The sequence below is a fragment of the Tamandua tetradactyla genome, chromosome 3, assembly GCF_023851605.1.
Source record: "Tamandua tetradactyla isolate mTamTet1 chromosome 3, mTamTet1.pri, whole genome shotgun sequence".
Lineage (NCBI taxonomy): Eukaryota > Metazoa > Chordata > Mammalia > Pilosa > Myrmecophagidae > Tamandua > Tamandua tetradactyla.
The window spans coordinates 207,438,829-207,581,549 of NC_135329.1; the positions used below are offsets into that span (position 1 = coordinate 207,438,829).

Below are 142,721 nucleotides of genomic sequence, written 5' to 3' on the forward strand. Positions count from 1 at the left end.
CCATGACATTTGCTTAAGCAGCCTAAGAAACAAAAACATGTTGTAACATTGAATAAAAGGAAGTATGTTGAAGGCTATGCATTATCTGGTTTCACTTTTAATAATGAACATGGCAGGATACAAAAGCCACAGTGTTCTTTGTGTTGAAAAATTCTTGTCAAAGGAAGAATGAAAGCAGCAAAAATGAAAAGGGCCCAGCATGCCTATCCCTCCTGAAAATGCATTTTAAAATGCAGGGGTTTTTTTGTGTGTAAGGAAAGCACAATTCAAAAAAAGTTGGGACGCATCCAATGCTTGGATTCACTAGTTCACAAAAATCTTTTATTGACGCATCTTCTAAAATGCTTACCAGATTGCCAAACCAAATAAGTCCCACATTGTAGAGGCTTTAGCAAGGGAATCTGCATGGAAATCATTGAGCTGCTTTTGGATGGAATCAGAAGAAAATCTGGAGGCAGTTCCCTCATCAAATCATGTGACATGTTCTAAAATGGATGATATTTCATTTCACATTTTGAAAAGGTCTTTGAGGGAACATCAGTCTCACCTTTTTGTTTGATTATGCAAGTGGATGAAATGACAGAGAGATGTCTCTCAACATAGACTCTGCCTCACTTTGGTTCGCGATGGGCATGCAGACACATTAAAAGAGGATTCTTACTTCATCAGTTGGTTTTGCAAAGTAGAGAGGCTGTCAATACTTTGGAAAGGGTAAAAGTTTTTTTGCTAAGCAAACTGCCTGGAGAGAAAAGCTTCATTCTCAACACAGATGGACCTCGTGCAAAGCCGATATTGGCACCCTGGTGAAAAAGGAAGCTCCTTATGTCTCATCACCTATCAGTTTTTACAGAAACATACTCAACCTGCTGTTTTCAACCTTCATCCATGTTGTAGCATGTATCAGAACTTCGTTCCTTTTCATGGCTGAATAATATTCCATCTATGTATACACCACACACTTTATTTATCCATTCATCAGTTGATGGTCACTTGGGTTGCTTCCATCTTTGGCAACTGTGAATAATGCAGCTATAAACATTGGTGTACAAATATCCTGCTTTCAAATCTTTTGGGTTTATGCCTAGAAGTGGGGTTGCCGGGTCATACGATAATTCTGTACTTTACTTTCTGAGGAACCACCATGCTATCTTCTGTAGCAGCTGCACCATTTTACATTCCCACCAACAGTGAATGAATGTCCCTATTTCTCCACATCTTCTCCAACATTTACAACTTTCTGCTGTTTTTTTTTTAAATAGTAGCCATTATACTGGGTGTTAAATGGTGTCTCATTGTGGTTTTCATTTATATTTCCCTAAAATATCCTCCATAAATCATTAGTGTATAGTTTGATGAGTTTTGACAATTGCATACATCTTTGTAACCACCACCCCAATCAAGGTATAAAATATTTCCATCACTGCGGAAAATTCCTTTGAGTCCTTTCTACTTATTCTCTCACCACCACCTCCCAGAGGCAACCACTGTTCTGATTTCTATAACTATTGATTAGCCTTGTTTGTTAATTCATGCTTCTATCACTCTACATGTTTTTGAGAGAATAGTTTGTTCCTTTTTATTGTATTAAAATAGCACATTTATTGATCCATCCTCCTCTTAATGGACATTTGAGTCATTTTCAGTTTTTGGTTCCTATGAATGAAGCTACTACAAACATGATTATGCAAGTCTTTTTGTGAATATATGTTTTATTTTCTCTTGGGTAGATACTTAGGAGTGGAATTGCTGAGTCATAGGCTAGGTATTTGTTTGATTCTCTAATATTATAAACTGTCAGTGTAGATGTATGTTTAACTTTACAACAAATTGGCAAACACTTTTCCAAAGTACCATTTGCATTCCACCAGTAATAACTGACATTTAAGTTGCTCTACGTCCTTGATGATATTGGGTGCTGCCAGTGTTTTAAATTTTAGCCATTGTGGTGGCTGTATGATGGTATCTCATTGTGGTTTTAATTTGTATTTCTCTGATGACTAATAATGTTGCTACATTATCATGTGCTTTTATTACCTTTTTCTTTTTCTTTTTTTTTTTTTTTGCTATCCATACATGTTATTTTACAAAGTGTCTGTTCAAGTTTTTAGTGCATTTTTAATTGGGTTGTTATTTTATTATGATTTGTAATTCTTCATATATTATAGACACAAAAACTATGTACTGTAAATACTTTCTCCCAATCTGTGGCTTGTCTTCATTTTCTTAAGTGTTTTCTGATGAGCAGACATCTTAATATTGTTGAAGTCCAACTTATTGTTTTTTCATTTATGTTTAATGTCTTTTGTGTCTTTTCTTAGAAATTTCTTCCTACCCTTAAATCATAAAGACACTCTCCTTTGTTTTCTTCTCAAGTTTTAAAGTTCTAGATTTTGTTTTTAGGTCTGTGACCCATCTCAAACTAATTTTTTATGAGAAATTGCACTTTTATGGATTAAAAGCATAATTGTCCATCTAGATATACATGAAAACAACACTCAAATATTTGGAGACATGACATATATATATATTTACTGTGTGACTTCATAAGCTATATATAAAAGTATAAGTTCAAAGCAGTATTATACTTGTTAATAATTACCAATATTTTCATTTTGCTGAACTTTTCATCAGAATATCTGGGACACAGCCAATGTTAAAACATATTAAGACTCTAGCCCTACCCCCTCTACATGGGACATGACTCCCTGGGGTGAAAACCTTCCTGGCAACGTGGGACAAAATCCTGGAATGAGCTGGGACTTGGCATCAAGAGATTGAGAAAACTTTCTTGACCAAAAGGGGGAAAAGAGGAATGAGACTAAATACAGTGTCAGTGACTGAGAGATTTCAAACAGAGTTGAGAGGTAATCCTGGAGGTTATTCTTATGCATTATATAGATATTCCCTTTTTAGTTTATGGCATATTAGAGTGGCTAGAGGGAAGTACCTGAAACTGTAGAGCTATGTTCCAGTAGCCATGTTTATTGAAGATGATTATATAATGACACAGCTTTTAAAATGTAACTGTGTGATTGTGAAAACTTTGTGTCTGATGTTTTTATCTACAGTATGGACAGATGAGTAAAAAAATATGGATAAAAATAAGCAAATAATAGGGGGAACAAAGGTTAAAATAATTAAGTAGATTAAAATACTAGTAGTCAATGAGAAGAAGGGGTAAGGGGTATGGTATGTATGAGTATTGTCTTTTTAATTTATTTTGTTGGAGAGATGTAAATGTTCAAAAAATGACCATGGTGATGAATACACAACTATATGATGATATTGTGAGCCACTGATTGTACACCATATATAGAATGTTTGTATGTCAAGAATGTTTGTATGTTTGCTTGCTAAGGTTTACAATTAAAATATTTTAAAAAACATTTTAAGATTCTAGAAAAATAAATGATGACAATAATCCTCAAATAAAAGCAATTTGGAGGTGACATGAAGCTCTCTAGCAATGTACAAGCAAACCACAGTATACATTCAAGTTAAAAAGGTTTTCTGAACAAATTTTTAAAATTTGCTTTAAAAAACATATTGATCTCATTTTAAATATACATCTTAAATACCTAAAGCAAATATTTTTTTCCCTTTTACAAAAAAAAAAGGAAATTCTAGTGAAATCGATAGTGGGTGTGTGGTGACAAGATGCTTTGAACATGGGCTACTAGAAAGGTATTCCATTTGCCACATTTTTTCTGAGTAAAGCAATCAGGATGAAAACACATGAACTGCAGCCTATTTAATGTGCACATTATGGAGCTTGTAACATAAGAATAAGTCCCTCATATAATTTTTTAAAATTTTTATTGACAAACCAAAATAACATACAAACACATTCTTAATATACAAACATTCCATATATGGTGTACAATCAATGGCTCACAGTATCATCACACAGAAGTATATTCATCACCATGATCATTTGTTAGAACATTTGCATCACTCCAGAATAAGAAATAAAAAGAAAAAACTCATACCATACCCTTACCCCTCCCTCTCATTAACCACTAGTATTTCCATCTACCCAATATATTTTAACCTTTGTTCCCCTTATTTTTTTCTATACCCCTTACCACTGCCTTTCATTGATCACTCATATTTCAGTCTACTCAATTTATTTTAACCTTTGTCCCCCTTATTATCTGCCTATTTTTAATTCATATTTTTTACTCATCTGTCCATACTGTAGATAAAAGGAGCATCAGACACAAGGTTTTCACAATCACACAGTCACATTTGAAAGTTATATCACTATACATTCATTTTCAATAAACATGGCTACTGGGTTTTTTTTGATAATTTTATTGTGAAAGTTTAACAAACAAACATATATTCTTGACATACAAACATTTACACATGGAGTACAATCAATGGCTCACAATATCATCACATAGTTGTATATTCATCACCATGATCATTTTTTTGAACATTTGTATTTCTCCAGCAAAAGAAATAAAAAAGAAAAAAGAAAAAACTCGTATATACCATACCCTTTACCCCTCCCTCTCATTGACCAGTATTTCAAGCTACTCAATTTATTTTAACCTTTGTCCCTCTGATTATATTTTTTGATCATTCCGTTCTACATATATATTTAGTAATTCACAATATCATCACATAGTTGCATATTCATCATCACGATCATTTCTTAGAACATTTACATCTATTCAGAAAAAGAAAACAGAAAAAAATTCATACATACCATAACCCCCACCCCTCCCCCTCACCAATCACCAACATTTCACTCTAAATTTATTTTAACATTTGTTCCCCCATTGTTCATCTTTATTCCATATGTTTTACTTGTCTGTTGATAAGGTAGATAAAAGGAGTATCAGACACAAGGTTTTCACAATCACACAGTCACATTGTGAAAGCTATATCATTATATAATCATCTTCAAGAAACATGGCTACTGGAACACAGCTCCACGTTTTCAAGCAGTTCCCTCCAGTATCTCTACTACATCTTGACTAACAAGGTGATATCTATTTAATGCATAAGAATAACCTCCAGGATAACCTCTCAACTCTATTTGGAATCTCTCAATCATTGACGCTTATTTTTTCTCGTTTTGCTCTTCCCCCTTTTGGTCAAGAAGATTTTCTCAATTCCCTGATGCTGAGTCTCTGCTCATTCCAGGATTTCTGTCCCACATTGCCAGGAAGGTCGGCACCCCTGGGAGTCATGTCTCATGTAGATAGGGGGAGGGTGGTGAGTTTGCTTGTTGTGTTGGCTGGAGAGAGAGGCCGCATTTGAGCAACAAAAGAGGTTCTCTTGGGGGTGACTCTTAGGCCTAATTTTAAGTAAGCTTGACCTATCCTTTTTTTTTTATTAATTAAAAAAAGAATTAACAAAACAATTAGAAATCATTCCAATCTACATGTACAATCAGTAATTCTTAATAACATCACATAGTTGCATATTCATCATTTCTTAGTACATTTGCATCGATTTAGAAAAAGAAATAAAAAGACAACAGAATAAGAATTAAAACAATAATAGAAAGAAAAAAAAAACAAAAAAAAACAAAAACAAAAAACCTATACCTCACATGCAGCTTCATTCGTGTTTTAACATAATTGCATTACAATTGGGTAGTATTGTGCTGTCCATTTCTGAGTTTTTATATCCAGTCCCGTTGTACAGTCTGTATCCCTTCATCTCCAATTATCCCTTCTCTTTTTTTTTTTTAATTAACAGAAAAAAAGAAATTAACCCAACATTTAGAGATCATACCATTCTACACATGCAATCATTAATTCTTAACATCATCACATAGCTGCATGATCATCATTTCTTAGTACATTTGCATTGGTTTAGAAGAACTAGCAACATAACCGAAAAAGATATAGAATGTTAATATAGAGAAAAAAATAAAAGTAATAATAGTAAAATCAAAACAAAACAACACAAAACAAAACAAAAACCTATAGCTCAGATGCAGCTTCATTCAGTGTTTTAACATGATTACTTTACAATTAGGTATTATTGTGCTGTCCATTTTTGAGTTTTTGTATCTAGTCCTGTTGCACAGTCTGTATCCCTTCAGCTTCAATTACCCATTGTCTTACCCTGTTTCTAACTCCTGCTGAACTCTGTTACCAATGACATATTTCAAGTTTATTCTCAAATGTCCGTTCACATCAGTGGGACCATACAGTATTTGTCCTTTAGTTTTTGGCTGGATTCACTCAGCATAATATTCTCTAGGTCCATCCATGTTATTACATGGTTCATAAGTTTATCTTGTCTTAAAGCTGCATAATATTCCATCGTATGTATATACCACAGTTTGTTTAGCCACTCTTCTGTTGATGGAGATTTTGGCTGTTTCCATCTCTTTGCAATTGTAAATAATGCTGCTATAAACATTGGTGTGCAAATGTCCGTTTGTGTCTTTGCCCTTAAGTCCTTTGAGTAGATACCTAGCAATGGTATTGCTGGGTCGTATGGCAATTCTATATTCAGCTTTTTGAGGAACCGCCAAACTGCCTTCCACAGTGGTTGCACCCTTTGACATTCCCACCAACAGTGGATAAGTGTGCCTCTTTCTCCGCATCCTCTCCAGCACTTGTCATTTTCTGTTTTGTTGATAATGGCCATTCTGGTGGGTGTGAGATGATATCTCATTGTGGTTTTGATTTGCATTTCTCTAATGGCCAGGGACATTGAGCATCTCTTCATGTGCCTGTTGGCCATCCGTATTTCCTCTTCTGAGAGGTGTCTGTTCAAGTCTTTTTCCCATTTTGTAATTGGGTTGGCTGTCTTTTTGTTGTTGAGATGAACAATCTCTTTATAAATTCTGGATACTAGACCTTTATCTGATATATCATTTCCAAATATTGTCTCCCATTGTGAAGGCTGTCTTTCTACTTTCTTGATGAAGTTCTTTGATGCACAAAAGTGTTTAATTTTGAGGAGTTCCCATTTATTTATTTCCTTCTTCAGTGCTCTTGCTTTAGGTTTAAGGTCCATAAAACCGCCTCCAGTTGTAAGATCCATAAGATATCTCCCTACATTTTCCTCTAACTGTTTTATGGTCTTAGACCTAATGTTTAGATCTTTGATCCATTTTGAGTTAACTTTTGTATAGGGTGTGAGAGATGGGTCTTCTTTCATTCTTTTGCATATGGATATCCAGTTCTCTAGGCACCATTTATTGAAGAGACTGCTCTGTCCCAGGTGAGTTGGCTTGACTGCTTTATCAAAGATCAAATGTCCATAGATGAGAGGGTCTATATCTGAGCACTCTATTCGATTCCATTGGTCGATATATCTATCTTTATGCCAATACCATGCTGTTTTGACCACTGTGGCTTCATAATATGCCTTAAAGTCAGGCAGCGCGAGACCTCCAGCTTCGTTTTTTTTCCTCAAGATGTTTTTAGCAATTCGGGGCACCCTGCCCTTCCAGATAAATTTGCTTATTGGTTTTTCTATTTCTGAAAAATAAGTTGTTGGGATTTTGATTGGTATTGCATTGAATCTGTAAATCAATTTAGGTAGGATTGACATCTTAACTATATTTAGTCTTCCAATCCATGAACACGGTATGCCCTTCCATCTATTTAGGTCTTCTGTGATTTCTTTTAGCAGTTTTTTGTAGTTTTCTTTATATAGGTTTTTTGTCTCTTTAGTTAAATTTATTCCTAGGTATTTTATTCTTTTAGTTGCAATTGTGAATGGGATTCGTTTCTTGATTTCCCCCTCAGCTTGTTCCTTACTAGTGTATAGAAATGCTACAGATTTTTGAATGTTGATCTTGTAACCTGCTACTTTGCTGTACTCATTTATTAGCTCTAGTAGTTTTGTTGTGGATTTTTCCGGGTTTTCGACGTATAGTATCATATCGTCTGCAAACAGTGATAGTTTTACTTCTTCCTTTCCAATTTTGATGCCTTGTATTTCTTTTTCTTGTCTAATTGCTCTGGCTAGAACCTCCAACACAATGTTGAATAATAGTGGTGATAGTGGACATCCTTGTCTTGTTCCTGATCTTAGGGGGAAAGTTTTCAATTTTTCCCCATTGAGGATGATATTAGCTGTGGGTTTTTCATATATTCCCTCTATCATTTTAAGGAAGTTCCCTTGTATTCCTATCTTTTGAAGTGTTTTCAACAGGAAAGGATGTTGAATCTTGTCGAATGCCTTCTCTGCATCAATTGAGATGATCATGTGATTTTTCAGCTTTGATTTGTTGATATGGTGTATTACATTAATTGATTTTCTTATGTTGAACCATCCTTGCATACCTGGGATGAATCCTACTTGGTCATGATGTATAATTCTTTTAATGTGTTGTTGGATACGATTTGCTAGAATTTTATTGAGGATTTTTGCATCTGTATTCATTAGAGAGATTGGTCTGTAGTTTTCTTTTTTTGTAATATCTTTGCCTGGTTTTGGTATGAGGGTGATGTTGGCTTCATAGAATGAATTAGGTAGTATTCCCTCCACTTCGATTTTTTTGAAGAGTTTGAAGAGAATTGGTACTAATTCTTTCTGGAATGTTTGGTAGAATTCACATGTGAAGCCATCTGGTCCTGGACTTTTCTTTTTAGGAAGCTTTTGAATGACTAATTCAATTTCTTTACTTGTGATTGGTTTGTTGAGGTCATCTATGTCTTCTTGAGTCAAAGTTGGTTGTTCATGTCTTTCCAGGAACCCGTCCATTTCCTCTAAATTGTTGTATTTATTAGCGTAAAGTTGTTCATAGTATCCTGTTATTACCTCCTTTATTTCTGTGAGGTCAGTAGTTATGTCTCCTCTTCCATTTCTGATCTTATTTATTTGCATCCTCTCTCTTCTTCTTTTTGTCAATCTTGCTAAGGGCCCATCAATCTTATTGATTTTCTCATAGAACCAACTTCTGGCCTTATTGATTTTCTCTATTGTTTTCATGTTTTCAGTTTCATTTATTTGTGCTCTAATCTTTGTTATTTCTTTCCTTTTGCTTGCTTTGGGGTTAACTTGCTGTTCTTTCTCCAGTTCTTCCAAATGGATAGTTAATTCCTGAATTTTTGCCTTTTCTTATATAGGCATTTAGAGCAATAAATTTCCCTCTTAGCACTGCCTTTGCTGCGTCCCATAAGTTTTGATATGTTGTGTTTTCATTTTCATTCGCCTCGAGGTATTTGCTAATTTCTCTTGCAATTTCTTCTTTGACCCAATCGTTGTTTAGGAGTGTGTTGTTGAGCCTCCACGTATTTGTGAATTTTCTGGCACTCTGCCTATTATTGATTTCCAACATCATTCCTTTATGGTCTGAGAAAGTGTTGTGTAAGATTTCAATCTTTTTAAATTTGTTAAGACTTGCTTTGTGACCCAGCATATGGTCTATCTTTGAGAATGATCCATGAGCACTTGAGAAAAAGGTGTATCCTGCTGTTGTGGGATGTAATGTCCTATAAATGTCTATTAAGTCTAGTTCATTTATAGTAATATTCAGATTCTCTATTTCTTTGTTGATCCTCTGTCTAGATGTTCTGTCCCTTGATGAGAGTGGTGAGTTGAAGTCTCCAACTATTATGGTATATGAGTCTATTTCCCTTTTCATGCTTTGCAGTATATTCCTCACGTATTTTGGGGCATTCTGATTCGGTGCATAAATATTTATGATTGTTATGTCTTCTTGTTTAATTGTTCCTTTTATTAGTATATAGTGTCCTTCTTTGTCTCTTTTAACTGTTTTACATTTGAAGTCTAATTTGTTGGATATTAGTATAGCCACTCCTGCTCTTTTCTGGTTGTTATTTGCATGAAATATCTTTTCCCAACCTTTCACTTTCAACCTATGTTTATCTTTGGGTCTAAGATGTGTTTCCTGTAGACAACATATAGAAGGATCCTGTTTTTTAATCCATTCTGCCAATCTATGTCTTTTGATTGGGGAATTCAGTCCATTGACATTTAGTGTTATTACTGTTTGGATAATATTTTCCTCTAACATTTTGCCTTTTGTATTATATATATCATATCTGATTTTCCTTCTTTCTACACTCTTTTCCATATCTCTCTCTTCTGTCTTTTTGTATCTGACTCTAGTGCTCCCTTTAGTATTTCTTGCAGAGCTGGTCTCTTGGTCACAAATTCTTTCAGTGACTTTTTGTCTGAGAATGTTTTAATTTCTCCCTCATTTTTGAAGGATAATTTTGCTGGATATAGGAGTCTTGGTTGGCAGTTTTTCTCTTTTAGTATTTTAAATATATCATCCCACTGTCTTCTAGCTTCCATGGTTTCTGCTGAGAAATCTACACATAGTCTTATTGGGTTTCCCTTGTATGTAATGGATTGTTTTTCTCTTGCTGCTTTCAAGATCTTCTCTTTCTCTTTGACCTCTGACATTCTAACTAGTAAGTGTCTTGGAGAACGCCTATTTGGGTCTAATCTCTTTGGGGTGCGCTGCACTTCTTGGATCTGTAATTTTAGGTCTTTCAAAAGAGTTGGGAAATTTTCAGTGAAAATTTCTTCCATTAGTTTTTCTCCTCCTTTTCCCTTCTCTTCTCCTTCTGGGACACCCACAACACGTATATTTGTGCGGTTCATATTGTCCTTGAGTTCCCTGATACCCTGTTCAAATTTTTCCATTCTTTTCCCGATAGTTTCTGTTTCTTTTTGGGATTCAGATGTTCCATCCTCCAAATCACTAATTCTATCTTCTGTCTCTTTAAATCTATCATTGTAGCTATCCATTATTTTTTCTATGTTTGCTACTTTATCCTTCACTTCCATAAGTTCTGCGATTTGTTTTTTCAGTTTTCCTATTTCTTCTTTATGTTCAGCCCATGTCCTCTTCATGTCCTCCCTCAATTTATCGATTTCATTTTTGAAGAGGTTTTCCATTTCTGTTCGTATATTCAGCATTAGTTGTCTCAGCTCTTGTGTCTCATTTGAGCTATTGGTTTGTTCCTTTGACTGGGCCATATTCTCAATCTTTTGAGCGTGGACAGTTACCTTCTGCTGCTGGCGTCTGGGCATTTATTCAGATTTCTCTTGGTGTTGGACCCAGCAAGGTTGTAATATTTTTCTGTGAAATCTCTGGGTTCTGTTTTTCTTATCCTGCCCAGTAGGTGGCGCTCGTGGCACACGTTTGTCTGCGGGTCCCACCAGTAAAAGGTGCTGTGGGACCTTAAACTTTGGAAAACTCTCGCCGTCCTGGGGGTTCGCTAGCCGAAGCGGCTTGAGCCGGCCCTCGGTCCGAACGCAGGGAGGGTTGCTGGTCGCCGCAGCCAGGGAAAGAGCCCGTCCGAATTTCCTAGTCGACCCTGGGCAACAAGCGTGGCGGGAGGGCGCCAGCGGCAGCGGCCCGCCCGAGAGAGTGCACGTTCCCCGGGAGTCACGGGTTTGGAAGGGGCCTCCCCCACCCGTCACCGTTCTCCGCGGCCTGGGGGTTTCTGATCCAATTCTCTCAGTTGGTCCGGGGGCTGCGCGTGGTGTGGGCGCCAGCCGTCTTTGTTTCAGGGGACCGCCTCTCCAATTCTCCCAGCCGGCCCGGGAAGGGGGAAGGGAGTAACTCCGGCCGCTTGCCACCCCGCCCGGTAAGGCCCGCGCGCCTCGGCGATCTCACCCGAGCTGCTTCTCTCAGCCAGCCAGCCGTTCCAGGATGGGGTACGCTGTCTTTTTTATCTCTGTTGTGGCTTTGGGCGCTTTCTGTATCGTTTCTACTCCCCTAGTAGGTGTCCTGGAGAAGAAACTAAGATCCGCGTGTCTTACTAAGCCGCCATCTTCCAGGAAGTCCGACCTATCCTTTTTGGGGTTAAGTTTCATATGAACAACCCCCAAGACTGGGGGCTCTGGCTACTGTTTATTAAAACAGCTCTACAGTTTCAGGCATTTCTCTCTAGCCTCTCTAATACACCTTAAGCTAAAAAGGGGATATCTATATAATGTGTAAGAATAACCTCCAGGATAACCTCTTGACTCTGTTTGGAATCTCTCAGCCATAGACACTATATTTTGTCTCATTTCTCTCTTCCCCCTTTCGGTCAACAAGGTATTCTCAATCCCTTGATGCTGAGTCCAGCTCATTCTAGGATTTGAATACATTCAGGGATACAGATTGTATAACAGGACTGATTGTAAAAATTCCTCATATAATTTTAATCATCTTTTCCTGGCCTAAAAAATTAATTATGCTCATAATAAAGCAGTTGGAAAATAAAGACATGTATGGAGAAGAAAATCAAAACCTGTACCCTTCCATGTAGAGACACCTCACTGTCAATATTCTGGTGTGTTTATTTCCTGTTTATTTTTTCCCTAAGTATACAAAAATATATACATATAAAATAGAATAAGATTTTTATACAATTTAATATCCTGCTTTTTCACTGAATAAAATGGTCTTGAGTTGCTTTCCTTTACCTTAATGGCCTTCATAAAAATTTGTAGTTTTAATGGCAAAAGAAATATTTCTCACTGAATGTTCAGTATGGTATTTTAAACAAATGTTCAGAATGGTATTTTAAATTTTATAGGTTTATGTAGCTTTACAGCCTCACAACACGCAATTCAATTGTCACATTCTCTCTGTATGTTTTTCTAACTCCTCCAACTGGAAGGGTCAGCAAGTGATATAAGGATACTACATCCCAAATATTTAAGGTCCTATTCCCCAGGATCCGACTGAAAGGGAGAAATTCTGTACGTGAGACACGTATGGATAACTGAAGGTCCACTTGTGAAGTTCACATGCTGAGCCCAACAAGCTGTAGAACAGAGGTGATGGGTTTGTGATCCAATCGATTCCTATAGCGGTGTATGAAATGAATGTTAATGCCTGAGAAGGCGATTTCTTCACCTCCTTTCATTTTCAATCTTTTATAAATTTCTCTCTCAGGATCAACATAGACTTCATGAGAATGCCATCAGTTTGCAGAAAGCCTCAAAATGGTGATAGGTCGACTATGCAATCACTACAAGGGTGACATTTGTTTGTAAAAAAATCTTGGGGATTTGGGCCAGATCGTCTCCATATTCCTTGCGAATGTAACACAGAAAGTGAAGTATGAAGATCATAACAGCAGGGCGCTCAAGGAACAGCATGCGCAGCGGCACATGCTTCCCAGAGGCGTCCAGCACGGGCAGCTCGGTCACCAGGGCAGCCAGGGACTGCCGGCACCCAGGGCTGCTTGGCCGCTGACCTGCTGAGTGACCTGGCTGGGGCGGCCATTGCACCCTGCGTCCAAGGGCCCCTGGGCAGCCAGAAGTGCCTCAAATTAATTTCTGTACTGTGTATTTTTTTTTCAAATGAATATCTAGTTGTTCAAACATCATTTGTTGAGAAGACTACCTTTTCCTCATTGAATGTATTGGTACCTTTGTCAAAAATATATTGGCTGTGTACATTTCATAGCTGTTGCCTGAGGTTTCTAACTCATATGGTGCTTAAAGGGCTCTGAGGGATGGTGTCATTCAAGGGCATGATTGCATTTGAGCAGGGAGAAGCAGTAGCATCTGGGCCCTGCCCAGAGATACTGGAGACCTACTGCCACCTCATCTCAGTGGCGTGTCATGTTCCCAGACCAGAGGTTATCTTCTAGTTGGAAAAAGGAAAGGAGCCATGGATGGTGGAGGTTCAACTCCCACATCAGTGCTCTCCAGAAGAACTGTGGCAGGATACTGTCCAGAGAAAGAGAGATCAGAAAAATCAAAATCAACCTTCACACGACAGTGCTTTCCACAGCAAGAAAGCACTGAACGCAGAGAGGGATTGTGAAAAGAGGACACTGGGAAAGTCTTTTATGTAAGGGGCTGCCTTAATTCTTCACAAAAAAGACCTCATAAATGTGACTCATTTGCAAAAAGTTTGACTCATAGCCTAAAAGTAAATAGGATAATAAAATAAAAGGAGCGCCACAAAACACCTTGAAAAGGTTATTCAATCTGGTCAGCTTTTCAATATAGCTCTTCCAATACTAGCCACAGGAATATTTGTGCAGAAGAGAACTTTTCCGAAGGTACTCAACATAGATCTCAACCACAAACAGGTACTCATGCAACACAGGATTCATACTGGAGAGAAACCTGATAAATATACTGAATGTGGGAAGGTTTTCTTCCAGAAATCACACTTCATCACCCAATGAAGAATTCATAGCGTAGAAAACCTCAATGACTGCAGCAAATGGGGAAAAAACCTTCACTCCAAAGCTGCAACTTGGTGTATATCTGACAGTTTGAACAGGTGAAATTCTTTATATACGTACTGAATGTAGGAAAGTCTTCATTCAAAGGTCAGAATGTATTACACACAAGAAAACTTACACTGGAAAGAAGCCCTATAAATGCCATGAATGTGGAAAAGCTTTTGCCGAGATGTTATCTCTCGTCAGGCATAAGAGAACTCATACTACAGAAAAACTGTATGAATGCAATGTATGAGGGAAAGGCTTCTCCCAGAACTAGGACGTCATCAGACATCAGAAAGTTCATATTGGAAAGAGATAGTATGGGTGTATCAAATGTGGGAAAGCCTTCACCCAGAAGTCAACATCCAGCCTGCACTAGAAAATCCATGCAGGAGAGAATCCTATGTATGTTTTGAATGTGTCCATGCCTTCATCCAGAAGACACACTTAATTGCACATCAAAGAATTCACACTGGAGTGAAACTTTATCAATGCAACAACTGTGGGAAGTCTTTCATTTGCAACTCTCAACTTGGTATGCATCATCAAATGCACATGGGGGAAAGTCTTAGGAATGTAGTGATTACGGGAAAGCCGTCAATCAAAAGTCACACCTCAGTACACATCAGAATATTCACACTTGAGAAGGACACTGTGAATGCAACGAATGTGGGAAAGCCTCCAACCAGTACTCAGCGTGCATCAGAGAACTCGCAGTGGAGAGAAGTCACTCGAATGCAGTGACAGTGGGAAAGTCTTCATTTCCAAGTCACGACTCAGAGAGCAGCAGCGAATTCACACAGGAGAGAAATTTCTATATGCAGTAAATGTGGGAAGGCCTTCCCCAACAGGTCAAATTTCAGTAGACATCAAATATCTCATGCTGGAGAAAGACCTATGTGAGACGAAAGTGAGAAGGTCTTCATCCAAAAATAAGAGCTAATTACACATCAGAATTCATACTGGGGAGAAGCATTATGAATGCTTTGATTATGGGAAATCCTTCAATAAGAAACCACAATTTAAAAATTTTATTAATAAAACCAATCAACATACAATATGAACATTCTTTTTTATCACATAGTTGTATATTCATCATCATGATCATTTCTTAGAACATTTGCACCAACTCAGAAAAAGAAATAAAAAGAAAACAGAAAAAAATTCTTAATACCATACCCCTTACCTCTTCCTTTCATTGATCACTACCATTTCAATCTACTAAATTTATTTTAACATTTGTTCCCCCTATTATTTATTTATTTTTAATCTATATGTTTTACTCATCTGTCCATAAGGTAGATAAAAGAAGCGTCAGACACAAGGTTTTCACAATTACACAGCCACATTGCGAAAGCTATATCATCATACAATCATTTTCAACAAACATGGCTGCTGGAACACAGCTCTACATTTTCAGGCAGTTCCCTCCAGCCTCTCTGTTGCGCCTCAAGTAAAAAGGTGATATATACTTAATGCGTAAGAATAACCTCCAGGATAACCTCTCGACTCCAAGAGGAGTTTCTCAACCATTGACACTTTGTTTTGTCTCATTTCTCTCTTCCCTCTTTCGGTTAAGAAGGTTTTCTCAATCCCTCAGTGCTGAGTCCCAGCTCATTCTAGGATTTCTGTCCCACATTCCAGGAAGGTTTACACTCCTGCAAGTCATGTCCCACATAGAGGGGGGAGGGCAGTGAGTTTGCTTGTCATGTTGGCTGAGTGAGAGAGGCCACATCTGAGCAACAAAAGAGGTTCTCTTGGGGGTGACTCTTAGGCCTAATTTTAAGTAGGCTTAGCCTATCCTTTGCGGGGTTAAGTTTCATATGAACAAACCCCAAGATTTTTGCTTTGGTTTATTGCTTTGGTTGTTCCCACTGCTTGTGAGAATATCAAGAATTCTCCACTTGGGGAAGTTGAATTTTCCCCCTCTCTCCCCATTCCCCCAAGGAGATTTTGCAAATACTTTTTTAAAGAAGCCAGAATTTAACATTCATCAGCAAATTCACATTTTGAGAGACTCTGTATGTTCTGAATACAGAAAGGCTTTCACCAACAGGTTGAATTTCAGTAAACTCCAGACAAACTCATACTGTAGTGATTCTGAGAAAATCTTCATCCAGTAATAATCCTCAGTAAACATCAGAATATTATGTTTCTTGAAAATGAGAAAAATCTTCTCATGACAATCAAATCTAATTGTACATTATAGAATTCATGCTGTGTTAAAAAAAAACTAGCAATAATTCATGTGTAAGAAATCACAAAGCCACACATAATGTATGTGAAGAAAATTGCTTAGGAAAGAATTTTTAAGAGTTCAGCAATGAAGGGAATTCTCTATATTCATACCAGCCTCATTAAAGATTATAGAATTCATCCAGGGAAGAAACCTTGTTGAATGCACTGGGAAAAGCCTGTCTAGAGAAAGTGCTACAAGACAGAGATTGTTTCCAAATTGTTTATAGGAAATTTTGTAGGAAATTATATTAATGTTAATTCCGTGCATTGTGGATTATCAAAATTTGAAATGCCAAGTAATAGAATAATGACAGGAGATATAATATTTATACAAGATTTTAAAAATCTAATATGTTGTGCTTATCCAACATATCCCCTGTCAAGTATTTCTATTCTGAGGTTACATAGTCAATAATTAGCAATTTCATTATGTATATAGACTCATGAGTGCACACTTTTAGGTAAAGACATAAATGTATTCTGTCATCAATTAAATAAATAAGGCAACTGTGTATTCGAGGATTTCTAGACTCTCTCTTCTGTTTCATTTATCTATGTATTTACCTTTACACCAAAACCACACTGTGTTGAATACTGTAGCTTTATAATAAATCTCAAAATTATTTTGGGTAAGTCCTTCAATTTTATTTTTTTCCCCAAAATTGTTTTGGCTTTTCCAGTCCTTTGCATTTCCATGTAAGTTTTAGAATCATCTTGTTAACTTTGCTGGGATTATTATGACTGGGTTGAGTCTATAAATCAATAGAGAGAGAATTGACATCTTAATAGAAGCTTCTAATTCACAAACATGGTATCTCTCCAGGTTAGTGTTTAATTTTTCTTAGCAGTCTTCTAGTTTTAAATGTAGAGGTCTTGCTCATTTGCTATTAATGAGCACCTGTATATACACACAGATGATTTTTATATATTAATCTTATTTCCTTGCCACCTTGCTAAATTTGCCTATCACTGATAGTTTTGGTGTGTGTGCATGTGTTTTGATAGGTTCTTGATGATTTCTCTACATACAAAATCACAGTATCTGTAAATAGTTTTTACATCTTCCTTTCCACTGTTTTATGTTTTTTCTTTTCCTTGCCTAAACAGCACTGGACTTCCAATACAATGTTAAATGGAAATGGTGAGAGCCGACCTACTTACTTTGTTCAGGATTTGAGGGGGAAATGTTCAATATTTCACTATGAAATATAAAGTTAGCTATGGGTTTTTCATAGATATTCATCATCAGTTTGTTAGTTCGCTGAGAATTTTATCACAAATGTTGATTGTTGAAAGTTTTTTCCACTTTCATGTAGACCATTACTTTTATCCTTTAGTCAGTTAATGTGGTAAATTACATTGTGTGCTGGTTTGAAAGGAAGTATGCCCCCTAGAAAAGCCGTGTTTTAATCAAAACCCCATTTCATAAAGGTAGAATAATCCCTATTCAATACTGTATGTTTGAAACTGTAATCAGATCATCTCCTTGGATAATGTGATTTAGTCAAGAGTGGTTGTTAAGCTGGATTAGGTGACGACATGTCTCTACCCATTTGAGTGGGCCTTGATTGGTTTACTGGAGTCCTATAACAGAGGAAACATTTTGGAGAATGGGAGATTCAGAGAGAGCAGAGAATGCTGCAGCACCACGAAGCAGAGCGTCCACCAGCCAGCGACCTTTGGAGATGAAGAAGGAAAACGCCTCCCAGGGAGCTTCATGAAACAGGAAGTCAGGAGGGAGAGTTAGCAGATGACGCCATGGTCGCCATGTGCCCTTCCAGCTGAGAGAGAAGCTCTGACTATGTTCGCCATGTGCCTTCTCACTTGAGCGAGAAACCCTGAACTTCATTGGCCTTCTTGAACCAAGGTATCTTTCCCTGGGTGGATGCCTTAGATTGGACATTTCTATAGACTTGTTTTAATTGGGACGTTTTCTCGGCCTTAGAACTGTAAACTAGCAACTTATTAAATTCCCCCTTTTAAAAAACCAATCCGTCTCTGGTGTGTTGCATTCCAACAGCCAGCAAACTAGAACACATTGATTTTTAAAATTTGCTTTAACTTAAACCTTGAATCAGGGATACACTCCATTTGGTTAGGATGTCTTCATTTTTATATATTTCTAAATTCAGTTTGTTAACTTAAGAAATTTTATGTTTATGCTCACAGGAAACACTGGCCTATTTTTTCTCCTTGTAAAAAATGTCCTTGCCAGATTTTGCAAATTTATCTTAGTTCTGTCAAATTTTTTTTTTTTTTTTTTTGGTATGGGCAGGCACCAGGAATCAAGCCCAGGTCTCCAGTAGTTCTGTCAATTTTTGCTTCACATATTTTAAAACTGTTATTAAACACACACACATTTATGATTGATGTCTTTTCCTAATACATTGACCTTCTATCATTATGAAATGTGCCTGTTCATATTCTTCATCTTGAAACCTGTCTGATATTAATATAGCCGTAACAGATTTCGTATGCCTGTGACTTAATCTTGACTGTTTCCAAACCTTTTGCTCTTGGCTCTTGCATTTTTCACGCCATTCAACAATCTCTGCTTTTTAACTGTCAGCCCGTTTCCCTTATTGTAATTATTGCTATGCTTACCTTCTTTTGAGGATGTTATCCTCTCCAGTCTATGTCTGGTATTGTTTGACCGCCAACCCCTTCAATAGTTGCTGTTTTTAGGGGTGCAAGCGTACTTACTTCAGTGGTAGAAGTCTCGCCTGCCATGTGGAGACCTGGGTTCAATTCCCGGCCCATGCACTTCCCAAAAAACAAACAAGCAAACAAAAATTCAACAAGTGGTGCTACAATAACAGGATATGCACACGGAAAAATAATGAAATGTGACCCCGCCATACAGCATAGAAAAAAAAAAGTTGCTGTTTTTTTAAAGTATCTTGTCCAAAGTTGATAATTGTTATTGGTGGGAGAGTTAACCAACTCCATTATTTCCAGAACCAAACTCCCTAATTGTATTTTAAATGTTAATGTCTTATCTAATGCATTAATAAACACATACATGATTCCAACACAAAAGTTGTATTCAAGTATTTTCGATACAATTGGCTTCCTTTGTGTTTTAGTTTACAGCTGTTAAAACAAATGTCCTATAATGGGTTGGCTTAACATGAATTTTTTAGCTCAGTTTCAGAGGCTAGAAGGCTTATTTCCTCCTGGGGCGTCTTCTGGCTGACTGGCAATCTCTAGGGACCCTGGGCTTTTCCGTCACATGCTGATGCACATGGCAGCGTTTTCTTTTACTTCTGGTTCCACTAATTTCTGGTTGCTCCTGGTGGCTTCTCTCTTCATCTGACTTTCACTTGGCCTATAAAGGACTCCAGTAATTCAGAATAAAACCCAACCTGATACAGTTGGGCGGCACCCTAACTGAAATAACATCTTGAAGAAATCTTGTTTACCATGGCTCCACACTCACCAGAATGCAGACCAAGACCATGAATGTGTACAAACTGGGGTACATAACTCAATCCACCACACCTTGTAATCCTGTTTTTAGTGCTTTTTAGAACACTTTATTAAAAACAATACTCTAAGAAAGGTTCAGAGACTTTACCAGGCTCCCCTAAGAATCCTTGGCACAAAAAGGTAAAGAATTTAACAAAATATGTATGCAAAGGACTCCTGGCCTAAATAAAGATCTCCAGCTGCTACCATGGAGAGTTCCTTTAAGTTGGGAGGATTTTCCCCAGGGTTCACTTGTTCATTTGAGGGCCTACTACAAATCAGGCCGTAGTCTAGGGTCATGGGACATACAATGCAAATCTACAAGTCCCTCCAACTCAGAGCCAGGAAGGAACATGCACGCTCTTCATGTTTCCATGTAGAGGGCTCAGCAAGAGGAATCCCCTGGCCTCTTCTTCCTCCACAGGAACCGTGTTACCTGATTGGTGTGAGATAGCCATTGGTATGCAGCTATTAGCTAGATGCAGTTAAATCTGTTGAAAGGCCCTAATCCCTGGGGATTTGTTTTCCTTCCTCTTGGACTCACCTGCTACGTGGGAGTCACTATACTCTGGAGTATTTCCTGAAGTTGCTTAAGGGTGAAGGGACGCCAGTTTCAGGTAGGGGTGGTCCATCAGATGCTACAGGGACTCAAATGAAGGCCTGACCACTGGGCTTGGCAGCCTTTAGTCACTGCCACCTTTGGTGAGCACTGCTAGGGTCTGGGAACAAGTCACAATGCTGGGAGCAAAGGCGTAGGAGGCCAGGATGCAGCAATGTAAGAGCAACAGCTAGGGTCAGGGGAGGAGGCAGGGCCAATGGACCACCTCTTCTTGGCTGAGGAAAGCTTTGGGCAATTTAGTGTGAGGGGAGGCAGAGATTGAGATACAAGGAGATAATGAGTAGAACATGCATGAACAAGTGGGACAACTCTTATAAAGGGTACAGGGCAAGCATTTAGCAACTTAGCTCTAAAATCCACGTTAACTTTTGGGGGGGGGCATGTAGCATCTCTGAAGGGGTGGTGGGTAAGTGGAATTCTTGTACTTCCCAACCCACTAGCCTGAAACTAGGTCTTCAGGCTTCCCTCATCACCTGCACCTCATCAGAGGGTTCCACATACTTTGGCAGGCCCTTACTGCCACCTGGTGGAAAGATGAAAGGTGTACTGACAACCATTTGCTAAAGGGAACTGATCGTTTCTCTAAAATGGCTGCAAAACCCACCAAAACAGAAACCAGACAGGCAGTTTAGGACTATGATGCCTCCAGGCTTCTACCTTAAATACAAACAGTAGTACCCGCTTCTGACCCTGCAGCAGTTACCACCCTCCATGCTCATCTCCACCCACAGAAAATCAACAGAGCCTATAGGAACCATAGTCAAGAAGTGCTTCTCTGAATTGGAAGAAAGTCCAAGAAGTTAAGAACCCTCCCTAATTTCCTGCCCTTGCCTTGCACCGGTTTAGAGGGCCCAAGGTAGGTGCCTGGCAACCCTACTGCGTATGCAGGAGCAACTCAAACGGCAGGGTTAGTTTTCATGTTCCTTGAGGCGTAAACCCTAACCTTAAGAGCCATGAAGTCTTGCAGCTGGGCTGCCAGCAGGGTCCGACTGAAGCCTCTCACCCTCTAACATATTAAATAAGCACTGGCCATAGGGATCCAAACTAGTAGCAATTCTAATTCACATTCCTACATGACAAAATGGCTCGTTCCAAGAAGCTTGGTAATGCAGCACAGCACAGGCAGCAGTTGCACACTTGATAAGGCTGCAGTACAATGGGGACGGTGCTGCCATTATCAGGTTTATCTTTTGATCTGCTATCCCATAAGATCCCGACTCCAAAGGCCTCAGAAACCAGTTATCGGTGAGTTATGTCATTAACCTATACACAAGGAAATATGTGCACGTCATGAGACTCCTTTCCCTGTTTATGAGACTTAAAGACTTGATTCTCATGAATTCCTTAGTGGACTTCAATCAGATGAAAGCTTTTACATCCAAATCTTGATTTTTCCTTCTAGGAGTACCATGCTTTCACTGGTCAAGCCCCTCTCCTGAACTTGATAGCCAGAAGGCAAGTTTGCTCCCTGCTTCACCGTCAGTACCTGCACAGGCAAATGGCAAATGTCCATGCTCCACCCCAACACTGACTTTGTTGGCTGGTATTTCATTAGTCTGGTCGGGCAATTAAGAATTCTGAAAGCCTGCAGTTTTGACCACCTAGATTTTAAAATCATGGCCTTCACTGCTTTAGGCAGTTTTTCAAGTCATCGTTGTTAACCCCTTGACTAGACCTCAGTCAAGGCCTTTAACGTCTAAAAAGGTGGGAGTATTATATATACATTATTAACACCAAGCCAGCACCTTTTACTCAAGTTCTACACCACCAGAGGTTGTACCAAACTAATGCCAGCTCCGTGTTCTGGTTGATAAATACTCCCTTCCCAGCAGAAAGCCTCACTTCTTGGTCCCCAGCCCTCTGCCAGTTTATTAATCTAACAAGATTTAATGCTGTTCACTAATCACTCAAATCCCTGAGGCGTAGCTGCACAGCATGAGACCTAGCCAATGCGCCCGTTCTTCTGGAGGGCTTGTGTGGGACACCTGATCCTCAGGCCTGCTGTAAGCCACAGGGATGACCTCTTTTGTCAGAGCATGGTCACCCCATCGCCATCTCACCAAAGGAATGGAAGAAACCAATCCATTAAGTATTTCCACTGGGGGTGGGGGTAGACCTGGAAGAGCAGAGCTGACCCATCCAGGACTTTGCCACACCCCACCAAAGTGATATTCCAGGAGAAAAACTTACGAAACAGAAGTCTGGCACCAGAGTTCAGGACTTTTAATTTGTCCCAAAGTCACTGAAGCAAAAATCATGATAAAACATTCTGCTTTCCTTTACAACCCCCAACGCAAAAAACTATTCGTAGGAAAAAAATGGTTTTGTACATGGGATGAAACTTAATATAAATTCAAAACTTACAGATAAGGGTTAGCTCTATCACTCATCTCTTTAAAAAGTTTATATGAATATCCAGTCAAAACCAACAGGGCATCTCCCTTGAAATGTTATCTATACGTTATTTCCAAGTAGACCACAGGACCGTATACTGTCTTGGAATGTCCTCAAAAGGCTCTGTCATTGATCAGGTAACAGAGTAAAAACCCCAGAGTCCTTTCTTTCAAATGGAAGAGGGATAGACAGACAGGGACAGAAGAACTATTCAAATTTCGTCTTCTTTCCTTGTGGCTTGTGGTCTCCTCCTCCTCCTCTGCCTCCTCTGAAGCCTCCTCGCCCTGAAGAAAGATAAGGCATCATTATAGTATGTACTGTCAGTCTTCCTTCCTAAACTGATGCAAGGAGCCCCCACACAGGTTATGAAGTCCAGTACAGACCAAGGCATCTCATCCTCACCTCCAAAGCCTCCCCGGCCTCTGCCACCACCAAATCCTCCTCGGCCTCCTCTGCCACCACCTCGGCCTCCAAATCCTCCTCTGCCTCCGCCACGACCCCCAAAGCCACCTTCACCCTTAGGCTTGGCCCAGTCCAAAGTAACTTTGTTTCCATCAATTTCACCATCTTCCATGGCCTCCTTGGCAGCTTTGGCATCTTCCTCACTGTTGAAGTCTACAAAACCAAACCTAAAACACCAAATGAAACCACAGATGAGAAAGTAGACATGTGCTCTTGCTTTGACAACAGAGTAGCTTCCAATGTAAAACTGAAATGGGTTTTACTGACACCATGAATTGTAAAATGTATCACAAAACAGCAAAAATATACCTCTGAAGGCAGAAGGTAAAATAACGCTAGCTCTGTGAATTGTCTCTTCTTCTCGTGCGAATCCATAAACTGCCACCAACTGACAGCAAGGAGCTCAATGAGAAGACATCTCCATATGGATGAAAGTTCCACCAACTATGAGAGCCATCACAACCCAACTCATCACCTTACCCTTTGGAGGACCCCGTTTCCCGGTCAGTGACTATCCTGGCACGAATGGAACCATCAAATGACTCCTTCAATGTCTCTTCAGTGGTATCCTCAGACAGACCCTTGACAAACAGAGTTTTGGATGGCTCTGGGGGTGGGAAATAAATAAAAATTATGCCTTGTATTTTTTCACCATCCATACAAAACAGAGACCAAGTCTGCACAACGCATAGGATAAAAGGATGAGGCCAAAAGTGATTGCCGTGGTGGAAGGCAGCTTTTCACTAAAGTATATGTACACCAAAAAGAAGCTAATAGCAACCTAGCTAACTCTGGTGCTTAATTAAAGCAAAGCAAACTGCCATCCCATTTCCATTTTCATCACTTGTGCTTAATGGCTGAAACGTCTCAATCCTTATGGAAAGCAGGATAAACAATTCAAGTAAGATAATCCCAACAAAGACCACACAGGTCAGCAAAAACATTTCTGGATCAGAACTTGACTATCTAGAGGAATTTTCTTGAGATTTCATCATTATTTCTCAGATAATCAGTCATCATGTCCAGTATTTTCCACTCACTAGCAAAAGAAAAAAAACTAGCATCAAGCACAGAACTAAAGAATGTCACCCCCCCCAATTACATCATGTCACCAGTAACTTACGGCTTCTTGCATTAGGTGATCCCCTGGGCCCTTGTAATTCCAGCCTGATGGCTCTGCCCTCAATTTCTCTTTTATTACAGGAATTTAAAGCTTCTTTAGCATCTTCAAATGAAGCAAACTCTATAAATGCATACCTGAGAATGAAATCAACACTTAATATTTTAAGTTACTAAGCATGTGCCCTCTGTTGTATCTAATGCCAAGCCCTTTTCCCCAGCAGATACTTAAAATAATTGCTATTTTACAGATCTGTATAATTAAAAATCACTCCATTTCTACTGTTGGCGAAAACATTTTCTTTTTGGACCCACGCAAGTCATTTTTCTACTTACAGTCCATAATTGACAATGCAGTTTACCCTTTTACAATTTACCCTTTAGATTTGCCATTTTGGTTCTGGGGCACCTTGATAGAAGTTGCCTTCTCAAATACTTCCTGAAGCGTTTCTTCTGTTGCATTGTAGGAGAGATTGTTTAAAACCAGAGTTTTTGATTCACCTATAAAGAGATGCCACATTCTTAACACTCTGAATGCATGATTCCCAATTTCAGTCATGGCTAATAACTTTATTAAGAACTCCTATGCCTGCCAATGTTGTTGCAAGTGAAACTCACTTAAGTTACTTGACACATTGGGTATCATATACCCTGTTATGTCCTACTTCCTTCCATTCCCATTCATACATATATGTAAGACTATGGTCTATACCTCCTTAGAGTATTCTAACTACAAAACCCTTGTGATGTAAACCATTTAAAGTACAAAAATGTAACACCCAAGACAGATTTCACTAATATGTTCCAACGCAAAATGACTGTTATTACTATAAATTCAGCTACAACCTGCTTATCTTTATCAACCATCTAATTAATCAGTCACCTTAACAAAGTACAAAAACCCAAAGGGTTTTCTGCCAATTCTGAAAGCAAGGTTAGAAAGTCTTACCACTCCAAGTGCTATTCTTTCCACCTCTATAATCTTGACTTTGCCCTTTCTCTCCTGTATAGTACAGAGAAATGGATCGCCCATCAATCTCTGTTCCCTGTTTTTCTTCCAATGTTTTCTCCGCATCAGCTTCTGTCTTAAATTCAATATAAGCAATCCTGTGATACGGAGACAGAAAAAAATTTTTAACCTCTGTAAGAGATATGTCAGTACAAAAATAACAGTATGTGTGATGAGCGAAAAACAGGTTCTCCTATCTTCTTAGGCACATTTCTCAATGCTTTACAGATTAGCTCATCCTCCAAATATCCTATTTTAGTATATTATTCTCACAGATAGTGAATTAAAACATTTTTATAGGTTAACTGCCCAACATCAAATACCCAAGAAAGCTGGATTGGCTTTTTATTTTTTTTAAACAAACTGAGGGAATGCATTTAATTTTATGAAACTCTTTTTTTTTTTTTTTTTAAACACACCCTTTACTCTTCCCATCCTTGCTGACTAATCTGATCTCCACAGCATCTTCAAACACTTCTTTTAATTCATCCTGAGTGACTTTATAAGGCAGATTTTTAGCCAAAAGTGTTCTGGCATCTCGATCTAGATAAAAAGAAAAATGAGCTGTATCAGTCTAGTTTAAAAAACAAAAAGAAATCCCCAAGGTTATACAAAGGAAACAACAGTTTCATTCAACAAATATGAGATCCTGTATGTGCAAGGCACTATGCTGAACACAGAGCACCATGACAACTGCCCTCCAACTACACTGGAGAGAGTTCAACCCAGAATAAGAGCCCAATCATTTCGCACAAAAAGGCCATGGACACACAATTTAAAATGACATGTTTTCTAGAGAAAAAGGATATAAAGTTAACTGGACCTAACCTAAATCCAATCCTATAAAAAAAAAAAGTCTCTGTTATAGGCCAGAAAATAACAGAAAAGAACATTCAAGATCATGATAATGACTATAAGCCCAGGTGGCTCTGGACTGTGAACCAAGCATATGCTACAAAGTTACTTAATTTAACAATATATTCACAGAACATCTAAGCATTTCTCTCTGAACATACCCACAAAATGTGTTTTAACACAAGCAAATAGTGCAGTGCCAAGTACTAACATATTCTAACTCACTTCATCCTTATGACACTACAGGGAAACCAAGAGAAAGGGGTTCAATCACTTGCAATCTAGCTCCTAAACCCTGCTCTTAATCGCCACACCTCATACTACTCCCTAACTGTACATCTACCTATGGAGCATGTTACCCATCAGTTTCGATATCACCTAAACCCTTACATACCTTTCTTACTGTCTTTTCCCTTTGGTTTCTCTAATTTAATTTCACTACCAAACACTTTTGAACCTGTGAGCTCCAATGCTTTTTCCAGGTCTTCAGCAGATTCAAAATCCACATAGCCAAACTTCCTTTAAAGCAAAGGAGGGGGGGAAGGTTACAGGTGAAAAAAGTTTGCACAATACACAATTTTGACAAACCAACACCACTGATGTAATAGCACAAACATATTAAGTTAAAAAGCACCTACAGAATTAACACAATAAAATCCAAGGCTTTGGACTGTGTACATTGTGGCTACAGAGCAAGGTCTAAGTACCAAGAGTTGATGCAAGCTCACCTATGCTGCTCGTAACAATCTTCAAATTGTGACAAAGGTACTGCTTGAGCTAAAATGAGAAAATCCTATAGCTACTTGGGTCTACTGGTTTTCAATCATTTCCAGGAATATAGGCATCAAATTACTTAAGAAATTTTGCACTACACCAAGTTAAGCTACATCACAAGAAATTTCAATTCTGAAATTCTGTACATGGGACACAAATAATTTATACCATGATAAAGTCTGAACTATCTGTAGCTAGTAGGTAGAGGGAAAAAAAGCCATTAGTAGGCCCAAATGTAATATACAAGGAAATACTGTTGTCTAAACCTCCCCCCAACCCACCCCCAAATCATGTCAACATTACTTACCTAGACACACCAATTCTGACGTCCACAACAGCAAGATCATTTTTAGCAAAAAGGTCACTGATCCCTGTTTTCAATTCAGGGGCAGATTTGTTGAAGTTCAGGTTTCCAACAAAAAGATTGAAAGCTGTAGTTTCTAATGCTATACAAAAACAGAGCTTAAATTAGTCAACAGTGCAAAGTTAATTTCCACTACAGTTCCTACACACAGCACATCAGCATATTACAACGTGACATCAGGTCTCAGTATTAAGTCCCTTTGTCATTCATCATTTGTGTAACCAGACTTTCTTCCCCATAACCCTCCTCCCCAAATTCTCAAATTACCTTCTACTTTCTGTTTCTTGGCTTCAGGAGCAGTCTTCTGCTTGGACATTTCCTTCTTTCGTTTTCCAGATGCTTCTTTGATAGGCTCTGAACAAGATTTCAAACAACCTATGTCATCAACGAGTACCCACACATTCTCAAGTATCTTTCTTTAAACAAAATTCAGGTCAGAGTACTTCAAAAACTAATTTGATTACCTTCCTCTTCTTCCTCCTCCTCCTCCTCTTCGTCGTCATCCTCATCATCGTCCTCATCATCATCTTCCTCATCGTCATCATCTTCTTCCTCCTCCTCTTCATCCTCTTCATCTTCAGCCATACTCTTGGTCTTCACAGGAACAGCTTTTACAGGAGCTTTCTTCCCTTTGGCTGGGGTAGTATCCATAGCTTCTTCTTCAGAGTCTAAAAGAGAGTCAAGCATACTCAGAAACAGGAGAAACCAACAATAGAAAAATCTAAAAGAAATGCCACCATGCTTCAGCAGCAAGTATTTCAAGGTCTCTTGCAAACGAAATCCTACACAATAGAGAATCCTCCCAGAGCGTGCTTTAGGCACATCAGCATGGGGCAAACTTTCCATGGGTAAATTAAATGTCGGTGCCAGCCCAGAGATGACCTCTGAGTTGCTAGAAGGAGTATGTAGAACTGTTTCTATAACCTCACCTCTAAGGTACCTTGCAAACCAGAAGCCTAGAAACTACCAAGAGAACTCCTTACCATCGTCTTCATCATCATCATCATCATCATCATCATCGTCTTCATCATCTTCATCCTCATCATCATCCTCATCCTCTGAGGCAGAAGCAGTGGCTGCTGCTTTCATCACTGCTGGCTCAAATTCATCTTCATCATCATCCTCATCCTCTTCCTCGCTGTCTTCATCATCTTCCTCATCACTGTCATCCTTCTTGGCATTCTTACCATTCTTTGCCCCCTTGGCTGGGGCCACAGCTCCCTTCTTACCAGTGGATGCCACTACCACTGCTTTGCCAGGTGTGGTCCCCTTCTTGCCAGATGTTGCTACTGCTTTGGCTGGTGTAGCTGTCTTCTTGGCTGGTATGGCGGCTGCTTTTTTGCCAGGAGTGACAGCTGCTTTCTTGGCAGGTGTGGCAACTGCAACCTTTTTTGTTGGGGAAACCACCACTTTCTTTGCCGGAGGTGCAATGGCCTTCTTGCCTTTTTTCTGAGGAATGACAACCTGGAAAATAAAAAGGCAGCCGTGGTCCCACAAATGAGTACCAATTACTGGCTCATCTGATTCAAGACTACACGCAGGGTGGTGCAATCGTGGCTTAGTGGCAGAATTCTTGCCTGCCATGCCAGAGACCCAGGTTCGATTCCCAGAGTCTGCCCGTGCCAAAAATAAAGACTACACACATTAAGGCCATTCTAAAGTCTAGGGTCACACATATTACATGCCCCTCAATGTACTGTAAAGTTACAGCACTCGTTTTTGCATTAAGGTAAAATACCCAACTATAAGCACCTCCTCAACACTTAAAAGGCAAGAAACCAGACTTCAGTTCCTGGGTCACATTTTTTAAAATGACTTGTAGCTTTGAGCAGATTTTCCAAGTATTCTCAGCCTCAACTTTCCCTATCCGAAAATAGTACCAACTTTTCATTTTGTTTTAAGCATTTAGTGAGTTGATATATGTAAACTACTTAAACGTTTTGCACATAAAAAAAATTTTAGTGTTACCTTTTACTACATTATTTGGGGCTCCTGTAATGGGTAGAGCACTCTTTAAAAAGTCAATTACTCATGACCAAAGATTAAAAAGTGAACCCTGGCAAAACGGTAACAAATTATGGAGCACACATTAATAAAGTCATTTATCAACACTTAGTAGATTAAGTTTGTTCACAGTGAACTAAAGCTACTTTTTGTAGACTACTAGTCTTACCTATTGACAGTGGAAGAGTAAAGCCTTTATAAATTCTAAAAAGGGAATCTGAGCAAAAGGCACATTAATCAGTTGTCCTTAGTAATGAAACAGTAGACAGGGGAGGTGGCAGGCCTCAATCCAAACTAGAGATAACTGCCCTATATAATTAGTGTTATAAAACTTATACACAACAGAATATAGACAAAATTAATCCTACTTGGAGACCAGAGGGGAAAACAGTAAGACTGAAACACGGGGTCCTTAAAACCTGTATACTCAGCTGTCACTTGAATTGCCCAGTTTCCTCTTCTAGCATGTAGGGCTAATATAATGAAACCAAAAAAATGTAAAAATGGAATCCTTTAACACAACAGCAGCATAGGCCGATAGAAAGGTGTTATGTAAGCCTCCAGGTCTTCTTTTGGTTCTCAAACTCATAACTACCCAAATGTTATCTTCAAATGTCAATGAAGAGCTTCTGAGACACACAGCCATTACAGTTCATTAAGTTGTATTTAATTACCTCTTCTCCACTGCTATCCTCTTCTTCATCTTCTGACATTTCCTCATCATCACTATCTTCTTCTACCTCCTTTGGGGGAGGAGCCATTTTCTTGGGGTCACCTTGATTTTTACCGGCCTGAAATGGACACAATTAGCACATTACATCTCCTTTGCCATTTCATGCCCCTCTTATTCTTCATAATAAAATGCAGTTATCTCCTTTCTTCTTCTTTAGACTCTACTTTTCAGTTAAATGCCACAATTAACCTAAAAACTACCACAGACGTACAACAGGATCCTAAATCTCCCACCCATTTTTTTCTGTCAGATTTACAAGTAGATAACCCCCAGTGACTAAAAAAGCAACTTCAGTAAAGCATCTTTTTTACTACTGCCTTCTTCAACTACATCGCCGTTTTAAAAACATTACTTCTAGCTTGAATTATGACACTGCCTATACAGCACTTTTAAACACACAGTGACTTGCAACTGGACCATTTTACAACTAACAATTCATCGCTCTTCACCCTAGTGAAAATATCCAAAAAGCCTTTAGTAAATCTTGGCACTTTCTTCCGCCATCCTCACCTGGGTTCAAATTATGAACGAGAATTTTTAAAGTAACCTTTTCTCATCGCCCTCTAATGTAACTATATTTTGACTGCTCATCAAATTTCCCTTTCCAAGGGGAAAAACACAACCCTACCCATTCCAGACCTGGAGCAGCCATGTGGGGTACCTCACAAGCCACCATGTGCGCGCAGAAAGCACTGACTGAGGGTCTCCTTCCGTAGCCCACCACGTGTCCGCCCGTCTTGAAAAGGGGGCAGTGGGGCCTAAGGCCACCGGCTAAACTCAATCCCGCCTGTGTCGGTCCCAGGACCAAGTGCCTTCGGGAGACCCCAGGACCAAGTGCCTTCGGGAGACTCCAGGATCCACGCGCTGAGGCCCACGTGGCGGGCCGCGCGCGTAACCCGGGCACGTGCGTCAGGAGGCGGGGCCCACCTCGCGCGCGTCGCAGGAGTTCGGCCTCATCCCTCCGCCCCGCGGCCCCGCGGCCCCGCGCCCCGCGCTCATTCCCGCAGTCCTACACCGCCGCCTTCGCCACCGCGCGCACCTGCCGATACTCTTCACTTCGCCGCCATGTAGTCCCAAACCACGAGACCTCCCGCTAATCGCGCGAGACTTCCCTCAGCATGGCGGAACTCGAACGCGCCCGGGACGGCGCACAGGCCTTCCTCGCGGCGCCGCGCGCGCGCTCCTTGGGAAACAGGCCTCGACGTCTGTCCTTGCACAGGCAAGGCCTCTTACCTTCGCGAGCTTCACCATGATGGCGAATTATAACGGCGGAGTGTGAGGCGAAAGAGTGGCGCAGGTGAGCCCTGAGAAACCCAAGCGACGTCGATGGCGGCCGCAGCTACTGAAGATGCCGGAGCGCGGCCCTTGGCTGCAAGCTAGAGCTCGAGACTAAGGCGAAAGACTGAGCCTGCCCAGTAATCGCCTCTGGAAAGGCGACGACGGCGTCCTCGTGACTGTGCCTTGACCAACCAGAGCTCGCGTCCTCCCCACGGACCAATCGCGAGCCAGTACCCGAGCGCGGCGCGGGGCGGGGCGCGGGCGGGAGTGGGCAGGGCGCGGGCGGCCGGGGGAGGGGGAGGGGCTCGGCGGCGGCGTCCTGGGGACGGGACTCGCTTTGTGCTTGGCCAGCGCTGATTGGGCCGTGGAGCGCGGGTCCCGCAGACCCTGCGTTGCCAGAACTCGCGGCGCCTGCGCCGTCTGACGGGCATTTTTGGCGCCTGGTGTGCCCCGGACCAGTGGCGCTGGAGACGAGTGGTCCCGGGCTCGCGAATGCGGCCTGGTCCTCATGGCGCGGGCCCGGCTTGCGCTGCCCGCTGAGAGAGGAGTGTGACCATATTTCTACTGATGAGCCCGAGCCCACCGGAAGTTGAGGGTCCACCTGGTTCGCACTGTCCCACCCCATCCCGCGCCGTACGAGGGACTAGGGGCCAGAAACGTGCCCCTGGCCACAGGTGATTCCCCTCCGGGCCACGTGCCCGCGGCTGCCTCCTCAAACATGTTAATGGAGACAATGCGTTATGTTTGGAGGAACTCAGGTTCAGGCGCTGCCGAGCACGGCACAGAAATCGCATTTAATTTCACGGTAACCCGGTGCGTAGGTATCTTCCCCAAGCTCAGAGAGAGAGCTTTCTGGCCCTCTCAGTTTTATAGCTGTGGGGTCGGGAGAGGAGGCTCTTGGGCAGGCAGACCGCGGGGCCGGGCCTTTGACGGCCTAGCAAGGTCCCTCTTTGTTAACTGGGGGTTAAAGCACCCATTAAAATGTGAAGGCTGCGAGGCCTGACGCAAGGTGGCCCAGGAGCAGGTCAGAAGAGCCGAAGGAGATGTACCCTCCATGGAGGAGGCGCAGAAGATTGTCTTTACATTGTGATTTTGCCACCTATTCGGGTGGGTTGCCTTGCGGGTGGAACTTAATTTATAATTGCTGCCTAATAGAACAAACCACGGCACTTCTTCAGTTTAGAGCTCGCCTAGAATATATCTGGGCATATGGTACCAAAGTGTTCATACAAAGCCAGGATACCTGTGCCATTTTCCAAACTGAAGTGATGGTGAAAACGTCCCCTGGAGATTTTACTTAAAGACGTCTGGGTTGGGGCCCAAAATTTTGTATTCTGACAAGGGCCCATCGGGATTCTTGGGAGCAGTCAAGTTATTTTTGCCATTCTTGCTGGCACACTCTTGAGATAAAGTGTATAGGAAGCCCACAGCTCTCCCTGGATTCCCTGCACAGGACGGGGCAGGGCAGGGAGCTAGGGCCAGTTTTTGTCTGTCGTCTCTCCCCCTCCGTGAAACATAGGCTTTATTCTCTGCTGTATTCCTAGCACAGTAGTGTTGGAAATTATTTGTTAAATAAATGCATGCGGTTTTTAAGTAAAATAAGCAGCAGACGGAGCCGTTATAGCTTAGTGTTAAAGTGTGTTACTTTGGCATCTGGGATGGAGAAAATAGTCATACCTAATAGTTTTATCATACTAAGTGTTAGCCACTGTTCTCCTGCTGTATATATCAACTCGTTTAATATTCAAAACAACCTTACTAAAAAGTTATCTCTGTTTTACAGAAGCGAAGCTGGCACAGAGAGGTAAAATAACTTGTCCAGAGTCACACAGTAAGTGAAGGAGCTAGGGATTCAATCGAGCCCCTACCCTGTCACCTCTAGGTAATAATAGTATCTGCCTCCTGGGTTGTTATGAGGATTGAGATAATACATGTGTGTTTTTGAGGGCCCTCAATAAATATGAACCGTTATTATTATTTTCAAACTTGGTGACTTGACTAAAGAGAAAGATAACATTTCTATTTTCTGTTGTTTGTGTATGGTAAATGGGACAATACAGGCATGGCTGTGGGTTTGGGGAAAGCTGATGAATTCAGGGTTGGGCCTGTTGAGTTTGAGGTGTGCGAGGAATATTCAGGTGGGGAGGGGCCATGGGCGATTGGTTCTGCAAGGCCAAGTGTAAGAAAAAGGCAGCCATGACTTGCAGACTGAGGAGTCATCCCTGGGGTGGTAGCCATCATGGGGTTAGACACAGAATGGCCGAGGATCTTGTCCAGAATAGCAGCCTGAGTGGGAAGAGGCAAAGCTGGGCAGACCCAGGCCCAATGGGGGTGGGAGAGGAAGGCCCAAAGGCAGGAGCCAAGCTAGAGAAGAGGGGCATCTTGGAAGCCAAGGAGAAGAGTATCCAGGAAAAGAAAGAAGGAATAATGTCCAGTGTGACAAGAAGGTTAAATAAGGTAAGTCCTAAAGAGTGCCTTCTGGATGTGGAGTTCAGAGTCATGGTAATTTGGACAGGGATGGATGGGAAGTGGAGACCCTGGGTGTAGGTGTTTCGTGGCTCCTGGGACAGGGCATTTGCTCTGTCCGGCTCTCTAACAGCCTAGGAGGAAGGAGCCAGTCAAGAGACAGAGGGTCAGAGGAGAAAACAGAGGGCATGAGATTCAGCAAGGGCAGATTCTAGAACTACACAGGGTACCTCCTGGTCCAGATCAATCTGAGAATAAAGGTAACAGCAGACACGGGCGGAAGTGTACCCTGGAATGTAGTTTTCTGGGGGGCTGGACTTACTGTTGAGAAGGTTACCTGGTGCAGAGCAAGTGCTTAGTAAATAATTCCTGAGTGGATAGAGTTTGGCGATGAGAATCAAAGCCATTCTCGTTTGCTGGTCTCTTCTGGAAGAAAAAGATGCTGCCTTTTAAGAGGAAAGGGAGGGAAGGTTGGATGGGAACCTCCTGAGCAGAGAGGTCCAGGAAAGAGGAACAGAACGAGTTCTTAACCTCCAAAGGATTGAATTAAAGGAAACATAAACACCAGATAAAGTAAATTGCCTATAGCAGGCTAGGGAAGAACAGATTACTGCTCTGAGCCAGATACTACCTTGGGTGGGTCTCCCTGGAGAGATCCAAATGCCTTGGATGATGGAAAGTGGAATATCTGAAGCTGCCATGGCATGTTATGATGGGTGGGCAAGCGTGAAATACTGCCTCTTTGCTGCATGTTCTTGGGCTTGGATTTTTTCATCCTTTAAATGATAGCAATAACTTTTGTGTCCTTTCCCAAGTCTGCCTAAAAAGTAAGTAAGGATAAGGCAAAGAAGAATTAGATCCACATCCCCAAGGGCTTTAAATATGAAATCCTGAAGGGGAAACCACAGGTGGCTACCCACATTCCCAGGAATTTAAGTAAGACTGCTTCCTGCTTATTTGCGTGCCCACCAGAGTCCAAGTGTTCTCCTCCATCCGCAATCTGTAACTAACCAGGCCACAGAACAGGTGTGGGATGGGGTGGGGGGTGAGGGGAGAGCAGCGGTTTGTAGTACAGATGCTTCTTTTTCAGTTTCAAAAAATGAATTATTTGTTTTTTTGAATTATAAACCAGGCACGTGGCACAAAATTCAAGAGATCCAAAAAAAAAACAGTAAAACTGCCTTGCTCCCCTCCATCTCTTGCTGCCTGGTTCCAGAGGCAGTGACCACTGGAATTTCTTGTTTGTCCTTCCAGATTCAGGCAATGCATGTGCAAGCAGCTAGGTATAGTTATTATATTTAATACAAATGTTGTCATACTGTATGTGCCATTCTTTCTGAACTTTCTTTTTTAAAAAAAAAATAGATTGTCTTGTAACTCATTCCACATCAGGGCAAATAGAGCTGTGTCATTCTTTTTGATAGCTACAGACTGCCCCTTATGTAAAAGGATCATAATTTATTTAACCAGATCCCACTGCTGAACAGTTAGTGTAATTTCCTATGTTTTGCTATTACAGGCTGCTGTAGTAAATTCCCTTCTTATGTGCTTTATTTTGCACATTTACAAATAGCTCTGCAGAATACTTAAAAGTAGAACAACTGGGTCAAATGGCATTTTCCAGTGTGATAGACGCCTTTTCAAGTGCTGCCTTCTCAGGCCAGCTTTAGGGAGACTAAGACTAGGGAGATCTAGGACTTGGCTCCTGAGCCCAGGAGGCACTGGGTTGCCTCAACCCTGCGTGCAGGGAAAGATCGGCTGACAGGCCAAGCAAGGGAGGAAGAGCTTAGGATTCCCTTTTGGGATCTGGCTGAAAGTTCTGGGCGGCATGTGAAGGTCTCAGGGAACCCAAGAAGAGAGAAGCTGGGCTGGTAAAGGGAACTTCCCTCTGCCCATCTTCTAACTCCTGAGCAGACACCCCAGGCCTCTGGGCTCAGGCAGGCTTGGGGCCCTGAGGAGAGGCTGAGCAGTGGTGGGATATGAGCTGGGGGCCACTGCATGGAAGGTTATTGGTAGGTGGTCCCCGTGATGGACCTGCCTGCCTTCCATCCGTTGCCTTCCCTTCCCGTGTTCTGCTGCCTTGCAGGGGTCTTGCCCTGTGTTAGCTGGGTATTGGCTGGGTTTGCCCAGTGGGAGAACCAGAACTCAGGAGGAGAAAGGGAGATGACAGGTTAAACCCCCGCTTAGTTTCCCAGGGCTGCTTGACAAAAGTACCACCATCTGGGTGATTCAAAACAGCAGAAATATGTTGTCTCACAGTTCTGAAGGCCACAAGTCTGACATCAGGTTGAGCAGGGCTGTGCTCACTCCAAAGGCTCTGGGGCAGAATCCGTTCCAGGCATTTCTCTGGCTGCCATGGGCTCCAGGAGGTCCTTCCCTGTGGCACACCACTCCAGTCTCTGCCTCCATCTCACCACAGCCTTCTTTCTTGCATGCATCTTCGCATGGCATCTCTTCTCTGTCTTCTCTGTCTCTTCTCCTTCCTGGAAGGACTCCAACTATGTTGGATTAAGGGCCCAGCCTCATCTAGTATGACTTTATTTTAACTTGCCTAATTCCATCTGTAAGGACCCTATTTCCAGAAGAGCCCACCTTCTCAGGTCCTGGGGAGTAAGACTTCAACATCTGTTTTTGGGGGACACAGCACCCTCCCCCAGCCCCTCAGCATTGGCAACTGCCTTAGTTGCAGACCCCAGCCCGAGGTGGTGGCAGCTTCCTGCGGTTGCCTCATGACCATGCATGGCTTCTCAGCTCTTCTGCCACCTGGGTAACCAATTCCCTGCATTCAACTCCCTCTGTTGTAAATATTTTTCCATTTGGGTATTCAGTTCCTAGACTGAACTGGAATTGGAGTTAGCCCTTTTGAAGACCTGTGACACCCTCCAGGTCTTCTGGATGCTTCTGTGGCCCACTGAATGACTGGATCAGGATCCTGCTTGCCCTGAGTGGGTACCTCGGGGTACAGCCACCCTGGGTGGGGGGCAGTGGGTGGGCAGGCCACAGCCCTGTGGGCCTGAAGAGGTGGCTGTGGCTGCTCAAGGCAGTCCGGGGCTTCTGGACTGGTCCTGTAGGCAGCCCAACTTCCCGCTGTTGGAGCAGTGCCCCTAGGGTATGCAGTGGTGGCACACCCACCCAGTCCCACGTCTGGGGAACTGCTGCACTGTCTCGCCTTCCCAGAGCTCTGGGGCCACCACAATCAGGACAGATAGGATCAACTGGTACTGCTTCAGGAACCCCACTTCTGCTCAGTCTCTCATCAGGGCCCCAAGCCTGCCTGAGCCCAGAGGCCTGGGGTCTCTGCTCAGCAGCTGGGCAGAGGGAAGTTACATTACCAGCCTAGCCTACTTCTCTCTTCTTGGGTTCCCTGAGACCTTCACGTGCCTCCCAGAACTTTTAGCCAGATCCCAAAAGGGAATCCTAAGGGCTTCCTCCCTTGCTCAGCTATTGGTCAGTCTTCCGCTGCACAACCTGGTATCTTCTGGGCTCAGGGGCCAGAGTCCTAAATCCTCCTAGCCTTAGTCTCCCCAAGCTGGCCTGAGAAGCTCCGTCTAACTTGGAGACTCAGGAGTCGCCCCTCAGCTCAGCCAACTGCACCCACAACCTAGAGTCCCTTGAGCCTGCTGGAGGAGCACAGAGAGCAGACACCTGCTTCTTGCCATCCCCTTGTCCAGGCACAGGGTCAGCACCCCTTCTCCTCCACTGGGGAGGTTGGCTGGCCCTGCTGGAGAGAAATTCTGATATGCTGCAATCCAGGGTTTCCAAACGGCCCTGGCTCCCTGCACTGCCCAGAGAATCGTCAGAAGCCCCTGATGGTTTCCATGGTGTCTATTCCAAGCTTCTTCTTCCAGAGCCCCCCCCCACCACCACCACCAGGGCTTCCTCTCCAGCTCACAGAAGGAAATAGACCTCCCCAGGGGCACTGCCACCTTCTGATTAATTTACAGCCCTGGCTGTGCTTGGCTTTCTCCTTTTTCCAGCCCAGGGGAAGGTGGAGTCTCTAAAACCACACCCTGCCCCCTCCTAGAGGCCTCCTCAACCACAGCCTTCCTTGTAATATCCTCTTGCCCTTCTCTATGGGAGCAAGCTTCTGGAAAGCCTGGGGAACAGCAGCTGCCCAACCCCTCCAGCCCCTTCCCTGGGAAAGACCCCACCACCCTCTTTGTTGCTAGCCCAGAGGATACTTTGTAGTCTTATCTTTTTAAATTTTATTTTGCTTTTTTGGAGAACCTTATCTTTCTTGACCTCATTGTATCTTCTGTATCTCTGCCATATCCTCCTTGGAGCTTGTCCCCAGCCTTCTTGACACCACTTTCTCCTGGTCTCCTTCCTCTTTGCCTGCCTTTTTCCTTTTTCCTTTCTAGGAGGTTTGTGTTTTCCAGAGGTAGTTTTCAGCCCTCCTCTCCTTGCTCAGTGTCTCTCCCAGGATAACCTTCCCCAGGGCCTCAAGTGCCCTCTGCATGTACCCCTCCCTCCCCAGCCTCTGATCTTTCCTTTGGCCTTAGCGCCACAATCACTGGCACAGCATTACTATTTATCCTTTATTTAAATGTTTTATTTTTTTCCTCATGGGTTTTCTTGTATTAATTTTTATTTTAAAATATTACGTTAGCAAAAGTCTCCTGGCAACGTGGGACATGTCTTCCAGGGATGAGCCTGGCCCTGGCACCGTGGGATCAGCAATGCCTTCCTGACCAAAAGGGGGAAAAGAAGTGTAACATCATAAGGTGTCAGTGGCTGAGAGAGTTCAAATAGAGTGGAGAGGCTTTTCTGGAGGCTACTTTTATGCTAGCTTCAGCTAGATACTGCTTATTGCCAGAGTTTCCCAAACCCCAACCAAAACCATTCCTGTCAACCCTAAAGAATACCTAGGGCTTTATATGAGATACATAGAACTGCACAACTCAACAACAATAAAAGACAAATAACCCAATTAAAAAATAGGCAAAGGACTTGAATAGACATTTCTCTAAAGATGATAGACAAATGGTCAATAAACACATGAAAAGAGGCTCGACATCATTTAGCATTAGGGAAATGCAAATCAAAATCATAATGAGATACCACTTTGCGCCCACTAGGATGGCTATTATGATTAAAATCACAAAATAATACAGGTTGGCAAGGATGCAAACGGGGACCCTTATACATAGCTTGTGGCTCTGTAGAATGGTGCACCCACTGTGGAAATCAGTTTGGTGGTTCCTTAGAAAATTGAAAGTAGAATTACCATATAACCTGGCAGTCCCACTTCTTGGTACATGCCCAAAAGAATTGAAAGCAGGGACTCAAAACTGGTAGTCATAGCAGTAGCCAAAACGTGGAAGCAAGTGTCCATCAGTGGATGAATGATAATATATATATATATAATGGAATATTATTCATCCATTAGAAAGAATGAGGTTCTGATACATGCTACGATATGGATGAACCTTGAAGACATCATGTTGGGTGAAATAAACCAGATATAAAAAGACAGATTATCTAACTTATATGAATTCCCTAGAAGAAGCAAACTTCTTAGAGACAGTTGGAGGTTGATAGGTTACCAAGGGCAGGAGGGTGGGATGGGATGGGAGGAATGAAGTTTAGCCTAATGGATGAGTGGTTTCTGTTTGAGGTCATGAAAAGGGGGGTAATGGGTGTCAGTGATGATAGCACAATATTGTGATTATGATTAGCACTACTGAATTGTACACTTGAATGTGGTGAAAATGGGAAATTTTGTGTTTTATATCATTTACTACAATAAAAAGCATATTTAAAATAGAATCAAGGATAAAGGACAAAACCACATATCATCTCAGTAGACAGAAGAAGCTGTCGACAAAAAGCCAACATCATATCATGATAAAAATGCTCAACAAACTAGAAATAGAAGGGAACTTCCACAAGCTGATAAAGAGTATTGCATCTACACAAACCCACAGCTGACATCATACTCAATAGTGAAAGACTGAATGCTTTCCCCTAAGATCGGGAACAAGACAAGGACGTTTGCTCTCACTATTTTTATTCAACATTGTACTGGAAGTTCTAGCCAAGACAATTAGACAAGAAAAATAAATAAAAGGCACCTAGTTTTTTCTAAATTTTTTTTTAATGGCATCTAGTTTTAAAGAAAGAAGTAAGCTATTTCTATTTGACATAAGCTGCATATAGAAAATCCTAAGGAATCCACAAGAAAAATTATTAGAATTAATATATGAGTTCAGCAGAGTTGCAGAACACAGGACCAAAATACCAAAAAAAATTATATTTCTATACAACAGCAATGGACAATCCAAAAATGATGTTAAGAACACTCAATCTAGGGCAGGCCATGGTGGCTCAGCAGGCCGAGTTCTCACCTGCCATGCTGGAAACCGGGGTTTGAGTCCCGGTACCTGCCCATGCAAAAAACAAACAAAAAACTAAGTACACTCCATTTACAGTAGCATCAAAAAGAATACATAAAATACTCAGAAATAAATTTCAAAAAAGAAATGTGAGACTTGTGCACTGAAAACTACAAAATATTGCTGAAAGAAATTTTAAAAGGCCTAAATAAATGGATTGAGAGTGTTTGTGGATCAGAAGGTTTAATTTTGTTAAAATGGCAATAATTCTCAAATTGACCTACAGATTCGATGCACTCCCTATCAAAGTCCCAATGGCCTTTTTTTGCAGAACTTGACAAAGTGATCTAAAATTCATATGGATGTTCAGAATAGCCAAAACAGTCTTGAAAAAGGACAAAGTTGGAAGACTTAGACCTCTTAATTTCAAAACTTACTATAAAACTGCAGTAATCAAGACTGTGGTACTGGCATAAGGGCAGACATATAGACCAATAGAATAAAATTAAAAGTCCAGAAATAAACTCATGCATCTATATTCAATTGATTGTCTTACAAGCAGGCTAAGACAATTCAATGGGAAAAGAATAGTCTTTTTGACGTTTGCTCCTGGGAAAAACTGGCAAAAGAGTGAAATTGAAGCCCTACCTCACACCATACTCAAAAATTAACTCAAACAACTAAATGTAAGAGCTAAAACTCTTAGAAGAAAAATAGTGGGAAATCTTCCTTATACATTTGGCATTGAATTCTTAGATATGAAACCAAAAACATAAGCAACAAAGAATAGATAAATTAGACTTCAGCAAAATTCAAAACTTTTGTACTTCAAAGGACACTGTGATGGTTAATTGCACGTATCAACTTTCCTAGGGTATGATGTCCAGTTGTTTGGTCAAGCAAGCAGTGACCTGATTATTACTGTGAGGGCATTTCACAGATAGATTTACATCATTAGTCAGTTGATTACATCTATGGCTGATTGTCTCTTCAGTCAACAAAAGAGATTGCCCTCAGCAATGAGAGGAGTCTTCCCATCCGATCAGTTGGAGGTCAGTTCTGTTTCTCTGGAGAATCCTCGCTAATACAGACACCATCAAAAAGTGAGGAGACGGCGGGCCGCGGTGGCTCAGCGGGCAAGAGTGCTTGCCTGCCATGCTGGAGGACCCCGGTTCGATTCCCGGCCCCAGCCCATGTAAAAAACAAACAAACAAACAAAATATAATAAAAAATAAGAAAACGTGTAAAGATGTTTCCCTTTCTTCCTCCCTTCCTTCCTTTCATCCTTCCTTCCTTCTCTGTCTTTCCTTCCCTTCCTCCCTCTCTCTTTAAAAAAAAAAAAAAAAAAAAAAAAAAAAAAGTGAGGAGACTAACCACAGAATGGGAGAAAACATGCAAATCATATATTTGATAAGGAACTTGTATCCAGAATATAACAAGAACTCAATAATAAAAAGACAAATTATCTAGTTAAAAATGTGCAAAGGCTCTAAATGAACATGTCTCCAAAGAAGATATGCAAGTGGCCAACAAGCACATGAAAAGCTGCTCAACATCATTAGCCATCAGAGAAATGCAAAACAAAACCATAATGAGAGACCACTTGACACCCACCAGGATGGATATAACAAGTCAGGTAATAACAAGTGTTGACAAGGTTTTGAACAAAAATGGAACCTTCACACATTGCTGGTGGAAAGGTAAAATGGTGCAATGGCTTTTGTAAACAGTTTGGTTGTTCCTCAAACTATTAAATGTAGAGTTACCAAATGGTGTATCAATTCCACTCCTGGGTATCAGTGCAAAAGAAATGAAAACATATGTCTGTTCAAAAACTTTTATGTGAATATTCATAGAAGTATCATGCACAATAGCCCCAAAGTGAAAACCACACAGATGTCCAACAATCGATAAATGGATACACAAAACATGGTCTATCTGGTTGAGGAAATGGCGTTTGGACTGAGACTTAGAAGGGCCTGAATCTGTCAGCCTGGTGGGGGAGGGGCGTGGGGGTGAAAGGAAAGGGGAGGCTGCCCTGGGCAGGCAGAATAGCATGTGCAGAGGTCCTAGGGAGAGAGCGCTGGTTCCTTCAAGGAGCTGAGGCAGACTGCTGGGCTTGAAGACTCATAATCAAGGGTAGAGGAAGAGGATGGCAGATGGGCTGGAGAAGCAGGTGGGATTTGAAGGACTGCTTTTGGATTGTATCTGAAGCCCAGTGGGGGGGCCCTGGAAGGTTTTAGGCTGGAGAATGATCAGATTCTATTTAATTTGAAAAGATCCCTCTGGATACTTCACGCAGGCTAGGTCAGAATGAACAAGGGCTAGTAAGTGGCCACAGCCCAGGGCACCCAACAAGGAATTCAGGGAAGAAAGGACCCCCTTCAGGGTCCTCTTCTTACAGAAGTCAGCGCTCCCAGAACATGTTCACATCCCTGGAGGAAACACCACCTGCTGTGCCACATTTGTTAAATCAGATGAAATATTTCGATTTACTCAAATGCCAGAGTGAAAAGATTAAGAAGTGAAATTCGTGTTGACTATACATTTGTCTGGAGGCAAAAAGATGAGTTAAAAAAAAAATCAGTAGAAGCCGCACAATGCCACGGAAACTCTTGGCTTCCATGTGGATAATCGGGAAATTTCCCGTGTGGAACGGGCCCAATGTTACCGGCGGTCATGGGATCGTGGGGTGGGAAGGTGAGAAGGGCACTTCGTTGTCTACTCCTGTGTATGGCTGCTGTTCGTATTTGTGAATTACTTATGTAATTTTAAATCTTTAAACTTATTTGTTGGGGATTAATATATTGCCGGTTTTTGCCTTGGCCGGTGCTGGGGGGAAGGGAGACCAGGGCAGTTTGGTGGTCAGTGGAATTCAGGTTGAAGCCCTCTGCCGACCCCGATGGCGCCCCCGTCTGGCCAATCCGCGCTCGGCAGGCTCCGGTCTGGCCTCGGGTCTTCGTTCAGCCCCTCCATCCCCCCGGCTGGGTGCGGGAAGAGGGCAGGGGTCAGCGGGGTTTAGGGAGGGGCTGAAGCTCCCTGAGGGCAGGCGTCCAGGACTGAAAAGTACTTCAGGGTCTCCGGCTCCAGCAGGCCCAGAGCTTGGTGGCTCGGCTGTGCGCCCTGCACCCACGGGTGCCCTCCTGAGGATGGAGTCTGCTCCCCTCCCGAGATGGGGGTCGGGCCACAGTGCTTGTCGAGCGGGGCCCCAGGATCCACTCACCAGCTCCTCTGAGGTCAGGAGAGGACGACAGGGGAAAGGCTGGAACCAGGCAAGGTAGGCCATCCAAGCGGGGGAAAAGGCCCCTCTAACCTCAAACGGGGTGAAGGCGGCCCCTGCCCACTCCGGAATCTGCATGGAGCTGCCCTGAACCCCCTGAACTCCCAGCAAGTCCTTGCCCGGTTCTTTGTCTCCCGCAGCTCATCTTACAAGCAGCAGGTGATGTGGTAGGAAAAATGTGGCTTTTGGAGCCTTCAGACCTGGGGCTAGGACGCCTCTCACTGCATTAACTGCTCAAATGGCTTCAGCAGGCGGGGATTCTTGGGCTCCCAGCTGAGCAAAATGCCTAGCGCTCTGGGGCTCGTCCCATCCGGCAGCTCCCGGGTGTCGCCCGTTCTGTCTTTCCCCCTCCTCCATGTCAGCTTGCTGCTCAGGCCAAGGTTTTGTCCTGGTGCCAAATGGCTCTTGCTGAGTGGCACAAGGTCTCATGTCTTCACAGTTCAGGGCTCAGAAGGATCTGGAAACGCCTTTCCCAGAAGCCCCACCTGACAGAGTCTCCAGCACTCTCCTGGACGCCACCCCCTGGGCAGGAAGTGGGGTGCTGCTGGTCCAGGTGGAGTCAGCACTTGCGTCAGTGGGAGAGGTGCAGATACCCAAAGCATGGTCAGGGAGTCCCTAAAGAACAGGCAAGGGTTGTAGGGGTTACTGCCCCCAGAAAACCCTTAATTTCACCTCCTTTCCAGTAGATGGGGTCACCATGTCTTCCTTGTGGGTTTGTAAAGCACTGAGCACAGTACAAGACAGAGGTTAAAATGACAGTTAAGTGCTGCCATCGTCACTGGAGTGCTGTGGCCAGTGTGACTTCGGGCAGAATGCCACCCCCACCCTCCCACGGCTGCTTCCTCTTCTGTGATGCGAACGGCTGGGTCACCTGGAGATCCCCAAGGCGCCTCTCCGCCTCGACCCATGGGAAGCGCAGGGGCCCGACCTGGCCAGCAGGTGGCAGCAGCGAGGCAGCCTGGGGCGGAGGGGCCTCTGGGGCCAGACCCTGCAGGCACAGCGCCTGCCTGGGGACCCGAGACCCTCAGCTGGAGGCAGAGCCGGCTCCAGGGCCGTGTGAGCTTGCTTCAAAGGGTCTGGGCATGGTTTAGTGCTCTGCCGGCGTGTCTTGAAATTCTGAATCATTGCTAAATATGGGGCCATGCAATTTCATTTTGCACTGGACTCTACAAATTGTATTACCCAGTCCTGGGCTGTAGTATTTAGGGATGCCCCATCACAAATATTTCCAAGAAGAGTGTTCGCCTTTCCAGGGCTCCCAGATCTAACCTGGGGAGAATGGGGACCCTACATCAGGCCTGGGGTTGGGCCGGCAGGCTGCTGGCTCCAGGCTCTGGCAGGAGGGTCAGGTCCCAGCTTGGGAGACAGGCTTCTCACTCAATAACCAGCCGGACAGACAGGGCCTGGTTGGACACCAGGCAGGCGGCCTTCTGGAGAGCAGGGGCCTGGGGCAGTGAGGACCCAGGGCACCTGGCTGGTGCTTTCTGTCCACCCCACGCAACCTCCTGGGGGATGGGTGGTGACTAATGTGTTTCTGCCCAGGAGCTTCATAACTCGGCGTGGGGCAGGGGAGGCAGAGACAAGATTGGGATCCACCTGGAGGAGGAGGAGGGCTGCATCTGGGCACCTTTGCTGTGGGGAGCTGGGGGCAGCCTTGTGGAGGCCCAGAGTGCAAACCAGGAGAGGAAAAGCCACTATGTCCCCAGGGGGCAGGGGGCTCAGGGCTTCCCAGGGAAGGCACTGGGTACGCCCCAGACTAGCATTTCTCTGAGGCTTCGCAGAGTCCACGGTGGAGCCCCGACATCACCTCTTCCAGGACTGCTGGTTTTTTGTTTTTTGTTTTTAATGTACTTGTATTGAGATTATTCACACATCCTACAATTCATCCAAAGTATAGCATCAATGGCTCACAGTATCATCACACAGTTGTGCATTCATCCCCACAATTTTTGAACATTTTCATTATTTCAAAGAAAACAAAAACAAAAACCCCAAATCCAAAACATCCCACACCCCTTACCCCCCTCTATTACTGACCCCTAGCATTGGTGTGGTGCATCTCTTACTGTTGAGGACAGAGTATTAGAATACTACTGTTAACAATAGTCCATAGCTTGCAATAGGTGCATTTCCCCCCATATACCACGCTATTATTACCCCTTGTAAAAGTGACGTACATTTGTTCCAGTACTTGGAAGAACTTTTTTATATTTCTACTGTTAATCAGCTATCATCCACCACAGGGTTCACTGTGTTATGCAGTCCTATGCTGAAACCTCTAGCTTTCCTTCTAATGACATACATGACTCTACCCTTCCCCTGTCAACCACACTCACACACATAATCCAGTGCTATTGGTTACACTCACCATAATGCGCTACCATCACCTCCATCCATTTCCAAACATGTAAATGCAACCTAATTAAAAAGTCTACACATATCCTCTCCCCATTCTCTAGCCTCATTCTATCTCCTGGTAACCTATATTCTAGATTCTATATCTATGAGTTTACATATTGTAATTAGTTCCTATCAGTGAGATCATACAATATTTGTCCTTCTTATTTCACTCAACACAATGTCCGCCAGGTTCATCCATGTTGCACATGCATCAGGACTTCACTCCTTCTAACTGCTGAATAATATCCCATTGTATGTATATCCCACATCTTGTTTATCCATTCATTGTTTGATGGGCACTTGGATTGTTTTCATCTGTGCCGGTTTGGAAATATTGTGTACCCCAGAAAAGCCATGTTTTAATCCTGATTCCATCTTGTGGAGACAACCATTTCTTTTAATCCTAATTTATTAGGATTTCTTTTAATCCTAATTCAATACTGTAGATTGGAAGCTTTTGATTAGATTATCTTCAAGGAGATGTGACACACCAAATTGTTTGTGTGACCTTTTTGAGTAGATGGAGATGTGACTCCACCCATTCCAGATGGGTCTTGATTAGTTTACTGAGGAAACATTAAAAGAGGAAACATTTTGGAGAGAATGACAGATGCCAATGCTTGGAGAACAGAGACAGGGATGTTTGGGGATGCTTGAGGCACAGCAGATACTGCCATGAGATGTTAAGCAAGCCAGAACCTGGAGAGAGCCAAGGGAAACCAAGAGATGGAAGCCAGCCCTGGAGAAGCAAAGTGAGGAACCTCCACAGGGACAAAGACTGAAAGCAACGGAGCCCAGGAGCAAGGGACCAGCAGATGCCAGCCCCATGCCTTCCCAGCTGACAGAGGTGTTCCTGACTAGATTCAGTTGTCAACTTGGCCAGGTGAAGGCACCTAGTTCTGTTGCAGTGGACATGAGCCAATGGTACGTGAACCTCATCTGTTGCTGATTACATCTGCAGTCGGCTAGGAGGCGTGCTTGCTGCAGTGAATGACATTTGACTTAATTGGCTGGTGCTTAAATGAGAGACTCAACGTAGCACAGCCTAAGCAGCTCAGCATACCTCATCTCAGCACTCGCAGCTCAGCCCAGGCCTTTGGAGATGCAGAAAGGAATCACCCTGGGGAAAGTTGTTGGAACCCAGAGACCTGGAGAAAAGGCCAGCAGAGATTACCCTGAGCCTTCCCACATAAGAAAGACCCTCAGATGGAAGTTAGCTGCCTTTCCTCTGAAGAACTAACAAAATAAATCCCCTTTTATTAAAAGCCAATCCGTCTCTGGTGTGTTGCATTCTGGCAGCTAGCAAACTAGAACACTGACCCATCAGTCTTCCTTGAATTAAGGTATCCTTACCTGGATGCCTTAGTTTGGACAATTTTATAGGCCTAGAACTGTAAACTTGTAACTTATTAATTCCCTTTCTTAAAAGCCGTTCCAGTTCTGGTATATTGCATTCTGGCAGCTTGCAAATTAGAACACCATCTTTTGGCAGTTGTGAATAATGCCACCATGAACATCGGTGTGCAAATGTCAGGACTTTTTGACAAAGCTGGAACCAGAGGCAGTGCAAATATCCCTGGCCTCCACATTGCCATTCTTTTGGTACGGGCAGGAGGTTGAAGAACCCAGGATGAGGGTGAGGCAGGCAGGTGGGGCAGAGGCGGCTGGATGAGGCTTCAAAGACGTTGAGCCAGATTGTCATGTCAGGCTCTGTGGCTCTCTCTGCTGTGTGACCTAGGGAAGTTAATTACCCTCTCTGAGCCTCAGGCTTCCCTCATCTGTGTAAGGGGGAAGAATCAAATATAGATGGCAGGATTTTTTTGTGAGGATTCATGAAATACAAAGCACACAAAAGACCTTCCATGAAAGAGAGGATGTTTTCTTGCCTAGATTTTAAAGTTTCTATCCTTGTATTAAAATTGATTTCCAGAAAATTTCATAAGTGGATTTCTGCTACCATTCAAAATAATATAGTTATGATTTGGTGTGTATATTTTGGCTTTGAATGCTGGTGAAATCAACAGCCAGAGGAAGACATTCCTGTAAAAGTTCCTCTGGGCCCATCCAGGGAGCTAGGCTGGACACCTGGGTCTCCAACCCCCTCCCGGTGGCTGCTCGCCTGTGTTCACCTCTCGAGATGCCTCGGCCTCATCTGCAAAATTGAGATTGGAAAATTACCGGCCCCTGTGGGGGCGTGAGGAATAGTGGAACCCATAGGAGGGGCGTGCACCTTTCCTGCTTGCTCCGGTGCCCACCTCTCTACGCCCAGCCCCCACCAGGTCATCCCAGCCTCCACCTGGTCCTCCAGTCCCCATCTCCTCTCCTGCACCACCTTGATCCCATCTGTGGCACCTCTTCTGCTTTCTACACCCGGCCTTGACTCCTGCCCCGTCTCACAAATAAAGGCGTCCTTGTTCCTGGATTATGCTCCTCATATTGTGGAGCCTACCACGCCAGTTCTCCTCAAGCGCCTCTTCCTCTTTCTCTAGTATAATCAGCCCTCCCTCCCCCACCCCTCCCCTCCCTTGTCCCAGGGCCTTGCAGTCCTCCTCTCCCCTCGCCCTTCCCCTTCTTAAATGAGCAGCATCACCAAATCGGCTCCGCCTCCACAGCCCCCTGTCCACCTGCTCCCATGGCAATCGCTCCGGGCAGACCACCTGTCTTAGTTAGCCAGCGCTGCTGTGACAAAGCACCAGACTGGTTGGCTTAAAGAACAGGAACTTATTAGCTCTGGGTTGGAGGTTAAGAGGTCAAAATGAGGCTCTTGCTTTTGCTGAAGCCTCTGGGTCCCGATGGGGGCAGGCGGCAGTCCCTGACCGCCACCTCTCTGCCTGCCTCCTCCTCCTGACTGTGTCCAAATTTCCTCTGCTTATGACTCCAGTCGATAGGATTAAGGCCCACCCTGGTTCAGTTTGGCCTCACCTTAATAACGTCTTCGAAGATCCTATTAACAACAGGTTCACACCCACAGAACCCACAGACGCAGGGGTCCTGGAAAATGTCTTTGTGGGGGACAGAGTCAATCGTAACTTTGGCATGTGATACTTGATCTCCCCACTTGGAAACCCTCTATTCCTCTATTCCCAGGGTTCTGGGACTAGGCTCTGGGACCCCCCCATTTCCTCTGGCTCTCTGCCTCTTCCACAATGTCATAAAAATGAAATCACACAGCATGCAACCTTTTGGGTGTGACTTCTCTCACTTCACATCATGCCCAAACCATTTTGGATCTTCTGACTCCACACTTTGTGGCCCCCCAATCACAGCTATAGCTTAAACCACCGTGCTCTGCTACTGGCCCCCACGGTTATATCTCAAGTTCACTTCCAGGGCTTGAATCTTACCACTGCTCTCTCCAAAGCTCTGCCTGGCTCCTCAAACTCAACCAGTGCCTCAGGCTCTCTTAAATCCAGCTCCCCAGTCACCAAGCTAGAAATGGGGGAGGCACCCAGCTCCAAGCACTCACCCTCCCCAATGACTTCCCTCCTCTCCATCTTCTCTGCCACTGCCATGATTCAGGCCCTCACCTAAACTGCTGCAAGACCAGCCAACATCCTATCCTTCCAGTTCAAATTCAGTGCACTAAGCAAGGTCCTTGGCCTGGGAAGGGCGGGGTATGTGGACTCCACCCACCTTTCCCACATCCCACCTCGGGAAATTAATGAGATTGGTGGTGTGGGGGTGGGTGTGGCAGTGGTGGTGGAGATGGGGGTGGCGGGAGGTGGCCCTGACAGCCCAGCAGGGACTGGAGGCCAAGGATTGAAAATGGATTCCATCTACTCAGCTCTGGCTTTTTTGTTTTTCTCCCCGCACTCCAAATTAGGTGAGTTGCATCAGAACATGATTGATCCCAGGTGGAATCTGCTGGGCAGCAAGCGCTGAGGGACTAGGAAGACCAGAGATTTGAGGATATTGGTAAGAGTGCCTGACGTACTGGTCCATGGGGTCCAGGGAGCATCAGCAGGAAATGTGATGGGAGCGGGCCAAGGGGTTTGAGAGGAAGTGGTACGGAAACCCAGGGCCCAGGCCCCCCAACCTCCATAATGAGATAAGTTAATGCATGTAGTCACCTACAATGATGAGACAGAAATTAAAAGTCATCGGATTATTCTCCTCCTCCTCCTCAGAGGGGAGGGGAAGAAACAATGTATAGATGGTATCGTAAACAAAGCATTAAAACTCTCCTCCCCCAATCTTGGGGTTTGTTCATATGAAACTTAAACCCACAAAGGATAGGTCAAGCCTACTTAAAATTAGGCCTAAGTACTGAAAATAGATGGTAATTAATATTTTAAAATGTCACCTTCTGTGTGAGACTAAAGCAAAAAATGTCTGTTACAAAATTTATATTTTGACTAATGCATTTCCTAATATAACTTATGTAGATAGTTTGATTGAACACCATAAGTACTTGTAATCTCAGGTAGGACATGAGATTTTGCTGGTTTGTCCAGAGTGATGCCCTGATGAATCCCAGAGTGATTCGATCAGTGAGTGGAAAAGTATCTGCAAAGCCCTCTTCGGGGAGTGGTGAGAACGGGGAGAAATTCAACTTCCCCATGTTGAATTCTTGATATTCTCACAAGCAGTGTGGACAACCAAAGCTATAGGCTGAGCCCCCAGTCTTGGGGTTTGTTCATATGAAACTTAACCCCGCAAAGGATAGGTCAAGCCTACTTAAAATTTAGGCCTAAGAGTCACCCCCAAGAAAGCCTCTTTTGTTGCTCAGATGCGGCCTCTCTCTCCAGCCAACACAATGAGCAGTCTCACCACCCTACCCCTCTCTAGATGGGACATGACTCCCAGGGTATAGACCTTCCTGGCAACGTGGGACAGAAATCCTAGAATGAGCTGGGACTCAGCATTAAGGGATTGAGAAAACCTTCTCGACCAAAAGGGGGTAAAGCGAAATGAGACAAAATAAAGTGTCAATGGCTGGGAGAGTCCAAACAGAGTCGAGAGGTTATCCTGGAGGTTATTCTTACACATTAAACAGATACCACCTTGTTAGTCAAGATGTAATGGAGAGGCTGGAGGGAACTGCCTGAAAATGTGGAGCTGTGTTCCAGGAGCCATGTTTCTTGATGATGATTGTATAATGATAAAGCTTTCAAAATGTGACTGTGTGATTGTGAAAACCTTGTGTCTGATGCTCCTTTTATCTACCTTATCAACAGATGAGTAAAACATACGGAATAAGAATAAATAATAGGGGAAACAAATGTTAAAATAAATTTAGTAGATTGAAATGCTAGTGATCAGTGAAAGGGAGGGGTAAGGGGTATGGTATGTATGAATTTTTTTCTGTTGTCTTTTTTTCTGAATTGATGCAAATGTTCTAAGAAATGATCATGATGATGAATATGCAACTATGTGATGATATTGTGAATTACTGATTATATATGTAGAATGGAATGATCATATGTTAAGAATGTATGTTTGTTATATTTTTTAAAAAATTTAAAAATTAATAAAAAAGGAAAGAAAAGATCAAAGGTGATGGTGGAGTTATACAGAGAAGACAGGATGTAATAAATGAATATGATCACTGAATCATTAAATTGATATCTGTTAGTCTCCAGTACCTTTAGAGCAGCTAGGAATAAAAACCTATAATTGTGGAATTGTAACCTATGCCAAACTCTGAAACATGTTCTACAACTAATTGTGGTGCTGTGCTTTGAAATTTATTGCTTTTTTGTATATATGTTATTTTTCCCAAAAAAGAAAGAATAAAAGTCACTTGTGGTGATAAAAAAATATTTATTCCTGGTTGATGCGGGTGTTCTGGGAAATGAGCGTGGTGGTGAGTGTGCGGCTATGTGATGATGTTGTGAATTGCTGGTTGTGTGTGTGGAGTGGAATGATCATATGTTAAGAATGTTTGTGTTTCTTTCTTGTCATATATATTTTTTAATTTAAAAATTGATTAAAAAATTAAAAAAAATATATTCCTTCTAGCCGCCTATATTCTGGAGCAGCTAGAAGGAAAAATCTGAGATGATGGTACTGGGATCTGTCCTGTAACTTCTTGTTGAAGAGTGCTTTGAAAACTATTGCTTTTTTTATTTCTTTGCTTTGATATATGTTATACTATACAATAAAAAAGTTTTTTAAAAAAAACCAAAAAGCTCCCCTCCCCTGATCACTGCTGATCCCCTGATCAGACCTTGCTGGGCTCACACACTCTTATCTTAATCTCTTATAAACAGTCTCTTGCCCTCCCCACCATCTGCGGCACACTGACTTCCACTTTCTAGATGGCTGCCACCAGGAAGACCTCCTTTCATAAATCCCAGTAATATCCATGCCTAACTCTCTGCCTAGCATGTTCTTTGGTCTTAGGGCTGAGCTGACCCAGGCTTTTCAAAAGCTGGGCTGGAACAGTGGAGAAGTCAGAGAGCTGGAGATCTTGTTGAGGTTGAAGAACCTGAGAATAGCGCAAGTAACCAAATAAGAGAGGAGATGCTGTCCATGAATTTTAGTTCAAATTTTACAGGTAGAGGTACACCTGCCAATTTATTAGGGCCAGGAAATAGCCACATGAATGGAAGGTAAAGAGGAGGGACCCAGGCGTCCAGGGCATTGGCTGGGTAGCTGAGGTCCCAGCGATAGAACAGGAGTGGGGCACACACTAGCAGGTACCAGAGAGGGATGCAGGTAAGTGTGGCCAGGATGCAGAGGTTAGAGCGCCTCATGCCACATGGCATGAACCTCAGAGGAACCAGGATTTTGCAGAAAGGTCGAGGCGTCTGGGTCTGGGCACTCCACTTGGGACTGAGGCTGCTCCCGCTTTTCAGGGGGACACTGGGAGCACCCATCTGGCCCAAACTTTGCTCACCCAGATTGAAAACACTCGCGGCTGAAAGAATGTTTCAGTGACCTGACATCTTGAGACCCTCTTGCCCGGCCAATCTCTCTTAACTCCAACTTTTCTCTGCATCCCCGGGCCCTCTTCTCATTGTGCTGCTGCCTTATCAGACCCAGCCTCCACCTTCAACCTCTTAGTAATAGAGCCTGTGCCTGGGGTTGCCCATCCACTCCTAAACTGTTCCTCACACTGTCATCCACTCCCCACAATGAGTCTGTCACATCCCCCCAGTAGTACAAATAACTAACATGGCTGGTTTTTGTCCCTGGTTCCTAGAAAGTAACCTCTACTTTGTGATTTTCCACGAGAGGAGTATCTTCGGTTCTTCATGGTGGGCCCAGGACCACACCAGAAAGTTGATATGCTAATGAGATGATAGAGAGGGGCCAGCCACACCTACAGCCTGAGGGTGGGGGGTGCCACCTAGGAAAGCCATGTTAGATTAGAACGCTGCTGGCCCGACCTCCCTGACCTCTGGGAGTGGGCGGGAGAGTGAGCTCAAGAACACGGGCATTGATTTTACCACCACACCCACGTAACAAGACCCCATAGAGACCTAGGCTGACATGCATGCCGGTGAGCTTCCACAATCGTTATGGTACATTCCTGTGCAGGGAGGGTGATGCCTTCCAACTCCAGGTGAAGGGGATCTGGAAGCTTGTGTTTCAAACTCTCCCAGATTTCGCCCTGTTATTTTTCCTTTTGGCTTATTTGTATCCTTTTACTATAATAAAACTATAATCATGAATATAGTGCTTTCAGTGAGCTGTCCTAGCAAATTATCGAACCCAAGGGGATGGTGGGAGCCGTGAATTTATAGCTAGATGGTTAGAAGTGAGAGGGAGCCTGGGCCCCCAAACTTGGGAGAGGTGACTGACCGGCAGTTCTGCAGAGGTTTGTCTTCTCCTGTAGAATCTGGCCAAACTCTAGGGTAGAGTCAGAGTTGAGTTGAGTTGAGTTGAACTTCTGTAGTGTTTGCAGGTGGCATCAGAAACTTTTGAAGTTGACAGAAGTTTTTTACAATGTTCATAAGCCCCAACAATCCTCACCTCTGTACTCCCACCCCATCTTTACAATCAAGTCTCTCTTGATTGGAGGGAACTTTGACCTGGGTTTGTCTTCTAAGTCAGCTTTCTCAAAGGCTACCAGTGCTGCACTGTCCTCAACTTCCCAGGCCTAAAGGCCCTCATCCATCCTCTTTGTGGCTGTGCTAGCTGAGCTTCTTCACACTCACAGTGGTCCCGAGACCTCTGCTTGGAGGCTCTCCTGAAGATCACCGAGATATGAGCTGTCTCTCCTTCCTTGCAGCCAGGGTTTTCTCCTGCCTTCTCAGAGCCTGGAGAGAGCAGCAGAGCACAGCTTTTAATGGGCCCACACCTGAAGACCAACCCCAGCTGTGACTTATGTGATGCCAATAGAATTCACCCAGGCTGACAAAGACCCATTACTGCACAGAATCAAATAAATGCAACCCTGAGGTTGGAAGACAGTCAAGATGTTTAGGAGTAAACATCTGGGATAGGAGTGGGGCGAGGCAGGGGAGGGAAGCAGAATACAAAATGGCCCATTCACAATGCACTCAACCATGGAAAACTGACAAAAGGGAAACATGCCAAAATATATGGGTTGCCTCTGGTTGTTGAGATTATAGGTTTCCCACCAAAATCCTTATGATTTAAATCCTTATTATTTAAATAAGCAAGTTCTCGCCTGCCATGCCAGAGACCCAGGTTCATGCAAAAAAAAAAAAAACTTTTGGCACTAGTGAGCAGTCATGTTCTAATTTCATAGGGGAGAAAACACCATTTGGGTCACAAACGTCTTTATGAGCCCTCCCCCATACACTATTCACCATTTTGCACACCCTAGGGGTGACCCCAACACCAAACGAAGCCCCATCCCTGCTTTAAGAGTCAGAATAGCCCCCGGACCAGTTATGTGCAAGTCCAGGATGGAAGCACCCAAAAAGAAGCCCAGAGGCCAACCCTGTCCAGGGAATGGGGATGCCTTGGCCAAGTCCCAAGATCACTGTGGCAGGAATGTCATCCTCGGGGATGGGGTTGCACCAGGCATCTAAACATTCTGATTCCTCCAGCTGACTCCCTGATTTACATCAAGACTCACAAGCACCTTTGAGAAAAATGTGGCTTCCTTTAGGACAAAGGTTTACAAATTTAAATAACTCTAAGGGCCGGAAAGGCAAAGCATAAAAAAATAAACTGCCAGAGGTATTAGCAAACTTTATTTTTATATGGTGAAAGGTATAACAAACATATATAATGACAAAGCTTATATTTTAAATTCAAATGGAAAAAAATTTAACTTAAAAATACAAATGATTATTTAAAATTTCATAATTTATTACTCCTCAGACTTGAAATCAGAAACTGGTATCTTTTTTCTTATATCCCAAGGCATTAATCAATGGTAGGTTGTGAATCTTATGTAGCAATATGCAGCACAGAACTCATCTCTGAGTCCTTTAACTGTGGGCAATTTCTAAGTTTTATTCAGTTTCATAACAGAAAATAGCTGCTCATAAACATAGGTGCCTGCAAACATGGAGAGAATCTTTGCACAATGGTTTTTATATTTAGGATAACCATTTCCAAGATATTTGTAGAATTCTGGTATTCCAACATCATCATATTTAGTTTTCAGGAGAGTGTTGCACTGCAATTCAATAACTTCCATTTGTAGCTCTTCATTCACATTATTAATATTAATTGAAAAAGGCGAACTGAACAATTCTAGTTCATTTTCATAAAGTGTGAAATCAGAGAACCAGCTTTGGAATTCAGTCTTCAGCTCTTTAATTCTTGAAATATAGTTCAGGCTATCACTTTCATCTTCTGAAACTAATTTCAGTGTAGGGAAGTGGGCCAGATTGTTTCTTGCTAAATGAGTTTCCCAAAGACACAATTTCACTAGGAATGAGCTAATGGAATCATACATTTGTGTAACTACTTGTGAACGCCCCTGCAGAGAAATATCCAATGTGTTTAGATGGGTCGTAATGTCAACCAAAAAGGCTAAGTCTTTGATCCAATCTTTGCTAGTAAGCTGCGGTACAGATTTTCCTTTAGAAGACATGAAAAAGTCTATTTCTTCCAACAGGTCAAAAAACTGCTGTAGCACAATACCACGACTCAGCCACCTGCCTTCCCTGTGGTAGGACAGACTTCCATACTGTGCTTCTAATTCATCAAACAAAGTACTGAACTTTCTGTGGTTTAAGCCATGGGAACGTATCCAGGTTACAGTGTAAATTACTATGTCCATGACATGATCCATTTTTAACTTTTTAGTACAAACTGTCTCCTGGAGAATGAAGCTGTGCACAGACTTAAGTTCTGTGTCTTTGCAAAGCCCTGACACCTTCGATTTAAGTTTTGTAACAAGCTGCTTAACACCAGCTGTTGCAGAATTACCATCTGTGGTAACACTTACTAATTTTGACCAATCTACATTAAACTTTTTAAGACTTTTCTCAACACATAAAAATAAATCATTTCCTGATGTTGTGCCTGTCATAGGTACCATGTCCAAAAGTTCTTCGGTCACGTCAAAAGTTTCACTGACACCACGAATAAATAAGGCTAAGTGGGTGGCATTGTTTATATCAGTGCTTTCCTGAGCAGCGATAGAGAAAGCCACAAAGGACTTAACTTGTTCTTGCAACTTGTCTTGTAACTTCTCAGCTATACAGTCTACATGCTGAGCAATGATATTATCAGTCAGTCTTATATTTGCAAATGCTTGCCTCTGTTCAGGGCACATAATCTCAGCCGCGCTCAATAGACAGTCTTTTATAAACTCACCATCTGTCAGAGGTTTAGATGCCTGGGCAATTTTTTCACTTAACACATAACTACATTTTACCGCAGCATCACTTATTTTACTTGCATTCAAAATCAAATCATGTTGAAATTTCAGTCTTTTCTTCAGTTCATTAAGTTTCTTATCACGCATCTTTTCTGTATATCCATCGTGGTTCTTACTATGGTTTGTTTCATAATGGCGTCTTAAGTTATATTCCTTCGACACAGACAGACTTTGTTTGCATATTAGACATGTAGGAATACTCTTTACCTCCACAAAGAAGTAAGCTCGCTCCCACTTTTCTTGAAATGCGTGGCTTTCTTGTTCCATCTTTCGTTTTCCCACTTTTGAAAGAGAGAACAGCACAAGAAATATTAAAATTTATATTTCATAAAATGTAAAATTTTATATTTTCTTTGGGAAAAGGGCACTACTAGATAAGAAAAAAAGTGTTAACTATTTTTTAAGTGTGATGTTCACAGCTCCAGTGTTGGGGAGAACCTAGAGAATAGTGGGGACAATAGCAAAGTGGAGATGGCTCACTGCGCTTAAAAAGCAGCAGCTACTTCTTGCTTCCAGCTGACTGCTGAGAAGCAGGGCTGCAGGCTGGGTGCTGCCAAATTCTCTCATGTATTGAGAGAGGCAAAAAATCCATTTTTCTTTTTATGTGAAATGTCTTGATTTTTAAAAATATTGATAACAAATTCAATTGTTTTTTTTTTAAATACTGTGTAAGTCAAAGGTCTGCCCATCAGATTAGGCCAAGTGATGCTGGTTTAAGATCTTTGATTTAAACCTGACGGAATTAAATACCTAGTTCTAAAACCACAGCTATGGGAGCTTGTTCAACAGTATCCTAAAGGGCACTAAAAAGGAAACCAAACACGGTTCTGTGAAGTAAAATCTCTTTTATAGACACCAAGGATATGGCTAACTAGGACAATATTCATTAGCTTGATATGATATGATCATGATTTACACTTTTGATGCAAGAGGAAACTATCTAAAGTGCCAAGCAATTTTGACCACATATTAGGCCCTCCAGTCCATTCTTAGAGTCCCATCCACAACCCTGACAAGTCTCCATCTACAGAGCATTAATATTTCTTACCTCTCCAGGGGCAGCTCTTTCCACCTCTATTTCCTGGGCCTTGATTCTTCTCGCCAGTATGATCCAGAATGATGGCAAGCCCATGGATCTCTATTCCTTGCTTTTCTTCCAAGGCTCTTTCTGCATCAGCTTGTGACTTGAATTCAATATATGCAATCCTGCAATTATGAGGACAAAGTGGGAAAGAGAAGAAAGAACAGTCAATATTTATAGCCAGGTACTTTTTTTTTTTAATTTTTTATTAATTAAAAAAAAAGTACAAGAAACACAAACATTCCCAACACATACACTCAGCAATTCACAATATCATCACATAATTGCATATCCATCATCATGATCATTTCCCAGAACATTAGCATCAATTCAGAAAAAGAAATAAAAAGACAACAGAAAAATATAACAAAAAGAAAAATTTTTACAGGTCATACCCCTTACTAATCACTTTCATTGATCACTAGTATTTCAAACTAAATCTATCTTAACATTTGTTCCCCCTATTATTTATTTTTATTCCATATGTTCCTCTCATCTGTTAACAAGGTAGATAAAAGGAGCATCAGACACAAGGTTTTCACAATCACACAGTCACATTGTGAAAGCTATATCATTAGTCAATCATTGTCAAGAAACATGGCTACTGGAACACAGCTCTACATTTTCAGGCAGTTCCCTCCAGCCTCTCCATTACATCTTGGATAACAAGATGATATCTACTTAATGCATAAGAATAACCTTCAGGATAACCTCTTGACTCTGGAATCTCTCAGCCATTGACACTTTGTCTCATTTCACTCTTCCCCCTTTTGGTCGAGGTTTTCTCAATCCCTTGATGCTGGGTCTCAGCTCATTCTAGAGTTTTTCTCAATCCCTTGATGCTGAATCTCAGCTCATTCTGGGATTTCTGTCCCACGCTGCCAGGAAGATCCACACCCCTGGTAGTCATGTCCCACGTAGACAGGGGGAGGGTGGTGAGTCTGCTTGCTGTGTTGGCTGGAGAGAGAGGCCACATCTGAGCAACAAAAGAGGTTCTCCTGGGGGTGACCCTTAGGCTTAATTTTAAGTAGGCTTGACCTATCCCCCGTGGGGTTAAGTTTCATATGAACAAACCCCAAGACTGGGGGGCCGGCCCACAACTTTGGTAGAGCCAGGTACTTTTATCTGTTTTGAGTAAGTAACTTTCATACAAGACTCAAAATGCAAAAGGTAGAAAAGAATATAGTGAAAAGTCTTCCTTCCACTCCTCCTCCAAATTCTATCCTTAGAGGCAATAATCTGTATACACATACAGACACACACACACTCTCTCAATTATTTTATTAAACTTTGATATAATTTACATAATATACAATTCACTCATTCAAGTGTAAAATTCAATGGTTTCTACTGTATTTACAGAGTTGTACAACTGCCACCATTAATATAATTTTAAAATATTTTAATGATTCCAAAAAGTACCCAGCAGTAATCACTCTTCCCAATCTACTCCCAGCTCTAGGCAACCACTAATTTACTTTATTTCTGTAAATTTGCTTTTTCTGGACATTTCATATGAATGGGAGCATACAATAGGTGGTCTTTGTAACTGGTCTCTTTCACTTAGTGTGTTTTTGAGGCTCATCCATGCTATAACAAGTATCAGTATTCAGATAATGCATATAGATATGTATACATCAGTAAAGAGACTCCTTTTTATGGTTAAATAATATTCCACATAGACATACCATTTATTTATCCACTCATTAGTTGATGGACATCTGTGTTGTTTCCAGTTTTGGGCTATTATGAATAATAATGATATGAACATTTGTGGAAATGTGTGAATATATTTTTATTTCTTTTGGGTACATACCTACAAGTGGAAGTGCTGGGCCTTACTGTAGAGACTCTAATATTTTGAGGAATTGCCAAGCTGTTTTCCAAAGTGACTGCATCATTTTACATTCTGAACAGCAATGTATCAAGGTTTCAGTTTTCCCCCATCCTTGCTAACAATTGTCTGTCTTTTTTTATTATTGCTTAGATACTAATGGGTGTGAAGTAGCAGCACATCATGGTTCTGATCAGCATTTCCCTAGTGGCTAATGATGTTGAACATCTTTTCATATGCTTATTAGCTATTCATGTATCTTATTTTGAGAAATGTCTATTCAAATCCTTTACCCAATTTTAAACTGGGTTTTCTTTTCATTGTTCACTTAAGAATTCTCTGTACATTAAGGATACAAGTCCCTTATCAGATATATGATTGGCAAACATTTTCTCCCAATCTGTAGGTTGTCTTTTACTTTTTTGACAGTGCCCTTCAAAACACAAACATTTTTAATTTTCACAAAGTCTAACTTACCAATTTCCTTTTTTTTTTTGCTAGTATGATATCCTAAGGCAAAATCTGTTTTCTTCTAAGAGAATTTTACATAAAAAGTAGAAAAACATCCACACTATTCTACACGTTCCTCTTTTCATTTAGTAATGCAAAGTAGAGGTTGTTTCATTTCTTTTTTACAGTTGCATGGAATATTATCTTATGAAACTACCAGAAAATTTTAACCAGTTTCCTATTGACAGATATCCAGGTCATTCCAAATTATTTGCTAGAAAACATGATTTTGCATCAAAAAAACATGTGATACATTATTTCAGTCATTTAAGGCTATCTGTACAATCGCTCATTAGGAGTAGAAATGCAGGATAAAATGGTATGTGCAACTATAACTTTCACAGACATTAACACATAACTAATCTCTGCAGGTTTCACCAGCTTTTCCTCCCCCAACAACGTATGGACACGCCTGCTTCTCTGCACACTCTTCTATGCTGCAGAAAGTGACCATCTGATAGGTAAACAGTTGTCTCTTAATTTATAATATTCTTTTATTATGAAAGAAGATGTGTATCTTTTCCTATATTTAATTGCCATGTGTATTCTTTTTCATGACTATCTCTTGAACTGTATTTCTACTGGGCTACTGGTCTTATTCTTATTGATTTACAAGATGCACTACTTTATATCTCAGTTGAAATTAGCCTCTATCATGACATCAATTACCAATATTTTTCCTGGCGTGTCACTTGTCTTTTGACTTTGCTTAATGGGGATTTTTTCCATGTAGAAATATTTCATATTTATGTGGTCACATTTATCAACTTTTTCTTTTAGGACTTTGTGTGTTTGTGTCACACTTAGAAAGGCTTCCCTCACTTGCAGATCATTAAAGCAAACAAAATAAAAACATTTTCCATGTCTTCCTCTAATACTTTATGGTTTCACAGTTTACATGTAAATCTTTCATGAATCTGTAATTTATTTAGGTGAAAGGTTTGAAGAAAGACTGTTGGGTAAGAAGATTCTTTAAGAAAAAAAAATACCACATTCACTTCTGACATACGTACTGTTTTATTTCAATATGACCACAAATATTCTTTCTCCTTTGCAAAATTATTTACTTAAAAAAGAAAAGATTCTAAAGATTTAATTTTATCTAATTAAAATTTAATCAGAGTAGATTAAATTAAAATTATATAGCTTTTGTCAGGACTTTTCTATTTTTTGGTTTTCCGTTATTGCTGATTACAAGCACAATCAGTGCTCTCAAACTGCTTACAGTAAGCACTGCTAATAACTAGTAATTTACACTTTCAGATTATAAGTCTTCCAATCTTCAACCTTGAGTTTTGGAACAGAATAAGTCTTCATTTTTCTATGTACCTACTAGTTTCTAGAGCTTTTGGCCATCCATTTATGATGCCTTCTTCAACTTTTTATATGTCTGCTAGTAGAAAGGTTACATAGCAACTCTTTCCTTCTCTAAAATCAGACATAAGGAATTTGGAAGTAAGTAATGAAATTTCATTATGAATGAATCCAGGAGACATTCTTTTTTTGTATAAATACAAAAAACTTACCTTTTACTCATCCCATCCTTATTCACTAATCTGATTTGAAAAGAATCCTCAAACACTTCTTTTAATTCATGATGAGTGACTTTGTCAGGCAGGTTCTTGATTAAAAGTGTTTTGGCATCTACATCTGGATAAACATAAAAGAATGTTTTTGGGTGGGCCACAGTGGCTCAGCAGGCAGAGTTCTCACCTGTCATGCCAGAGACCCGCGTTTGATTCCCAGTGCCTGCCCATGTGAAAAAAAAAAGAACATTTTTGATCTGATTTTGGATCTAATAAGCACCAAAATCCTCAAAGAATTACAGAATAGAAACAACAACAATACATATTCCATCATTTTACCGATATCTGAATATATACTCTGTGCCAGGTCCTGTGCCACACGCTAGCTGCGGAAATACAAACCAGGCCCTGCCCTTGGGAATGTGGTCTTGTTAGGGAAAAGGCTGGTAAATAAATAGTCACATAATTACAAACTGTGATAAGTACCACGAGGGAAAAGTAAAAGGGAAATGAGAAACGCTGATAGGGAAGACAACCTGGTCTCGGGGGTGAGGCAAGACCTTCCTCATCTGAGGAAGTGACTTGTAGGCTGAGACTTAAAGGATGGGCTGCAAGGAGGCAGGGAATGAGAGCTGGGAAGAACATGACCAAGAAAGGACCAGTGCAGCAAGGCACAGGGAGTGAAAGCAAGGCTCACAAAGTCTGTGTGGTGAAAGCAGGCGACTATAAGTAACTGGGGAACGTGTGCATTGAATAACAAAGAATGTGATATTCCTGCCTGACCCAGAGTCTTCCAGGTACATGGATACCTAAAATAAATTACCCTGTGGACATACTTTTCTTTGTTTCCTTTCTCTTTGGTTTCTTTAATTTAATTTCATAGCCAAGGACCTTTGTATCATTAAGTTTCAGGGCTTTTTCCCGGTCATTGGCAGATCTGAAATCCACATAACCAAATTTTCTACAGAGATGTAGAAGAAAAGGAAAAACAGAAACACATGTGAGAATAGGTGCATAGCCACTGGTCCCAGCTCATCACAATGAATACGAAAGTGAAAAGCAGCAATAAGACAAAATGCAGCTGCCAACTTTACAATTTAAAACCAAGGCTCTGCAAACTGGCAGTATGAGTATCACCAAATGACTACAGAGCAGTGAATCTCAACTGCAGGCAATCTTGATTTCCAGGGACACTTCGTATTGTCTCAAGATTTTTGGCTGTCACCATTTAGGCAGAGCTCCTGGCATCTAGCAGATGTTGAATATTCTCTCATCAATTTTAACAAAGGTACTAAACTAATGTAAAATGATAAAAATGGGGCAGGTCAATTCTGCAACTGAAATCACTGCCCTCCTCCCTACGTGCAACATGACATCCAGGGGTGAAAGTCTCCCTGGTGATGTGGGAGATGACTCTCAGGGATGAATCTGGCCCTGGCACCATGAGATCAACAATTCTGTCCTGACCAAAAGGGGGAAAAGAAATGTAACTAATAAAGTATCAGTGGCAGAGAGAGTTCAAATGGAGTCGAGAGGTTACTCTGGAGGTTGCTCTTACATAAGCTTCAGTTAGACACTGTTACCTCTCATAAGCTGCCAAACCCCACCCAGGACCATTCCTGCCAATCCTAAAGAACACCTAGGGCAATATATAAGATTCCACAAGGGTTCCATGCACTAAAATAACTTTCCAGAAACCTACAACCTTCAGAAGGGTCCCTGGACCAGATAAGTCCTGAAACATAGAGGGCCCAGCCTCTCTAGAACATCAACTAATTTCATTTCCCTACCCCATATTAGTGACAGCCCCTTCCAACATGAAAAAGTTAGAATGGCCATAGCCCAAATACCTCTAAAGAGAGAAATAAAAAGATCAAAAGTGATGGTGGAGTTAGCAGAGAAGATATGATTAACAAATGAATATGACTGCTGAATCAACAAATTGAAATTTATTGCTTTTTTGTATATATGTTATTTTTCACAAAAAAGAAAGAAAAAAAGCCGATTGTGATGATAAAAAATATTTAAGCCTTCTAGCCTCCAATGTTCTAGAGCAGCTAGAAGGAAAAATCTGAGATGATTATATGGTAGTCCATGACAAACTCTGAGATCTGTCCTGTAACTACTTGTTGAAGAGTGCTTTGAATACTATTTTTTATTTCTTTGCTTTGTATATATGTTATACTATACAATTTAAAAAGTTGAAAAAAAATGAGGGCAGGTGTGCTGGTTTGAAAGGAAGTATGCCCCCTAAGAAAAGTCATGTTTTAATATAAATCCCATTTCTTAAAGGTAGAATAGTCTCTATTCAATGCTGTGTATCTGGGACTGTGATGGGATCATCTCCCTGGTTGATGAGATTTAGTTAAGAACGGTTGTTAAACTGGATTAGGGGATGACATGTCTCCACCCATCTGAGTGGGTCTTGATTAGTTTCTGAAGTCCTATAAAAGAGGAAACATTTTGGAGAGAGGGATTCGGAGAGAGCAGAGAATGCTGCAGCACCACGAGGCAGAGTCCACGAGCCAGCAACCTTTGGAGCTGAAGAAGGAAAGTGCCTCCCGGGGAGCTTCATGAAATAGGAAGCCAGGAGAGAAAGCTAGCAGATGATGCTGTATTTGCCATGTGCCCTTCCAGCTGAGAGAGGAGCCCTGACCGTGTTCACCATGTGCCTTTCCAGATGAGAGAGAAACCCTGAACTTCATCGGCCTTCTTGAACCAAGGTATCTTTCCCTAGATGCCTTTGATTGGACATTTCTTTAGACTTGTTTTAATCGGGACATTTTCTAGGCCTTAGAACTGTAAACTTGCAACTTATTAAATTCCCCTTGTTAAAAGCCATTCTGTTTCTGGTATACTGCATTCCAGCAGCTAGCAAACCAGAACAGCAGGTATATCAGAAATCTGTATATTTTGCATGATCTTTCTGTAAACCCACAACTTCTAAGAAAAAAGGGTCAAAATAAAATAAATGAATTTTTCATATTTTATCACAATAACTTATTTTTAAAAAGGTTCCAAACAAACGACAAATAAATTGAACCATAAACCATTAATAAATAAGGACCTGATTCTATTTAAACAAAAAGTTGTGCTTAAGAGCATAGGTTTTGGAGCCAGAATGCTGGGCTCAAACCCTAGGTCTGCCTCTTTCTCGCTGTGTGATACTGGGCATGTACTTAACTTCCTGGGCCTCAATTTCTTCTTTTGCAAAGGGGGGTAATGATAGTAATTACCACCTAAGACTGTTTTTGGAGTCAATGAATTACACATACAAGGAACTAAGAACAATCCTGAAACAGTGACTGTTCAGTGAATGTTTACTACTGTTAATCATTTTTGTTTTTTTCCCCTAGGAAATTCTGAGCATTATAAAAAACATGCTTATACCCAAGATATATGTTTATGGGGATGTGGAAGAAGTATGAAAGGATGAAATTCAACCCAACAAAAAAGCAGAACTGATAGCACTTGTATTTGCCAACAAAGCTACATGGGTTTTATGATTAAACTTGCTACTTATTTAAAATAATTCTAGGCAAAGAACATTACTAGGCTGAAAAACTACACTTCTCCAGAGACTTGGAATATTTGGGGATTATTTAAATATTTTGGTTGGGTAAAGGGGATAGCAGTCAAAGCTTAATATAATGGATTTACTGACCTTAAGCCACTAAAGGATTTTAAATACTCATTTAGAAATGTGAAGGGCTGAGGCAAAATCCCACCAACAGGTAATGAGCAGGAAACAGAAGGATGTGACAAGACAGAAGTCAACCCATGTCGAAGTATCTATCACAAAGCTACTGAAACACCTACATTCTCCAGGAATAATAAATGCTGGGCTGATAAACATCTCACGACATTCTTAATTTATTGGTATTTACCTGGACAAACCAACTGTGACAGCAACAACTGCAAGATCATTTTTAGCAAAAAATTCACTGAGACCAGTTTTTAATTCAGCAGCAGTTTTGTTGAAATTCAGGTTTCCAACAAACAGCTTGAAACTTACAGGTGGTTTAGCTGCCACAGAAAAAAAAAGAACTCAAATAAATAGTGACACTACAGGAAAATGCCATTAAATAATTTGTGATAAATTTTAACATCAGCTTTCAATTAAAAAATACCCTTTGCTCCTCATTTGGGCTGAGAATTTGTTTTCACCCAAGTGTTCCCTATGAAGAGAGCTTTAAAACATGGCAAAGAAGTTACCTTCCAATTTCTGTTTCTTGGTTTCATGGTAAGCTTTTTGTTTGGCCATTTCCTTCTTCAGTTTACCAGGTGTTTTGTTGATGGGATCTGTGGGCAAAAGCCAGGATACTACATGTTTTAGTAATCTATGCCATGAATGAGTAAAAAAAGAAGAAACTTTCATACTGTCCGCAAATATCAAACATAAGCTATACTCATTCTTTTACCCTAGTTAGGTCTGGTCAAGGTAATTTTTTAAAAATTTTTTTTAGAGGAAAGGTAATACAGACTTATGGAACCACATTCAGAAAGTGCAAAAGGGTGAAAAGTTCCCTAGGCACCCAATTCCTCAATTTCTTTCAGAGATGCTTTAGCATTTAAAATACACAAAACACAACACACACACAGAGTAGCATACTGTATATGCCATTATGCAACTCCTTTTTTTTTTCAATTAAATATTTATCTTGGAGATTTGTTTATCTCAGTACATAGAGATCTGCCTCATTCTTTTAAACAGCTGCGTGATATTCCATTGTATAGATGAACCTCCCAAGTCTTCACTGGAGGACACCGGGATAATTTGTTATATCTTGCTATTATAAAACAATGCTGCAATGTATATCCTAATATATACATCATTTCACACATGTGTAAAGATATCCCTATGGTAAATAAGAAAAACACTTAGAGTTTGTGAAATTAAAATGTTTATAGGTATCTTTGCCCATCTGTATAAGGAATGGGCATCTCTTTGTAGTTTCAATTTGCATTTCTCCGCTAACAGCGAAATTGAGCATCTTTCTCCAGAAAGTTTTAGAAGGATTCCATGCCAACTGCCTGATCTGGAATACAGTTACAGTCCTCACTTTGAGGAAAATCTCCAATACCCTTCTCCCTTCAGTGTCCACTTAGGGAAGTGTTAAGAGGTGGGGGCCCTTAGGCTGAAAGGCCCCTAGTAGTGAGATCCTAGATGGTGCAGTACCCCCACTGTCTCTGTCCTCTGCACCTCTTCTCTTCTGTTCTCTGATCATTTTCTAAGTCTGTTCCACATGAGGTCTATGGTCTTTTTTTGGGTCTATGGTTTTGTGGCTCCTTGTAGAAGGAGGTCATTAGAAGTTTGGTTGTTCCTTCTATTCATCTTGCCTGGCCAGTCCTCCACATGTTTCAACTCCAGGCTCTCTATTTTAGTCAGGGCTTATGAGAAAACAAGAACTACTAAGAGGTTTTATATATGGTATGTATATTTTAAAATGTATTTATAGAGTGCACATTATATATTTATACATCATACATTGTATTATATATTTACTCCAGGGATTTTAGCTTATCCAATTGTGGAAATCAGTCAAAAAGTCTACATAAGGCTACTGTTTCTAAGGTTGTGGTGCTGGAGTCTGAAGTCTCCACAGGTAGTAAAGAAGGAAACAAACATAAACTGGGCAAAACAAGGATAAGCTGGAACCTGCCAGGCTGAGCTGAAACTGAGGAAGATGGCTTGGAATCCTAGTTAGTTTCTTACAAACTTTAAGCCTCCAACTTTGTTGATGGGGATGGTCAGAGCTTTTTTTTTTCTTTTGTGTCTTATATTTTTTTGTGTCATATTTAAAGAAAACATTACCTAATCAAAGGTAATGAAGATTTACTTCTACATTTTCTTCTCAGTCAGAGTACTTTTAAAAGCATTTACAGATTAATTAGAAAGCTCTTCAAATTTATTTAAAAAATCCAACAGCCTCTGCCCAAAGGCTTCTCTTACAACTAGCATTCCTTGATCTCAGGCACCACTTTCACAGAGCTTATTTAGATCACTCTAACCTTCCTCCTTAGCAGCTTCCTCACAGTCTTTGTCCTTGTCATTCTGTTCAAAGAAAAAAGAAGAAAATTACTCAACTTCACTGAAAGCAATCAAATCAGAATTTCCAGAGGGAAGGATCCAGGTTTCTAAAAGCATGAGCACCACTGCTCTAAGAAAAGTCACCACATCTATTAATGGTTGTTTATGTGGCTCCACAGGCCTGTGGGGTTCCAACTCTATATACCAGTGAAACCCCAAAGAAGAGGGGACCCACCCAGGGAACTGGAATACATGTAGGAACCAGGCCACACCTCAATGACCGAACCTTATGCTTTCTAATTACACCATCAATTCCCATTACCCCTTTCTTCCTTGAGGCACCTCTGCTGGATATGGTATTATGAAACCAAATGACAAAAAAATATAGGACAGAGACTTAAACTGTGTTGAAAATAGTCAGCAAACCAAGACTGACATAGATCCCTGGCAAAATTTTAGTACAGATTAAATGAGAACGACCTATTTAATAAAGATGCATTTATTAAGACCGAGTCACAAGAAATTAAATTTACTTTTTTGTTTAAAATACGAAGACGTAAATTTTAGCAGGGTATTGAATGAAGTCTCATGATATACAAATGGACAAAATGAGGAAATATGGGCAGCTAAAACAGAGCCAATCTATTGCCAATGTTGACTGGGAGGTAAGGAGCCACCGGTAGATAGGCTTGTCCACACTGCAGAAAGAGATAAGTAACTATAATAGGATGTGATTAGCATTACTGATTATGAACAAAATCTTACGGGTGAACAGGTGAAGGGCTAGTTCATCTGGTATGGGAATAATGTGGGATCAGAGAAGGCATGTGAAAGAGACTGAGGCTGGAATTAAATAATTTCAATGAGGCAACATCATCATGTGATTACCCTAAAAGTTAATCACCTGCAACAGGACTATACACTGCATGCCGCAACAAGTAGAGTAAGCCATTTTAGATCCACATCACAGGGAGATAAACTTAGAGAAAATATACTGTTTTTCTCCAAGTTAACACAGTCTGGGATCCAAAACAAGAGTTGTATTCATCAGGAATTTTCTGGTTCTCACTGGTATAGAAAGCTAACGTAATGCATTCTAAATATCATAGTACCCCAGAAGCTCTGTTATCTGTATCTACTTACCCAATTGGTTCCATTCCAAATAAGACTTCCTGATACCCATGAAATGCCAAGCACATGGCTCCTGGCCTACTCTGTGGTCTTCCCCAGCACATTCCTGTTCCTATGTGACCTGCTTCTTTAGTAAGAATCAGTTGTGATTGTTTCCAAACCTATATATGATCACTGTATTCACAGTTTCAATGACCTGATTTAATTAAATAAAAAACATATAAACCAAGGGGTGCAAGGGTAGTTCAGTGGTAGAATTCTCACCTGCTGTGCAGAGAGACCTGGGACAGATTTCTGGCTCATACACTCCCCTACCCCCCACAAAAAAAATCAACAAATGGTGCTACAATAATGGGACAAACAGAAAAACAATGAAATGTCACTCCCACCACACAGCATACAAAAACAAACATATAAACCAATAAAATCAATGCAAAAGGAAAGTTACTGAGTCTAAGAAAACACAGTTGAATATTTTGGAAATACCTGATAAAGGCAAAGAGCTTCTAAAACTACAGTCAAATTAGGTGTAGGTGGACAACCCTAAAAGAATGTAAAAATGTAGGAGCATGTACCCACATTGCTTTACTAAAAAGTTTTGCCTCCTTACTGTAAAAAAAAAAAAAAAAGAGTTAAGGAATATATATAGCAAGAGGGTCATAAATGAAGAAAGATAAGGAACTCTAATAGTGAATACAAAAGTCAAAGGCAAGGCCTTGGTCCCATATCAAAAGACTGGCAAAAGAATATATATTTAAAGTGTTTCCTCATGTTTCCTTTTAATCAACTAAAACAATTAGTAGATTGAGTAGGGCTGAAGAAAGTTTCTATTATACAACTAGCTGCTCAAAAGGGACAATAAAAAACCATGATTCGCTCTCAAAATGAGTTGCCTGGGGGAAGACTGAGGAATGAAGTGGGAAAGAATAGGGAATTTGGAATCAGCAGACCTATGTATAATCCCCAGCTCTGTTACTTATTTAGTTGGGAAGCCCTCAGAAAGCTAGTTAATGGCTAAATCAGTTTTTCCATCTATAAAATGGAGCTAACGATGCTTACCTCACATGGTGGCTTTAAGGATTAAATGAGATAGTGTATGAGGCCCTAGTTAGCACCATGGTAGCACACCGGAAGCATTCAACATCCATTAGTTATGTACTCCCTCATCCATCCCCTCAATTCTCTTGTGACACTCATAATTTAAGACTATCTATAGTCAAATACTAATATGGAAACTCCAAGCCTGAAGCAGAACACAGTGGGGACTTAAATATCATCAAAAGAACAAGTACTGAAACAAACATCCGGTGGCTATCCAAACTAGTGGATTACATATGAAGCAATTTTAAGACTTTTTTGCAGTTCAGTATTTCCAGACAACCAACATTACTTCTCTAACATTAAATACCTTTGCCTTCCAAAATGAACAGCCCTTGGTCATAATGTGCAACGATGTTCTATTCTTTTTACACAGTACTACATTCAATTTGCTAATACTTTATTGATCATGATAGCGGCCTGGGGTTTTCTTTTCCTAAAATGACCTTGCCAGATTTGAGTATTAAATTTAAGGTAGGTCTGTAAAAAATCCTAGTTGAAAAGTGTTCCCAATACCACTTTTCAGATTAAACAATGCTGCTCAACTGCTTTACCATAGATTTTGATTGTTGACATTAAGCCATTTTACTCTGCATTGCCTATATAATTACCTCATCTCTACTGCCATTGTTCTTCTCTTCTGACATCTCATCTTCCCCATCTTCTATTGCCTTTGGGGTAAGGCCCATTTTCTTCAGCTCATCTTTTATTTATTTATTTTTTCCTGCTTAAAACGGACAAGATTATTAGGCATGTCACAGGGCCTTTAACATTCCATGCCATGCAAGTTTTGCCACTAGTACTTGCAGTATTAAGTTCGCATCTGTAACAAAGTCAGTTTAGGCCTCACCCCAATTTTTAATTTCCATTTGGAATCTTTTACTCGTACCAGTGAATACCAAACAGGAAAACAAGATAATTTTTGGTATATGTTGTAGGTCAGGTCTCCCATACCTTTTCTTTGGCCGGGATCTAGAAAGAAAACTCCTTAATGTAAAAAAGGCGAAGTCCAGGGATTCCTCCCTTTTCCTCTCATTCTGCTCCCTTCATCGCGCCTTTGCAAATAACTCTTGATGTTTCTAAGATTAAGCGGAAAGGCACAGGGCGCAAATAAAGCCCCCGAATGGGAACGGAGGCAGTACCTACAACCCAAGCGCCTTTACCTCTCCAGACTAATGAATCAATACAAACTGGGGCACTTGCATCACTACCTCCATGAGAACACAAAAGGCCAGCACCTATAACCACCGCTCCCCAAGTTAACCGACACAGTCTAACCCCTATGGATTTTCCACCTTCGAGGCTTCGCTGATACAGCGCCCGCCCTCTCAGGGCGGGCCAGGGGCCTGGTAGGGCTCCTCAGGGGAGCCGGGGATGCGACCCAGGTGCCCACAGGCCCAACGCAAGCTCTTAGCAGCCGCCCATTTTTCCAGGCCGGGACGGAAGATGGCCCGGAAGGGGACGTCGCCCTCGTGACTCCACCTCGGCCAACCAGAGCCCGTAGCGCTCCTGGGCCAATCGCGAGCCGCGCCCCCAAGGAACGGTGCGTGGGCCTGGGGCGGGGTCTCGAGCGGGGCCGCACGTGCGGCGCTTGCGCGCAACGCGGGCATTTTGGTCGCGGCCGGCTGGTGGGCGGCTGCCACGGTGTACGCGGCGCTGTCGTCTCAGGTTTGCCCGGGAGGAGACGCAGGCTCCGCAGAACTTGGGGACCCGGCGGGTGGCTGGGGAGGCCGCAGGAAAGTAGAGGACGGCTGTAATAGCCATTTGCTGAGGGCTCGTGTGCCAGGGTTGGTATCAAGCGTTCGTTGCTGGTAGCCGGGTTGGGCCGCCCATCGGGTCGGGGAGTTCTGTTAGCGTCTTCCCCACTCTCAGCAGAAACGGAGCACGGATCACCAAGGCGAGGTGTAACGGAGACTCGAACCTCTTGGCCCCGAGTACCGTCGCTTTCCGCCGCCGACCCGGTCAGTTAGGAATGGGTAGTAATATAGCTAAAATGCATTCCAGTCCGTGTGGGACATTGCACTAGGTGCCTTTTCATACATCGTGTCGTGAACTTTTTTTTTTAATATTTTAAAGACATAACCACTTTCTTACCATATGATCATTCCATTCTACTTATATAATCAGTAATTCACAATATCATCACATAGTTGTATATTCATCATCATGATCCTTTCTTAGAACATTTGTATCAATTTAGAAAAAGAAATAAACAGAAAAAAATTCATACATACCATACCCCTTACCCCTCCCTTGCATTGATCACTAGCATTTCAATCTGCTAAATTTATCTTAACATTTGTTCCCCCTATTATTTATTTTTAATCTGTATGTTTTACTCGTCTGTCGAAAAGGTAAATAAAAGGAGCATCAGACAAGGTTTTCACAATCACACAGTCGCATTGCGCGTCAACTTTTTACAACAGACTTATGACTTAAGAGTAGAATGGAGGTGTTAGCTCTATTTTATATTTAAGGCATTTGAGACTCAAAAGAGGTTAATGAACTTGTCTAAAGCCGTTGATTTATATGCATTTGCTGTTGTCTGCTTCAGAAATACGCAAATTGGTAATAAAGGAGAATAGGAAGAACAACTTGCTTCCATATTTTAGATTTGGTGTCTCACTAAGCACTTTTACCTAATTTACTTTACCAAGACTAGCCCAGATGTGTTAGGAAAACTGATCAGGGACAACTCAAAACAAAAGCATATTTATTTTTTTATCAAAGATGCAAGATTCAATTAAAATATTAGCAAATTTAACCAAACAGTGTAGTAAAGGAATATTGGTAAATAGGATTAATAGCTGAAATGAATGCAAAAATGTTTCAAGTAAGGAAATAGGTCTGTTAAACAGACTAGAGCAAGGGAAAAACCACATTGCTTTGATGGGGAACTTCTTTAACTTGATAAGGTTTATCTGTGAAGAAGTAAAACATTTGATGAAAAATTAGGAAGCATTCTTATTAAAAACAACATGAACTTGGATATAAATTTCTTATAACAGCAAAATCCATAAATTATGACATGTAACTTAAAACTTCTGGATGCAAGAGTCCTTATAAACAAATTTAAAGTAGGACAAAAAGTTGGAAAGAAATATTTGCAACATGTAACAAAAATCAGAATCTAAAAAGAACTTCAAATCAGTTTTTCAAAAAAAGATGGGCATGGGCAAAGGATGTGAACAAGCAGTTTTCAGAACAAATTTAAGTAGCCAATAAAGTTATGAAGAGGTGTTTAACTCACAACCACCAGGGAAATGCAATTTTAAACCAGTGATGAGATACTATTTTTTAATCTAGCAGATTAACAGAAATTAAAACATCAAACAAGTGGCATTTGGATTGTGGGGAAACTGGTGAAAAGGCAGACTGTTCCAAACATCAGGAGAGAGATTTGGCAGTTTTCAATAAAGATAAAAATGCCAGTCCTTGCATTTAGGAATTCTATTTATAGATATTTAACCTAAAGAAGTACACTTGCTGACGGAGAGACATTCATGAATCTTCGTTGCAAACTTAAAATTGATGTAAATTTTCAAGCATACATAAGAGAAAAATATAATGAATCCCATTTTACCCATTACCCAGATTTAAAACAATATTTTTGTCATTCTTTTGCACCACCTTTCTTTTCCCTCCTTTCTTTCCTACCCTCCTTCTTTTCTGTGGGTGTTTTAAACTGAATCCCAAGCATCCGTTTTCACTGTAAACATTTCAGAATGTGCCTTTAGATGATGTAGATCCTTTTTATTTTTTTAATTTAAAAATTTTTTTAAATATAGCAACAAACAACTTATCATTCCGTTCTGCATATATATTCAGTAATTCACAATAGAATCACATAGTTGCATATTCATCATCATGATCATTTCTTCGAACATCTGCATCAATTCAGAAAAAGAAATAAAAAGAAAAACTGAAAAAAATTTATATATACCATACCCCTTACTCTCCCTTTCATTGATCACTAGCATTTCAATCTAAATTTATTTTAACATTTGTTCCCCCTATTATTTATTTTTATTCCATATGTTTTACTCGTCTGATGATAAGTTAGTTAAAAGGGGCATCAGACACAAGGTTTTCACAATCACACAGTCACATTGTGAAAGCGGTATCATACGATCATCTTCAAGAAACATGGCTACTGGAACATAGCTCTACATTTTCAGGCAGTTCCCTCCAGCCTCTCTATTACGTCTTTTTCTTTTTTTTAATTAATTAAAAAAAATTTTTTTAAATACCAAAAACACCAAACAAATGCAAACATTCTTTAACTTTTGATGATTCCGTTCTACATATATAATCAGTAATTCACAATATCATCACATAGTTGCATATTCATCATCATGATCATTTCTTGGAACATTTGCATTCAGAAAAAAAAATAAAAACAAAAACAAAAAAATTCATATATACCATACCCCCACCCTACCCCTCACCGATCACCAGCATTTCACTCTAAATTTATTTTAACATTTGTTCCACCTATTATTCATCTTTATTCCATATGTTTTACTTGTCTGTTGATAAGGTAGATAAAAGTAGCATCAGACACAAGGTTTTCACAATCACACAGTTACATTGTGAAAGCTGTATTATACAGTCATCTTCAAGAAGCATGGCTACTGGAACACAGCTCCACATTTTCAGGCAGTTCCCTCCAGCCTCTCTACTATATCTTGACTAACAAGGTGATATCTATTTAATGCGTAAGAATAACCTCCAGGATAACCTCTTGACTCTGGAATCTCTTAGCCATTGAAGTTTTATTTTGTCTCATTTCACTCTTCCCCCTTTTGGTCAAGAAGGTTTTCTCAATCCCTTGATGCTGAGTCTCAGCTCATTCTAGAATTTCTGTCCCACATTGCCAGGAAGGTCCACACCCCTGGGAGTCATGTCCCACGTAGACAGGGGGAGGGCAGTGAGTTTGCTTTTTATGTTGGCTAGAGAGAGAGACTACATCTGAGCAACAAAAGAGGTTCTCTTGGGGGTAACTCTTAGGCCTAATTTTAAGTAGGCTTGACCTATCCTTTGTGGGGTTAAGTTTCATATGAACAAACCCCAAGATTGGGGGCTCAGCCTTGCTTTGGTTGTCCCCACTGCTTGTGAGAATATCAAGAATTCAACTTGGGAAGTTGAATTTTCCCCCTTTCTCACCATTCCCTGAAGGGGATTTGCAAATAATATTTTATTCACTGTTCAAATCATTCTGGGATTTATCGAGGCATCACTCTGGACAAACTAACAAAATCTCATGGCCTACTCAAGGTTCCATGTACTTATGGTGTTCAATTAAGCTGTCTACATAAGTTTTATTAGGAAATGCACTAGTCAAAATATAATTTTGTGTCACAAGCATTTTTTGCTTCAGTCTCACACATAAGTTAAAATTTTAAAATATTAATTACCATCTATTTTCAACATCCTGCAGTAATGACATTCCTTTGTTCTTCCTCATGCAAAAACATTCTTTAAATTTGTACATTTAGTCACTATCATTATACACTCTAGGTATTCCTAGATTATACCATCTCAGTCTTTAGATGATGTAGATCTTGATGCCGTCTAATATCTCGCCTATGTTTAATTTTTTCTCAAAAAAATGGCTTTTTATGGCCATTTTTTTGTTTGTTTGAATTAGGTTAAAAATTTCCACACATTAAATTTGATTGATAAGCCTCTTAATCTTTAATAGGAATCCCTCACACACACATACCCCACCCTTTTAAGGTCATTTAATTTGTTGTTGAAGAAACGGAATCATCTATCCTATACAATTTATCCTTATTCTGGATTTGACTGACTCCTTGTGTCTTTAATATATCCCTCCATCCGCAATGTTTCTTGTAAACTGGTGATTAGATCTGGTAGCTTTGTTAAATTCCAGTTTGATTTTTTTGCAGGAATATTTCATAGTTGGTGCTTTGCACTTCTCTTACCTCACACTAAGGCATTTGACATCTGGTCATCCTCTTTGGGTGATGTTTAAAATTGATTGGACAGTTTGTTGTTGTCAGCTGGATCCCACCATTGTAACTTTCAACCCAGTGCTTTTAGGCAATGTTGTTTATAAAACAAATACTTGGAAACAATCCATTATTCATGGATAGGAGAAAAATGTATGTGGAAAGTTTATAGGAATCAAATTGTTTCAAATTGTTAAAATGTTAACCGTGGTTAATTTGGGTGTTGAGATTATAAGTCATTTTCTTTTTTCCTTTTTTGTTGCTTCCTATGAAACGGAGCTTGAACGATATTAAGGAATGATGAGAAAGAAAGCCAGAAAGAAAGAGACAGACGGGTTCAGGGGGTCTGAAGCTTAGCCATAACAGACGACAGACCACTTTATTCTTAACTAGTTCCTGCTTATATACTGCAGGGTTTAGGTGACTAAAAGCAGGCATACATTTCGTGAAAAAACAGAGTGCCTACTTATCAGTATATTACTCTCTACATACAAGAGATAGCTAACAAGACCTTGGGGCTTAAGAAAAAACAAACATTCTCTCCCTCTCAGACTGTCCTCCAATTAAGCAGATAGCAGTCTCCACAGTTTACTGCCGATGCCACTCTGAAGCCAGTTGCTCCCAACAAATTCCGCAGGTTTTCCATTAACCCTGGCTCCTACACTTTTTTACATCTCCTAAAAGAGAAACAGAAGAAATCCTGTCTATGTCTGATGAAGGTGAGATAGCCAAAGAGAAAGACTGGAGGGGCTATTCCAAATCCAAGTAGCCAAAGCAGCCCAGAGAATGACAGTAATGGCAGTGTACTGTAGTGTGTTCTTTTGCTTTGCTTTTGCCTTCACAGTGTCCTTTCTTCTTCCTGACAGAGCCCTCGTGTCCCTGTGGGGTCTTCCCCCTCCTCTTATGGATTCACTTTTGGTGTAACTGTCATTGAAGATGCTTATTTCCCCTAGCCTAAGCTAGGAGGCCTATTGGACACCCTCTTTCATGAGTTATGAGCAGCATCACCTCCTCCTGAAAACCTTCCCGCCACAGGGCAAGTGCCCCTGTGTCCCCAAAGTTCCAACTGTCAGAGCACTTAATATGTCAATATGTTTAATCCGTCCTGCACGCCTCCCCCCTCCTCCCGGAGGCCTTATACACTGCCTGGCACTTACTTGGTACTCAATAAATCTTAGCTGAATGAATGAATGAATGATGCCCATATTACTTAGAGCTGATGGAGAGACCTGATCCTGGATACTCTTGCAGATGTTCCAGAGAATGTGGCAGAAACTTCCAGACCCTCCCATCAAACCCTAGCCCTTGAAGCCACTTTTCCAGAGCTGGGCTGGCCAGGTATAGCCTTACCTGAATCTCACTGTCCCACCTGAGTCTCAGTTTCTGTTCCTGCCCAGTCCTCGAGTTGTCCTCCTGGGCCTGGCGTGTGGCCTTTTGAAGAGACCACATGAGGGTACATTTACTTCAGAGAGACACCACAATCCTCAGACTGGTTCTGCCTAGTATGTTTAGAAATCTAGACGGTTAGGGAGGGTACAGGTGTCAGTGTTTGCCTCTGAGACTGTGTGGAGGCAGATTGCACGTTCTTGCTTTTGAAATGTCAGTACCTTTGGCCTAAGACTGTTCTGACTTTTTCTGGGTCATTTGTGAGTAGCTGGGCCAGGATTCAAACCCTTGTGGCCTGACTCCAGAGAACTTGCTCACAATCCCTACACTCTACTGCTCTTTCAAAAGGAGCACTTTAAAGTTCTTTTCCTGTGCTAAAGGACACTTAGACTGTTAGAAAAATATATGGATGTTCCCAGGATCAGATTCCTTGAATCTATCTTCAGTTTTCCTGTTTCTTAAAAAAAAAAAAAAAAAAGAATTTTAGAAGCTAGTGAGAAAGTGAATGAGAATGATTATTAACTATTACAGACTGCAATTTGGGTTTTTTAAAAAAATTAATGATATTTGCTCATCTTGGAAATTTGTTAAGATAACCATTGGTAGAACAAACTGTGTTACCTTCAAACCAGTGGGCACATGGAGCTGTCAAGGTTCTTGGTTGCAAACAACAGAAAATGGCTCTGGCAAGTATAAGCAGCAAAGGGATTTATTGAAAGGCTATCGGCATAAAATATCAACAGGAAGCCTGGAAAACCTAGCTGAAAAAATGGGCAGAAACCAGGGGAGGTTGGGTGGCGGGGAGTCCCAGGGATAGTCTCCACAGCATGCTGCTGTTAGCAGTGCTGCCCCTGGGATGGCACTGTCCTGGGTCTTAGATTTCCTTGTCCAGATCTTGCCTCTGGCTGGGCCCACACAGTAGTGTACAGTAGATTTCAGCAAGGGTTGAGATCCCTTTCAGCTTCTGCAGTGGAAGCCTGGACTCAGTCTCCCACCAAGAACCACACAGTGAGGGATTTCCTCAATGAGAAGGGAGCCCAAATGCTACAGAGCCCCACCATCCCTCCTCCTCCCCCCACCAAAAAAAGGCAAATCCTCTATGAGGAGAACTTAGTCGATTCATTATAAGAAAAGAATGGGGAGATTGGGAGACTCTAAGCAATGGGCAAAATGAGATGGGCTCAAAGTCATCTTGAAAAAGAAAAAAAATTGGGGAGACCCACATGCCACAATTTTAAAACGTATTACAGACCTACAGTAATAAAAAGCTCTATGGTACTAGCACAAGGACAGCTATATAGCAAAGAATTTGAGAGTTCAGAAATAAAATCATATTTTTGGCCAATTGATTGTTGACAAGGGTGCCAAGTCCACTTAGTGGGGGAAAGAATGGCTGCTTCAACCACAGAGCTGGGAAAACTGGATATCCGTATGCAAAAGAATGAAGGTGGACCCCTACCTCACATCACCTACAAAAATCCACTCAAAATCATATACATTTCTTTTTTTTAATTTTTTATTTTTACTTTTTTAAATACCAAAAAACATGTAACAATTGCAAACATTCCTCTTTTGATCATTCTGTTCTACATAGATAATCAGTAATTCACAATACCATCACATAGTTGCATATTCATCATCATGATCATTTCTTGGAACATTTGCATCTATTCAGAAAAAGAAATAAAACGAAAACAGAAAAAAAAATTTATACATACCATACCCCTTACCCCTCCCTTTCATTGATCACTAGCATTTCAAACTAAATTTATTTTAACATTTGTTCCCCTATTATTTATTTTTACCCATATGTTCTACTTATCTGTTGACAAGGTAGATAAAAGGAGCATCAGGCACAAGGTTTTCACAATCACACAGTCACATTGTGAAAGCTATCATATACATTTCTCAACTGAAGACAAGAACCAAAACTAAAACTTCTAGAAGGAAACAGGGAAACATCTCCAGGACCTTGTGTTAGGGAATGGTTTCTTGGACTTTATACCAAAAGCATAACAAAAGAAAAAATAGATAAGTGGGACTTCACCAAAATTAAAAACTTTTGTGCATCTAAGGACTTTACTAAGAAAGTAAGAGGACAACCAACAGAATAGGAAAAATATTTGGAAACTATATTTGATAGGGCTTAATATCCATAATATATAAAGAATTCCTATAACTCAACAACAAAGATAAACAGCCCAATTAAGAAATGGGCAAAAGTCTGAGTAGACATATCTCCAGAGAAGATATGCAAATGGTCAAAAAGCACATGAAAAGGTGTTAAACATCATTAGCCATTAGGGAAAAGAACAACAAAGCTTCCGTGAGATAGTTTTTCATTCCCACCAGAATGGATACTAGTTTTAAAATAGATAAATGTTGGAGAGGGTGTGGATAAATAGGAACCCTCATATATTGGTGGTAGGAATGTAAAATGGTGCAGCTGCTATGGAAAACAGTTTGGCAGTTCCTTAGAAAGTTAAGTATAAACTTAGCATATGACCCAGGAAATCCCACTTCTTGAGCTTGGAATTTTTCCCAAAACTACTGAAAGCAGGAACTTTGAACAAATATTTGCACACCAAAGTTTATAGCAGCATTATTCACAATTGCCAAAAGTTATAAGCAACCCAACTGTACATCAACAGATGAACAGAAAAGCCAAATGTGGTGAATACATATACTGTATTTATTATTATTATTCAGCCATAAAAAGGAAGGAATGAAGTTTGGATACATGCTTGAAGGTAACACGTTGAGTGAAATAAGCTAGGCACAAAATGACAAATATTGTATATCTCACTTATATTTAACAATTAGCATTTGCAAATTCTTAGAATCAAACTAGAACACAGGCTACCAGTGGCTGGGTGGGGGAGGGGAATAGAAAGTTGATGCTTAATTGGCAAGAAGTTTTTGTTTAGGGTGGAGGAAAAGTTTTGATAATGAATGGTGGTTGATGGTGGCATGTCGTGAATGTAATTAACATCACTTAATTGTATGATTGGAGGTGGATAAAGTGTGAAATTTTTTATTGTATATATGTCACCAAAATAAAAAAAAAAATGAGATGTACTTGCAGTTATCAGGAGTGATTCTGAAAATACCACGTAACTATGCAGAAACCAGACATGGCGTGCGACATAGTACTTCTCATTCCCTGAGTAGATGCTTAACAGAAGGAAGGGTGGGCAGATGCAGCTTTGTAAGAATTTGCTGATGAGACTAATCTTGGACTTTGGATTTCCAAAGAAAATCAACCTTTTTCCAAGCAGGAAAGAATGATTCCAGTATATTCACCCTGACCTTCAGGAATACTGCCAGAGAGGGTTGAATGTGATGGGCTCTGGGACCTAGGACCCATCAGAAAGGACGTGGAAGTCAGAGGAGGCTGATGGATTGGAAAAAAGCAAGGCAGTGAAGAACCTAGGCTAGATGGGGTGGAAGAATCCATTTCTGGTGGGGCCAACAGAGTGAGAGAGCAGGGAGGAGGCAGTCATGGGTGAGAGTTGACTTTCAGAAATAGAAAACACTACTGGAAATATGGGAGTGGGGTGCGGGTTGGGTGGGATGTGAGGATGGACCAGGGGAGTATGAGGCCGGGGTGAAGGGAAGAGGTCACCAGAGCTGCTGCAAAGGTCAGGAACTGACACCCAGGACATCAGAAGGGGCAGCACGTGGTCTTTGATGTCCTCAAAGATAATGACAGGAGTGGAGTAGATGGGAAGTAGACAGGGCCCAAACACAGACATCCAAGGAGGGGGAAGGGGGTGATCAAGCTGGCAGGGGCAGGTGGCCTGAGCCCCATGTAAGCCAGAGAAGAGCTGAGGATGCCTGGCCTAGGGCTGGCACTGGGGGGCCCAGGAGAATGGTGCCATGTGTCCAGAGCATCATGGAAGACAGAGCCCCTGCAATGAGGGCCACAGCAGATGCTGCTTCCCCGGCAGAGTCAGGGACAGGGTAGTGGCTTGTCAGCACAGTTCACAGTACCCATCAGCAGGGATGGGGACCCTCAGCTAGGCCCTGCTGGCTACCCTTTCCACTTCCATCCCTTTTCCTCAAGGGCCGAGTCCAGAGCTGCTGTTTAAATTTTCCACGGCAACCAATGACCGTGACAAGCGGGACCTGGGCATGGGCCTGCTGCAGAGACACCTGTTTACACTGGGGAGCACGTGCCCCCTGGTAGCTTACATCCCCTGTCTGTCCAGGGCTTCTTGGCAGGTCACGTGTCCTTTGTGAACACCCGCTGAGGGAAGTTCCTCAGAACCGTACGCCATCCCCAGTGCCCAGGAAAAGCCTCCAGGAGTCCAAATTAGTCTCGGGAACAACTTCTGGTTCCAGCCTAATGTTCTGGCCTGGTGGCGCCACCCCCACTTCACCCCAAGGCCCTGGGGGACCAGACACATCAGTTGGGCACTTACAGCTCTGCACTGCCGCTTTTCACAGCGCCTGTCTGTCTGCTACTCCTCCTTTACCCTCCTTTACTCTCAACCCCTCCCCAAGGCCCCCTCTTGGGCGCGTTCCCCACTCAGGGCAACTTTGCAGCTGGCCAGGACAGGCTCAGGCCCACCCACTGAGGAGCAGAGCTGAAGGCTCCTCCCAGACAGCCCCCCCCTCAGCTCCCCAATCTCTGCTCTGGTGCCCATGAAATCACCACTGCCCCCAGTTATCCTTGGGAAGCACTGGAGTGTCCCCTCAGCCACTGCCGCGCTCATTCTTCACCTCTGCACCAGCCGAGCCTCCCCCACCCTCTGCCCCGAGCTCACCATGCAGGCCCCACTGGCACCCACCTCGCCGCCCGGCACCCAGGGTCTCTCCCAGCCTCTTCCGAGCTCAGCAGACGGGGAGCACCGGGGCCTTGCTGTGCCACCACGCAGGGGCTGACCCCCACCGAGTCTTGGGAGATGGAGGGGACCTGCCCAGGGCTGGCCACGGCCCACCAGGATGGGGCCCGCCAGTCCAGTGAGTGGGCCCCGGAGCCTGGATGCAACGTGTGCTGGGAAAAGGCAAGGGGCGAAGCATGTACTGACTTTTATCACAATCATTTAAACCACTATTAGAAGAAAACCTACCACGATGGATATAGCACTTACCTGTGGAGAGTAAGGTTACGGGTGGTTTTAAATTTTTTGAAGTTGTTTTCATTTTTGCTTATTTGTACTTTCAAGTTCTCTACAATAAGCATTTATCTCTATAACTGTGACCCTGTGCTTTGCAGGCAGGGATCTGGGCCCCAGCGGGGTTCCTTGCTGCTGGGGCCACTAGACCCATGACCCCAACAGCACGCCACCTTCCTGCTGGGTCCTCCTGCAGCACCCAGCCCTGCCAGCCAGGCTTCTTCCACCTCAGTGGCCTGTCAGGAGGACCAGGTCCAGGGATGGCTCAGATTCCTGAGAGCAAGACCGGGTGACCTGGATGGACCCCATGCTCTGAATCCTTAGTGAGCACTGAGCCGGTCCCCCGGGATTCAGGATGGGAACTGGTTTCATGGAGTTACTTGGCCCTGTCCCTCTTCTTACCTCATTGAGCCCAAAGCAGAACACCCCCCAACCCACCCGCAAGGCCACGCCTTGCCCTTGGATGGCCCGTGTCTCTTGTCCCTGAGACCCTCTGGCCAGCCAGGTCCAGGGCTCTGCTCCCCCGAGGCCCGGCCAGGCTGCATTTGGGCCAGGTCGCAGGCAGGAGGGGGAGAGTCTGACTCTCACGCTGGCCCTGCCTCAATGCCAAATCCCACCTGGTCCAGTGCAAGCAAACACCAGGCCCAGGGCCGCTCTTGGGGGCAGGGGAAGGGGTGCGAAGGGGCATTTGGAGGTCAGGGAGGAAGTGGGGACGACAAGAGAAGAGTGATTTCCGCCTTGTTGATCTGAGGATATCAGCTGGTTTCTTTACAAGCAGTGGCTTATGCAGCACAGAAAACCACAGCTGGAGTGCCAGCAAAGTGCCGCGGCCCAGGAAAGTGAGGTGGTCCGCCTGATGTCGCATAGCAAGGTGAAGGCAGCAGGGCTGACGCTGGACCAGGTCTCCTGGGTCCCTGGGCGCCCCTGCCACCCAGCAGCTCCTCGTGGTGGGGGGCCCAGAGCAGGCTGAGTAGACTAGTGGCCAACGAGGGGTCAGGACTCGCAGTCACTTAACAAGACATGGGAAGGGAAGACGGGGGCCCGGGGAATATCAGAAATGTTGTCCCAGTGGAGGCTGTCCCAGTGGAGGAGTACTGTGCCCCTGTTAACTGACTGTGATGTTTCTGCAGGGGACGCACTTTAACTGGGGTGCCCGGGGCTCTGGAGGGCAGACAACAGCACCTCCTGGGAGGATGGAGCGCCTTGCCTGCTGCCTGGCACGTGGGCCCTCAGTGATCAGAGCTTGCTCCTCCTCTCATGCTTACCCTCAAATCCCAAAGACAGGGGTGGTGGCAGGATTCACAGAGGTGCTGGTCAGATTCTAGGCTGGGGTGGGACAGGGCACAAAGAGGGGCAGGCCACAAGGACATCCCTGCAGGTAGTCACGGCCCCCCAAATGCACATGACCCCCTGGCACCTCCTGGCGAAGCTGTTTCAAGGCTTGCTTAGGAGGGATCAACCTCCTGCTGCCCCTCAGAGCCACTGTCCTCAGCCAGGGCAAGGGCCCTGCCACCTGAGGAGCCCAAGTCACACAGGGTGCTGCCCACAGTCACCCGGCTGAGGCTGTGGGATCCGTGGCAGGGCCTGTGGCGGCGGCCCCCAGCCCCAAAGCACAGGGCTTCCCCGAAGGTCTCTCGGAAGCGGCTGGACATGAGGCTGTAGAGGACGGGGTTGGTGGCCGATCCAAGGTAAAGGAAGATGCCGGAGACAATGTGCACGTACTGGAAGGCCAGCTGCAGGCCGCCCGTCCACTGGGACACGGAGCTCCACATGAGGCGGTCTATGTGGAACAGGGCCCAGCAGATCCCAAATACCACAATCAGCACAACTGCAGGGGCAGAGAGGCCAGGGTTCGGGGCCAGCCTTGCACTCAGCTGCCTTCCCCAGGGCTTCAGGTCAGCCCGCCCCACGCTTGCCCCCTCTCCTGTCCCACCTGCACCCATAGTGTCTGAAAGTCCCCCTGCCCTGGCCATGCTCCCTGGGAGTTGATTGCACCAGGGGTGGCCACTGAGCCATGCTGGCCCAATCAACCTCTCTTGCAGTGGAATCTGGGATCGGGTGACTCTTAGTTGCAGATGTTGAACCACCAATGGGATACAGAGCGGGGTTAAGGCCTACTCAGGAGGCCCTTGCCGATGCATATACAGAGAGAAGCAGGAGAAAGGGGCACAGATCAGAGAGCAGAAGACAGCGAGATCATGGGGCCAGAGAGAGCAAGACACACACACACTCACACATATACACACATACCAACACCACGTAGACATCACACACACGCCCCCGGCTATACCTGCCTTGGCCCCGGAAGCCTTCCCAGCCCCAGCTGGGAAGTTAGTCCTGGACTAACTCCTCCTTCACTGCAGAGGGTGTTTCTCCCACCAGCAAAAGACACAATGGACTGGCCAAGGCCTCCCTCTTTCTTCCAAGCTTCCTTCCAGCCTTGGCCTTACCTAGTCATGGCCTGCCTTGAGCCTGCCACCAGGCCTGCCCTGACTCTTGGTTCTTGGTTCTTGGATTTGCTTCTGCCACTCGCTGTCTTTTCCCTGCAGCATCTGCCCATGATGCTCTAGCAGTGTTCCTTGTAATCCCCCGTTCCCACCAGTCTTCGGCACACAGCCTGGTCCACAGTAGGCCCTCAGAAAGCGAAGACTGGAAACAGAAAGAAAGCCAGTGGTCCCAGGCCAGCAAGCAAGGTGCTCTTAAAAAGACACCCCACCTTCCCAGCAGGGAAAGCCTGTCCCAGATGTGTGCCAGCTGCTGACTTGGGCCCTGTCTGCTGGCCGGGGGTGGGGAGAGGGGCAGCTGGTCTGTAGCATGGGCAAAGTCTGCCTCAGCCCTCCCGACACAGAACTGGCAGCAAGCGTAGCTCTAGGACACTGCCCCGCTGGGGGGTGGGGGGGTGGGAGCTGGCCCTCTCTGGGAATGGGCTGTTCTCCTCTCCTGCCCCAGCAATCCCCACCTAGTGATCCAGGCCAGCAGAGGGGGGCTGTGCTGCAGTGGAGGGGGGTGGAGGGAATCAGTGGCCCATTTAGCATCTGCTTGTCTTGTCTCCCAGGGACCATGGAAAGATCTAGAGAGCCTCAATGCAGCTGGAGGTGCCCTGGCCTCCACTGGGGACTGCACACTTCAGCATCCTGCCCCTCTGGTCCGGGAAGACCGGGACCTGCATCCCAGCCATCAGAACCCTTGTCTAAGGAAAGGGTGAGGGAGGCAGGGCCTGCGTAGGGAGGAAGAGAGCTGAGACAAGGTTAGAGCAGAGATGAGACACCTGGAAGTTCCCCACCCCAGCTTCGGTCACCCCAGAGCCTGGCCTCCACGTGCCCCTGCCCTTTCTGTAGTTTGGCTCCCTGGGTGAGGACGGGCTGCATGGGTGGCACACGGGGCAGAGCTAAAAGGGCCCGGGCTTTGGTGGAATGCTCTGCTCTTGCCATCTTGCTGTTCTCAAGGGAACCTGAATTTTTCATTTCGTACCCCACAAACTATGTAGCCGATCTTGCTGTGTGCCAGTAACAGTTAACTTTGGGGTAAGTTCCTAGCAGAGTAATCTAAAAGAACATACACCCAGGGACAGACAGACATACACACACACATCCCATATCTATGGGGACTTTCCTCCAAACAACCCACTCGGGCTCCAAAACCCAGACACTCGGCCTTCCCTGCAGGCCCGGGAAGGGGCCCCGCGCCCCCATTCCTCCCCTCCCCCCCAGCACCTCTCCCCACCCCCCCACCCCCCGCCTTCCCGGGGCGCTTACACAGCATCTTGGTCACCTGTCTCCGACCCGGGTCCCGCAGCTGCACGTGGGCGGCCGCAGCCCCAGAGCCCCAGGCATCCAGGCCGCACAGCAAGCGCCGCTCGCGCCCCAACCGCAGCGCGATGCGGAAGTAGAGCACGCTGATGGTGGCCGCGGGCAGGCAGAAGAAGAGCAGCGCGGTGGCCTGCACCACCAGGCGGTAGAGGGCCCGCGGGCGCACCAGCGTGCACACGGCCGAATCGGGCACGGGGCCCCGGCAGGGCACCTCCAGCCGCAGGAGGCCGTGCAGGCTGGTGTTGGGCAGCGAGCAGAGCACGGCGAGGCTCCAGATGGCGCCGAGCACGCGTCGCACGTGGGTGCGCGTCACCAGCGACCTGGCCTCGAGCGGGTGCACCACGGCCACATAGCGCTCCACGCTCAGGGCCGTGACGTGCAGCACCGACGCCAGGCACACGGTCTCGAAGAGCAGCGTGCGGAAGCGGCAGCCGCCGGCGCCCAGCAGGGAGGGGTAGTTGTGCCGCAGCTCGTAGAGCTCCAGGGGCAGGCCCACGAGCAGCACCAGCAGGTCGGCCACGGCCAGGCTGAAGAGGTAGCAGTTGGTGGGCGTGCGCATGGTCCTGTGGCGCAGGACCACCAGGCACGTCAGCCCGTTGCCCACGGAGCCCACCACGAAGATCAGCAGGTACGCAGCGCAGATGGGGGCGAAGAGCTCAGACTGCCTGGGCCCCAAGTACTTGACTCTCAGCGCTTCGTAGGTCAGGTTCAAGTCTTCCAGCGCAGTCCCACTGACGTTGCAGGGGAGGTGGTCCCTTGGCGTCCCTGGGAACCCGTCTCCGGGGAGGATGGAGCAGTTGGAACAGAGAGGAGCCTGTGAACAGAAGAGACACCCAGAAAAGTCACTTCAGGACTCCTGGCTATGTCCTAATGCATCTAATCTTACATACTGCCCAGAAAGAAAACATCTCTGCCATCCATTGTAAAATGCATTACACAGTCAGAGATGCAAATACATACATCTAAAAAAATGATAAAATGCTGCACTTCAATTGCAAATGTCACCATATGTTGAAAACTTTTTCTAAATGCCAGCTCCTTGCAAGCATGGGCTTTGCCAGCAGCAGCCTCCTCTTGGGTCTCTCCCCTTCAAGCAGTGGCCTTTAGGAGAGGCACAGGAGCCTCACTTTGGCATCTATAAAATGGGCATGAGGCACAGGCTCACAGTCTTTAAGAGCAAGGGTTCTGGAAGTAACTGCCTCCATTTGAACCCAGCCTCCCCTAGATCCTGGCTGGCTGACCTAGTGTGTCCATCTCTCTGAGGCTGTTTCCTTCTTATTCGAAGATCCAGGGAGTTTAACCCATGAAAGGCATTAATGCAGGATCTGCCTGCCACCTGGTAAGGGCCTGGTTATTTCCCAGTCATTGTGGGGAATGGGTCTCTGCCGGGACCCAAATAAGGGAGTGAAAAGACTATAAAATATATATGAAAATGCTCATACAAACACTGGCTCTCATTTCTGTTTTCTGTCCCCAGGGCTCAAAGTCTAAATATTTGGCCACCTTGATGCTACCAGTTTTGGGGTCCCCTATTCTCTGCCAGGCTCCCCTTCTTTTCACCCAGTTCTAGAGGTTAAGGATATAGGCCCCAGAGCTAAACAGACACGCCTACAGTCAGATGCTGACCTTGCCTCTCTCTAGCTGAGACTTTCCCTCACTGGGCCTCATTCTCCCCATCTGTAAAATGGAGAGGTCACCGGGCCTACCCCATTGTTTTTGTGAAGGCTGAGTGTGAGAATACATGTAAAGTTCTCAGGAGAGTGGCAGCAACTTCTTAAGTGCTTGATTTCAATCCTTATTAGCATCATCCTTATTTCCCAGATGGGAAGGGAAGGGCAGAGTCCAGGGGTAGATGGGACAGGGGCTGAAGGGGGATCCACTGGGCACACGGCTTTGGCACAAAAGGCCAGGTGCTGCCCCAATGCAAGCCGCCCTGGACGGTGCCCACCCGGGAGCCCACCATCTGCCGGCTGATGTGCTGGCAGCAGGCAGGGGATGGTCTCCAGCAGGGCCAGGCTGCCTGCTGCTCCCACCCCCTCCCACCCCCCACCCCCGCTCCACTCCTGGACTCCCTCCCTTATTCCTTCAGCTCCATCTCCCTCCTCACACAGGACCTGGGGCCTCTCCCAGCCTGTTACCCACCATCCACTTCCAGGTTCCCTCTTGCAGGTCCTTCCCTCTCTCCCAGCGTCTTCCTGCTCACCAAAGCCTCCCTGCCTCTCCCACACCTAAATCTCCACCTTCGGGGACCAGCGCATTTCACCTACCCAAATCCAGCCCTATCATGTTGGAGCCGGGAACGCGCAGGCGCCATCCATGGTTCGAGGGGGGCTCCCTACTCCCGGGAAAGGGTTGCCCCGCCGGAGCTCCCCAACCCCCGCCCCGGCCCGGCGGCTTCCCCGGCTGGCAAAAGGCAGAAATAACTTCACAGGTTGAGAGACACCGCCCTCGGGGTGTGGTCGCCCCCCACGGGGCCGCTCCCATGCCCTCCGACCCCTACCTCCGCGCACAGCCCCTGCCGGCCCGCGGCCCCTCCCCCCGGCCGCCGCGCCCCCTCCCCCCGACCACTTACCATTCCGTCTGCGGCCCGCGGGGCCCGGAGCCCCTGGGAACCGACGGCGTCTACCACCGACAGACAGACGCCGCCCGAGGAGCGAGCGGACTGACGGACTGACGGCGCTCGCCCGCGAGCAGTGCCCCCACCCCCGCCGCCGCCCCGCCGCCCCGCCTGTCGCGGTCCTGGGCGCCCCGACAGGGAGGGTCACCAGGGGGCAGTGCCGCGCCCGCAGCCCGCCCCGGCCGGGGGAGCCAGGACACCGTCGCCTCGGGACGCCCGGCACCTGCACACCCGCCCAGCGACAGCGGTCGTGTTTCAGAAGCGCCAGTGTCTCACGGACCCCTCACAGCGACCCATTTTACAGATGAGAAGCCCGAGCTTCGGAGAGGTGAAAGTGACTGCGTCTCCCAGGCTGTCCCGAGCTTAGAGCTGCTGCCGTTAGCATAAGCCCTGCCACGGGTGTCCCTGCAGCCCCGGCCGCCGCATTTCAGACACACCTCCAAGGAAACCCCGCCAGCCCCTCGAAATCAGTGGACCCAAAGGGGGTCATCCAGCTGCTGCCCCAGCGCCCCCAGGCGCCAGACCTCCCCATAGCTGGGACCTCCTCCCTCCCCCTCCTCCCCAAGCTCCAGGGCACCTGTCCTCCAGACTGAGTCCAGGTCCTCGCCCCTCTCCAGGAGTGCTGCAGAAGCGGCCACCCCCCTCCAGTGCGGCCACCCACAGCAGAGCCATCTTCCTGAGCCCCCAGCAACATGTCCCTCCTCCACTGGAAAACCCTGCATGGCGACCCCACCTGCCCTCTGTAAAGGGATACACCCAAGTCTCGCCTCCCTGCTCTTGGCTTCCTGGTTGTCCTCTCCTGTGCTCCCCCAGCCTGTGCTGGACCCCAGCCACCTCCTGCTTCCCCACGTTTTCCACCCAGCGACCTCCCCGCCCCCACCCCCACCCCCACCCGGGCCTGCAACCTCACTGCTTGGCCGGAAGTTTTTTCTCCAGGGAACTTGGTAAGTGTATGTCACCTTGGGTAGGCTGTGGTGCCCAGTTTTTGGTCACACACTGGTCTAGGTGTTGCTGTGAAGGTGTTTTGCAGATGTGGTTGACATCTCTAATCAGCTGCCTTTAAGTAGAGATGACCCTGGATAATGTGAGTGGGCCTCAGCCAGTCAACTAAAGGCCTCCAGAGCAAAAGCTGAAGTCACCTGGAAAAGAAGAAATGCTGCCTCAAAATGAAAACATCAACTCCTGTCTGAGTTTCCAACCTGCTCACCTGCCAATGGGTTTCAGACTTGCCAGCCCCTACAGCTGCATGGATGGATGGAAATGTACCTCAACAAAAGACATGCAGGTTCTTAATCCAGGTTCCTATAGTCTTAGCATCTGATGGGTGTCGCCAACCCCTCCTCATCCCTGGAACATGTACACACACACCACTTTGTATACCCTTTCCTTCTTTTTTTTTTTTTTTGATGGGGAGGGGTGGTGCATGGGCAGGGGATCAAACCCAGGTCTCCTGCATGGCAGGCGAGCGTTCTATTTGCAAAGCTTTTGAATGGTCTGAAACCCACCTTGGACCCCTTAGCCGTGCTCAGAGCCTGGGGAAAGGCCCATCCCTGCCTTACAGAGGCAGAATGCGCCAGCACAGTAGGAAAGCTCAATAGCTGGCCACAGCACTACAGCAGATCAGAGAGACCACACCCAGCTAAGAAGGCTGCCCCCCAAAAGTACCAGCCCAGTGGCCATCACAGCTGTAGCCCCCACCCCTGAGCTGTCCGGAGGGGCTGAATGCCCTGGCCTCTGGAGCCTGAGCAGGGGGGTCCATCAGAGCCCAATGACATCCCGCTGGCTCCCTGCTCAGGTCCTGGGGTGGCTTCCTGGGCAGTGTCCCCAGGCTTTCTGGCTGTTCACGTCCAGCTCCTCCGCTGGCTGGTGGGCGTCTCTCCAGGACCTCGCTCCGCACAACAGCAAGCATCTAAGCAAGGACCTCTAGGGGCCGGCAGACCCGGGACTGGGCTTAGCCCCTCCTCACCCTGCTGACTCCCTGGGCCGCCCCAGCCCAGGTCTCCACCAGAGCCATCTCAGATGAGGCCAGGAGGATGAGATGAGCTTGGGGGACACTGAGGCATTGGGTGGGTGGGAGGGGCTGTTCTGCAACCTGGGTGATGGGACATCCCAGGACCCACGAGCAATGGGGGTCGGCAAACACAGGGAACTGGGAACAGCAAATATATGGGCTGGGGGAGGCGGGCTTATCTGGCTCTGCTTAGCTGGGCCTGTGCCAAGCCAGGGCCAGGAGAGAGAGGAGGGGAGGTCTGAGCCCTCGGGGTTCCGGGGTCCCCACTCCTGGCTCTGACTGCACCTCAGTGAGCTGCGGCTTGTGTTTGGTCACCGGCACTCCCCGAACTCCTCAAGCCTGACTCGGCTCACAGAATGGGCCCACTCCAAAGAAGAGGGAAGGTAAAGGAGCGCAGGACAGTGGGCCTGGGTGAGAGTCCTTGTGCTGCTGCAGCTGGCCGTGGGGCCTGGGACAAGTCACTTTACACCTCCAGACCCAGCTTCCTGGCCTCTGTCCCAGGAAAGCGAGCACTGGCCTCTCAGGGTCGCCGTGAGAGTTAAACAAGATCACGTGTGTTGCAGCACTCAGTGCAGGTGACGTACTCTAGAAATGGCGGCCATGATTATGCTCAGAATTCTCCGGAAGATAGCAGAAAGCCACCAGGAGTCAGGGCTGGGATGGAGCTGGAGGACAGAAGAGCTTTGCTTGGCAGGAAGGAAGGGCAAGGTCGCCAGCAACCTGGGGCAGGAAAGCTGAGCTCCAACGGAAAGAGGGAAAGTGCAGACCCGTGAGGAGCCGGGCGCAGTGCAGGCCGGCAGCTGGGGGAACCTCCAGGGACTGTCACCTCCACCCTCCCTGCCTGCACAGAGGCCTCCTGCAAGTAGCCACGTAGCCCTGAGACTCAGGGAATGGCTGTCTCCTTCTTCAAGGGCTCAGCCTACGCACCCCCACCTCCTCTTGTGGCCACAGGGAGGAAGTGCTAAGGTCAGCAGTAAAAGGGCCAGGAAAAGACCAGTTCTCTCTTGTCCTGAACCTGTGGGTCCTTTGTGCCACCCTGAGACTGGGGCCAGCTTTACTGGTGCCCATGGGCAGCTCCTGTCACCCACCATTACGCTCACTTGGTGCTTCCCAGCCAGAACCACACTCACAGGCATTACAGAAATTCCTCTTGGGATCTTCTAATTTGTGAATGCTCACTGTTTAACCGGGTAAACTTCAGGGTAAAAACTCATCGCTCTGGCCTCCTGCCCTTAGTGCTTGGTGTCAGAGGTCTCAGGAACTAATTAGTTCACAGCAGTTTGCTGTGTCTGGCTTACTGTTTTTGTTTTCCTTTTAACTTTTTAGTGTAATTTCAGACCCATAGAAACATTGCAGGAATAGTACCAAGAATTCGTATATATCCTTCAATCAGATTCCCCAAATGTTAAAATTTTACCACATCTGCTCCTGGCATGAGCTAGGACTCAGAATCAAGGGATTGAGAAAACTTCTTGACCAAAAGGGGGAAGAGAGAAATGAGGCAAAGTAAAGTGTCAGTGGCTGAGAGATTCCAAACAGAGTCAAGAGGTTATCCTGGAGGTTATTCTTAGATATTATATAGATATCTCTTTTTAATTTATGGTGTATTGGAGTGGCTAGAGGGAAGTACCTGAAACTGTTGAGCTGCGTTCCAGTAGCCTTGATTCTTGAAGATGAGTGTATAAAGTTATAACTTTTACAATGTGACTGTGCAATTGTGAAATCCTTGTGTCTGATGCTCCTTTTATCCAGGGTATGGACAGATGAGTAAAAAAATATGGATTAAAAAAATAAATAAATAATGGGGGGATAATTGGGTAGATGGAAATATTTAGTAGCCAATGATAGGGAAGGGTAAGGAGTATGGGATGTATGAGTTTTTCCTTTATATTTCTTTTTCTGGATTGATACAAATATTCCAAAAAATGATCAACGTGATGAGTACACAAATATGAGATGATATTGTGAGCCATTGATTGCATACCATATATAGACTGTATGTGTGTGAAGATGTGTCAATAAAAATATAATTTTAAAAAACTTTTTAAAAGTTTCTTTTACCACATCTGTTGTATCCTTTTCCATGTGCGTGTGTGTTGGATTTTTTCTGGACTGGATGAGAGCCAGTTGCAGACATAATGTCCCTTTACCAATAAATGCTTTCAGCCTGATTTAGTTTCCAAATGTTCTATAAATATCATTAATTCCATCTGTCCAATAGACAGTGGTGCACCAAGAGGTGGGTGCAGAGGGAGCAGCGAGCCTGGCAGGAGCAATATCTTATCAGTGACATTGTTTAGGATCATTGGCACCTCGTGATAATAAAAAGCAGAGCCCTTTCATTTGGTTTAATTATGTTTTACAATTCTTCCCCATTATCACCTGCTCCGGTTGCCTGGTCCTTGGAAGGTCACCACCAATAGGTACAAAAGTATAAGTATTCGAAGAACTATTTAAAGGAGGTCAGGATTACAATATAAATAACATTACATTGGAGAAAGTAAATTCAAGAACCTGAAAGTGGTGGGAAAATGACAGTCGCACAAGCTGGTGGAATGAGTCTTTCTGAGAGCTGGAATATTCTTAGGGTCAAAGACTGAAGAAGTAAGTCAAAAAGGGCTGGGCGTACCTACCAACAGCCATCAGATGAGGGGGAAGGACAGAACCCAGAGACACGGCAGGTGGCGGGGAGGGCCAGGCAGGCATCAGCACGGCACAGTGGGCCAAAAGTTAAGAGAAGGCCAGGAGTTTTGAGAATTTGGAGAAAGAGCCCCGGGAGATGCTACTCATGAAATTCTTGCCGCAGACAATGGCAGGCTCTTGTGCCATGTGAAGACCTTGGTTTGCAGATATTCAAACTGGCTGTGGCTAATTTGGGCAGAATTTCCCAAAGAACATGGGGTAAGCTCACAGACTCGGTGGAGGCTGGAGGAGCAGGGAGGCTGTGGGGCTGGACCCGCCTCCCCAGGCTCGCAGTGGGAAGGACTGGTAGTGTGTCCCTGCACGCCCCTGGACTCAGGCCCAGGTTGGGGTTTCATGCCTACTTGTTGAGGCGCTTGCTCTGGGTGAGGAGTGGGGGCGGCGCAGGCAGGCCCTGCCCTCCCTGCACAGGACAAGGTGAATATCAGTTCTTCCATCCTGGTGTGGAGGAAGGCTAACTCCCTGTGCTGTGGGAGAACCCCACAGTCCTAGACAAACAGCACAGGTGCCAAGGAATGGAAGATACCACAGACTTCCGGACGTCCCTGCCACTCAGGGGCCAAGGCCTCTCAGATGCAGCCAGCATCAGAGAGAGGGGTGAGCAGCAAGCACAGGTAAAGTGCAGCTGCCAGGCAATCTTGCCCACACGTGGGGCTCTGCATCAAGGGAGGCGGCCTGTCCAAACAGGTTAACAAGGTTTACAAAACCATTTTGGAAAAAAGATGCCCAGGAGAAAAGTATCCATAGGGAAGCCAAGGGGTTCCAGGTTGTAAAACTCAGAAAGACTGTCTCCTATTTTGGGGAACCCCATCTGGGAACTCACAAAATAGCAGACTCATAAACAGCCTGTTCTAAAATAGAGGGGCTTCTCAAAGTCCATTACCCCTCCCAGCTACCAGTTTATGATAAGTTGGCTTTATACACAAGGAAGCATTGACTCAGAGAGGTTAAGTAATTTACCCAAGGACACACAGCTAAGTCTTGAAGCTGGGATTTGAACCTAAATTTATCTGACTAACAAGCTTTCTGCCTTGTACTCCACAGCTCTGCCCCTAGTTCTCCCCATTTCCAAAGGGAGTCCATTTCAAGGGCCTAGATTTTTAAAAAAATGCATGCACACACTACCCAGTCAGAGAGCCGGGTTTTTGTAGACATATCAGGCTTAGTTCCCCTTCCAAACCCGGTGCTGCCTGTTCTAGTTTGCTAGCTGCCGGCTTGCAATATACCGGGAACGGAATGGGGATGATAATAGTCCCTGCGTCAAAGGGTTGATGTGAGGATTAAATGAAATCAAGGCTTACCCACCGCCTGTGGCATCGGTTGGCCTCTCACATCCCAGAAAGTCTCAAGTGTGTTTGCGTGGTGCACAATAAACAAGGAGGGCTGAGTGGACCGCCACAGACCTTTATTAGGGCAGAACCACTCTCCCTCAGGCCCGCCCTGCACACCAGCTGCAGGAGAGGACGCCTCGGAGGAACCCAGGAGACCCCAGGAAGACCCTGACCTCCCAGCGCCTTCGGAGCCCGCGCCCCCTGAGCCGATACCACACTCGAACAGCAGGAGGCGCCTCTCCACCAACATTTCCTGGGCCGTGAGGGAATTGGACGAGGCCAGGCCTCGCGATCTTGGGCAAGTCCTTTTCTACAGCCTCGGCTTCCTCTGGTGCATCTGGAGACACGTGAGCCCCTCACGGCGCCGCTGAGAGGAGAGGAAGGGGTTGGTTGTGTGGGGGGGTGTCAGTGAGCAGCCGTGGCTGTTCCCATGACGGCTGCCTGGCAGCCCAGGGAGAGGGCGCTGCCTTCTCTCTGGGAGCTGATTCGGAATTGGACAGTGGTTATTTCTGGGAGGTAGATGGGGTGTGGGTGGCGTTGCCAAAATTGTGGGTTCTTTCATTTTTATGACAAAATGTATTGCAGAAAGTTTTTGCTAGGGTAGTAGAAATAACTTTTTGTCCTGAACCATTTGAGAGTGAGGTGCTGTCCGGAAGCCCAGCCCCTGCCGAGCTCTTTGGTGTGCATTTCCTGCAGGCGGGGCCACTCCTACATTTCTGCAACTCCCCCCTCAAATCAAGACTGAATTTGTGGGGTTTTTTTTAACATTGCTTTCCTACCATGTTGGCAGAGATTTTTTTTTTAACGTATTTCTTATTGTGAAATATAACATAAATGCAGAAAAGTGATAAATGTCAAAATGCAGTTCAACAAGAAGTTATAGGGCAAGTTCCAAAGTGTGGTATAGGTTATAAGGAACTGAATACTGAGGCATTACTGCCATCTAGTTCTTAGAACTTTCCACTTCCACCGATTGTCCCAATCTGGAGCAGTTCTCCTATCTTTCCTTACCTTTGGTGATCTTGACTTTTTTTTTTTTTTTTTAAGATTACAGACCAGTCATTTTGTAGGAGTTCTCTCAGCTAGGGCTTGTCTAACATTTCCTTGATAGATCCGGGGTATACATTTTGGGGCAGAAGTAACATAAAAAGGGTGATGTGTTCTTTTCATTGCCTCAGTAGGGTAGCAGACTGTTTAGATTTGTCCTGTGATTGAAGATATTAAATTTATTCCTTTGATTAACATGGTGTCTGCCATTAAAGGACCTTTTCCTTTTGAAATTATATTTTGAATTATATTTTGAGGGAAGATACTTTGAGATTATTTCCATAATCCATTCCTCATCAAACTCTTACTCTCTAACTTTAGTGTCCATTGATGATTCTTGACTGAATAAATTATCACCAGGATGGTTACCAAATGGTGATTTTTCTAATTCCATCATTCTTTCTACATTTATTGGCTGGCACTGTACTGTGAAGATAAACTTTCTCCTCTTGTTATTTATTTATTTATCTATATCCATATGGACTCAGGATTTCCTGTTTTATTCAATGGGTAGCCATCTGTTATCACTATTTATATTGATGTTAAATTGTCCCAGATTCAGCCAGTAAGAGCTTTTTCAAACTGGCTCCTGTATCATTTTGACATGCCCTCTTCATGAATATTTCTTTATTTCTAGCACAATAAAATGTTTCCTCTCCAAGCTTCTGTGGCCTTCACTTAGCTCCTCTGAGACACAACTCTGGGTTCTGGCTTCCTTAAATCTCATGGGAAGGCACATGGCGATGTCTGCTGGACTCTGCCTGTGTGTAGGCATCTGCTCTCTCTGTCAGCACTCCAAGCATTTCCAAACTTCTGTGTCTCTGTCAACTCTGAAGCAACTGCTCTCCAAGTACCTGCATCTGAGGTTTCTCCAAAATGTTTCCCCTTTTAAAGGACTCTAATATACTAATCAGGACCCACCTTGAATGGGTGGAGTTATATCTCCAGCGAATCAAAAAGGCCACTCAGAATTGGGTGTGTCACATCTCCATGGAAGTAATCTAACCAAATCACACCCACAGCTGGGTATGTCACATCTCTATGGAAATAATCCAATCAAAGTTTCCCACCCTAAACAATAGGTCTGGCTCCACAAGATTGGACCAGGATGAAAACATGGCTTTTCTGGGGTACATAAATAGTTTCAAACTGGCACATTCTACTCTCTGGACCCCCCCAAAAGACATGTTCTTTCTATATACAAAATACATTCACTCCATCACAGTATCACAGAAGCCCTAAGTCATTTCTGTAACTCCCAGGGCTCCCAAAACAATGAAGTGGCAGCCAGGCTCTCCCTAATCTCTGGTTTATGTGCTCCACCCTCTCGGAGGCATGGGACAGCAAAACTCTTCTTGAGTAAAGAACAAAGCATAAGGCCTGCTGTGCTGGTTTGAAAGGATGTATGTCCCCTAGAAAGGCCATGTTTTAATCCTAATCCCATTTGTAAAGGCAGCCATTTTTTCTAATCCTTATTCAACATTGTATGTTTGAAACTGAAATTAGATCATCTCCCTGGAGATGTGATTTAATCAAGAGTGGTTGTTAAGCTGGATTAGGTGACAACATGTCTCCACCCATTTGGGTGGGTCTTGATTAGTTTCTGAAGTCCTATAAAAGGGGAAACATTTTGGAGAAAGAGATTCAGAGAGCAGAGCAGAACGACATAGCCGCGAGAAGCAGAGTCCACCAGCCAGCGACCTTTGGAGAGGAAGGAGGAAAATGCCTCCCGGGGAACTTCATGAAACAGGAAGCCAGGAAAAGAAGCTAGCAGATGATGCCATGTTCGCATGTGCCCTTCCAGATGAGAGAGGAACCCTCACCATGTTCACCATGTGCCTTTTCAGATGAGAGAGAAACTCTGACTGTGTTCGCCATGTGCCCTTCCACTTGAGAGAGAAACCTTGAACTTCATTGGCCTTCTTGAACCAAGGTATCTTTCCCTGGATGCCTTTGATTGGACATTTCTATGGACTTGATGTAATTGGGACATTTTCTCGGCCTTAGAAGTATAAACTAGCAACTTATTAAATTCCCCCTTTTAAAAGCCATTCTGTTTCTGGTATATTGCATTCTGGCAGCTAGCAAACTAGAACACTTGCCCTCTGCTTCCAGGGCAAACTCACTCTCTCCACATGCATGGCTGGGTCCATTCTCCTGGCCCAAGATATCCTAACTCCAGACTTTAGCTTCCATGGCTCTGCCTCTGAAGTCATTTTTCTTTCAATTTGTCCCTTTTAGTCCAGACTGGCAATGATCCTGTTTAAACAGATCTCACAACACTCTTGCTGGTTTTCTCTGCAGTATGCAGGGACCATAACCGTCGACAATAGGACTTTCCACAAATCCTTTCTGGATAGCTCTATTTCCAATCCTCGCTTGCCTTTTAGAGGCTCACATGGTTTGGTTAAATCCTCACATGCGGCCCTATTCACTGGGGTCTCAGTTTCTGGAAGCCCAGAATCTTCTAGATCATCAATTTCTGTTTTCTTTGTACCCAAGAGTTTAGTTCTCAACTTATCTCTTTCCTTTTTCATTTTACCATAAGCTGCAAGGAGCAGCCAGGCTGAATTTTCCACATTTAGTTTGGAAATTTACTTAGCTAAGTGTCCTGGGCCATTGCCTTTAAATTCTAACTTCCATCCAACAGCAGTATTCAATTTGGTGAAATTATCTGCTATTTTAAACCAAGAGTAACCTTCCTTCTACTTTGCAATGACACATTCCTCATTTCTGTGTAGCCTCATCAGAGGTATTTTTGAGTCCACGTTTCTACCAACAGTTTCTTCAAAGTATTCTAGGTTTTCTATATGAAGATCCTTACGATTTTTCCAAAACAGTCCCCTCGTCTATTTAAAAAGACTTTCCAACATGAACTGGTATTTGCAAACTACAGCACCTCACTTCTCTGATATTAAAATCTGTTTTTAGTTTGCTAAAGCTGCCAGAATGCAATAAACCAAACATGGGACGGTTTTTATAAAGGGAGTTTATTACATTACAAGTCTATAATTCTAAGGCTAGAAAAATGCCCAAACTAAGGCATCCAGGAAAAGATTTCTTGACTCAAGAAAGGCTGATCTCTGTCGTATGGGAAGGCACGTGGCTGGCCTCTGCTGGTCCTTGTTCCCAATTCCATTGCTTCCAGCCTCTGATACTTGTGGTTTCCTCTCTAGGTGTCTGTGGACCTTCACTTGGCAGCTCTGGAACACAACTCTGCGTTCTGGCTTGCTTAGCATCTCATAAGAAGGCACACAGTGACATCTACTGGGCTCTGCTGTCTCTGTCATCACTCCAATCTTCTCCAAACATCTGTTTTCCATCAACTCTGAAGGAACTGTTCTCTGAGCACCTGCATCTGATGTTTCTTCCCCTTTTAAAGGACTCTAGTAAACTAATCAAGACCCAGCTTGAGTGAGTGGAGTCACATCTCCATCTAACCCAGAGGTCACACCCACAGCTGGGTATGTCACATCCCCCATGGAAATAATACAAAGTTTCCCACTCTAAACAATAGGTCTGGCCCCAAAGGATTAAAATATGGATCAGGATTAAAATATGGCTTTTCTGGGGTACATAACAGTTTCAAACTGGCAGAGATACCATCTGTACATTCTTTCCTCCTTGAGTAAGTCAATTGACCTTTTACTTCTGTCCCAGTCAAGTGGTGACTACATGCAGTAACTTACTGTTTTATTTTTTTGAGTTTAAATGCATTTTCATTTTTAGACAACCCACATGACACATTTTTTTTTTCATAAAAACAATGCCTCTGATCCAAATAAATCAATGTCAAAATAAATGAGTTCAAGATGGCATCAGTCCATCTGTCTAAGTCCTGGTATTGTGTGGATGAAGAGCAGCAGCCAGTTATGATGACAGGTGATAGATCAAGGAATTCCAAGTTTGCTAACATTTCTCCATTTCTAAACCATCCTTAAAGAAAATCACATATGGGGTCACACCATCCTCACAGTAGTCCAGGAGAACAACATACCTTGTGGATTTATGTTTTCACCAATACAGATCTGATGGTTTGTGACATCAGCAAGGATGTACTTGATTTGCCCTGCAGCCCCTGTCATAAAGGTTTTACTCGTTCTGGTGTCTGTTTCCAAGTTCGCCTTTGAATAATTTCATGTAGTCTTTGATGTATTCCTTGTAGGCTTCTTTTGTGAAACTGGTTTCCTGCTAGTGATGGTTCATGACATTTTCAACACTGGGGATGACTGTGCTTTTGGTACCTTCACCCTTGGGGCCTTTGGTGGAGACATTTCCACCAATGAGCACGTCATCAATGCCACCCGACCTTTTTTTGTGTGTGTGTGCATAGGTCAGGAATCAAACCTGGGTCTCCCACATTCCACCATGGAACCTCCCATGTATCTAGTAACTTAATTTTAATATGGGGGCCCTGAGTCTCCACATCCCACCCCCAGGCAGTAGTCCATGTTGACCACAGAACAGATGCTGCATCCATATTCCACAACAACAGGATAAAGAGACAACAAGTGAGAGATACCTTTGTGCAGGTGGTTTTAATGGCTGCATATGTTCCACATGGAATAATGCATCAATTATACAATAGGGTGTAATTTAGTTAACCAGTTCCCTATTGTTAGATGTTTAGGTGGTTCCCAAATTTTTAACATTAGAGACAACACAGAAGAGGCACAAATTAGCTAAAAATGGCTTGTAAACAAAAGGGCAAAAAAGATTGAAAAAGCAAAATGCTCTGCATATGAACCTGACCCTCTCTCTCCATCCTAAGAAAGCACATGGAGCTCAAAATTGTTAACATGCAAGAAAGTACACAGGGGGTGTTTAATTTCTTTCTTTTTATTATTTTAAGCTTATATCTTGACTCTTCCCATGCATAAATAATATTGATGTTGTAAAAAGAAAACCACGAGACTTACACAGAAACTGAGAATGCTGACGGTGAAAATCTCCAGGCCACTCTGCACGACCATGGGTAGAAGTGGCGAACATGCCTCCTGGTCTCTTAAGACTAACACATGGTGACTAGCATCTTCAACTTCTTTTGGTTACTTCCTCTCATTTCCATCAATAGTGTCCCTGGTTTGACAGGAGGAACAAAATGCATTAAGGAGGCAGAGTCACAGAACTGGGGCCCACCCCATGTGTGGGGTGGGAGAAGGAGAATTCTCCTGCAGGAAAATGCCTCAACTTCCCTAGACCTCATGCCCTCCTCTTGGCCCCATGGTTCTTCCAGTAGGGTTCATATGTCCTGCACATGAAAAGCTGGCCTTGCCTGGCCCTGCACACATGCATGCACAAGTGTGCATTGCACATGCATGTGTGCACACATGCACATACCTCTCTCCCCTCTCTGTAGTCCTGCCCTTCCAGCAAAGCCCCATTCCTTGACATCCTCCTGGGCTCCTTCCTCCCTCCCTGACATTTTGCCGACCTCTCACTCGAGTATCCCGCTAGCTGGAGACCCTCAGTGCTCAGTCTTTCCCCAGTGCCTGATTCATCTTTTCCCCCAAGAGACCAGGGCCCCAGGACACAGTAAGAGCTCAGCATGAGTTTGCTGGCCAAATGCAATTCTATTTGGGGGGAGACACCCACCTAGGGGGAACTGGACCTGGGCCTGCACTGCTGGGCCTTTGCACGGGCAGTGTGGTAGTTAGATTCAGTTGTCAGCTTGGCCAGGTGAAGGCACCTAGTTCTGTTGCTGTGGACATGAGACGATGGTATGTGAACCTCATCTGTTACTCATTACATCTGCAGTTGGCTAGGAGGTGTGCCTGCTGCAATGAATGACGTTTGACTTAATTGGCTGGTGCTTAAGTGAGAGAGCTCAACGTAGCACAGCCCAAACAGCTCAGCATACCTCATCTCAGCACTTGCAGCCCAGCCCAGGCCTTTGAAGATGCAGAAAGAAATCACCCTGGGGAAAGTTGTTGGAACCCAGAGGCCTGGAGAGAAGGCCAGCAGAGATCACCCTGTGCCTTCCCACGTAAGAAAGAACCTCAGTTGAAAGTTAGCTGCCTTTCCTCTGAAGAACTAACAAAATAAATCCCCTTTTATTAAAAGCCAATCCATCTCTGGTGTGTTGCAGTCCGGCAGCTAGCAAACTAGAACAATGGCTAAAGGATAATACCAACGGGGAGTGGGTTTTATTCTACAGTTAGCTTTAACTACTTCCCAATTACTAGGAGCATGGGGCAAAGAGTCATATAAGGTAGTGGGGACACGGGGTTGCCCCCATGTAATCCTGTTCCGTTACAGGGTAAATAGGGCCAACTATACTGCTCACAGGCCCACAGTCATACCTCAGGGCAGGATAGGCCCCATGTTTGTCGGGGTATCTTGCCAGTGGAAAAGCCTAGATTGTTTCATAGCTTAACAGTAAAGTTACACAATTCGGGGGTGTAACCCCACATCATGAATTCCATCACTTCGTTCCATAGGGACGGGTGCAGCATGGTCTACTGTCACAGCCTCTGCCGTCAGCCACCCTAAACCTTCACATACAGCACACCCCAATCCAGCTCAGGGCTGGTTCACCTGTTCCCACACAAGGGTGGAGATGTAAGCCCTGGTCTCGTTATAGGACTGAAGTTGGAGTTCAGCCTTAAACAAGAAGATTCTTTTTCAGATTTCCTGATTAGTTGCATTCTGCCAGGCTAGCAGGATATTCCACACAGTCCAGTGAAGACTGGTAGTGCCCGAAGATGGCAAGTCCGTGCAAACCCAACACTGGGTTCCATTGTGGGTAGGAGTTACTGCTCAAGCCCAATGCAGGAAGGTGTTTGCTAGGGTGACATGGGCAAAAAGAAAGATGTTTACAGGGAACAATAAGGAGTAATTCCTGCTAATCTAGTAATACACATTGCTGGAGTTCCATCTGTTGATGAGAAGGTACCAGGCAGAGGAATATTATGGGGAGGTTTTAAATACCAGATATTCTCCCCCTGTAAATGTTGAGAGGCCACTACAGTGACATCAGTTGTTAATTTGGGCATGAGCAGAGCCCACACAGTCATGCATAAGGTTCCCATTAGAATAGGAGGCCCCCGATTAGTGATAAAAAAATTTTAACAGGCATTTTTTTGTATAAATGATGGTCAGATTACAATAATTTTGGTGACTCCTTGTTCTAGTTTGCTAGCTGCTGGAATGCAATATACCAGAAATGGAATGGTTTTTAAAAGGGGGAATTTAATAAGTTGCTAGTTTACAGTTCTAAGGCCAAGAAAATGTCCCAATTAAAACAAGTCTATAGAAATGTCCAATCACAGGCATCCAGGGAAAGATACCTTGGTTCAAGAAGGCCGATGAAGTTCAGGGTTTCTCTCTCAAGTGAGAAGGCACATGGCGAACACAGTCAGGGCTTCTCTCTCAGCTGGAAGGGCACATGGTGAACACGGTGTCATCTGCTAGCTTTCTCTCCTGGCTTCCTGTTTCATGAAGCTCCCTGGGAAGTGTTTCCTTCTTCATCTCCAAAGGTCTCTGGCTGATGGACGCTCTGCTTCGTGGTGCTGCAGCATTCTCTGCTCTCTCTGAATCTCATTTTCCAAAATGTTTCCTCTTTTATAGGACCCCAGAAATGTATCAAGACCCACCCAAATGGATGGAGACATGTCGTCACCTAATCCAGTTTAACAACCACTCTTGATTTAATCACATCTCCAAGGAGATAATCTGATTACAGTTTCAAACAAACAGTATTGAATAGGGATTATTCTGCCTTTACGAAATGGGATTTAGATTAAAACATGGCTTTTCTAGGGGACATAAATCCTTTCAAACCAGCACACTCCTATTCCCCATGGGTTTGGGGGGAATAAATCCCAAAGGACCTCTTTCCCCTCATTTGTATGGTCTGAGGCATAGACATCAACAAATTATTATTCCCCCTTTTAGGCTACAAAGCAGCTGACCCTTTAATTTGTATATAGCACCTGTATCGGTCCTTTCAATAGCATTTTGATAGGAGAAGGTACAGCCACCCGTGGCATCCATTCAAATGGACTAAGGCCTGATAAAGTCTCTTAGTCCACTGTTGCAAGGATCTTTTATTATCTTTCAACCTTCCTTTAAGACGATCTTCCAGTAAGACCCACACCCATGGGATTGTAAAGTAGATGAAATAGCTACTGGGCCAGACGCCACAGGGTTTGTTACCCTCCGTGTCTGTTTTTCCGATGAAGCCATTTTGGTGCTGTTTGGTTTCAGCTGTGCTGCTCTGAACCCGGGCAAGTGCATTTGCTTCCACATTTCTGGGTGTACTAGTCAGGGTTCTCTAGGAAAACAGGGCCAACAGGAGATATCGTAAATATAAGATTTTATAAAGGTGTCTCATGAAACTGTGGGATGCACAAGTTCAATTCTGTAGGGCAGGCCACAGGCTGACAGCTCTGATGAAGGTCTTAATGAATCCCCCAGGAGAGGCTGGCTGGCTGAAGCAGAGAGTGAGATCCTCTCTTTTGACTTCTTCTTTAATGCCTTCAGCTGATTAGATTAAACATCATTAAGTACAGAAGACACTCCCCTTGACCAATTGCAGATGTTATCAGCCATGGATGCAGTCAACATGCTGACGATTTAATAAACCCGCCTTCTGGCTTATTAAACAGCCATGAAATGTCCTTGCAGTAATGGTTAGGCCAGTGCTCGCCTGACCAGACAACTGGGCACCATCACCTGGCCAAGTCAACACACGAACCCGCACTGTAACACTGGGTAATGTGTTGGGAGTGTGGACAGGGACGTGGGAGAAGGTTACCTTTCATCATCGGCAGGCATCTCCGATGTCTTTCCACAATTCTTGTCCCCAGAGGGGATGACCTGTGACTGTCCATTGTGCCAGCTTCCAGGCTGCCATTAAAGTTGTAAAACCTTTGTAAGCAGCCCAGCTATTGGTACAGACAACTGGTTCATGCACTATTACTATCCACATTGCTCTTAACTTAGCCCATTGACCGCTTTGCGGTAGTGCCAGTTTCCCACCGCACAGTGTCAGTACTGGGTTTACTGCCACAGCCGTCCATGAGGGAGGCTGCCCATTAGCTGATCCATCAGCGTACCAAGCAGGCTTGGGAACAGTACTCGTGCCTTCTACAGTGGGCATTTCAACAGCTATGTCAGGTGAAGTGACTTTAGCCGCTGAATCTTCTATATAGGACACTGGTCTGAGAATCTTGTGCCTGTCTACACTCAAAGGGCTGGTATGGAAAATGCTGTGCTGTAGCAGGTCAGCTTTCCATTTGGCCAGTGTGCTCAGTTCAGCACTGCCAGAGTGTGGCTTAGAAGCTGTGTCAGTTATCCGCTCCTCAATAGGGTTGGCAGTTTTCAAGGTGACTGGGCATTTTTGCATCAGTCCTCCACTTGCAGTAAGGCATTATATGCGGCACACAATTGCTTTTACAGGGGGTGGATTTCAATTCTGCCCCTTTCCATAACTGTGATCAAAAGCCAAGGGGTGACTTCCCAGAAGATGGCATAGCAGAGTAAAGGGAGTTCTGCTCCTTGAAACAAGCTAGGGGACGGGGAGAAAATGACCAGGACTGTGGTCCTGGGGTGTGAGTAAACAAGAAGGGTCTTTAGACAGTTTGGGGGAGGAGAGCGGCAGGGATATTGGGATCGGGGGAGCAGGTGGGTTCGGTGACAGAGATCCCCACCACGGTGGGCTGCGGCGTTTGGGGAGGTGCTATAGGAGGGAGCCGACCATGCTCCGCCCCAGCCACGGCCGGCTGGAGACCCCTCCTGGTGCAGGTCCATAGCTGTCAGAGCCCCAGAGCCCGCGGGGAGCCCGGAGGCAGACCGACCGTCCTCCATGGGGGGCAGCCCCCAGGCAGGAAAGTGATCACCTGCCAGGTACAGAAATAGCTGCCCCCCAGGTGCGGTGTCCGGCAGACCCGCCAGCGCTCCCGGTCGGCTGGTCCCGGGTGCTAGTCAGTTCCACAGTCCCGCCGGTGGAGCCTTCAGGCTCCCACAGGAGCCCTGGAGCACCCCCGTACCCCAGGACACGGGCCAGGGTGGGCGGGGCTGAGGGAGGAGGAACGTCCGGAGCGCCACCTACTGGGAAGAAGCGGTAAATGCACGCAGGCGAACTCCCTATCTGCCTAGGTATTTTTTTTTAATGTGTTTTTCTCTTCCCCCTTTTAAAAATATATTCTTTCTATACATTTTTATGAGTAGTATAGTTGCTTTATCATTATTTTTATTTATATATATATTTTAATATTTTTACCAATTAGTTTCTGTTTCTTATTTCACATATTTTTTATTATCCCATTCATTTCTTTTTTTTCTTTTAAATTTTCTCTCCCTTTTGTGGGCACCAATCTGACTTTGCTCCCAGTATATCTTGGGTCTCCCACGAGGCAGGCAGTCATTCTAGCACTGAAGTACCTGTGCATCCCACCCTAGTTTCTAATAGACTCTCAAGTTTAATTGTATCACCTACACGAGATCTGGAACTTGGTTTGGTGGAGAATAACCAACAAATCAAGTACAAAAGGAAACCTTCAGTGAAAAACAATACAAAAATTTAGAAGAGTGAAGGAAAACAAGTTGCAAAATAACCACATCAAAATAATCAAAATACCCCAAACACAACAGAAAATCACAAAGCACGTGAAGATCCAAGCAGAAATGGCCCAGCCAAATGATCAAATCAAAATTCCAGATAGGACAAAGACTGTGGAACAACTACACAAGGATATTTATGAAGAAATAAAGGAAGACACTGGGAGAGAGAATTTGGAAGGTTAAGTAAAAAAATGGCAGATCTCACAGAAACGAGAGATACAGTAGACCATATTAGAAGTATACTAGAGACACACGATAGCAGTTTTGAAGAAGCAGAAGGAAGAATAAGTGAGCTAGAAGATAGAACAATTGAACTAGAACACACACATGAACAAATGGCAAGAAAGATTTTTAAAAGCACATGGATTTTAGATAAATGATGGACAACAAGAGGCACACAAATATAAGAATCATTGGTGTCACAACAGGAGAAGAGAAGGGTAGAGGGTTGGGAAAGTTAGTGGAAGATAAAATCAGGGAAAACTTCCCAACCCTTTTAAAAGACATAAATATGCAAATAAAAAAAGGCCCAATGAATTCCAAATAGAATAAACCACACAGGCCTATTCCAAGACACACACCAATCAAACTGTCAGGTGTTGAAGAGAAACAGAGAGTCCTGAAAGCAGCACGAGAAAAGCATACAAGGGAAAACACAGGCTGAATTCCGACTACCCAACAGGCACCATGGAAGCAAGAAGGCAGCGGTATAATAAATCTAAGATCCTGAAGGAGAAAGACTTCCAGGCAAGAATTCTTTATTCAACCAAGTTATCCTTCAAAACCAAGGGAGAGATTAAAATCTTCAAAGAAGAAGACTGAGAGAACTAGTAAAAAGAGACCCTGCCCTACAAGAAATACTAAAGGGAGCCCTGTCAGCTGAAAAAAAAAGAGAGAGAGAGAGAAGAGACAGAGGTCTGGTAGAGGGCGCAGAGCTGAAAAATATGAGTAATGGTAATTTGAAGGAATAAAGAGAGAGAGGGAAAATAATATATAAATATGACAAATAAAAACTAAAGGACATGATGGTAGCATCAAGAACCACTTATATAGTAATTACTTTGAACGTTAATGAACTAAACTCATGAATTAAAAGGTACAGACTGATAGAAAGGATCAAAAACATAATCCATCTATATGCTGTTTATAAGAGACTCATCTTAGATTCAAGGACACAGTTAGATTGAAAGTGAGAGGATGGAAAAAGATCTCCTATGCAAGCTGTACCCAAAAGAAAGCAGGAGTAGTTATACTAATATCAGACAAAATAGATTTTAAATGTAAAGATGCCATAAGAGACACATATTTAAAAAAAGAAAAGGGACAATTCACCAAGAAGAAAGAACAATCATAAATGTGTATACTCCCAATCAAGGAGCTCCAAAATACATGAGGCACACGTTGGAAAAACTGAAGGGAGCTACAGACATATCAACAGTAACAGCGGGAGACTTCAGTACACCACTCTCCGCTGTGGACAGAACAACCACACAGAGGACCAACAAGGAAACAGAGAACCTAAACAATGCGATAAATGAATTAGATCTAATAGAGGTATACAATCACTACACCCTCAAACTCCAAGATATACATTCTTCTCTAGCACAGATGGAAGGTTCTCCAGAATAGCTCATATGCTAGGACACAAACTGAGTCTTTGTAAATTTAGTAAGATTGAAATTATCCAAAGCACTTTCTTTGATCACATCAGAATAAAGTTGGAAATTAATAATCACCAAAGAACCAGAGCTTTCACAAATGTATGGAGATTAAACAACACACTCTTAAATAATCAGTGGGTCAAGGAAGAAATTGCTAGATAAATCAGTTAATATCTGGAGATGAATGATGATGAGAATACAACACATCAAAACTTATGGAATGTGGCAAAGGCAGTGCTGAGAGGAAAATTTATTGCCCTAAATGCCTATACATAAAAAAAAAAAGAATGAGCAAAACTTGAGGATTTAACTACTCAACTGGAGAATTTACAGAAAGAACAGCAAACTAACCCCAAAGCAAACAAAAGAAGAGAAATAATAAAGATTAAAGCAGAAATAAACAAGCTGGAGAATAATAAAACAGTAGAAAGACTCAACAAAACTAAAAGTTGGTTCTTTCAGAAAATCAATAAAATTGATGGACCTCTAACTAGACTAACTAAAAAAGAGAGAGAGAGAGGACACAAATAACAAAATCAGAATTGAGAGAGGGGCGTTAACACAGGTCATGAAGAAATTTTAAAAATCACATGAGACTATTATGAACAACTATATGCCAACAAACCAGACAACTTAGATGAAATGTACAAATTCCTAGAAACATATGAGTTAACTATACTGGCTCAAGAATAAATAGAAGATCTCAACAAACCAATACAAGTAAAGTGAGTCAATCAGTCATTAAAAATCTTCCCACAAAGAAAAGCCCAAGACCAGACGGCTTCACAGGAGAATTTTATCAAACATTTCAAAAAGGACTAGCACCAATTCTGCTCAAACTCTTCCCAAAAATTGAGGGAAAAGGAACACCCTACCCAATTCATTTTATGAAGTTACCATCACTCTATACCAAAATCAGGTAAAGACAATGCAAGAAAAGTAAACTTCAGCCCAATCTCCCTAATGAACATAGATGCTAAAATTCTTAACGGAATACTAGCAAATTGAATCCAAAGCCACATTAAAAGAGTTACACATCATGGCTAAGTGAGATTCATACCAGGAATGCAAGTGTAGTTCACATAAGAAAATCAATCAATGTAATAAAGCACATTAACAAATCTAAAGGGAAAAATCACATGATCATATCAATTGATACTGAAAAAGTGTTAGACAAAATCCAGCATCCTTTCCTGATAAAAATACTTCAAAAGTTAGGAATTGAAGGAAACTTCTCAGTACATAAAGGGCATATATGAAAACCCGTGGCCAGCATCATACTTAATGGTGAGAAATTGAAAGCATTCTCCTAAAAATTGGGAATGAGAAAGGGATGGTCATCATCCCTGCTATAATTCACCATTGTACTAGAAGTCCTAGCTGCAGCTATCAGACGGGAGAAAGAAATAAAAGGTATCCAAATAGGAAAGGAAGAAGTAAAACTTTCATTATTTGCAGATGGCATGATCCTATACTTAGAAAACCCTGAGAAATCTACAGCACTGCTACTTGAGCTAATCGATTCCGCAAAGTGGCAGGATACAAGATTAATGTGCATTGCCAATACTTTTTGATTATCTGCTGAATATACTCTGGGATGTATCCAGGCATTACATTTAGCTATACAGGATTAACGACCCTCATTCTTACTCTGGGCTCCCTGTGTTTGAATTATTTAAATGATCTATCCAGACAGGTTTAATTAGATTATGTGATACAGAAAATTTAAGTTCTGGACAAAATAAACTTTTTTTCCTTTGGTCTCAAAGAGTAGGTGAAGTTCTAAAATATAGACAATGTTTTCCATACTCCTATATTCTGAATTACCTTAATCCTGACCTGGTTGGCTCCATTCTTATCTCTAAATATGAGGTTATATATATAAAACAGCCTCTCAAAATGCAGAAATAAGTACCTCTCCAGACGAAATGTGACTGCTATAAGAGCTTACAATCAAGGCCCAGTTTTCTTGTAAGTATTTTCTAAATGAGATCATGAGATCATGCGATAGATGCTCTTTTGTTCCTGGCTTATTTTGCCTCACTAAATGTCCATACGATGGAATATTATGAAGCAGTTAGACAAAATGATGTCCTGAAACATATGACAATGTGGGTCTACCTTGAGGACATAATGCTGAGTGAAATAAGTCAGACACAAAAGAACAGACACTGTATGATTTCATTATTTTGACTCTAGTAAAGCCTGCAGTGCTTTGAAGCAGCTAGAAGGAAAAATCTGAGATGAAGGAATGGTAGCCCATGACAAACTCTGGGACCTATTCTGTAGCTGCTTGTTGAAGTGTGCATGAAAATTATTGTTTTTTTCTTTCTTTGCTTTATATATATATTTTTTACCCAAAAAAATGTAAAAAAAAAAACAAACTATAGGCAGCTATAATAATAGTAGATAAAATTAATTTCTGAAATCAAAAATCTGAAACTGTTTAGTAAGTGAGGTCACTACTATAATAAAGTTGATATTTGTAATAACTTTCTACTTGATATTTTAAGAACGAACACAGTTTTGATAGTTAATCAATTGATATTTAAGATAGTGTTTAAATTTAGAATCTAAGATGTTCTGATATCTGTATCTGTAGATTTTTTCCTTCCTTGTTTTAATTTTAAATTGGTTTATGAAACATTACACAAACAGGCTTTATGATGATTATTTAGATATTTTATTTAAATATGCCTGTGGATAAGCTAACTAAGATATCCATTTTAGGTGGTGTATTAGCTAGGGGTCTCTAGAAAAACAGAATCAGCAGAAGATATCCGTACATACACAATTTATAAAAGTATCTCACGTAACCATGGGGATGTAGAGCCCAAGGCCTGTAGGGCAGGCTGCAAGCTGGTAGCTCCAATGAAGTTCCTCAACGAACTCTTTGGAGAGCCTGGCTGGGCAACCGTGGAACTGGAAGAGTCCAAATACAGAGGGCAGGCTGTGAAGCTGAAGACTGTAATGAAGGGTCTGGAGGAACTCCACAGGAGAGGATCGCCAGCTGAAACAGGAAGAGAGCCTGTCTCTTCTGAATCCTCCTTAAAAGCCTTCCGGTGATTAGATTAAGCATCACTCATTGCAGAAGACACTCCCCTTAGCTGATTACAAATGCAATCAGCTGTGGATGCATCCAACATGGTCATGATTTAAGTCCATCAAATGTCCTCATAGCAACAGACAGGCCAGTGCTTGCCCAACCAAACGACGGGGCAGCACCACCCAGCCAAGTTGACACATGAACCTGACCATGAGAGGTGGTAAATATTTTCATATGTTAATTGTAAAAACTTTGTATCTACATATTTTCCTGAAATCAGGAAAATGTTTAGTAACACAGGTCATCACTGTAGCCATACAGTTTTTTTTTAAAAAATAAATGATAGGCTATTTATTTTTGTTGCAGGTGGCTTGTTTTTGGCTTTTTTTTTTTTTTTAATAAAATTCCCCTGTGAAGCCATCCGGCCCTGGGCTTTTCTTTGTAGGAAGATTTTTGATGACTGAATCTCTTTCCTTGTGATTGGTTTGTTGAGATCTTCTGTTTCTTCCTGAATCAGTGCAGCATGTTCATGTGTTTCCAGGAATTTGCCCATTTCATCTAAATTATCTAGTTTGTTGGCATATGATTGTTCATAGTAAATCCTCCTATGATTTCTTTTATTTCTACAGGGTCTGTGACAACACACCCCGTCTCATTTCCCATTTTGTTTATTTGCATCTTCTCTTTCTTTTTCTTTGTCAGTCTTGCTAGTGGCCCATCAATTTTATTGACTTTCTCAAAGAACCGACTTTTGGTTTTATTGGTTCTTTCTACTGTTTTCTGTTCTCCCATTCATTTAACTCTGCTTTAATCTTTGCTATTTCTCTTCTTCTATTTGCTTTGGGGTTAGTTTGCTGTTCTTCCTCAAGTTCCTCCAGGTGAGCAGTTAAGTCCTTGATTTTTGCTCTTTCTTGTTTTTTAATATAGGCATTTAGGGTAATAAATTTCCCTCTCAAAACAGCCTTTATCACATCCCATAAATTCTGATAAGATGTATTCTCATTTTCATTTGTCTCCAGATAGCTGCTGATTTCTCTAGCAATTTCTTCTTTGACCCACTGGTTGTTGAAGAGTGTGTTATTTAATCTCCACATATTTGTGAATGTTCTCATTCTTTGGTGGTTATTGAGATCCAGCTTCATTCCATTGTGATCAGAGAAAGTGCTTTGGATAATTTCAAAGTTTTTAAATTTATAAAGACCTGCTTTGTGCCATAGCATATAGTCTATCCTGGAGAATGTTCCATGAGCACTAGAGAAAAATGTATATCCTTGTGTTTTGGGGTGCAATGACCTATATATGTCTTTTAGGTCCAATTCATTCATCAAGTTGTTTAGCTTCTCTATTTCCTTTTTGATCTTCTGTCTGGTTGTTCTATCTACAGAGGAGAGTGGTGTTTGAAGTCTTCTACTATTATTGTTGAAGCATCTATTGCTCCCTTCGGTTTTGCCAATGTCTGTCTCATGTACTTTGGAGCTCCTTAATTGGGAGCATAAGCATGTATGATTGCTATATCTTCTTGGTGAATTGACCCTTTAATTAGTATACAGTGTCCTTTGTCTCTTATGATGTCTTTACATTTAAAGTTTATTTTGTCCAATATTAGTAAAGTTACTCCTGCTTTCTTTTGGTTACAACTTGCATGGAACATCTTTTTCCATCTTTCACTTTCTATTTGTATCCTTTGTCTAAGATGATTCTCTTGTAAGCAGCATATAGTTGGACTATATTTCTTAATCCATTTTGCCAATCTGTATCTTTTAATTGGTAAATTTAGTCTGTTAACATTCAAAGTTATTACTGAAAAGGCGTTTCTTGATTCCACCATCTTACCTTTTTTATTTTATTTGTCAGATCTATATATTCTTTTCCCTCTTTCTCTTTGTATTCTTTAAATTACCCTTAGTGGTACTCTTCAATTCTGTGCTCTCCTCCAGACCTCCCTCTTCTGTCTTTTTTTTTTTCAACTGGCAGAACTTCCTATAGCATTTCTTATAGGGCTGATCTCTTGCTGACAAATTCTTTCAGGATATGTTTGTGAAATTTTTAATCTTTCCCTCAGTTTTGAAGGACAGTTTGGCTGGGTACAGAATTCTTGGCTGGAAGTCTTTCTCTTTCAGGATCTTAAATATATACCACTGCCTTCTCACCTCCAGGGTGCTAGTTGAGTAGTCTGAACTCAGTCTTATGTCGTTTCCCTTGTAGGTAGTAGATTGTTTTCCTCTTGCCTCTTTCAGAACTTTCTGCTTTCTTCAGCATTTGACATACTGATTAGTATGTGTCTTGTAGGAAAGCCTATTTGGATTTATTCTGTTTGGAGTTCTTTGGGCTTCTTTCACTTGTATATTTATGTCCTTTTCAAGGGTTGGTAAGTTTTCCCCCATTATATCTTAGCTACTCTTCCTAGCCCTTTACTCCTCTCTTCTTCTGGGAAACCAATGATTCTTATATTTGTGCACTTTGTTTTGTTTGTCATTTCCCTGAGATCCAGTTCAAAATTTCCCATCTTATTTGCCATTTGCTGTTTTGAGTGTTCGAAATCAGTTATCCTGTCCTCTGTATCACTTATTCTTTCTTCTGTTTCTTCAAATCTGCTTGTTGTGTACCTCTAGTATGTTTTTTATTTGGTCAACAGAGTCTTTAATCTCTGTGATATCTGCTATTTTTCTATTTATTCTTTCAACTTTCTTTTTATGCTCTTCTACTGTCTTCTTGATCTCCTTTATGTCATTTGCCATCTGTGCTGATTTGAAAGGATGTATGTTCTCTAGAAAAGCCATGTTGTAATCTAAATCCCATTTTGTAAAATGGCAGAATAATCCCTATTCAATACTGTATGTTTGAATCTGTAATTAGATCGTTAACCCAATGATGGGTTAACTCTAGATTAACCCAATCAAGAGTGGTTGTTAAGCGATTAGGGGAGATGTGTCTCCTCCCATTTGGGTGGGTCTTGATTAGTTTCTGGAGTCTTATAAAAGAAGAAACATTTTGGAGAATGAAAGAGATTCCAAGAGAGCAGAGAATGTTGCAGCACCATGAAGCAGAGTCCACCAGCCAGCGTTTTGGAGATGAAGAAGGAAAACACCTCCTGGGGAGCTTCAAGAAACCAGAAGCCAGAGAGAAAGCTACCAGATGACGCCATGTTTGCCACGTGCCCTTCCAACCAAGAGAGAAGCCCTGACTGTGTTCACCATGTGCCTTTTCACTTGAGAGAGAGACCCTGAACTTCATCAGCCTTCTTGAACCAAGGTATCTTTCCTTGGATGCCTTTGATTGGACATTTCTATAGACTTGTTTTAATTGGGACATTTTCTTGGCCTTAGAACTGTAAACTAGCAACTCATTAAATTCTCCTTTTTAAAAGCCATTCCATTTCTGGTATATTGCATTCAGGCAGCTAGCAAACTAGAACACCATCCCACTTATTTTATTAAGTAGAATTGTATGAAAATCTTTGATTAGTTGTTCCAACATGTGTCTCCTCTGGTATTTTAATTTGGTCGATAGGCTAGGCTATATCTGTCTGCATTGTGACATGCTTTGTGATCTGCTGCTGCCTTCCTGGTATGTAAATATCTTGATTGATTTACTTTGGGAGTTGATTTCTTTCAGTAGTCTAAGGCCTTGTGTTTGCAGGATGGATGAGTAGCAGGGTGCAGGGTACAGGGCAAGGCACACAGTACGGTGATTTGTTTCAGGGCAGGTATGGGTGCAGGTTGGGGATATTACACTGGTGCTTGTGAACGTGGGCGCGCAGCGGCCAGGGAGGATGTAGCTGTGCGGGTGCACCAGTCTGGGGGGCTTAACCCTGGTGTGTGCTGCTCTGGGGTGTGGGGCCCTTTGTGTGCACACATAGAGCTATGGCAGCAGGTCGGAGCTATGCCTTCGTGGGTTATGCCTTCGGGGGCAGGTGTGACCTGGCTGTACAGGTCAGCGCTTTCTCAGAGCTGGGAAGCATGACTGAGAGCCGTGCGCATGTGTGGGTCTAGGAGTGCCATAAACTGATGTTCCCAGAGCTGAGGGGTGTGACTGGGGGCCGAGTGCATGCACAGGTCTAGGAGTGCCGTAACTGATGTGCAGAGCTGGGGGAGGGGTGGTGGTGAGGCTTTGAGATACTATGGGCGGGGGGGGGGGCTGGTAGGGGGTGAGGGCAGGGGTAGCCTGGGTATGGAGGTTAGTGCCCACAACCTTTATGCACTGGCAATAGCCTGCAGGGAGCAGGGAGGGGGAGGTAGTGCTTGGGAGAGGGGCAGGAGAGGTGGATTGGCCTGCACATGGGGTGGGGGGTGGGGGGCAGGTACGCGCACTGGGGGCTGGTGGGGTGGGGGTGCTTGGAGCATGGGGAGTGGGGGTAGGTAACAGGGTTCATGTATGTAGGGTGTGGGGTGAGTCATGGATCACGGGGCTGCACTGGTGAGGGTAGTGTGCCCAAGGAACACAGCCTGGCTTACTTCCCAGTCTCGTGCTCCCTTCCGTGCACTCCCGCGGGTTCCGCACCTCCATGTCAGGCTTCAGTTTTCTGCTTCTCAGTTTCTCAGTCTCTGCAGCTAGGGCTGACCTATGTGGTGCAGAAGGGTCCCCTGGCCAGTTGCACTCTTGAATTGCCATCTCAGTCGCCCTCCCGTTCCTTCTCTAACTTTTCCGTGGAGAAGGGCTGAACTTGAGCTGCCCTATTTGGCCATGTTCCCAAAACTGCAATGTAGATATTTGTACTAACTTTCTGCTTGATATTTTGAGACCATTCACAGTTTTGACAGCTGATCAAATGGTATTTAGGTTGGTGTTTAATATTTAGAATTTAAGAAATTCTGCTATCTGAATTTGTAGATTTTTTTCCTGGTTGCCTTAATTTTAAATTGGTTTATGAAACTTGCTGTGCAAACACAGGTTTTACATTGATTATTTAGATACTTTATTTAAATATGCCTATAGTAAAGCAAACCAAAATATCCAGTTTTGGTGGTTCTAAGTCTACTGTTCGTTTTCTTAAATAAAAATATTTCTTTAAAAAATAGCTAAGGGGCATGCATTTAGAATGTTGCCTCTGCCACAGACCCCTCCCAAAGCCAGGGTCAGTGCTCGCTACATCCAACTCACAGGGCAGGTTTGGAGCTGCGCCCCCCGGGGCTTGTGCCTGTGCCCTTGCCCTGTTTACGTTTTCAAAGGCAGCCTGTTGGAAGGTACCCCTTTCCCAGGGCTGACCTTTCCTAATCAGAATATGCAAGTGTTTTAACATTTGGCCAAAGTGAGGAACAAAATTTCTCCAATAACCCAAGAACCACAAGAAAGCCATTGGTTGTTTTGGCATTTGTGGCACAGGGTAACATCGCACCTTGTCAGTTACAGCAGCAGGCATAGTTTTTGTCTTACCTGACCATGCAGCACCCAAGAATTTGATAGAGCAGCCAGGACGTTGCAGCTTGTCATGCTTGACTGCCATTTCTGACTCTATAAGTGAGATAGCAATGAGCCAGAGGCTTCTTTTAATTCTGAAAGAGTTACTGGTTAACATGACATCATCAATATCACGAAGTAGTTACACTTGTGGGAATTTTCCACTTAGCCAAATCCTTTGTTGTGAAAGTGTGGCAGGTGGGTGGGCTGTGTATCATTTTGTGGGAACATGGTAAAATCCTTTGTTTTCCTTCCCAGGTGAAGGAGAAAGAATATTGACTTGCTTTATTTAAGGAAATACTAAAACAAAGTGATCATGACATAGTTGAATAGTAATTCCTTGTAAAGAGGCAGCCTTTAGAACCACTGCATACAAAGGTGGCGTCACGTATTCTCAGCTTCCCAAACCTTTTCTTTTTCCGATTCTTCATCATCATCAGATGAAGAATCTATGGGATCCCAAGTTTTTTGGCCTCACCCTGGATTAGTTAGTATTCTCCAGACTCAAGCCTATGGCAGCTCATGGCTTCTGACTTGGGTTTATCTGAATGCCAGAGTCTCTAACTGGTCATCCAATCTTCGCAAGCAATCAGTCAAAGACTCCTTCGTTTCTCCCTGCGCAAGGTGCAAGGTATTTCTTCCTAGTTTTAATCCCCCCTCTAGATGGGGGTCTGTTGCTTTTGCTGCTTGTTCTACCTCTGTGGACATAAGTAAAACTCCTAAAAGGGGCCAGGCTATGGTCACTGCTACATGCTATTGTTTTTTCTTTTTGCTAAAATTTAGTTGTCTTGCTGTCTCTTGCAAAACAGTTAACAACCGCACCGGAATTTTCAGTGTCCATATACTCTCACAATGGTTCGCATTCATCCAGGAGGGCAGTCATCCCTCCCCGCATGGATGATATAGAACAATTTGGGATTTCCCCCATGGATTCTCCCTTCCCAGAACTCATACCCGCCATGGCCAGCAGCTCTTTGGTCTCCTGGCTGACTTGCCACTAGTTCTAACCCAGCTCTTGAAGAATACAGGTCAGCATAGCCCCCAAACCAAAGAACACGTCAAGCATGGAGTTAGACATAAATTTATTAGGATTTATGAATAAGAGAAGATTCTTCCTGATGGTGCCCATTCAGGAAATGAAATTCAATGCTCGGCAAGTGATGGGGAGTGCAAGGGACAGCTTATAAGGGTTTAGGACAAGGACATTCTGCAGGGTATGAAAACAGTTTCTGCAGGGTCTCATGACAGGGGTTTGGAGATTTGTCATCAATAGATTAGGGAAGAGGAGTTTTCAATGCTTTTAGAGATAAGTGGTTTATAAAATCATCTATACATTCTTTCCTCCTTGAGGAGGTTGGTTGATCTTAACTTCTTTCCCGGTCAAGTTGATGTCTGTGCGCAGGAACCTACTCTTACTAAGGAGGGAGGGCTCGAGCCCTGGATCTGCACAACTTAAGTCAAGGTCTGCTTTGGGCAGGACCCAAACTAAAGCAATTATAAGCCTTGGGTTTGAAGTCAAACACCACACGTGCTGATGTGGGGTTGGTTCCGAACCCCATCTGTCGGAAACCCAGCTGAAGCGATTTTCCCTGTGGGCTGAAAGTCCAGAGAGAAAGCTTGTACCAAAGTTCAGAATAATCACGAGTTGGCCCCAGTCCAACAAAAGTGCCTGGCATCAGCCTTGATTGATTTGCACACACACTAGCTATACTGGTTTGAATCTGTTATGCACCCCCAGGAAAGCCATGTTCTTTTAGTCCAATCTTGTGTGGACAGATCTATCGGTGGGTGGGACCTTTAGATTAGGTTGTTTCCATGGAGATGTGTCTCTACTAATCCAAGGTGGGTCTTAATCCACTTACTGGAGTCTTTTAAGAGAGAGACATTTTGGAGAAAGCTGAGACAGAAATGCCCTAGGAGATGCTAACAAGGACCCACAGAATCTGAAGGACCCAGAACCTGGAGAGAGCCAAGAGAAGCTAAGAGATAAAATCCAAAGATTGCCCCAGAGAAGCTAAGAGAAGACCCGCAGGACACAGAAAGCCACTGGAATCAGAAGCTGAAAGCAACGAACTGGGAGCAAGGACCAGCAGATGCCATCCACTTGCGTTCCCAGATGGCAGAGGTGGCCCAGATGCCAGTGGCCTTTCTTCAGAGTCCAGTTATCATCTTGTTAACACCTTAAATTCAGACATTTTCATGGTCTTAGGACTATAAATTTGTAACCTAATAAATCCCTTTTATAAAAGCCAATTCACTTCTGGCATATTGCATTTTGGGAGCTTTAGTAAACCGAAACACTGGAACACACACATTTTTCAGGCCTGGGAGCAGTGGTGGGGACTGTTAAAAAGCCATACCTTGTGGCTGCCCTTTCCCCTAGTCAAGCCGCTTAGGACATGCTCATTTCCCCCTTGGCCTGCGCAGTGGCTGGGCTTCATCTGACCACAGAAACCACCAAGAGAGCAAAATGGGAGGTTACAGGGAGGCCTTGGGAGCAAAGTTCAGCAGACTCCGTGGGAAAGGCCAGAGTCCTAAGTATCCAACTGGATTCATAAAGACCCCAGGAAGGCAAGGATGACACAGCTGAGGGGTGTAAGAGCTGGGAACACCCCTGCAGGTCCCCCCAGAAAGGGGAAAGGAAGCAAAGGGCCCGGAGTGATGAGGCATCTCTTGCCCCAACGAGAGGCAGGTCAGTTTGGTTATGAATCTCATCAAAAGTCTCAGGGCACAGGCCAAGAGATGAAAAGCAGAAGAGAGGGCCTTGGGGTTAGCACAACCTCCCATGCAGGCCTTTCACCTATCTGGGCCTGCTCAGCCTCAATTAGATGTCCTCACCTTCAAGCAAAGGATGGTTTGTAGATGCAGATATTCCTGACACTCTCGCACGGGGTTGCCCAGGACAACAGAACATAAGAGCCCAGGCTTGGTGCAAGGATTTTGTGAGCTGATCATAGAAAACTCTGATTTGATGTTTTATACATTCTACCCCTAGTGGAAGGAAGGGATGAGAGCTATTGTGAGTCAGGGACCTCGAGTCCACCATTCCAGAGGGAGAGCGCCTCACTCCTGGAGAAGATTGCCGCAGTCAGAGATGGGCAAGGGGAGGTTTGCTCTTAGAAGGATCACCTGTTCTTGTTTTGATCAAAATGGCCAGAGAACCAAAAGCAATCCCTACATAGTTCTCCCAAGACAATGCTACAAATGAGAAATTATAGAAACCACTTAAAGGACTCATGAAGCCAGACCCCAGAACCAGCTCTCACATTAGTCAGACCAGACCACAGCATTGACCTGTTGAAAGTCTTCCTGGTGCCCTTATAATGAGCCCAGAGCTTGTCCACAGCCTGTGGCCTGGCTCTGCCCACCTCTGCTCCCTCTCCTCCCTGTGCTCCCACCAGGCCAGCCTCTGCTACCTCAGGATCTTTGCATGTGCTGTTTGCTCTGCCGGGACTTCCTCTCCTGGCTGGTTGCCTGGTAACTTCTTATTCTTCAGGGGTCTGAGGTGGCTTCCCTGACTATATGCTCTGACATGGCCCCATCTCTGGAACCTTCTACTACACCCCCATTTATACATCATGGACTTTACAGAAACCTGGAATGATCTGGTTTATCTTCTTGTTTATTGTCCATCTCCCACTTTGATATGGAAGTTCCAGTAGAACTGGCTGTTTTAGTTTGTAAGCTCTCAGAATGCAATTTACCAGAAATGAACGGCTTTTAAAAAGATAATTTATTAAGTTGCAAGTTTATAGTTTTAAGGCTGTGAAAATGCCCAACTTAAGGCACCCAGAAAAAGATACCTTAACTCCAAAGAAAGGGCCAATGAAGTTCAGTGTTTCTCTCTATTGGGAAGGCACATGGTGATATCTGCTAGCTTCCTCTCCTCATTTCATAAGGCTTCCCTGGGGCCCAGTTCCTTTTGGATCTCCAAAGGTCTATGAGTTGTGTCAGCTCTATTGGCACTAAGCTTTTTCCAGAATGGTTCCCTCTTAAAGGGCTCCAGTAAGCAACCCACCTTGAATGGGTGAAGACACATCTACATGGAATCCACCTAATCAAAAGGATCCACCCACAATTGGGTGGGTCACATCTCCATGGGAACAACTTAACCAAAACTATCCCAGCCAACAATATTGAATCAGGATTCAAGAACATGGCTTTTCTGGGATACACAACAGTTTCAAATACTCCTGAAACATTCCTTTCCCTTAGCATTTTTATTCTCTCCCTCTGGAACTTTTTTTTTTTTGAAGGAAATTGAATAATTTCATTTTATCCTCTTTGCCACCCAACTCTCTTTTCATTTCTTTACCTCTTGGTGCCACTCTGGGATATTTCTTCAGCTGCAGTTTCTAATCCAGTAACTCTCTCTCTGGCTGTGTCTAGCATACTGTTTAACGAATACAGTGAAGGCCATTTTTTTCTTTTTAATAACTATTTTTTTTTAACATGGGCAGGCACCAGGAATTGAACCCGGGTTCTCTGGCATGGCAGAGAACATTCTTGCCTTCTGAGCCTTCTGAGCCACCGTGGCCCGCCCTTAATAACTATTTTTAATGTATATAACTTTTACTTGATTCCTTTTGAAATCTGCCTATTCTTTTTTTTTTTCATCTTTTCTTCTCCTTGCCTTAATGTTATATCTTCTGTTGTTGTTTTTTTTTTTCTGTAAGCATTATGTAAACAAAAATCCTTTCCAGGTTTTTCTATTCGTTCTACTTCTTGGAGTGCTGATCCTCTTATTTCCCTCTGGCTGCTGCCCTTCTTGGTTTTAACCCTTTGTAGCTCAACTTGAATGGGGGTTGTTTTCCATAACAGTCCCTCATTTCTAAACCAGAAAAACAATCCTCCAGAGAGGCTTTGCATTTACCTCTCCCAAGCCCCCAAGATTCTCCAGTTATGCTGATTCCTTGTCTCTCAGTATAACCCCAGAACCCCTTCCCATGAGCCATTTTGACTTTTTCTTCAACTAACCTCTTTGATTTTATGCATCCTTGACACTGTTAAGTATTCAAAAATTCTTTTATTCTATTTTATTTATTCAGCATCTCTTTATGTAGTTGTCATATACTGTCTGTGTAAGTTTGCTAAAGCTGCCAGAGTGCAATATACCAGAGATGAGATCCACCTGACTTCCAACTAATTGTTGCGATGTACTTTGAAATTTATTGCTTTTATGTACATATTTTATTTAAAGAGAAGGAGAAGTATACGGAGAAGATAGGATTTAACAAATGAGTATGACTGCTGAGTCATCATATTGCTATTTCTTTTAGTCTCCAGTATCTTGGAGCAGCTAAAAGGAAAAACAAAAAATTGCTGAACTGTAACCCATACTAAACTTTAAAATCTGTTCTATACCTGCTTGTTAAAATGTACCTGGAAATTTATTGAATTTTTTTATGTTCTATTCACAATAAAAAAGTTAAAGAACAAAACAAAACAAAAAACTGGAACTCCAGTGGGATCCCCCAATTTTGTAAATAAAAATATGTCTCCTGTGTCTTGGATGAGATGGAGTGATTTGTCTAGCAAAAAGGATTGGAAATGGGCAGTGCGATGCTGACTCAGTGGCAGAGTTCTCGCCTGCCTTGCTGGAGACCTGGGTTCGGTTCCCGTTGCCTGCCCATGTAAAAAAAGGAAAAAATAAAAAAAGGATTGGAAAAATAGTGCACCAAAGGTGGGCAGTGGTTAGCTCCAGGTGGTCGGCTTTGGGAAGACAGTTATTCTCCTTTATTCTCATCTATATTTTCCCACTTATCTATAACAATCATGGAATGCGATTTATAATTCAGAAAAATCAATATACCGTCCACATATATTGAGTAGAATCTATAGCGAACGGCAGTAGGAGAGGCGGGGGCTTGGGGCAGGCAGCAGGGCCCTGCTTCCCAGCAGCTCCCAGTGGGCCTGGGGAGGTGGGAGTGGAGAGGGGGCTCTCGTAGGTGCCCCGTGCACCCCGGTACCCCAATCCAGGCCAAGACCCAGCAGTTGTTTAAGGTCTTGTGGGACTATGTGAGACTTTAAAGGAAAATCAATTGGCTCTAAATGAGAAAAGTGTGATAAAGTAAATAAATGTTTAGATGTCTAAAAATGGTAAACGTATGTCAAAAAGTCAACTGTGTGAAAGCTGGTGATTGGTGAGGGGGATGGGTTGGGGGTATGGTATGTATGAATTTTTTCTGTTTTCTTTTTATTTCTTTTTCTGAATAGATGCAAATGTCCCAAGAAATGATCATGATGATGAATATGCAACTATGTGATGATATTGTGAATTATTGATTATATATGTAGAATGGAAGGATCAAAAATTACGAATGTTTGCTTTTGGTGTTTTTTGGAATTTAAAAAAAATAAATAAATAATAAAAAAGTCAACTGGAATGCACATCACTGCATATAATTGTGTGAAACTCGAGTTTAACTTAGGGTTGGTATGCCCTTCCTTGAATCTGATATGACGTGGGTGGGGCCCCCAAGGAAAATTGTCGGGGGTCTGCAAAGGTCATCAGTCTACTGGCTGCCAGGGGAGGGAATAAAGGCCTCATTCTCTCTTCGTCCTTTTCTCTCTTCTTCAACCTTAAGGCATGGCCACATCTGGGTCTTCTAGTAAGAGATGTGGGACTACAAACGGGAGGGCTGGGAGCCACCTCAAGGTTCCTCACCTGTTCTCTGAGGTGAGCCCTACCCGCGGGGATGGGCAGAGTCAGGGCCAGTTTGCCCCAATTCCAGTATCCCCTTCACAGGCGTGTTACTGAATCTACAGATTCTTCAGGGCAGGGAATTTCTTTCCCTGAATTCTCTTATAGAATGTGAAATGTTCCCAGAAGAAGGGCCCCTGAGAGTTTTGTAAATGCAGGAAGGCATCCCATTCCCAGCTTAGCTTCTCAACAGCCCTGGGACTCGGGGTAAGTATGTCAACCTCTTTGAGCTTCAGTTTTCCCATCCTTAAAATGGGAAAGCTGTGCCCCGTGGAGAGTAATGGAGCCTCTGCCTTCATTACTTGGTGCCTGGCTCTGGGTGAGCCCTCAGAAAGGCAGGGGCTGCTAATGACCTTTGTTCTCCTGTCACCTTGTGTAGTGACAGTGAATGGGCAACTTTCAGTTAGGGGTGGGAGCAAGGCACCCCTCCTCCTCCTCAGACCCAACCCTGGGAAGGTGCCACCATTCTATTGAGCCAGGAATCTGCATCCAGGGCTGCATTCCACTGCAATGCCAAAGAATTGGCACTGGGGGGCAGCAGAGAGCTGGGGCAGGCTGGGGCAGCTGCCTGCAAGCGGTCCCCAGACCCCTCTCCCCTCTCCGCCCCCTCCCTGCCCATCCCACCACCAAGACGAACTTCAGCCTGGTGTTCTGAAGATGGGACCATTTCTCAAAAGGAAATTGCTTTGCAAGTAAAACCTAAGTCTTTTGCCCACTCCTTCCCACTGGGATATTTGTCAGTCTTTAGGAGAGATCAATTTTTAATGTTTAACATATCGTGTCATTTAAAACATGTTTTGCATTTCTCTGTAGCCAGTGTATGGCTAATTTCGGAGGCTGACATCCCATTTTTGTAGGTATTAATTTAAGATTTTTCAGCTGATATTCATTGAGAGGCTAGAAAAATTGGTGGCAAAGAATATTTCTCCCTAATACTGAAAGGGTTAGCTTGGTAGATAAGTGCACCCTGAAAAGACCATTCCTTACAAAGCGTGATAATCCCAGGTCTCTGCTGTGATGCTCAGCATCAGTTAGCCTTCACTACATAGCAAACCACCTCAAGACATAGTAGTTTAAAGCAACAATTATTATTATTATTGTTATTTACTACTTGGACTGGGTTCAGCTGGGTTTTCTATACAGCTGCAGTCAGTTAGCAGGTGGGCTGGGAGCCGGAGCCAGATGACCTCACTCAGGTGTCTGGGTTGGCAACCGGGCCCCATTAATCTCATCATCAAGCAGGCCAGGCATCTCCACCTGGCAGCTGGGCTCATAAGCAGCAAGAGAAGGCAAGCCCCAATGCACAAGCTCTTTTTAAAGCTCTGCTTAGATCATGTTTGTAATCATAGGCCAAAACAAGTCACATGGCCAAGCCCTGATTCAAGGAGTCGAAACAGACTCCATCTTTTGATGGGAGAAGCTGCAAAATATTGCAGCCTTGAAATATCAACATGCCCTCTCCTTTCCTACCACTATCAAGGACACCTTCTACAGGCAGGGATAGCTGTCAGGCACCTGCCAACTAACAGTGGCCCCTCCCCAATACCCTGGGATCAAGTTCAAGGCAATTCAATATGTATTTCTCCAGGTGTGTGTGGTGGGGAGGGGCTGACACCAGTCCCGTGGAGTCAAATAAGTTTGGGAAATAAGTTTGGAAATGCCATGTTCAACATTGACTGCCCCTCTTGGGATTCATAAAGCCCTTTAGTATATTAAAGGCTCTGAGAAGTTCCTCAGCAAAGAAGCTTATACTTTAACACAGTGTTTCCCAACTTCATCTGAGCATGAGATCCTTTTTTAATGCCCGTGATCACCACAGAAAGCTGTGTTGTTTCCTAAGGCTGTCGTAACAAATCACCACAAACTTGCTTGTGTAAAACAACTGAAACTCAACTGTCTCACAGATCTGGAGGCCAGAAGTCTGAAATAAGGTGTAGGCTGGGGTGGTTCCTTCTGGAGGCTCTGAGGGAGAAGCTGTTCTATGCCTTTCTGGTAGCTTCTGGTGGCTTCTGGGGACCACTGGTATTCCTTGGCTTGTGGCTGCCTCACTCCAACCCCTGCCTCCATCTTCACTGGCCATCCCCTCTGTCTCCCTCCCATCTCCTTTACAAGAATACCAGGCCCTGGGTTCAGGGCCCACCCTAAATCTTGGACACTGTCATCTCAAGCTCCTTAATTATATCTGCCAAGAGCCTTATCCCAAATATTGTCACATTCTGAGGTTCCAGGTGGCCATGTCTTTTGGGGCCACAGTTCAATGGACTACAGAAGGTAAAGGACAACCAAGGCTGTTGGCTGTGTGAATGAGAGCTGGGAGTGAGTGGGGACCTCAAGAGCTGGTGTCTTCAAGCTGAGGGTTCATCTCCTCTCCTGGGGACCAGGCCTGGCAGGCTGGGGAGAGCACTAGCTCTCCCTGAGGATGCTGGCACCCCAACTCCTCATTCCTCACCACCCCCCACAAGCATCTTACTTTGGCCAGGTCAGGACTCATTGTTCTACTTCCGTGGAGCCTGACTGGACTACCTGAGCCCGTTCCTCCCACACTGTCCTGGAAGACAGGGACTGTCTTTCTAGGGAACATTTACGAAGAGTGATGCTCATTCCTAGCCAGGAGCTGGGGGCCTGGATCTTACAGGGCTGAGCTTGGAGAGGCTTCTCCCAGGCTTCCCAAAGCCCTGCTTCCTCCCTTCCTCTCTGCTGCCCAGAACCCTTACTGCTCCCACGGCCTCCAGGAGGAAGTGTGACCTCCTGGCCCTCCAGGGTTAGACTCCCAGGATTTAGCCAGGGTGTTCCCACAGCTTTCCCATGGGGCCTCCTCTTGTGCCTTGACGCTGTTCCATCTGGACTATGTCCCTGCCCCCTCCCCACCACCTGTCCACAACTCTGTTCACCCACAAGGCGCCAGGCGGCGGGTGAGTTTCTGGGGCCCATGGAGCCGGGAATGCAGGTCACCAGAGACCATTCCATTGTTCCCGGTGGGGAGCCGGGAGTCTGGGAGTGTGCATTTTCCTGGGAGGGGGCCCATAGCGTCTATCACTTCTCAAAATAATTCCTTCCTGACCCAAATGAGGCTGAAAACCACAGGTGGGAGCCAAGGTTCGGGAGGGGAACGCTCCCGCAGAGCAGGGGCCCTGAGTAAACTAGCATGAAGCTGGAAGAAGTGTCCCCCCTTGCTCCATGAGGAGGGGGCAGCGGAGAGGCTGGGTCCCAGAGGGCACCTGAACGAGCCCGCCATCTCCAGGGCCAGCACGGAGGCTAGGCCAGCCTGGAGGTCCCGGGATGAAGCGGAGGGCAGGCCGGCCCCAGCCTCAGCTGAGAGCAGGAGGGACAAGGGCCGCTCAAGCTTCTGGCCCCTGGACGTAAATCACCAGCAGATCCCCAGGGCTGGGCAGCCTGGGAGAGGGGGTTAGGGGAGCCTGAGGGCAAAGGTCAAAGGTCACCTCTACCCCATCCCAGGGTTTGGCCCCTGGCTGTCCCCGTCTGTATGTTCCAAGTGACCTGCAGGCTTCTGGAAGCATGCATTTGCCCCCCAGTGCCGTGTGCTAACAGGTTGGTGAGCTGCCTCTAGACTGGATGATATATTTTTTGCAAGCAGACCCTTATCTTTAACCTCTCTGGGATTCTATCTGAGCACCTAATACGGTGTGCAGGAACACCCAGGAGGATGCGGGAAAGTTGGAGGGACAGGTGGACAGGTGGGTCACACTTTGACCTCCCGCCCCCCAGGCCACTGCACAGCCACCTGCCAGCCCTATGAGGGAGCTGACGGTCCACCTGGCTGGGCCCTCAGGCAGCCCCCACTGCCTGGAGCCACTGGCAGGGCCACGCCTGGGGGTGGGGAGGGGCAGAAAAGATGTTAGGCGCTGTGTGGGGACGGCTGAGGCATCTCTTTGTTCTGGAGCTGGGGGTGGGAGTTTGGGTGGGCCCCAGGAATCCCTGGCTTCTCTAGGAAGTTAAGAAGAAGGAATTTACTTTAACTTGCTAATTTGCTCTAATTATGAAAGTGATATTTACTCACTGCTGAAAGGGCAAATGCATTTCATACGTTTATAAATCCACAAAAACTTAAAAGAAAAAAATCGCCCGTGATTCCTACCAAGACTAAAGTCTCTGATGGTGACTTTACTTGGCTGATGTTGGCTACTCATTTGTTATTTGATAGTTATAACTGTGTGCTTTTAACTTATCGTATTTTCTTTTAATGCAAGTAATAAATGCTACTGTAAACAAATTACAAAATGCAGTTAACCCAAAGAAGACAGTTTTAAGTCAATTATAATCCCACTACCTAAAGAGATTTTATTTCTTCTTTTATCTACTAATAAATTTGAATATTTTCTCATGTGCATTAGTTATTCGGATTTCTTCAGTAAATACTCTGCTCCCATCTTTTGCATGGTGGCTTACAGATATTTAACATTGTCTTATTAGTCTGTTTGGGATCTTCATATATTGTAGATCTGAACCTGCTGCTGTATTTGTGGCACATATTCATTCCCAGTTTGTGATTTGCACCTTGAAAATTTCAGAGTGTTTTGGGACTGTGGTTTTTTTCCACCCTCTGGACTTTCTTTACTTGCTTTTGTGTTTAGAAAGTACATTTCGACCCTCAAATCAGATTATTTTCTATGTGTTGATGGCCTTAGTCTTTCCTTCCTCGCATTTACCTCTTTAGTCCATCTGAAAGAGCAGGGGATGCTGCCCGGAGTTTTTCAAAGATTTAGCTGTGGAGGCCTCAGTTCTGGCCGCAAGCCACCTACAGGGAAGCACAAGCTCGGTGGGTTGGGGGCGGGGAGGGGGGCGTTGAGGGGGGGGGGGTGTCCTGCAGTCCCCTGGACACCAGCAGTCACACAAAAGCTGGTACACTAGGTGAGCTTTCTGATGTCCTGGAGAAAAGGGGAGAAGGGGTTACCTTGGAGACCGCAACGCAAACAACTTAAACATTCCCTACAGATCTACCTGTTTTCCTCAAATCACACCTGGCCCGCCCCCGGGGAGGCCCGCCTTCCCCTCCCCTTCTGGGGCAGGGCGCTGGGGGGACTGGGGGGGGGGGGCTGCTCACCTCCAGCTCCTGCCTTTCCAGGGAACGCCAAAATCCTCGGCCCTCACTCCCGCAGGCCCACCGGGCTCTACCCCCGCTCCCGCCGCCAAACCCAACCCCTCCCGGACAAAGACCCTTCACGCCCACCCTCGGGGCCTCTAGCGCCCACCCTTCAGGGAAAGCTGCCCGGTGACTTCTCCTGTAACCTGAGAATGCCCCGGGGGTCTCAGCCCCCACCCCCCTGGGGCTCATTAACCTGTTTCTTCCAAACAGATCCAGCCCGTGTTCCAAGCGGAATTCCCACTCCATCTGCGAACAGGGCCCGGCGCTCCACCTCCTGCCATTTCTTGAACATCCAAGAAGTGAGAGTCAGGGGGACCCTTAGCGTCGGGAGTCCCCCCATTAGGGCGCTGATATTCGGAGAGGCTGAGCCCGGGGAGCTGCAGCTGGCCCCACCCCCACCCCAGGATCCCTTCCCAGGCCCGCCCCGGTGGTCTCCTCGGAGGAGGTGGCATTGTGCGGCAGAGCTGCAGCGAGCACACCCCGGAGCAGCCGCGGGAGGCGGGAGAGTAACGGATCCCGAGTCCCCGAGTGGGCAGCTGCTAGAGAGGTGACTGCACTGTGGCACACCTCGCGGTGGGGTGGAGAGAGGGCGGCCGCGGAGGGACACTGGGAGGGGGGCAGGCAGGAATTTGGCGGGAGGACCGAGCAGCAGCAGAGCGTCTGAGAAGCTGGCGCCCCCGAGGCTGAGAGTGAAGCCTCAATAAATAATCATCATTGTTAGGTGCTGTGTTCCTTTTCTGGGGCCGCTGTGACAAACTGCTGCACACCGGCTGACTTAAAACAAGAGAAACTGTTGTCTCTGGGCTCTGAAGGCCCTAAATCTGAAATCAAGGTTAGGGCAGGGGCACCTCTGTCGGAAGTCCTAGGGGAGAACCTTTCTTTGCCTCTCCTGGTGGCCCCAGGTGTCCCTTGGCTCCAGCTTCACTCCAATCTCCTGCCTCCACCTTCACAGGGCCGCCTCCCAAGTATGTGTGTGTCTTCATCCCCTTTTCTTCTCTTCTAAAGACACCTGTCATTGGATTTAGGGGCCACCCAAATTTAGATCTCATCCCAAGATCCTTAATTAAAATGATACTTATAAAGACCCTTTTTCCAAATAAGGTTGGGTTCACGGGGGTGGGGCTGGGGTAGGACATGGACACATCCTATGGGGAAGAGCAGATGCTGATTTCTCTGCTCAGTAGTGTAGATTCTGGGGGAGTGGCAGCATTTGCTTTGGGGATGATGAGCCTTGTGATATTCTGGTCAAATGCCAGTGCCCAGGAGGAATCTGGAAGTGGGTGTGAGAAGCACCCTGTGGGCATGATTTCTAGCCAGTGTGGGTGGAGGCCTCGGGATGGAGGGGGCTGCAACCCTGGCCGGAGGGGGGTGACAGGAGAGCAGCAGCCATGACAGCTGGAGGAGCCAGGACCACCGAGGGGCAGCAGGGCGGTGGGACCCCCTGGCTCAGATCCCCTGGATGATTTCCAGGTCAGGGCTGCCAATCCTTAGGGTGTCTTCACTCAGCTCGCTCAACTTGCTGAAATGACTTGGAAACAGATGGCTTCCTATGGCATTAAATCCAGCGGCCAGGTGGCTGCAGGTACAGTTCGATCAAGGCTCCACCCCATTTTTCTGCAATTCCCCTGGCTCCATCATTCTCCATACGGCGCTTTTTTCACAGTTCAGGTGCCCTTGTGATTGTGTACTCGAGTGAAGACCACACTTTCCTGGATCTTCCTAACAAGTGAGGCCTGAGCAGTCCTACTCTCAGTCTGTTTTCAGGTCTGTGAGACAAGGCTGAAAGGTTTGAGATCTTTAAGTCTCCTCCTTTCTGGGTGCTCCAAACCAACCATTCTCCATTACCTGCCTCTGGTGCAGCAGAGGGTCAGAGGACGGGGGAATGGCCTCGGGAAAGGTAGGAGGGGCTCCCAGAATCCAGGCAGGCCACACTGCTAGCCTTTTTGGTTTAGCTTTTTTTTTTTCCCCCTCTTTGACAGACTTTATTTTTTTTAGACCAGCTGTCAGTTTACAGAAAATTCAGGCTGAAAGTACAAAGTTTTCATATACCATCCACACAAGTGCAGTTTTCCATATAATTAACATTTTGCATTAATGTGGTGCATTTGTTACAATTGATGAGACAATGTTATTACAATTATATTATTATCTAAAACCTATAGTTTGGGCCACGGTGGCTCAGCAGGCAGAGTTCTTACATGCCATGCCGGAGAGCCGGGTTTGCTTCCAGTGCCTGCCCAGGCAAAAAATAATAATAATAATAAAATAAAATCTATAGTTTACATTAGGGTCCACTCTTTGTATTGTACTTCTATGGGATTATTTTTTTCTTATGATAACATATATACAACATAAAATTTCTCATTTTAAGCACATTCAAGTATATAATTATGTGGTGTTAACTACAGGCACGGTGTCATGCTACCATCGTCACCATCCATTACCAAAATCTCTCCATCACCCCAAACAGCCACTCTGCGCCCATTAAGCAGTAACCCCATTCCCCCTCCCAGCCCCGCCCCACACTGTACTCTTAGGGCCGGGCCTGGCCAAGTCAGAAAGACCAGCCATGGCATTAAAGGACTGGGGCTTGGGGGAGGCAGGGGGCCTGCAAATGGAGTGTAAGCGCATGGCCAGGGATTCCATGGATCATGCCTACGTAATGATAATAAACTCTGAACACCGAACCTTGGGTGAGCTGTTCTGGTTGGTGATATTCTTTGAGTATCATCCTACACAGGAGGGTGATGCGTCCTGGCCCCTCCACGGGGAGAGGACACTAGAAGCCCTGCATTTGAGATTCTCCCAGACCCAGCCCTGTGGTCTCTCTAGGCATCCTTTCATTCATATCCTTTAGGCTATAATAAAGCTGTCCCTGGAAGGATGGTGCTTTCCTGAGTTCTGTGAGTCATTCTTGTGTGTTATTGAGCTTGAGGGGTTTTTGCAGCCAGGTTATCAGAAGTGAGGCTGGCCCTGGGAACCCCCAAACTTGTAGCTGGCATCTGAAGGGAGTGGGGTCTTGTGAGACTGTGCCCTTCACCCATCAACTTGGCCTGACTCTAGGTAGGTGGTTGTGTGGTTTGAAAGGATTATGTACTCTAGAAAAGCCATGTTTTCATCCCTGTCCATTTTGTGGAGGCAGCCTTTTCCTTTAATCCCTATAGGCTGGAAACTTGATTAGGTTATCTCCATAGAAATGTGACTCACCCAATTGCAGGTAATAACCTTTGATTAGAGGGAGATGTGACTCCACCCATTCCAGATGAGTCTTGATTCGTTTACTGGAATCCTTTAAAAGAGGAAACATTTTGGAGAAAGCCTGAGAGATCCAGGAGAGCCCAGGCAGCCAGAAACTTTTGGAGATGAAGAAGGAAAATGCGTCCAGGGGAGCTTCAGGAACAAGAAGCCTTGAGAGAAGGCTAGCAGATGCCACCATGTTCACCATGTGCCTTTCCAGTTGAGAGAGAAACCCTGAATTTCACTGGCCCTCTTGGACCAAGGTGTCATCCCCTGGATGCCTTAGATTGGACACTTCTATAGCCTTGCTTTAGTGGGGACATTTTCATGGCCTTAGAACTATAAACCTGCAACTTAATAAATTCCCCCTTTTAAAAGCCATTCTGTTTCTGGTATATTGCATTCCAGCAACTAGTAAACTAGGACAGAATTTGGTACCAGAAAAGTGGGGTGCTGCTGAGGTTTGCAACTACCAACCATTCTGGAATAGCTTTTTAAGTGGATAAGGGGAAGATTCTGGAGGAGTTGTGAGGAGCTTGATAGAGAAGGCCTAGAATGCTTTGAAGAGACTGTTGGGAGAAATGTGGACTCTAAAGATGCTTCTGATAAGGCCTTAGACAGAAATGAGATAATGTTATTGTAAACTGGAAAGAAAGCAATCCTTGTTTTAAAATGGCAGATAATCTCGTGGGAGACCCTGGTTCAATTCTTGGACCATGCACTGCCCCCTTCCCCCCCCCCCCCAAAATGGCAGATAATCTGGCAAAATTGACTAGTGGCTTTAGCTGGAAGGCAGATTTAAAAAGTCATGAACTTGGATATTTAGCAGAAGAGATCTCCAAATTAAATGTGGAAAGTACAGCCTGGCTTCTCCTTGGAGCTTTAACAAAATGCAACAGGAAAGAGATAAACCGAGAACTGAACTCTTGGGTACAGAGAAACCAGAAATTGATGTTATGGAAAATTCTGGACTTCCAGGAAGGTAGACCCCAAAGAATGGTGCCCCACATGAGGATTTGGCCAAACACGGAATCAGTCAGCCATTTCAGAGAAAGGCAAGATTGGAGATGGAGTTATCCAAGAAGGATTTGTGGAACGTCTTCTGTCTCATGGGCATGATCCTTGCTTGCTACAGAGAAAGCCAACAAGAGTGCTGTGGGACGTGTATAAATGAAACTGCTGCTTGTCTCTACGGGGGGCTCAGAAAAGGGGAACCGTGGAGGTAAAATATCTTCAGAGGCAAAACCATGGAGGCTCGGATCTGAAGTCAAGAAGCCTCAGGCCAGGAGAATGGACCCACCCAAGCATGGGGAGAGGTTAAGTTTGCCTGAAGGTAGAGGGTGGGCCTTTCACCTCTTTGCAGTGGAAGAGTCATGCCACCTCAGGCCTTGGAGAGGGTGCAGCACATTCCTTGGGCAATAGGGAGAGCCTACCTGCCACCACATGGAGAGGTTGAGCCTGTGCCCTGGAGATGGCAGAGAGCCCGGTGCAGCCCTGATGCTTAGAGAGGGTGGAGCAGAGAAAAAAGTGGTCTTCCCAGTGTCCCCCAAGGTTGCATGGAGTGAGGCAGGCCATGGCATAGGCCCTTGGAAAGGGTGAGACTGCTGCTTTCTAAAGCCCTGAGGATTAATGACTCAGACTTTGAAATCTAATTAACTTTACCCTGTAGGTTTTTGAAACCACTTGGGTCCGGTGACCCCTGTGTTCCTTCCAATTTCTCCCTATGGAAATGGGAATATATATGCTATGACTGTCCTTCCTTTGTATGTTGGCAGCAAATAACTTGTTCAGAGTTTTACAGGTCCAGAGCCAGAGAAGAATTTTGCCTTAGGACAGGCCATGCCTGTAACTGACTTTGAAATTTTGTAAGTTTCTGACTTTGTATTGCATTTGTAGTGTTATTGAAATGCTTTAGGGTTTTCTGATATTGTGATGGAATGAATGTATTTTGTATACAGGAGAAACATTTCTTTTTTTAGGGTCCAGAGGGTGGAATGTGCTGGTTTGAAAGGATTATGTTTTAATCCTGATCCAATGCAGCCTTTTCTTTTAATCCCTATTCAGTACTGTAGGTTGCAGGCACCGGGAATCGAACCCGGGTCCTCGGACATGGCAGGCAAGCATTCTTACCTGCTGAGCCACCATGGCCTGCCCTGGGTTTTAACCTTTGATTAGAGGGAGATGTGACTCCACCCATTCCAGGTGGGTCTTAATTAGTTTACTGGAATCCCTTAAAAGAGAGAGCCACGAGAACCACGAGGGCCCATGCAGCCAGAGACCTTTGGAAATGAAGAAGGAAACCCCCCCTGGGGGAGCTTCATGAAACAAGAAGCCTGGAGAGAAAGCTAGCAGACGTCACCATGTTTGCCACGTGCCTTTCTAGTTGAGACAGAAACTCTGAACTTCATTGCCTTCTTGAACCAAGGGATCTCCCTGGGTGCCTCAGCCTGGACATTTTTATGTCCTTCCTTCAATTGGGACATTTTCATGGCCTTAGAACTGTAAACTTGCAACTTAAGAAATCCCCCCTTTTAAAAGCTGTTCTGTTTCAGGTATATCGCATTCCAGGAGCTAGCAAACTAGAACAGTGGTGTCAGAGCAGTATTTTTGCTATCGCTCCTGCATATAAGACAGTGGTGAAGAGCTTGAGTTCGGCAGCCAGACAAAGCACAAATCCCAGATTCAGTGCTTATTAGTAGTGTGACTTTGAGATAGTCACTTATCTGCTCTCAGACTCAGTTTCCCCGTGTGTAAAATGGTACAATCATGGATTCGCACCTCCCTCCAGAGGAGAGGGTCATTGGAGGGATGCACTGCTTAGCTCTTCCCATCGTCCACACAAAGCAGTCACTAAATGTTGGCTGACAATCGTGGGGGCAGTACAGACACAGCAAACTGGGCCCTTCTTCTCCAATGACCTTCTTCATGAAGAACACAATCCCAAGTAGGTTTCATCTGATCTACGTTCTTTCAAGGAACACGCAGAGTTCTGCAGATCTATCGTTATCATCCACCTTCCCAACCCAGGTGAGAAGGGAGAAATAGATTGTTTGTCCTGTGTCAAAATAAAAAATAAACAGGTTAATCCTCCAGCCAAAGGCAGTCAGGGCCAGGAGGCACCCTGACCTTTGGCCTTTGCTAATTCCCACTTATTGCTGCTGGAAAATTGATGCTTTTCAGAAAGACTGGCCAAATCTAGGTCCTGGGTCTCCCGTGTGGAAAGAGGTGCTGGGTGCATCCCTTATAAACAGTGATTATGTATCAACATCTGCCTCTCTTTCTCCCTTGGCAAAGTCACAGCCAGTATGGCCCGCATGGGCCCACTATCTGCAGCTGCACATGTACCCCCACTGCCACCCTTTTCCAAGACACTTGGTGTTCTTTGCTTCCATGTCTGCAAACTCTGCTCTAAATGGTCCTGGGAACCCAGCCCACTTAGGACAGCTGCTCCCGAGGCTGGGGACAATGGCTCTGCAGATGCCTGTGACATCACCAGCTACCCACAGCTCCCCTGTGACCTCACCACCTGGGCAGCTCAGTCCAGGGCCTCTCCCTCAAACCACCACAAGTGGCAGAGGGAGCATAGATGAGCACAGTGCCCTCCGGAGAAGCCGGAGCTGCCAACAAGCCCAAACAGGATGGCGCTCCCAACCGCCCATCGCAGGGGTCCCACGGCCAGGGCCCCCTCCCTGAGGACGTCCCCCCAGCAAGCGGCACGGCAGTGTCAGCTGAACAGCAGACGCTAAGCCAGGCCCCCAGCACGTTGGCCACCTCTGCGGACAAAGACACCAAACCCGACGTTGTTCCAGAGCGCGGCAAGGAGAAGCCCGAAGAGGTCGCGGCGACCCCATGTGTTCCCCGGCCCCCAGGGGCTCTGCAAACGTCTGTGAGCCTCAACCACACCGCGTGGGACAGGCCACCCCAACAGCATCAAGACACAAAGACAACGCAAAGCCTTCTGGGTTTCCAGCGCAGCGAGAAAGAGACACCACAAACTGGGGGGGTCCCCGAGAGGCAGGCAGAATTAGCTCCAACCACCCTAAGCGCCGAGGCCCAGTCCCCCCAACACGTGGAGGTTCTGCCTGCCTTGCTCCCTGCCGGCCAGCCGCCCGCGGACACCCAGGGCCAGCCTGACGCCCCGGCGGCCAGCAGCGGGGCAGCTGGGAAGGAGGAGCCCGAGGAGCCGCAGGCCTGGAAGGGGGAGCCCGAGGAGCCGCAGGGGGTGATGGCGGTGAACCCGGCGGCCAGCTCCAAAGACCCGTGGGTTTGGTCTTTCCCTCCCACCCCGGTAGGCAGCGCGCCCCCCTCACCCGGCTCGCTGGACGAGGCCATGGGCAGGAGGCGACTGGACCCGAGCCTCTTCGCGGCCGCCGAGGAGAACGGCTACATGCGCTCCATGACCAGCCTGCTGGGCGGCGGCGAGGGCGCCATCAGCTCCCTGGCCGACGTCCTGGTGTGGTCCGATGCCTCCGTGGGCATGGCCACGGACTTCCTGGGCTCCGGCCACGGCTCCGTGTCCGACCTGCTCCACAGCTCGGGGCCCGGCCTGCGCTCCGTGTCCAGCCTCCTGGGCGGCGCCGGCGCGGCCTTCTCCTCGGGGCTGGCGGCGGGCACCGGCTCGGCGCTGCGCTCGGTCACCAGCCTGCTGGGGGCCGTGGAGCGGAGGGCGCTGGAGCGCATGCGCTCGGCCGCGCGCTTCCTCACCGGCCTCCTCGCCCCGCGCCGGGCCCCGGCCGGCTCCAGCTGCGACTAGACCCCGACCCGCGGCTCCCTCGCTCACCCCCCCACCCCCCACCCAGAATGGGCAATAAATCACCAGCGAGCGTTTATTTTCCAAGCTCCAGCCTTACGGCTTGTCCGTGTGGTGGGCGACAGGGCAGAGGGGCGGGAGGGGGCTTGGGGCACGCGGGGAACAGAGCGGATCCCCCTGGGGCTGCTCGGGTTGTCCCATCCCAGGCCTGAGAATCCAAGGATAGAGTCTTAGTTTCCCAGGGCTGCTGAAACAAGGCACCACCAAGTCGGTGGCTTAAAACAGCACAAATGTGCTCCCTCGCAGTTCTGAGGCGGAAGTTCGAGATCAAGGTGTGGCAGGACGGGGCTCTCCCTGTGGACGCTGGCTAAGCACCCTGCTGCCTCCCCTAACACCCCCCACCCACCCCCACCACCCGCAGCCCCTGGCTTTCCTTGGCTAGTAGGCGCATCACTCCAGTCTCTGCCTCTGTCACCACGTGGCCTTTGCCCTGTGTGTCTGTGTCTCTTCCAAGGCCACAAATAATACTAGATTTGCAGCCTGCCCTAGTCCAATATGACCGCAACTGATTACATCTGTTATTGGTTACTTCCAAATAATGTCACGTTCGCACATAACAGAGGTTAGGGTTTCTACATAACTTTGGGGGGACCCGACTCAACCCAAAGCAGATGGCAGATGTGCAGAAAGAGAAGAGCCGGGCAGGGTGGGGTGCAGGGTGGGGGGGTCTCAGAGCCTGTGGAAACTGTCCCCACTGGGTCCTCAGTCAGGAATGTGTGTTCCAGAAGAAATGAGGCCTGATGGCGGTGCCCCCTTGGGCCGCTGCAGAGGCCAGTGGGGTGAAGGGCTGAGTCAGGCAAATGTGGGTTCAGACCCCAGCTGCACCACTTTCCATTGGAAAGTCACGTCACCCCCTGAACCCCGACTCCGCATCTGGAAAACAGAGACGATAAGGCCACACCATAAAGATCTATGACCTAAGAGAAACAGGGCAGGTTAAGGCGCAAAGTTCCCGGCACATATTAAGCACACGCTTTCCAGCCGCCTTTATTATCATCCTCTGGTTGGGCTGGCCCACCTCTGGGGACATGTTGGGAGCAGCAATCCAGGTAGGGTGGCCGGCTGGCCCCGTCTGCCAGGGACTGAGGGCGTTCCTGGGAAGTAGGACTTTCAATTTAAACCCAGGAAAATTCCAGGTGAGCCTGGGCCCAGCTCTCTTGCAGTGGCTTTCACTGTTGACTGAGACTGTGTCCACAGTGGAAAGCATCAGCAAGGGTGGGGGTCCGGGTGCAGGGGGTGGGGGCGGTGCGGGAGATGCCTGCTTCCTAGAACAAACAGCCCACCCTCTGGCTGCACACATGTTGCACCTGGTCACGTGACTTGGTGGCCTGCAGCCCTGACCCATCCTTTGCCGGTGCCTTCCATGTGTCCCGCTGCTGCCCTGGCCCCACGCAGGATCCTCATTCATCCAAAGCAACCCCCCCTCCCCCCCACCGCAAAGCCTCTGCATGGGAGCTCTTGGGCTGACACCAGTCAATAGACGGATTTGTTTGCCCCACCCAATGTTTCTCAAATGGTGAATGATAATTCCCATATAAAAAGCAGGAGATTTCAGTGGTAGAATGCTCACCTTTCATGCGGGAGACCCGGGTTCGATTCCCAGTCCATGGGAATGCCAGGAGCTGTGGACTTTGAGACTAAAAGGCGAACGCAGCATTGTGATGGAGCTATCATGCAGAAGGGACAGAAACAGAAGTCCGTAGAGGGATGAGCCAGCTCCGGCCCGCCTGACTGGCAAGTACAGGTGAAGCTGGGCCCAGGGCTCGACTATGTCCTCGGGCTCTCCCTGTCTCCCCAGCTCTGTGCCCTGAGCTGCTGGCCCCCTCTTCAGACAGGCTCCCCTTTCTAGAAAAAGAAGAAACCTGCTCTCTTTGCTTCTGCCCAGAGAGTCCCTGGGGAGGACATACCGGCCAGGCTCAGCTCCCACACGCAGCCCTGAACCAATCCTGAGGCTGTGGGAATGAAATACCCAACTCGGGGGCCAGTCAGCCCAGAATTGGGGTCCCCCCAGGAAGGCCGCTGGACAAACACTGTTTTGTGCACTAACTCTGGAAGAGGAGTGAACAGCATGGCCTTTGGGTCCAGGCTGCTTTGAGCCCAGGCTCTACCACCCACCAGCTGTGTTACCTTCTCCCCTTCTGCCTCAGTTTCCTCATCTGAAAAGTGACAAGAATAACTGTTGCCTCGGGTCACTGTTGAGGTATGAATGAGTGTATGAGTCAAGCGCTCAGGGCCTGGCCCAAGGCTGGGTGCTCCGTGAGTGCCGGTTGGTCGGGGCTTGGTGGTGATTGCAGACTGGGTGGTTTGAGCCCTGCACTGGGGGTGGGGGTTGCGGGTGGGGGTGGGGGGCCAGGTGGGGGATGAGGCGACCCTCGGCAGGGGTGGGCGCAGTGGGTATGGCAGGGCACCCCACAGCAGCGAGGAGACGGTGGATTGCGGAGGGCGAGAGCAGAGGTGTGGGGGGTGGGGGTCTGCTGCCCAGAGAGACGGTGCAGACCCGTCCTGAGGGGCTGGGGGCCGGAGGGGGTGGGGGCGGCAGAGGGAACGGGCAGGAGACTTGCCTGAGCCCAGGTGGACTCAGGGGCCAGGACAAGGACAGCTGTGACTATTAGTGGCTGAGCGGGGAGTGGCTAGAACCACGGGGTCCCTGACCGGGGGAGGAAGTGGCGGGGAGGGGTTGGCGGAGCCTGGTGGGAAGGGGTAAAATGCTGTGTCTGCTCTCAGAAGTGAGAATCTGACTCACACAGTGTCCCTGACGTGGGATGTAGCCACCTGGCTGCTCTTTTCTCCGTCACAGTGTTTATGGGGCAGGTCGCAACCAACACGCAGAGGTCGCGCTCACCCCGGGTGCGGGAAGGATTGCGGAGTCCGGGCTGGAAGCCCCGACCTGCCCTGCGCAGAGTTCCCAGCCCCCAGGAGGGCCGGGGCAGCCACCCCCCCACTGCTCCGCTGAGCCCAGGGCCTGCACCGTTCCCCGAGGTTTCTGGGCACATGGGTGGCGGCCGGACAGGTTCTGTGCTTGCTCCTGCGTCCCCGTGGCCGAGGGGCACAGCCATGTTGGCAAACTCACCTGCCAACAGGCCTTCCCACGGCAGGGCCCAAGCATCCCGGGGCGGGTGGACCTGGGAGAGGGTCGGGGCTGCACACTCAGGGTTGGGTGACCCAACCTAGAGGAAAGCTTTTGCACAGCTCTGCAAAAGACGGCCAAGAGAGCAATCACAGGGCGAGAAACCACAGGACCGGGGCTTGAGGAAAGGCCCCATCTCACAGGCAGGAGAAGCAGGAGAGGCAGCTCGTAAGACACAGGAGCAGGCGGTGAGGCAGGGACGGCCCAGCCCAGTGTGGAACATGAGCCCGAAGGCCCCCAGGGATGAGACATATGAACCAGGGGAGCCCTCCTGGAGAGAGGCAGTTATTAGGGACAGAAGGCAGCATGTTAGGGGACAGATTGAGCCACACACAGAAGTGGCAGCGGGGTGGCTGTGCATAGGACACTCTGAGTGTTGAGATTTGAGACATGAGAGTTACAGACTCACCCCTACAAGGCCTAGCATCTCCTCACCTAACAAAGTCAGGTAGCCCTGGCTTAGGGCCTTCTCATTGATATCTGCCACTGACAAACACCTTTCTGGATGTGCATTTTGCCACTGAAAACGTAATTAGAGGTTCTGCTTAACTGTTTAAGCCAGGCCAAGAGCCAGCGGGGAAGCCCAGTGTCCTACCACCTGAGCCCTGCAGGGGCTTGGCTAAGGGAAGGGCACCGGCCAGTACCAGCAGCCATCACAAGGGTGGACACCATGATGGGCCACCCCGATGCCCCTTCAGTGAAGGGCTCGCCCCGCAGCCACCGGGAGTGTGGTCAGCCCCTCCAGGGATGATGTGTGTGGAAGGTAAGGCCTGACCTTCTGGCCCCACCAGCACGAGTCCAGCTCCAGAGCTCCCCGGGCTGCCCCCTGGCCCCACTTCTCCCTCTGCCTGCTCTGCCTTCCTTCTCCACCCCCGGTACCTTCCTGAAGATGGTGTAAACTCTGCAGAGAGTCTGCAGTCCTGGGCCCCCAACCTGTGACACACAGGCTGCCAGTTTTTCCCACCTGAGATGCGGGTGGACTCATAAATTCAAATGATGAGGAAAGTTTATTTTTTATTTGTCTTTTTTTCCTTTGTTTTTGATGGGAAAAATTCAAAGAGAATCTTTTATTATTATTATTATTTAAGTAAAAGATATTTCGGGCCAACTTGAGGATAGTTTAACAAAATTAGATTTTGTATTTTGACAGGCTTAGTAAGGATGACAATATTCTTGCTTGTCGGTGGCTGCGTGGCTAATTGGTTAAAATCAGCAGGTGACCATGGTCAGGTTTACAGGCTTGGCTAGGGGAGGCACAGATTCCATCAAGAGGATCTCCCAAACAAAGTGATCTCAGATAAGGGCAGTCCCCTAAGGGGGCTGTGAAAAAAAAAAAAAAAAACTAAAGTCTTAAATACATATTTAGAGTGAAAATCTGGGACCTCTTAGGCCTGCTAAGCCAGAGCTGGCAGATCCTGAGTGAGCAGAGTCCCTGTGCGGCCTGAAACATGAGCCTTATTGGCTTCAAACCTCAGTGTCCACATCTGTAAAATGGGTCTTCTATTTGCCTCATAAGGATGCTGTGGTCAATAATGCATGTTTTGTGAAAAGATGGTGTGCAGCTTCTGGCGCTATTTCATAAAAATTAATAATATTGCATATTTTAAAAGACTGAGCATTCGAGGGTGGGCAGATAACAATGTTTAGTTTTCTTCCTCCTTTGGGGTTTCCTACATTGTTTGTGTCTGAGTCAAGAGTCTTTTTTTATTAGAGAAGTTGTAAGTTTTCGGAAAAATCATGTAGAGGATAGTTCCCAATTCCCAATACCCTCCTATTATTTTTTTAACCACCTTTTAAAATTGCTATTGGAAAAGATGTAGGTTTACAGAAAAATCATGCATAAAATAGAATTCCCATTTACCAATGTTTTGGTTTGCTGAATGCTGCTGGAATGTAATATATCAGAAATGGAACAGCTTCTAAAAAGGGAATTTATTAAGTTCCAAGTGACAGTTCTAAGGCCATAAAAATGTCCAAACTAAGGCAAGAAAAGATACCTTGATTCAAGAAAGGCCGCTGGGTCCAGAACACCTCTGTCAGCTGGGACAGAATGTGGCTGGCGTCTGCTGGTCCTTTGGCTTCTGGTTTCAAACAGCTTCCCCGGAGGCATATTTCTTTCCGCATCTCCCAATGTCTCTGTGTCAGTGCTAAGCTTTCTCCAAAATATTTCCTCTTTTAAAGAACTCCAGTAAATTAATCAAGACTTACCTTGAATTGAGAAAGCCTTCTTGACCAAAAGGGGGACAAGAGAAATGAGACAAAATAAGGTTTCAGTGGCTAAGAGTTTTCAAACAGAGTCAAGAGGTTATCCTGGAAGTTATTCTTATCCATTATATAGATATCCCTTTTTAGTTTATGGTGTATTGGAGTGGCTAGAAGGAAGTACCTGAAACTGTTGTGCTGTGTTCCGGTAGCCTTGATTCTTAAAGACGATTGTATAAAGATATAACTTTTACAATGTAACTGTGTGGTTGTGAAAACCTTGTATCTAGTGCTCCTTTTATGCAGGGTATAGAAAGATACCCTGCATAAAAACAAATATGGATAAAAAAGAAATAAATAATAGGGGGAGACAAAAGGTAAAATATATTGGGTAGATGGAAATACTAGTGGTCAATGAGAGGGAGGGGTAAGGGGTACAGTATGTAGGAGTTTTCTTTTTATTTCTATCTCTGAAGTGATGCAAATGTTCTAAAAAATGATCACAGTGATGAATACACAACTATGTGATGATATTGTGAGCCACTGATTGTACACCGTGTATTGGATGTATATGTGAAGATTTATCAATAAAAATATTTTTAAAAAAGACTTACCTTGAATGGGCAAAGCAACATCTCTGTTTAATCAAAAGGCCACACCCACAATTGGTTGTGTCCCATCTCCACAGAAACAATCCAATCAAAAGGTCCCACCCAAAACTTGTGAGTCACATCTCCAAGAAACAATACAATCGAAGTTTCCACCCCACTAAACTGAATCAGGATTAAAAGAAACATGGCTGCCCCCACAAGACTGGACCAGGAAAAAGGACGTGGCTTTTCTGGAGTACATAACAATTTTAAACCGGCACAACCACCCTATTATTAACATTTGTTATAACTGATGAAAGAATATTATAATTGCACTATTAACCATAGTCCACGGTTTACAATAGTTTACTGT

At 44.6% G+C, this 142,721-nt stretch overlaps 4 protein-coding genes, 3 long non-coding RNA genes, 3 other non-coding genes and 1 pseudogene across 20 annotated transcripts; 4 read left to right on the forward strand and 7 right to left on the reverse strand.

Annotated features, from left to right (window-relative positions):
- Positions 1-12,621: 12,621 nt before the first annotated feature.
- Positions 12,622-21,026, reverse strand: LOC143675899 (peroxiredoxin-like 2C pseudogene; annotated as a pseudogene).
- Positions 21,027-22,669: 1,643 nt separating this feature from the next.
- NCL (nucleolin) lies at positions 22,670-31,618 on the reverse strand. Of its 2 annotated transcripts, none has more exons than XM_077155414.1 (14): positions 31,417-31,618; positions 30,125-30,241; positions 28,430-28,910; positions 27,911-28,114; positions 27,714-27,800; positions 27,390-27,528; positions 26,703-26,827; positions 25,873-25,996; positions 25,394-25,551; positions 24,822-24,945; positions 24,449-24,582; positions 23,806-23,932; positions 23,266-23,492; positions 22,670-23,147 (listed from the first exon to the last, which is right to left on the reverse strand). In XM_077155414.1, exons 1-14 carry the CDS (start codon positions 31,432-31,434, stop codon positions 23,071-23,073), a joined length of 2,142 nt encoding a protein of 713 aa, XP_077011529.1. In that variant the 5' UTR covers positions 31,435-31,618; the 3' UTR covers positions 22,670-23,070. The 2 variants fall into 2 exon arrangements, with proteins under 2 accessions (XP_077011529.1, XP_077011530.1); XM_077155415.1 differs by lacking the exon at positions 31,417-31,618 and adding an exon at positions 31,223-31,261.
- On the reverse strand, positions 23,606-23,741 carry LOC143678562 (small nucleolar RNA SNORA75). Its single transcript, XR_013173349.1, has one exon. It is a non-coding gene; the product is annotated as a small nucleolar RNA SNORA75 (small nucleolar RNA).
- Positions 24,272-24,350, reverse strand: LOC143678573 (small nucleolar RNA SNORD20). Its single transcript, XR_013173354.1, has one exon. It is a non-coding gene; the product is annotated as a small nucleolar RNA SNORD20 (small nucleolar RNA).
- LOC143678572 (small nucleolar RNA SNORD82) lies at positions 27,597-27,666 on the reverse strand. Its single transcript, XR_013173353.1, has one exon. It is a non-coding gene; the product is annotated as a small nucleolar RNA SNORD82 (small nucleolar RNA).
- A 12,301-nt stretch (positions 31,619-43,919) lies between the features above and the next one.
- Positions 43,920-65,724, forward strand: LOC143678215 (uncharacterized). Its single transcript, XR_013173115.1, has 4 exons — positions 43,920-44,598; positions 49,766-49,857; positions 60,495-60,584; positions 65,006-65,724. It is a non-coding gene; the product is annotated as an uncharacterized LOC143678215 (long non-coding RNA).
- On the reverse strand, positions 52,160-71,367 carry LOC143678213 (nucleolin-like). 10 transcript variants are annotated; one of them, XR_013173109.1, is made up of 9 exons: positions 71,205-71,367; positions 70,864-70,988; positions 70,521-70,633; positions 67,662-67,704; positions 65,865-65,951; positions 65,537-65,675; positions 61,650-61,773; positions 57,747-57,904; positions 54,607-56,979 (listed from the first exon to the last, which is right to left on the reverse strand). XR_013173109.1 is itself a non-coding variant. In XM_077155417.1 (8 exons), the coding sequence occupies exons 2-8, from the start codon at positions 70,596-70,598 to the stop codon at positions 54,087-54,089; spliced, it is 627 nt and encodes a 208-aa protein (XP_077011532.1). In that variant the 5' UTR covers positions 70,599-70,633; positions 70,864-71,367; the 3' UTR covers positions 52,160-54,086. The 10 variants fall into 10 exon arrangements, 2 of the variants coding, with proteins under 2 accessions (XP_077011532.1, XP_077011531.1); XM_077155417.1 differs by lacking the exon at positions 65,537-65,675 and adding an exon at positions 52,160-54,149 and having other exon boundaries at positions 56,906-56,979; positions 70,864-71,367; XR_013173111.1 differs by lacking the exon at positions 70,864-70,988 and having other exon boundaries at positions 70,521-70,636.
- Positions 71,368-71,516: 149 nt separating this feature from the next.
- Positions 71,517-77,288, forward strand: LOC143676620 (uncharacterized). The gene is made up of 3 exons (XR_013172226.1): positions 71,517-71,577; positions 71,785-71,870; positions 76,751-77,288. It is a non-coding gene; the product is annotated as an uncharacterized LOC143676620 (long non-coding RNA).
- Positions 77,289-78,814: 1,526 nt separating this feature from the next.
- On the reverse strand, positions 78,815-88,856 carry NMUR1 (neuromedin U receptor 1). Its single transcript, XM_077155418.1, has 3 exons — positions 88,772-88,856; positions 86,146-87,013; positions 78,815-84,218 (listed from the first exon to the last, which is right to left on the reverse strand). Exons 1-3 carry the CDS (start codon positions 88,772-88,774, stop codon positions 83,836-83,838), a joined length of 1,254 nt encoding a protein of 417 aa, XP_077011533.1. The 5' UTR covers positions 88,775-88,856; the 3' UTR covers positions 78,815-83,835.
- Positions 88,857-126,104: 37,248 nt separating this feature from the next.
- Positions 126,105-128,808, forward strand: LOC143676621 (uncharacterized). The gene is made up of 3 exons (XR_013172227.1): positions 126,105-126,190; positions 126,735-126,827; positions 128,593-128,808. It is a non-coding gene; the product is annotated as an uncharacterized LOC143676621 (long non-coding RNA).
- A 6,320-nt stretch (positions 128,809-135,128) lies between these two features.
- Positions 135,129-136,444, forward strand: TEX44 (testis expressed 44). Its single transcript, XM_077155419.1, has one exon. It carries the CDS (start codon positions 135,206-135,208, stop codon positions 136,370-136,372), a length of 1,167 nt encoding a protein of 388 aa, XP_077011534.1. The 5' UTR covers positions 135,129-135,205; the 3' UTR covers positions 136,373-136,444.
- The last annotated feature ends 6,277 nt before the right edge of the window (positions 136,445-142,721 follow it).

Coding starts and splice junctions, on each gene's coding strand:
- NCL (XM_077155414.1), bottom strand. Junction 27,801..27,910: donor GGAGGAGGAAGAAGAGGAAG/GTAATCAAATTA, acceptor AATCTTGTTCAG/AGCCTATCAAAGAAGCATCT. Junction 23,933..24,448: donor ATCACCTAATGCAAGAAGCC/GTAAGTTACTGG, acceptor TCCCACCCCCAG/AGCCATCCAAAACTCTGTTT.
- LOC143678213 (XM_077155416.1), bottom strand. CDS start 70,598: ATGGGCCTTACCCCAAAGGCAATAGAAGATGGGGAAGATGAGATGTCA. Junction 65,952..67,661: donor GGAAGCTGCTAAGGAGGAAG/GTTAGAGTGATC, acceptor TTTTGCCCACAG/ATCCCATCAACAAAACACCT. Junction 57,905..61,649: donor AAGGATGGGATGAGTAAAAG/GTAAGTTTTTTG, acceptor TCATAATTGCAG/GATTGCATATATTGAATTCA.
- TEX44 (XM_077155419.1), top strand. CDS start 135,206: ATGAGCACAGTGCCCTCCGGAGAAGCCGGAGCTGCCAACAAGCCCAAA.
- NMUR1 (XM_077155418.1), bottom strand. Junction 84,219..86,145: donor ACAGGTGACCAAGATGCTGT/GTAAGCGCCCCG, acceptor CTGCCCCTGCAG/TTGTGCTGATTGTGGTATTT.